Below are 144,179 nucleotides of genomic sequence, written 5' to 3' on the forward strand. Positions count from 1 at the left end.
ATCACTGGCATCAAGAAATATATGATTATGTGACCTGTGAAACTCTATATCATGACACCCAGAAGAATAAGAAGTTATATTCTATTTATGTATGATGTGTCAAAATGTATTCTACTGTCATGTATAAATAATTGGAACAAATTTTTAAAAATTTAAAAAGCATTTGCTGTCATAAGTTTATATATAAACAACAACTGATATTACTTTGTAAATATTATATTTTGATCATAAAATTTCTGGCTTATTCTTCTGCAATTCGATTTGTACAGCATCATTTTAATGTTTCCTCTGGCACTTTCTCTAATTTATAAAGGTCTGATAAACTGACAGTAACTTGGTTATTTGTGTGTAATTAAGAATGCTTGTCCATGCACCCTATCACTATATCTTCAATTACAATGAAATTAATATTAAAGTTATATTCTGTGTTTGAAACAAAAAAAGGAAGGAAGGAACAGAAATACAAGTTAATGGCACTGATACCTTTTCAGTGAAATAATAGCAGAAATTTTCCAAACCTTGAAAATGAGGTGGACATTTAGATACAGAAGGCATTTAGAACCCCAAATAGACAACATTAAAAAAAATACCTATCTACAACATCATCTAATTAACATGCCAAGTATACAGAATAAGGGTAATTCTACAAAGTCTCAAAAGCAAAATGTCAGATCATAACTAGAGATTTAAAAAAATCTTATTTCTCAACAAAAATCTTAAAAATCAAAAGGGATTTTAAACCCTGAAAGAAAATAACTACCAACTCAGATTGCTATATCTAGCAAAGCTATTGTTGTAGGGACAGATGAGGTAAGGCACCAAAGATAGCTGCAGCCAGGTTCAGAGGGCACAGCTTTTGCTGTAATCAATTAATCCCCTGAATCCCGAGTTCAGGTAGTTTCGGAGTTTTATACCCAGCATGTAAGGGGAGGGGCTCAGAAGTTCACAGTCTGCAGAAGTTCACATAAAAGCAGCTTTTACTTTTACTGTTCTGGGCAAGTTAACCCTTCAAGGACAACACCTGAGAAGGGGAGAGCTTCTTCTCCCCTTTCTTCCCCCCCCCCCCCCCACCAACTGTTACCATGGAACCCAACTGTAACTTATCTTAAAAATGTAGACATCTCTGTGAAGCCCAGCTCAAGGCCAGAGGCCTTGTTTACACATTTCTACAAACTACTAAACTGGATATGTTTGTGAAAAACTAGTAAGGGGGTTTTTTGTTCTGCTCTTGGTATACTTGGTATACCTGGAGTGCTGGTATCTTCCCAGCCAGTGGCCAAGTAAAACAGGGTGACACGAAAATAGGAAGTTTATCTACATTGAACTCTTTTGCAGAAACTCTTTTGCTGACAGTCCTAAAATCAGCCATCGTGAAGATTTCTGGAAAAGCTCAGTTAAGACTTTTCTGTGGAGAAAGGGGGTGCCACTTCACTATCTTTCAAAATTGAAAGAGAAATAAAAATCTTCCAAGACAAGCATAAAGTAAAAGATTTCATGACTATTAAGCGAACATTTCATAAAATACTTGAAGAAATCCTATGCACAGAAGAAGTTATAAACAAAAACAGCAGAGCTTTGGAAAGGGTAAATATCATTAGAAGTGTAGTTAAGCAAATAAGAATTATGACATAAATAATTCAACAGAAATAAATCAAAATATCAGGTAATAATAAGTATTTCTCTATAATCACACCAAAAATAAGTAGTCTCAATTCTCCCATTAAAAAAAAAAGTAGACTGGAAGATTGGATTATAAAACAAGACCCAACTATATGTTTTCTGCAAGAGACACACCACTTAGGCAAAAAACATTCTCAGGCTTAAAGTCAAAAGATGGAAAATAATATTCCATGCAAATAGAGACTAAAAGCAAGAAGGAATACCTACTTTCATATCTGACAAAGCAGATTTCAAGCAAAATTAATCAGAAGAGACAAAGAACACCACTTCGTACTGGTAAAGGGTGCCATCCAATAATAAAAATAGTGATAGTAAATATTTATGCCCCAAACATCAAAGCACCTAATTACATAAAACAAACTACTTGACATAAAGGCCCAGACAAGTTCCATACAATAATACTGGGTGATTTCAATAAACCTCTCTCACTGGTAGGTAATCCGGACATAAAATCTGAAATAAGACTTCAGAACTAAAAAAAATACTGTAAATCAAATGGACTTGACATCTACAGAATATTGCATCAACAACAGCTGAGTTTACTTTCTTCTCACCTGCCCATAGAACTTTCTACAAAATAGACACTATTTTGGGCCACAAAGCAAGTCTTAGTAAACACATACCACATATGCCCACATGCACTCAAAGTATATAATTCTTTGCATCTAATCAGATTATAATGGAATGAAATTAGAAATTAACCGCAAGAAAAACTATATAAACACATCCTCGCCAACACTTATTGTTGTTTGTGTTCATAATAGCTGCCATTCTGACTGGAGTGAGTAGTTTTGATTTGCATTTCTCTAATTGCTAACGATGATGATGAACATGTTTTCATATATTTGTTGATTGATTGTACATCATCTTCTGAGAAGTGTCTGTTCAGGTCCTTGGCCCATTTATTGATTGGGTTATTTGTGGGTTTTGGTGCTTAGCTTTTTGAGTTCTTTATATACCCTAGAGATTAAGCTCTATCTGATGTGTGAGGGGTAAAGTTTTGCTCCCAAGATATAGGCGCTCTATTCACCTCCCAGATTGTTTCTTTTCCACTGTCATATATAAATTAAAGAAATTAATTAAAAAGAAAAGAAACTATATAAATACATGGAGATGGAACAACATACTTTTGAACTATGAATAGAAGTCACAGAAGAAATTGTCAGGTGAGGGGGCGCATGCCAGTAATCCCAGTGGCTTGGGAGGCTGAGGCAGGAGGACTGTGAGTTCAAAACCAGACTCAGCAACAGCAAGGGTCTAAGCAACTCAGGGAGACACTATCTCTAAGTAAAATACAAAATAGGGCTGGGTATATGGCTCAGTGGTCATGTACCTCTGAGTTCAATACCCTGAACCCTCCCCCCCCCCAAAAAAAAGATCATAGAATAAATTAAAGGAGACATGTAAAATTCTTAAAATCAAATGAGAATAGAGACACAACATGCCAAAATCTCTAAGATATTATGAAAGCAGTGCTAAGAGGAAAGTTCGTAGATATGAGTGCCTACATAAAAATATCATAAATATTCCATACAAATAATCTAATGATGCATCTTAAGGTCCTAGGTAAAAAAGAACAAACTAATTCCAAAACTAATAGAAGGAAGGAAATAATTAAAGGAGGGGAAGAGTGGCGGTAAAGGGAAGATACTAGGCAATGAAATTGATCAAATTAGTTATGTGCATGTAAAAATACATTATAATGGATCCCATCATGTATAATAAAGTACCAATAATAATTAAAAAATATTTTATCAACTTAAGTTCATAATAAAAGGAAAATTTCTTTTTCATTTCTTTCTTTTTTTTTTAACCACTGGACCACCAGGGAAGGAAAAATTCTTTCAAAAGGGGAATTCCTGGAAGTGTTCATGAGAGTAGGATTTGAAAAATTAGGTGAATTATAATAGGAAAAAAATGGAGCAAGAGAACATTTCAAATGGTGGGAATAAGATGGACAAGCAAGGAGGCAGGAGATCTCAAGGCTGTTAGGATGATGATGTTGGGATGTTGGCCCAGTGTGACTTACTGGGGAACAGTGGAGAAGCACTGCAGTACAAATACCTTAGCCCCCTCATGCATGGGTCCATGCTCTGACTTTCACTGGCAGAATTTCCTCCAAATGCAACTGATCTTGCCAACGTGGGACACTTTTAGATTATTCTACTAAGACCTGAGCATAAGCTGACATATTTTTGGTGTGCTATAAAAATCCTACCTTGGTGTATCCCTTTGACTCTCCTGCCAGAAAGCTATTTGGAGCCTAGCAGGATAGAAAGTATAGTTTAGGTCTTCTGGGAAATGGCTCTGTGAATTACTGACTGACTATTTATCATTGTCTTAAGTATTTTTCTATAATAGTTCTAACTCACAAAGTCCATTCATCAGTTTAATGTGGATGGGGTGACCCACCTAGAAAACGGATGGGCCTGTCATCTGGCTCCAAGGGCTCTAGCACTCATTTCTCTCCCAGTATTCAGGAAGAAAATACTGTCAACTCTATTTTACTATCTGGTATTCTGCTCAGGCTCCGTGCATGAGCACATTGGCACATCTGCAGTATAATGACCATCAGTTTTGTGATATTACTGATGATCTTGAAATACTAGAAGATCTTATGAATTCTCAAAGTAAGTTTCCTTAATACCATTGCTTATATACCAGAGTCCTGCCCACATAAAATAAATAGTTTTCCATATGGCAATCCCCAATGGACACTATCCCCCAATCTCCCCTTATTTATCAAGATTGCCTTTTATTTTTTTAAAAAAGCAATTTCAGATATATTTGAAACTTGAGGAAAGATGATAGGTTTTGAAGTAGAAAGAAAAGACAGACCACTGGAAAATAAGAAAGCATGAAAAATAATCCCAAATATTTATAGGAACTCTATGCTCAAGGTGGCATTACAAATCAGTGCATAGATTATTTAATTGAAAATCAAAAATTGTCTAGTTAACCAGAAAACCCAAATAGCAATTTGGACAATAAATGAACTAAATCTATATATCACATCATATCATAAAGCAAATTCCAAATGGATTATTTGTTTCAATAGTACAAGTACTAGATAAAATGTTAAAGTTCTGACACAGATGCTGGAAACCATACAAAACTGACAACTGTTAATTATGCACACATTTTAAACTTCTGAATGAGAGAAGAAACAAAGTTAAAGGACAAATGGCAAAATTGGTATGGTGGGGGGGGGAGTGTTCAACCTATGTGACAAAAAGCACCCTTTTGTAAGTGGTTCTTAAATTAGCTTCAGAGGTAAAATTCAACTTTTTCATCCTTCTCTTTTGTCTATGTTGTCAAATTCAACTAAGTACTCTTAGCCCCAGGCTTTTAAAAGAAGGATTGGAATCCTATTCATTGGGTTCCCTGAACAAAGCAGGAAGTGGCCTAAAGCTCCTGCCCTTTATTCCTTCACAGGATGGGCTCTCTTGAAACTGATGGATGCATATAATTTACTGGAAAAGAGAACACCAAAGCATTAACAGTTGTTATCTACAGGTTTAGGGTAAATTATTTTTTCTTTGTCCTATCTGTATTTCTAAAACTTTCTAAATTGAAGATACTCAATTAATTCTAAGCAACAGAAACTGATTCTAGCTGTTCTAAGCAGGTAGGTGATAATGTATTTGGGATGACAGGTATAAGGACCACTGAATTGGGGTCTCACAGTAGGAAAGAGATACAAGGTTTCTCTGGTAACAGAGCATAGGCAAGTAGCAATTTATAGCCAAGGAGCAGATAGAGGTCAGTGGATGGAAAATTACTAAGAGGAAGCATCAGGAGTGAGGAGGATTCTTGTTAAAGACAAATCAGGGTGATCAGGTGATCAGACCTCATCTAAGAGGTCTGATAAAGATCCTGATCAGATATCATGGCAAGGTGAGGGATGAGGGTGATACCACTGATTACCATGATGAGTCCTTGCTTCCCTGAATGCTGAAGTATAACACCAAAGAAGCAGGCCCAGGCAAGTGTGGAGTAGAAATTAAAAGGCTGTATTAAAGGATAGCAGAAAAGACCCCCACCCCCACCACCCGCAGGAAGAAGGGGACCCAAAAGGCAGAATCCCTGGGAAGGGGAGGTCTTCTCCCTTTAATATCTAAGGTCTTCTTTTGTTCTTCTACATTTTTGTCCTTTATTTTGCTCATCTCCCTCTACCCTGCATGTGGTGGGGGATGCAGGTGGGAAGGCCAAATGTGGAAGACAGGTGGGCTGATGGGGCAGGGAGGAGTGATCTGGGCAGGAAAGGCCTAGGGTGATTTGATTAGCATCTCCCTGTCTTGCTGGGAGCTGCTTCATCAACAGTTCTTTGGGACAGCCTGGCCTTGGAAACATAACTTTTCAGTCTCCCAGGTGCTGTTCTGGTTTTCTGGGCTTAGATTGACTCTGTTTTCTTTATTAGACTCGATATTAGGCCTGATTTACCTAACTACACTACCTACCTATCTTTAAACCTGGCTTCAAAGGTGGTTGCCAAACCGACTTGACAGGGTACTTTGCTAAAACTGGATTTTACAAAGAAGTACACAGATGGGCCTAGAAGATTTCCTTAGCCAGTCAAGCCAAGTTTGGCCAACTGAAGAATCGGTAAGCACCTAGGAAACCTAAAAGGGCAGGACACAGGTAGAGGAAAAAGAGCAGGAAGGAAGATATCAGGGAAAGCTGTCTACTTTAGAAATTTATTTGAAACATTTGTGGACCAAGAATAAGCCAAGATTTGTAATCCCTGTAGTTCGGGAGGCTGAGGTAGGAAGATGGCAGGTTCAAAGCCAGCCTCTCAGCAAAAGCAAGACGCTAACCAACTCAGTGAGACTCTTTCTATAGATAAAAAATATTAAAAAGGGCTGAAGGTGTGGCTCAGAGGTTGAGTGCCCCTGAATTCAATCCCCGGTATCTAATAATAATAATAATAATAATACAAGAAAAAAATGAGTTTTTCCTCATGGACCTAAATGGATACAAAATATAGACTCCTCCTCCTCTGGTTCAATTATCTCATAGGATATAAATTACTCCAAATTAAAAAACAGCATTCTGACTATCAAGTCCAATGGAAATACTTTAGAAGATGTGCCAGGTGGGATGTGCCAAGCAGATGTGCCAAGGGAGGGCACTCTTCAGTTTGAGAAGCATCCCAAGTGATGGGCTGGACCCACAGGGGAACCACTTGCCAGTTTCAGAAAGCAGGAACCACTGTGCTCTTCCAGAGGGATACTGTTGCCTCAGGCATGTGTGATCATTATTACCAGCCAGTTCAGAGTCAAACTAAGGTCAGCTCCAGAAAAGGAAACATGTTTAAGAACCTGTTTTCTGGGATCCAAAGCTGCAGCTTGCTTTTCCTACCCTTTTAGTATTTACAATCCCCTTTTCTCCTTCATATTAAGAAAAGTAAATGAGCCACCATAAACTCCTTTTTGTGATGAGGTAGAGCAAAAATCATAAATATGCACATTGACATTTCCTTGGGAAACTAGAATGTAAATTAAAGGCACTAGCTCTTTACTCTGGTTAGACATCAAATCACAATTAAATCTTCCTCAAATTCTCTGTTGTCCTGGTAACTGCTCTCTACTTAGAAGGGTGAGATTGCCCAAAAGGGCCTGGAAGGAGAGCAAGAGCTTATTAAGGAATTCTTTCTGATGCTCATAACCACACAAGCCCTGCCAGAGTGGCAGCATGGAGTTGGACAAAAGCCCTCCTTCAGGTTATCCCAATTGCTGTGATATACTTGGGGCCCTGCTGCGGTTAAATGGCTACGTACATTATAATTACACGATTGGCTATGGTACACCACAAATATTGACAATAAATAGTATTTTGAATAATCAGATTATAAATCCTCTTAAACACATTTGACTCTAACAGATATATTTAGACTTGCATGAATGGAGCTGGGGGAATTTTTTTTTTTTTTTAAGTGTCAATTGGTGTGAATGAATAAAGATAGTTTTAAAGGAGCTACACTGCTTAGGGATTAAGGCCAACTGGAACAATTCACTTAAAAAAAAAAAAGCCTCCAAGCTTAAGAGAATGGCTCGAATTTATTTGATTGTGGCAGATATACTTTAATCATTAGGTCTTGTACTGGTAGTCCTGACATTGTTCATCTCTCCATTTGTCCAAAGAAGAATGACTTTTAATTGTGCATAAATAAGATCTTGCAACTCATTGTATTGAGACTATGTTTGCAGCAGCAACAAAGAGGGGGAAAATTTAAGTAGTAGTCATTTTTATTTTGGTTTAACAGATTTTTAGCAAGAAGACTCTGAATATGAATCGGCTTCATTTTTAAATCCTGAAGAAAATTTCTAAGCAGCCCATAAGGTGCCACTTCAGTCAGAAGCAATTAAAAAAAGCCTAGAATAGCAAGAAAGAAAATCACAAAATTTGTTTGGACATTGTAGGGAAAAGTTACAAATTACACTAACTCCGTTCCCACACCCTACTCAGTCTACTTGCCATTATTCTCTCACATTAAACTTTTCCTAGTTTTGGGGGTGGGAATGGGGCAGGACATGGTATAGGTAGTGAAAAAAAGTTTATATTAAGATATTGCTAGTCATGTTGTAGCTCCAACATGCAAAGTACTTCAAGCCCATCAAAGGATGGAGTGGACATTCTCCCCATAGGCCAGGGGTTCTTCTCAGGGTCAGACCCCTGAGGGTCCAGCCTGCCCTTGACCCCTGAGGCATCACTACAAAATGTGAACTCAGCTTCTCCTCTCTGGGTAGGAGAGAAGGAGAAGGCATTTCTCCAGAGAAGATGCTCTCACACTTAGATTTTTTTTGACAATATATAGCAACCTTGAGGATCCTGGAAACAACCTGAAATTTGGTTTCTCAAAGTGCAATACCAACAGAGGAGATAGAGCTACTTCAATTTCTTGCAGGTTCCTTTTTAAAAGTGGCCTTCATCCTATTCTCCAAGCCTCTAAGAAAGCTACTTAATGATGCATAAAACTAATTATTATAAAATAAGACTGAATCTGTATGGTAGCTGTTCACAATGTGGAAAATCACACTTTTTCATGGTCTATTTTCTTTTAAAATGTGTGGCCTTTTCCCATCCTTAATGTGTTCTGTATATGTAAAATAAATACTCTTCGCAGCAGGACCCTGGCTCAGAGGCCTTAAAACCTAATAAAAGAGTCCTGTAGCTTAATGGTCCTTAAATGCTCAACATCTTTTTCACTTAATGTAAAATCCATCTGATCTAATAGCTGTGACTGAATTATAGATATATAATTTTTTTCTATTAAATGTTAATCTTCTGAGTTGGCAGAGCAATAGAAGCTCTAAATTATTAAGAAGGCAATAACCTCTCTAAACTCTTTACAGAATTCAGAATATTCCCAGGACTGCTATCAAGGAAAAAAAAATTGCAAACCTGCTTAAAATATAAAATAAAAATCAGTCCTATTAAGTACAACAATTTGATGGCAGATAACAATTATAAGGGGCATTGTTTTTATTGATGTCTCCCATTATTTCACTGAGAACATACACACACACATATAAACATATATACATACACACATGTGACAGTAAACCTCACAAGTCCTGGCTCTTTTTCATTTACATATGACATTTTTGTTACCTTCCCCTTTTGGTTTAATTCATTCATCCCAATGTTTGTTCATGCAGGCATAAATAATGAAAACGCCCTCTAACAGAACAGTGATGCCACATGCCCAATTATGCTAAACACCAGCACTCCCACTGCCCAGGGAGTCTTGTTGGAATGTCATCTCTGCAGCTTGATTTAAAAAAAAAAAAAATCTGTACAATCATGACTCACTTGAGCCAAAGGTCAATACAGGTAGTAAAACCAAAAACCATGCTAAAAAGCAGGTTAATATGTACCTAGAGACACTGATCTGCAAGGTTGTCTCAAAACATGGAAACGAGTTGAATTTCCAACCACGAAGTATCAGATCCAGCTTAGCTGGGGACATCACTGAATGAAATGGGAGTTGAAATGACTATTCTACATTCCATTTTCTATTTAGTGAACAATTTATTTTTTGGTGCAAACTCTGTCTTATTCATCTGTTGTCCCCCCCCCCCCCCACCAAATTAACTTATGATATTTAGGGGGCTGAAGTAAGATCTAGATTCTTTTCTTCTCTGCCAACCATATGCTGCTGTATTTTACATGTTCATCACAGGCAATTCCTCTCCAAGCCAGATCTTGCTGTAAGAGTACTGCCATTCCATTACTTTGGTGAACATACATAAAGAAAAAAAATCACCACAAGGTTGCAGAATTCTGGATGAGGAAAGTAAGGAGGCAATAAGTAGTTTTTGTTTTTTTTTCCATCAGGTGAAGCAAAAGTCAAGAGAAGCTCACAACTGTTGAGTCAAATTTGGCATACATGTAAGCGGGTACTGATACAGCATCATGAACCCCAAAAGTTAATTTGAAACTCTTCCCTTTCCGACTTTGAAAAAAGCAAGCTAAAGAACAGGAGCCATTCAGGCAGGTAAGGTTCTTGTTAGAGAAAAGCTGGTAAACACTTGGGGAGAAATGATTTTGTTCAAAAGCCACAAGATTTTTAAAGCAGCAACGAGCCAATGCATTTAGAAAAACAAAAATAAATAAACTGTATAAAATTTGGTTAGGGTCAAGAGAAAAGGTTTTAAATAAAAAGCAAGCCATAAGAAAGACTGTTAGCTTTTTGTTGCTATGGGAAAATGTCTGACATAACCAACTTTAAAAATAGGAAATGTTTATTTGGGCTCATAGTTTCAGTCTATGGTTGCTTGGTCCTGTTGCTTTCCAGCCTGTGGTGAGGTAGTACACCATAGCAGAAGCAGGGCCACAGAGGAAACTGCTTACCTGATAGTAGTCAGAAAGCATAGAGGAGGGAGAAGGGAAAAGGGAGAGAGACCAGAATCCCAGTCTCTCTTTCCAGGGCATGCCCCAGTGATCTAACTTCCTTCCAGTAGTCACCCCCTCCCCCAAGAGTCCCATCATTTCCCAATAGCACCACAGGCTGGTAGCCAAGCCTTTAGCACATGGGCCTTTATGGAACATTTAAGATTCAAACCATAACAGACTAAACTAAATTTTAGAACAATGCAGGTATAGCTAGTGATCAAGTCACTATAATTTAAAGTGTTTATTGCATGAATATTTAATTTTAATCAAAACACTGACCCTCAGTCAAAGGGAATTAGCTTTTCTGATGAAGCAGGACTGATAAGAGCGATAAGAGAAACTAAGGATTAAAGGATAAAAGATTGCACTGCAGCAGGAATTCAGTCATTATCCTAGAGGGCACCTGCAACATTGTAGACAATAATTCTCTGAATGTGGCCCTAAATTCAGTTCTCACAGTCTTTCTGAACACTGAATGGCAGAGAGATTAGCACTATCCATTATCTATGTCCTACTTGTTTACTAAATAAAAGGCTTTAGTTATCAGTGTTATAAATGCAATCTCTGCCTTTCATATCAAAAGGTGAGACAACAGGATTAGCTTAAAAGGATTCTAGACAGTTAACTGAAAATGATTACCATTCTGAATTTTGACCTGATTTTCTACTCCAAATATTCAAAGATTGGAAATGAACTAGTTCCAAATTTTTATAAGGAGTGGGTTCAAAACAATACTCTACAGAAAATATTTTATTGATGGTTGAAGACAAAATAAAATACACATAAAGTTCCCTTCCCGCCTTATTAAGAAAAATACAACACTGAATTCAAGTATTCAGTCTAGAACTTTGCTCCACTGTTGAGCTTCAATGGTGACCTAAAAGTCACTAAACAGAACCCAGGATAAAAGACAACAATGTATATAATTAAAGAAATCAGATATTGCTTATGTAAACTATGTGTCTACCTAGAGAATTAAAAATAAATCCAATTCTGATTTTTCACCATTGTTTCTATACTGAAGAAATACAGTGGCTTATTCTTTGGTTTGAGAAGCTATTCTGATGGTCTTTTTTCCCCATTATGCAGAGATGGGACAAACATGTCTGGTTCAGGGTAGTGAAAGACTTTGCTAAGGCACATTTTGCAATTAAAGAAAAGTCAGCCAAAATGATCACTTTGTTCAGCTATTTGCTAAATTTTTGGTCTGAATGGTAAATAAAATATTAATAAAAATAACATATAAACTTTCCTTAATGAGATGTAATCAATAAAAACAGTTATATCATTTACTATAAACATGTCCTATTTCATTATTTTCTTGCTCTCTATAAAGTTTACTGTGTTACTGCACTTTTGTCTAACTTAAAATGTCTTTGAAAATCAATTCTCTAATACTAATTTTGTATTTCACATTATTAATGTCATTAATATAATTTTCCTATAAGTATGAAACATCTGGAGGATGCATGTATAATGAGTGCTTGATATAATACAGCAGCAAATGTCAAAGTAACTGCTCAAAAAAAGTCTATAAATTTTTTGACACTTTAAAATCTAGCATATCATTTTTCTCCAAATACTGTGGTAACAAAAGTCACCACAGGTTAAAAAAAAAATGAAGACATCATTGTAAAGATTATGTAGGAACTTTATTATAAATTCCTGAAATATTTTACCCCTATGTTTAATCTAAATGTAACTTAGCACTACAAAACATTTATGAAAAGAAATTTACTTTAAAAGGCATAAAAATTATTAGCATAAGAAAAATACTGTACCTCCAAAAGAAGTTAAAGTCTCTCATTAAGTTATCTCAATAAAGACAGAACTTGGCCAGCCAAGTTACTATGCATGCCTTAAAACTACATGAGGCTCAGGATCAACTAAAAGATCTTTTTGATACACTTAAAAGTAGTCACCAAACAAATTACTTTCTCTTAAATAAATCTTTAAACAAATATTCCTGCCTAACCCCTCTTCATACGGAACCACTCTGATGGCTCATATTTTAAGTAGCTCAAAGGTACGTAGTTAGTGCAAGGCAAAGTGTTATGTGGTTTGCAAACTGTAAAATAAACATATATAGAATATAAGATTGAACTTGATATTGAAAAACTCAGTAACATACTCATCTAAAAAAAAAAAACCCTATTAATGGAACAAAATATATTTTATTTTAATTCCAGTAGCAGAGTCAGGCCCAGAAGAGTAAGAGTTGCACACAGAATGCTCAGCACCAGGAGGAGAAGTCAGACTGGGGCTGCTCGGTACTAATGCTAGCACACAAGCCCCTGCCGCATCTGAATGATCTGTAGTAAGGCTGCCTGAACATCTTCATCCATGTGACCCTGAGAGAAAGAAACGTTTCATGTCATCATTGTTTACATAGATATCGAAAGTCAAAGCCTTTATCGAAGGGCCCAAGAGGTTGTGACTGACCACATGCTAAACCTCACCACCATGCTAAACCATGTTAACCCTCACCACTGTGATAGGCTACAGGAAGTAATGGAAAAGAAAGAACAGCTCTATTGTGAAAATTTAAAAAAAGTCAATAAGTAGTATGCACTAGTTGATTTTAACATCTATTACAGAAAACAAATGGACAAGCTTCTCACTCTTTTTTAATAATGGCTTTAAATGGTTGGTAGCTTAAGGTCCAAATGAACAAAGTCAACTACATATTTGTGTTATTGTTGTTGCTGCTGCTGCCACTGCTGAGGATTTTTTTTTTCCTAAATAATTTTCTAAATAATTGAGGGGAAATAATACTCACATTATGTTTTCATATGAAATGTGATCAGAAAATAAATATCACTTTACAACTTGCTTTTTTACTTAGTGTCATAGACATCTTTCACTAGAGCTACTTAATCAATATTTGTATAATTTCTCTTTGTATTAAATTTCTTTACCTATTTCCCTAAAGATGAAAATACTTTAAATGTATTTCCAACCTTTACAGACAAATATCTAGAGAAGAAATTGCTGGGTTGAAGAGCTGATTCATATTTTAATTTTGTGAAGTACTACAAAAGTTCCCTCTTACGGAGATTATAACAATTTATACTTCCATCCATACAGGATATAAATGCCTATTTCCCTCACACTATGGCCAACACTATGGGTTGTCATCTTTTAATATGTACCAATCCCACAGATAAAAAAAAAAAAAAAAAAAAAAACAATGCCCTTTGTTCATTTGTATCTCCCCTGTTACTGAGTAGGTTGACCATCATTGTACATGCACAGTGACCTTTTTGGGGGGGTGGGGTGAGAGCGCAGGTGGGAGGTACTGGGGATTGAACCTAGGAGTGCTTTACCACTGAGCTACATCCCCAATGCTTTTTGAGACAGGGTCTTTCTGGGTTATTCTGGAAGCTGGTCCAGAACTTGAGATCCTCCTGCTTTAGCCTCCCAAGTAGCTGGAATTACAGGTGTATGCCTGATGTGATTTGTATTTTAAAAGAAACACTTTATCCAGGTGTGCTAGTACATGCCTGTAATTGCAGCTATTAGAAGCTGAGGCAGAAGGATCAAATAACACACCCTGTCTCAAAAAATAAAATAAAGAGGGAGAAAAAAAAAGCTGAGATTGTAACAAAGTGATAGAGAACCCGGGGTTCAATCCTAGTACTAAAGAAAAGAAAAGGAGAAAGAAGAAAGAAAGAAAAGGAAGAGAAAGAATCAGGGAGAGAAGGAGGGAGGGGAGGAGAGATTTTAAAAAGTAGAAAGAGATTTCATTAAATGAGTCAATATGGTGGGCTTTCAACAATCCTCTACTTCTTTTTTTCTTTTTTCCTTGTTGAAATACTTGAATAGGTTTCAGCACAACACTTCTATTAATATAAAGTTTTGCTTCTGAAATCTGTTTTTATAACAGCAGGATGCTTAAATTTCAAACATTAGCCACAGTTGACTAAACTGAATTCTTAGTTAACTTTATGATGCCAGAAGGCAAGACTATTTCAAATGCCAATTGCTTTTGTTATGTTTCATTAGGACTCAGTAGAAAATAATCTCAAATTTCAGAAATGTAGATTATACTAAGTGGAAAGGCTTGTTAGTTTGTTGCATCTTTCAGTGAGAGCAAGCTCCTCCTCCTGTGGCCAATACCAGTGTGCTTCACATCCTCTCTAACACAGATTTTCTATGCTCTTCTACCATTCCCCTCCAAACTTCCCATTCAGGTGTCCACATACAGTTTTTTCTAATAACTACAATAAACTTTGAAATCTCAGGTTATCCTCCATCTACTCAAAAGATGGCAGTATGGATGCCTTTTTTTATTAGACCCTTCATTCTTTTTCAGCGACTCCCCTTCCACCTACAGAAACAGTAGGACTTTTGATTTTAGGAATTTGATATTATAAAGGACTTCTCTTTTTATTATTTTATCTAGTTCTCTTTTTAAAAGTGGTCTTCATTTGAAATTTCTTCTCAACACTCATTCCCCCCCCTTTTTAAAAAAAATTTAACAGTGTGCCCTAACACCCTTCAAATCCAAATAATTCCTAGTATCTCACTTGTCACTCTAACATTTGTCTCTTGTAGTACACACATCTTCCTGAGAAATCTATTCTGAGAATTTTAGAGATGCTGCTCGTGCAGTTTTGGAGATGTTGCTCATACAGAGCATTAAGAATATATTTTAATATGCTAAGTATTTCCTTGATATGATCTAAAAAGAAACAGTGTTCTCAATATACCCCTAAAGAAGAAAATTTGTAAGCTTATGCTTCAATAAATTTAAGGCTCAATAAATATGATAATCTCTTAATAGACCAAGTTTTCTTTACTTATCACTATTCTACACATGCCCTCTTTGTCCTCTTCATACTTCTCTAGTATTCTCTACATTTCAAAGAAATACTCCTAAGCTACCAAGAAACATATGAAGCCCTTTCCACTCTCCTCTTTCAGCTGACAGCCACGTGTAGATGTCAAGGCTTTATCTCCAGCTAGCAACACTATTAATGTGCTCTGCGATCATATGTTGCCAAACTGTCTAAAAAATGAGTGACAAGCAGATGGAGACAACACTAAATTTAAGTTGTTGTGTTGCCATATAGCTTTGTAAATTTTTCTGGGAGATATGCAAGCCATGATTAAAAGAAACACAATTATTTTTAAATAAGCATATGGGACACAGCTACTTTAAACATCAATTACTTTTACATGAATTTACTTGAAAATAAAAGCTAATTTTCTCTCAAACAATACCCTTTCTAACAGAGCAATAGTTTTTCACCTGTGCAGCACTAAGGAGGTGTGTCCGATAAATTGCAATTACTTCTTGGTGCTGTCTGTCGGCATCCTAGAAATATGGAAAGATGGGACATATCAGAATATCAGCATTTACATTTCCAAACATGTGGAGGCTTGTGACAATGCTCTCCTCGGGCCTGATGCTACAAAATAGCAACCTATCAAAGGACTTCTGCTACTCTTCTTAGAACAAACCACCTGGGACCTACCAGACACTGAATTCCATAACGTGAAAGAAGATAAACTTCTCTAATGAATGTGCGAGAATACTCATCATGAAAGCAATACCACTTATCCTAGGTAACATGAATTTACTGTCTTGGTTTACATATACTGCATGAACCTGCTAGACACTTATCAACTTGTGCTTTGCATTATTGGCAAAGTTTTCATTTTATCTCCCTGTCACCAACCTGGGTTCCCTACCATGCTTCCAAGACTGAGGTAGCTCTTACCTCACCTCCTTTTAGTTTAAACACTCTGAGTGGCACTTCTTTATTTATAAGTGACTCATCAGCTTGGTTCTTAAAGTCCTCCACAATTTGGCTTCATATATTAGTCTCAAGATTCAGGCAAGGCGTTTTTTTGTTTGTCTGTTTTTTCAATTGCGCTGGGCCATGCCACCTTACACTCCTTCTCCATGGCTCTTCACCCTATTTCCTTTTCCTAGAAGACCCTCTATTTTCCTTATGCCTACCAAACACCATCTATTTTCTAAGTTCAGGCCAAATACTCTCTTCTTGAAACAGGCTCCCACTCCACCAGTAATTATTCCTTCCTGGGAAACAAGGATGCTTTGAATGTGTCCCCCAAAATTTCTGTTAGAAACTTAATTCTTAATGCAACAGTGTGAAGAGTGGGGAATTCTCAGAGGTGATTAGATCATGAGGACTCTACCCTCATTCATGGACTAATGTCACTATCACAGAGTTGGATTACTAGAGTGGGGTCCTGATGAAGAATGCGTTTCACCCACACATGATGCCTTCTGCCCCGCTTTTACACAACAAGAAGGCCCTCATCTGCAGCAGCCTCTTGACCTCGGACTTCCCAACTTCCAAAACCACAGACCATATAAATTACTGTTCATTAGACATTATCCAGTCTGTTATTTACAGTTATAGCAACACAAATAGAGGAAGACAGAACCCTGTCCTTCAGAATCTGGTATTACATTCCTAATTCTGTATCTGACATTTCTCATTTAGAGGTTGAAGACCCCACTGCTTCAGGCCCTATTGTGAGGCATACACATTATAGTAGGGCATGCACGGGGGAACAAACTCTTCACCTCATAGCAGGACAGAGAGGAAGGGACAGGCTGGGGGTCCCAGTATCCCCTTCAAAGACACACTCCTGATAACTGGAAGACCTCCCACTAGGCCTCACCTATTAAACTCTTCACCATTTCCCAAAAGCATGGAGCTGGGGACTGTCTTTAACACATGTGCCTCTGGGGGACATTTCAGATCTAAATTATGAGCAATAACTTCTTTCTATTCAAAACCAATTCATAACCAAATCCTACAGAATAGGAAAACATTGGCAACAATTTGCATTTGACTAGGTCATGTTTACTTTGCATTCAATGTGTACTAGCTCAATTAAAAATGTGAACAAGCTGGATGCAATGAGGCAGGAGAATCACAAGTTCAAAGCCAGCCTCAGCAACTGAGCAAAGCCCCAGACAACTTAGTGAGACCCTGTCTCAAAAAAAAAAAAATTTTAAAAAGGGGCTTCTCATCCTATTTTATGGATGTGGAAGCCAAAGATTAAAGGGAATGTTCCATGCCACTCACTTTTGAGTTGCAGGACTAACACCAGAGCTCCCATCTTTAAGGACTTCTAAATCCAGATACCTTCTTTAAAGTTATAAAGCATAAAAGCATAGGAATTCCTATTTTTGTTCGGAAGGATAGAAGATAATGAAAATTTCCCTTAGGTTAGTAGACCAATATTTTAGAGCACACACTGCATGAGAAAGATGCTAGATTGATAACTGGTCATCCCAAGTTTAAATTCCAGCTCTATGATCCCAAACATGAAGTATTTTAATCTTTGTTTTCTTAAGAATCAAACAGTGGGAATAAAATCTGTTTGAAGAATACTGATAAAGACAAACTTTATACTTAAAATAAGTAAAGTATTTAAGGTAGTGCCTGGCATATATTAGGCACTAAATAAATGATATTATTATGCCCCCAACAGAGGTAATTTGGGGCAAAAATGATTACATTCTTAGATGTGAACACAGCTACAAATCCATTTGCTCTCCAGAAAAGCCTTACACACAAACTAAGACAGACAGCTGCCAGCCAAGGCCTGTATGTCTGGTACTCACAGCCAGCTGCTGCTGCAGGGCCTTCACTTGGTGCTGAAGAGTGTCAATCAGCTGGCTCTGCCTCTTGGTGGGGCTGCCACTTGTGTATGTGAGTTGGGAAAGGCCATTGAGCGCCTGTTTTAGTCTTTCTACATCATTAAGCAATTCAGTTATCTTTTGAAAAAGAGAAAAAAGTCATGGTAGAAACACATATCATTTACTTATTCTTTATAACAAACACCTTTGTACAGAAATCAATCCTTACTTGAGACATTTATTCTTTTTTTGCCAGAAAAATGAGGTAGAAATATTGCAAAGATCATTATCAACAATATATACAACATATTATTTGCATTTCTTTGACTTAATTCCTCTCAGTAAATTTCTTAGAAAAGTATCGAATTAAAGAATATAACACATCCTAAGATTAAGAATGAACTTAGTCTTGATTTCAAATAATAAAAAAGGATCTATGAAGGTACAGAAACTATCTTCGAGGCAATGTTTGAAACAGAGAGGCATCTCCATCTGACAAAGTGTAAAAAGTAAAAGAACACAGCTCATGTATTTCTAAAATTAACTTGTGTACCCTGTTCTTTACGGAAGTTGTATTATTAAGACTACTTTGTGTAAAGAAAGAAAAAAAAATAGGGAGGCTCTTTAGAGAAGTGGAAAGAGCACAGACTTTGAAGTCAGTCAGACTCGATGTGGAAAGTTTAGCTAATTTCCTTTATTTTTCTGAGCCTTGAAAGGTGAAAAACCTTTCATAGTCAAGAAAATCAATGAGGTCATAAATATATACCTAGTACATGCTCAATAAATGACAACATGTACTATTAAACTATATGCTATCATATTCATAACCACCCTCCAAACAAAGTTAGAGAATTTACATTCTGAATTATATGGAAAGATGTGCCAGAATTTGTACTTATACCTCTCTAGTGAGGAGTGCTGGGTCTGAATCTGCTTTTACTCATTGCTAGTTCCTAGCAGCTGCCATATAGAAGGCACTTAATAATGACTTGTTGATTAGATAAAACTGTAGTCAATCTTCATCTCATGTCCACAGCAGAAATTATGTGACTACCAGTTTCAAAATATTGTTGAATACCTATTCTGTAAATTGTACCATGAGATTGAAAGAGAAGAAAGAAAATTAAGTGATAAACCCTGCTCTTCAAAGCTGGTTGGAAAGATCAGTCACACAAGTCTAATGCAGTAATACAAATGTTTTAAATGCATGGAAAAGCCAAAACAAAATATGAGTTCTAGAAGATGAACCCTTTACTGGAGCCTAGAGTGGACAGGATAGGCTTTAGGAAGGAGAATAAGGGGCTAAAGAATGTACAGTATTCAACTCAATAAGAAAGGAGGGGCACTATATACTGGCCCCACTGAATTCTGACTATTCCTCTAGGAAGCCAGTGAATCACAGTATTTTTTTCAACTCTTGGCTGTACTATCCAAGGAACATTAGGAAAAATGCTTTTGATTTTTGTGTTTTTTTTTTTTCAATTCAGGATCTTCTGCACATCAATAGTCATAACAAAAAGGGGCACTTATTTAATAACTTTGTCAGCTTGTCTGTGGAATTCTATGGTTAAAAAATCCCATTCTATTCTGGCCGTCCTGCTCTGGGGTTTTCAGTGCATAGCCACACAGACTATACTGTGCCTACCTTATTATCTTTTGCTTCAATTTGTTTAGCAGATTCTTGAATTCTTCTCTGTAACTCTGTGATTGTTGTTAAGGACTTATCACATCGTTCCTTCTGATCCTTGATTTCTTGCTCAATGCTGAAATGTACTAAATCCTTTTCATCTTTCTTCTTTTTGGCATGCAAAACCTCTTCACATACTTCATCATACTTTCTATTGAGATTGGCCAGTTTTTCATTTAAATTGGAAATCTGAGTCTCCAAATCACTTTTTGTTGCTTTATATTTAGACAAATCAACTACCTCTCTTGTCTCTAATTTCTTTAATGCTTGTTTAGTGTTCTGAACCTCGGTCTGGAGTTTAGAGACTTCTTCAGTTTTGTTTTGGCTTTCTTCTTCCTTTTTTCTCAAGCTAATTTTCATGATTCCAACCTCTTTCTCAAATGCTTCCTTAATCTGCAAATGCTCCACCAGGGGTACTGAAGAGTTCTTTTGATTCTCCAACAGCTGATGCAGTTTGGTCACCGTCTGTTGTTCTTTCTCAAAACACCTTTGCTTATTCTTCAGTTCTTCCTTTAAATTCTCAATTGTGCCATTAAGAGACTTTTTCAGAGCCTCAACCTGTTCCAATGGAACATGCTGTTTTTGCAAAAGATTTTGTGCTGCAAGGATCTCCGAACCCTGTCTGGCATTTTCTTCCATGAGCTTCTCTTTCTCCTTCTTTACTTCAGTGTATTTCTGTGACAGGTCTTTTAACTCTTTGTTTAGCTCTTCTGTTTTTCTGTTTAATGCTCTTTCGGTTTCACGGGAATTCACCATGAGAGCACTCTTATCCTTTAACTCTTTCTGAAGGGCGAAAATCTCCTTCTTTAACTTGTCATTCTCTAGCTTGCTTTTCTTGGCCTCTTCTTCTCTGACAGTACACTTCTGTGTCTGCTCTAATAGCTGTTCTTTTAGTTCTTTCTCTGTCGCTTTGAATTTTCGCTCACACTCTTCAAAGCTGATAATTGGGGCATATTTTAGCTTGATGCATTCTTGTATTGTATCAAGTTCCTTCTTCTGGGCTTTAATTTCAGCATGCAGTGTCACAATCTCTTCCTGGCCTTGGTTGTACTTGGTCAGGATCGCAGCATTAGCGTCCTGCTCCTTCTTTAGGCTCTGGTTCATAACACGCATCTTTCCCTCATGTTCTTCCAGGCTGATGTACTCAGCTTTTATTTGATTCTGAGTGTTTTCCAGGTTTCTTTTTAAAATTTCATTCTCATCCTTTATTTTTATGAATTCTTGATTTATACCTTCAAAGCTTTTCTTCACATCAAATAATTCTCTGTTAGTTTTATCTAAAGAGTTATTCAAGGCAGTCTTAATCTCTTCGTGGGTTTTGGCTGGTACATACTGGCTACTCAGAGTCTTTTTCAAACTTGTGTTTTCAGACGTGAGTGTATGAATTTTCTCTTGGTCTTCACCACATTTTTTATTAAGTTCAGATTGCTGTTTTTTAAGTTCAACAATATTGGATTTCAGAGCCATTATCTCTTTTTCGTGTTTCTCAGGAGGTATAAACACAGTTTCCAGGTGGCTAACATTCTTACTTAATCTGTCATTTTCCATCAGCAATTTCTCTGTCTCCAACTTCTTCTCTGTATATTTTTGTGTTACATCTGAAAGCTTTTTATTCAAATCATCAATATTTATATCATGTGACTTTTTCATTTCTTCACTTACCTTTAAAGGAACATAATGATTTTTCATTTCAATTGTTAGATTATGTACTTGCTGGTTGAGGAGCTTCTTATCCAGAGAAACTTTTTCAACTTCCTTTTGTAGTGCCTGGTTTTTCAGTGTTAGCTCAGTGATCTTCTTTCCAAGCTCTCCTGACTTTTGTTCTAACCTGCTCTTGAGCTGCTCATGTTCCTCTGGTCTCACGTGTTGGGCGAACTTGGCCCTAATGTTCTCAAGTTCTCTCTTCAGCTGTCTAATTTCGCTAAGTGATTTTTCATATTCTCTTTCCATCTCTGCCAGTTTTTTTGCTTTCTCACTCACTTCATTTGATAATAAGCTCTTCATGTTTTCAAATGTTTCTGTTGGAATGGAAAGGGCCACCTTTGCTAACAATTCTTTTAACTGGCATTCCATCTCCATGACCTTTCTTCCTTTCTTCTCTCGTTCCATTTCACACATACTAAATTCCTTCTGCAATCGCTTATTTTCTTCTATCAACCTACCTTCATCCCTCTTAAACTGTTCTACTAACATCTCATTTTGTTTGATTTGGTTTCTTAACTTTCCCACTTCTGCAGATGCGCCTTCATATTTTGCTTTCATGTCTTTCAGCTGATCCTTCAGTTCTTCCATTACTCTGTGATTCCCTGTGGCTGCTTCACTGGTTAGGTGCTCTTTAAGGGCAAGAAAATGGGTCTGCATTTGTTTCACTTTACCTTCTGACTCGTACATTCTCTTCTGCACATCTTTTAATGCATCTTCTAATTGCTTTATCTGTTCATCTGAGTCCTCCTTGACCCTTTCACATTCTAATGCTAAGGCTTTGCACTCTGCCACCTTGTGAGCCAGTTCATTTTGGAGCTTGAGTCGATCTTGCTTTGCTGAATCACAGAAGGTTCGCATTGCTTCTAACTCTTTCTTTAAAATTTCATTTTCAGAGTATGAGGTTTGACTGGGTAAAGATAGCTCCAGTGGTCTTAACATAGATCTGCTTTGCATATGAGCTGGCATACCTGGGGAAGTACACTGAAAAGGAAAACAAGGCATCAATCACAAAAGTCTAAAGAAGACAAAGATTTCTTATTTGCCAAACTGTAGAAAAGGCTGCACATCATCAGGAGTCAAAGGATTTTTCAGAGTAAGTAGGTATGTTGAGGACTAAAAATCACATCACTGATTTCTACGGCAAGAAAAGCAATTTTGAATATGATTTTTTTTAACATACTCAAAATATTTTGGGAGTTCTGTATGCTTGAATCTATTTCTGGCAGAATAAGGAAGAAAAATAGCTGTGGTCTCTGGGCTCTATTTTCTCTTTCTTTCCCCATTCATAATTCCTACCTATAAAACAAAAATATCAATTTTATCAAAAAATATTTACCTCTATGTTTTATGATATATGATGTACTAAGAATTACAAATTATTTAGCAGATGCTGTTTTTTTTTTTGGGGGGGGGATACTTGAGGGTTGAACCCAGAGGTACTTAACCACTGAACTACATCTCCAGCCCTTTTTATGTATTTATTTTTGAGACATGGTCTTGTTAAGTTGCTTAGGGCCTCATTAAGTTGATAAGGATGGCCTTAAACTCATCATCCTCCTATCTCAGTTTTCTGAGTTGATAGAATTAGAGGTATAAGCCACAGTGCTTGGCTTACATATTATTTATCTTCTAATAAGACATATGACTTCTGAGTACCCTTACTGTTAACTCTGAAATAATGTTATTTAAATTTTTAAAATACCACCAAAATAAACCCAGCTAGTATAAGAGCTGTCAAAAGAATGTCAACTCACAAAAAGGAAACAAGTTTTCTTAGGAAGATAAATTAGAATATAGTACATAATAGTCATATAAAATTTGAAGGGTACCTTGTTCCCTCTCTTAAGTGCTGACAAAAAGAGGAAGTATAATTAAACTTCTGAGTGAAATAGTCCAAATACCAGAACATGCAATCATGAAGGACTAAATTTAGCTATTTTTATTTTCTCAATATAGCCTATTACAATAAAGGCTCTTTACAAGTACTAATTCATTGATAAAAGCCATGTGTCATGAGCACATCCGATTATTTTAATGGGCAGTTAAATGAAAACTGTCTTCTTCTGAAACAAGAGAAAGAAAATTGACAACATGGAATAATTTCCTAGCCTGGATCTGCTGCCAAATTATCCTTTAATTTATCAATTATCTTTAGACTTATGGCTATTTTAATTGCCCCCAAAATTATACACACAGCTTCATAACTTATATGCCTATTCTATTAAAATCACATACTTACCTAATCTTAAATACTGGTAAGTTGATAACCATTCCTTCCACTTAGACGCTTAGAATTTCCCACCTTAAAGAGGCCTTACACTTTACCTAGGTCTACTCACTCTGACTGCACAAAAGAAGGTATATAAAAGCCTTTACAGCCCAAATATACATCAGTTCTACAGGCTATAGAAGGTTCTAGAAATACAAACCTTAAACGTACTGGAAAATAAGGACCTAAAGCAGATAGATAAATAAGTAGTAAGAAAAAAAGCCAATACTCTAACTCTTGGAAGCTTGCTTTACTTAGAGGTGAATTTCCAAAACATAGAATGTATATTTAATTGAAAGGATACATTTCAAAGCCAAAACAATTTATTTCAAAATTAGTCATATCTGTTTTCCCCCTTCCATGGGAAAATGTGAAGAGTTAACTGCTATAATAACAGAGGCTCATTAACAAAGACAATGAAACTGTAATTCAAATCTTGTTTAAGCCAATACTACCACAAACACTCTAGAGGGCACCACAAACAGCAATCTGCTTTGATTAAACTCAAGAAAGCAAGATCAACTTTGATAATGAAATCTGTACTTAATGCATGCAGATTTAATAAATATATACATAGGACTGTTTTCTCTTTTTTAAAAGATACAAATATTTCCTTAAAATGTTTTTTAAATAAAAGAAACAATATTACCTGTGAGTCTGTCATATACATTTGACCTTGTTTAAGAAGCACATCTTCTTTTCCTAAATAAATCCAAATAAATGGCACCTTAAATATCTACACCAAAGTAGGATAAATATTCATTTAGTATCACTCCCTCACTTATTATCCCATCAAAAAAAACAGGAAGTACAACAAAATTATTCTTGTTCTAAAATATCTATTTTTCTTATTATTTCTACTAAATATAAAGGAATTATGTAAGGTCTATAGTAAGCTGTTTTTTAGAAATATGAAAGATGGTTAAACAGGCTATGTAATTAGTATAAAATATACAGTCAAAATAAAAATATGTTCTCTGAGATTCATAGGATAAGTATTATCATTATACTGAATGAAGAGTTTAATACTCATTAGGAAGAAAAAAATAGATTTTCTAGAGAAAGTGTAAAACTGAAGAGTAAACGAAGTGAAGACTATGTACAGTCCTAAAATAATTAATAAATAAGTAATTATTTATGAAACTTGTAATTACAAAATGCTTATCTGAATTGAGATTGATTTCTCCAAATCAGAAAACTGTGTTTGTTTTTTATTTCCATGGAAAAGCCAACTATCACAAGAAAAATGTCTACTGATCAAAAAGGCAAATGTATTACACATAACTCACAGTAATGCTATTGGCATACAATTCATACAATGTACAATTTAAAACTACAGGTGGCAAAGGAAAACAGGGCCTCAGTGACTCTCAGAGTTTATGGTAGAGGTCATGGCATTCATCTGAACCTCTTCCTATTCTACTTGCTGAAGTGTAACACACAGGTGGGTGTATAAAGTTTAACAGCAGGAGTATTATGTACAATCAGACAAATAAATAGGTATAAATATTCTTTTTCGCTTGAACTGGGAGAACCATAATAACAAAGCCAATATTTTTATACTCACGGTTACTGAAATGACTTCCTGATCCTAAATGATCACTCTGAAATCAGAAGCATAAATTAAAACACTTGTGTGAATGCTGCTTCATTTTCTTGAAAGTCTAGTTTAGCTCTAAATGATCCAGTCATTAAAACCACATTTTTTACATTCCTTTTTTCTCCTGAGTATTATTCTATTTGATCCCACAAAATGACACAGCACTAACAACAATTAGACAGATCAGCTGGGAATAAACAACTTCACTAAGCATTTAAAAGCAGTTAAGTGTTTCAAGGAAAAACTTTATTGCTCTATAGAAAAAAAAAAAGTGAGCCCCAAACAAACTGAAACAACTTTCAATATCTAGTGTTTGCCCCTGCTTTACCTCAAAAGGAAAGAAGTACCCCGTTTGCATCCAGGACTCATTTTACTTTACGACTGTTGGGAGCAGAAACCCTAACTCAGTGACTATGAAATATTAGTGTAATCCTTTCCTTTGGAATTTATAGAATATTGATTACTTTTGAAAGCAAAAGGAGACAGAGAGCAGGAAATGAAACTGTGGCAAAGACCTACACACAAAGGTAGTAATAAACCTGTCAATGTATCAGTTAGGAAAAGGAATACAATAAACACTTAAGATACTTTGAAATACCCTTGGTTTGCTCCTTTTCCCAAGTAAGGAAAATACAAAGAATCTAATATATAAACTAAAGTATTACACTTCAAGAATAAGTGTATGCAGATGAAGTTCTGGGAGTATTAGTAGCAAAAGCTACACATCAAATTCTTACATTAAGTTACTATGATAAAAAGTCTAGAGTTTCATAGCTAAATTAATGCCACCTCCATTAAATCTTAATGCTCTAAATGTGTGAAAAATATCTCTAAGCTTACTTAAGTTCTTCATTCCATGCAATATTTAATATCAGAGTTTGTAAAAACCTAAATAGGCTTGTATGTGGATGTAAGGGATCGAGGTTATGCACACAAGGAGTTAAAAAAACCTTAATTTGGTTTTGTTATCTTTATTTCTCAAATGAAAACAAATGCATCGATTATAAAATTATACTTATTCTAAAATATTCATATTTCCATGTATTTTTTCTATAAATGTAAGGGAAATACCTTCATATTAAGTATTACACATAACTCACAGTAATGCTATTGGCAGTTTAAGAAGTTTTTAAACATGTGAGATGATACAGTAATGGATATTTAAGTTGTTCCTTGGTGTCCATGAGGATTTGTTCCAGGACCCCACAGATGCCAAAATCTATAGATGCTCAAGTCTCTTATAGAAAATGGTACAGTATGTGCATTTAACTTCTATCCATACCTTCCATATAATTTAAATCATCTCTATATTACTTACAATACCTAACACAAGAAAAATGCTATGGAAATAGTTGTTATTTAGGAATATTAACAAGAAAATAGTATGTGTTCAGTAAAGATGCAATTTTAAAAATATTTTCAATCTGCAGTTTACTTAATCCATGGATGCAAAAATCATGAACATGAAAGCCTGATTTTATTGAAAGTTTTTATTTTATTTATTTTATTCTTAGATTTTAATGGCTGCTTTCATAAATACTGGGTCACATATAAATAGGTCCTGTAATTTTCTTCTTGAAAGTAAAAAATCATTCCTAGCATGAAAATTTATCAAAATTAATTTGTAACAACTAAGGAAACTAGCCCCATTATATTGAAAGAAGGGTTACAAAATGGAATGTACAATATGACTCAAGCTGTTAAATGAGTATGTGAAAAACAAATAATGCACAAAGTACTACAAAGATATTGGTCAGGTACTAAAAGCACAAAGATGACAGGTGTCTCTATTTTCTGCTTTTAGTTTGACTATATTTTCTAATTTAAAAATGCATATTGGTTTTGTGATAAGAAAAATAAGGTAACTTTTCTACAGATTATTATGACCTTATTGAAAGTTACAAACCTGAAAAACTAGAGTTTCTCTACAGAAAACAACTTATTCCTGAGACATGCAGAGTAGAAGAAAAGTAAGGTAAAAACAGTACCCAAATTACAGGTGCCAGACTTTGATGATTACTTCAAAGGCCCTGTTTATACACCTGTATTTTCTCATTCAAGCTATTCTAAGTGCAAAACTAGCATGTGAGTTAAGATACCTGGATTCAAGTTTCGGCTCTGCTACTTCCTATTTGTGAAGTCCCTCACTGGGTAAAACCGCTCTGCTCTTCAGCTTCTTCACTTATCAAGTTCAGATAATAATAAAACATATCACACAGGGTTGATGTGTTCATTAATGCACATACACTGCACAAAGCAGAATATGATTTGTTCTATGAAAATGTTGACTATGACTAGATTTCACAACCTTAAAAAGAAGTCTTCAAATACGACTAGATTTCATAACCTTTCAAATGTGAAAAAGAAATCCCTACAGTTAGATTATTCTTATGTTTTAGCTTATAGAACTGTTTCTGAACACTCTTTAGAATGCAGCCATAAATAAAACACTTTTGTTCTATTTTTAAAAATGTATGAAGGCCTAACTCAGCTGCCTGAGTACACCAGCATTAAGTGCCCACTACAATAATTTCTGCCCACATATACTCAGTGTAATCACAACCCATGTCAAGATACAGAGTATGTACAGCAGCCCAGGAGCTTCTTCATGCACCACTCTGGCCTATAACCCCTTCACCAAAGGGTGGCCTCTATTAAATATCCAACAACACTGATCTGTTTATCTGCTTTTAGATTTCATAGAAATAGAACTGTGCAGTATGTACTCTTTGTTCAGATTGCTTTCATGCAACATTATATCTGTGAAAGTCATCCATGCTTTACATTCTTTTTTCATAGCTGCACACATACTTTTTTTATTTACAAAGAAAACAATTTACTCTGCATGTCCCTTAAAATATGCTGAAACTTAACTTAGGTGGTACCAGAGGTGGAGCCTTTTGGAAAGTGATTAAGTCACAAGGGCTTTGCCTTCATGAATGAATTAGTGCCTTATAGAAGAGCTACCAGGAACTAGCTTAGCCCCCTTTTTGCCCTTTCACCTTCTGCCAAAGGAGAACACAGTTTCGTATACTTCCACCACATGAGGATGCAGCCAGGAGGCCCTCACCAGACAGCAAATGAGGGCACCTTGATCTGGGATTTCCCAGTCTTCATAAATGTGAGAAATAAACTTTTGTTCTTTATAAAGTACCCAGTCTTGGGCACTTTGTTACAGCAGCACAAGTGAATTAAGACACACTTTTAAAGTACTGTGGAATTATATTTCCCAGTAAGAATTAGATTCATTCTCAATCAGCCACTTTTTTCAGCAATCCCTAATGATGAATGACATTATACAATATATAAATATGGCATTACAGTTAAAAGTTGGAGAGAGGTTCCCCTTAATGTAGCAAGAGCAAGGAGTGACAAGAAGCAAGTGTGAGAGAGGCTTTAAGTGTTGGTAACATTCTGTTTCTTGATCTGGATGTGTTTAAATTGAAAATTTATTAACTTGCACACTTTAAGTGTGCACTTTTAAAATGTCTATTATATTTCAATAAAAGTTAAAAATATGATCTTGAAGAAACTAAAAACTAACTGATTCAACCAAATGAGTATATGATGTCAGCTTTATTAATATACCATTCTCACCAAGATGTTCTAATTAGACCACATGCACACAGTTCTTCCTGAGACAACCCTGGTCATACTGCTTTTCATTTATATGATTATTAATCTTGCCACTATAATCACTGAAAATTTACAGGTAAAAACATGAAGTTTTGAAAAGGTACAAATAAACAACTAAGAAGGTTGGGGAAAAGAATCTGAACTGCAGCTAAGTGTCAACAGCATGCTAGTCAACTGTAATGACTCCACCTAACCGTTACAACTCTCTGAAGAAAGGCAAGATAGTCCTAATTTCTCCAGAGAGGCAAAAAACTCAGAGATTTTAAACAAAATCCTGAGGTCACACTATAACAAAGAGTTATAATCCAAATTCAAGTCTGATGCCAAGCCCCTTACTACTACTACCTACTATGAATTATAGGAAATAAATAAGTTTTCTATACCTCAAGATATTTAAATCTATTTTTCAGAGTCTCAATAGTTCTTAAGCTTTCTTCATGTTGCTTTTCTTTAGCTGCCAAGAGGGACTTCAGCTTTTCTCTCTGAAAACCAAGGAATAAATACAGAGTAAAATCACCCTGTGCATGAAATAGGAATTCCTTTGAGAACTGGAGTTAATGAATTCTCTAACCTGGTGGAATTTATTAGTAGAATTAATAACATAAATATGCTAATAAATCATGCAATATATACAAATATTATAAAAAATTCAAATCTCTGTTATTTAAATCTTAGTATGTTCATCCTTTATAATGTTTAGAATTTTTCATCATGTCATGATAAGTTCCACAGAAAACAATATTCAAAACAATTTTAAGTCATACATAGGTTTTTCTTTCCCTTTAAGCAATAACTAGAAATAGAATCTTGTTTTTCATCTCAATTTAGGACTTAAACCTTTACTACAATATTATCTTCAAATTTACAAAACACTTTATATGTTTAAAATAAAATTTAGCATCCTACCTCACTTTCCAGATCATCAGCAACCATTACTTCCTAAATTTAAGAAAAAGAAATGTATTTTAATTCTTGAAAGTTTATCTCAAAAGATAAGAGAGTGGCAAATATATTTTTAAAAGACTGGTAAATGTCTTTAAGATTGGAGACAAGGATGTGAGAAGAAAATGGTAAGTGCTACCATGTCTGCTGTAGTTCATTCTTCTTACCGACTTCAGAAGCACTTTTTTTTTTTTTTACATTATTCAAAGTTTTGTGTAATTCAATTCAATTACTCTTCTATGTAGAGACCTACATAACACATATTTCTTTAAGAAAAATACATATATGAACACATGTACTTTTTTGATTCAAGTCAAAAGAAACTTCCCAAGTCCTATCTGCTCTTCCTCCTCATATCTTCTGCCTACGGCTGCTTCTTCAATCCCCTGGCCTCTACTATAGTTCAATCCTTTGCTATTATCATACACCTAAATTATTGATAATGGCCTTCTTTTTTTGGTATGAGCTTTCTTATTGTAAAACGTCACATACACACAAAATAAGTCCATTTTCAATACTTTAAGTATTATTTAGAGGACAATAAAGTGAACATCTGTGCCACTATCTTTCTATATTTATAGTAAAGGAATGTATATCTTCTATAATTCCAAAGTTCAGGATTAATTTTATATGCTAGATCAAAATTGCTAATTTATTTTTCTGTTAAAAGCTACTATGTCATGAGTTGTCCTATGGGAAGTTCTCATGGCAAGGAATGAGGACCCTTTAACAAGCATCACGTCAGTTAGCTTCAGAGCAGATCCTTTAGCCCTTCAGATACTGCAGCTTGGTTGACTGCCTGACTTCAACATGAGGGACCTGGAGCCAGAACCAACCCTGCTCTTAAAGCTTCTAAGTTTGAGGGTAACACATTACACATTAATAAACACCTAATACACCTTGTGTATATGAAATTATCTTTATTTTATCCTCTTGTTTGATTGAGTATTTGGCGATAGAATTTTAGCATGAAATTTATTTTCTTCAAAATTCTGAAGGTATCCTCTACTGTCTTCCATTTTCAATGTTACAGTTGAGATTCAGAGTCATTTTGATTTCTGATCCTTGAACATGCTACCTGACTCTTTTAGGGAGTGGGGGAAGACAGTTGTTGGTAGGATCTTCTTTGTCCTCAATTCTCTGAAGCTTCACAACAATTGCTAGTTTCATCAACGGTGGGTCTTCTCTATGTGGAAAAGCATGTCTTTCATTTCTGGGAAATTTTCTTTAGTTACCTTTTTGATGATTTTCTCCCCTCTGCTATCTCTTTCTGGAACACCTATTACTTAGATGCTGGACTATGCTCTTCCGTTTTCCAATCTTTCTACTTTTTTCTAGTTGATAAGTCTTTATCTTTTTTCTATACTTGCAGGGCGTTTTCCCAGATTCACTTTTTTTTTTTTTTTTTAAATATCAGAATGTTCCCCTTTTAGATGAGATATTTTCTTGTGTCACTGAAAATATTAAGAGTAGTCAGTTTTAGGGTTTTGTTTTTTAAAACTTGCTTTCCTGCACAAACCATTTCTTACATTCTCCTGTGTGTTAAATCTCTACCTTCCACAGCTCATAAATATGCAGCACCTTGGTTTTTGCTTGTGTTCAAAAGTGAAGACTTAAAGAGGTGACTGAAATGTCTACACCTGTATATGACTAAGGGTTGTACTGCAAGACAGTATGATGGGGCCAGCTAGGTAAGGAACCCTTCATTTCAGCATTTTAAAGTGTTTCCTCCTTGGGCTGGAAAGATTCCTTTGAGAAGACTTCCAATCTCCTGCCAGCTGTAAAGGACTCACTTGCAGAGCAACAGGATCTTAGCACTATTACTTAACCTAGTGTGTTTCTTACGGTGCACCCACCTTTGGCTACACTTGGTGTCCTCAGTTCAGATATTCTTCTATTGAGAAGAATAAAGAGGAGCAGTTAGAACTGAATGAAAAGAGTCAGGTATTTAGGAACCTGTTTTTTTTTTAAACAGAATTTTAACTACTCATTCAGCTTTCATTCCTAAATCCAGAGATAGCTGACACTACCAACTTCTAAGCTTTTTAGAGGTTATGAATTATAAATCATTCCACTTTCCCCACTGCTGGCCTTAGATTCAAATTTCTCAAGTCTAATAATTTATTGTTCATTAATCTGCTTTCCAGATTCAATATTTTGTTACTATGATATCTGTTCCTACCATACCTGTCCTGAGAGATGCTTTTGAAATGTCCCTTAACTCTCCTTTCAGTGGAGATGTGAATGGAAGAATGTGCATGTATTCTAATTGTTGCCTTAACTAAGAAGTTATCCCGACCAAAGTTAGTATTTAATTTTTATAATGAAAAATTAATCTTACCAACATAATTTATCAATTTCTGGACTCATCTGTGTTTCCTATATCCCACAACTTTCCTCTTAGTTTATCTTTCTTGATGCAGAAGTACATTCTTTAATGATTATTTTATTAAAGGCCTACGTGTGGCATATTCTCTTAGTCTTCAGAAATCTGAAAATGTCTTCACTCTGCCCTCATTCTTGAATGAGTGCTTGGAAACAAAAGTCTAGGCTGAAGCTCATTTTTGCTAGCATTTTGATGGTATTAATGGTTTTTCTTTTTGTCCATATAAATTACATTGTCTTTCCTTCTTAACCACTTTTAAGATCTTCTCTTTAAATCTAATGGTATATAGTTCTACAATGTAATATTTAGTTGTATCTATATTTCTGTTCCATCTTGATACTCAAAGTACACAATCACCTAGTTTCAATTCTTGAAAATTATCAATAATTATCTCCATTTTATTTTAATTGGACTTATCAATTTTTATGCATTTTTTATCTGTGTGCCACATCTTGATGCGTACTTTACACTATCTATAAATCAAAATTCAGTCTTTAAGTGTAACCAATCTTGAGTTTAGCCTGTCACAATTTTTATCTCAGTGACTATCCTCAGGGCAACTAAATCAATGTAGTGGGGAGAGGCAGTAGGAAAGGGGACTCAGAGATGATTCTAAGGTTAGTGCAGATACCAAAACCAGTCAGTAGGGCTCTTAGAACAAAAAAAAAAAAAAAAGGGAATGACTAATTTCCAGTTAAGATGGTGAATTTGCTTTTGGATACATTCCATTTTAGGAAAATCTAAAAGAGAAATATATTAAAATAATGAGGAAAATTAGAACCAAAAGGACAGCTATCCCAATCATGGGCTTATTTCCCACTCTTAAAATAAAAATATCACACAAGATGGCACCTGTGACAAGTCATACACATGATAAAATATGCATTTAAAGAGTGAAATGATTATCCTGGATTTCATATTTTCTTTAAAAAATAATAGCTTATAGATATTTCTTGCATTTTCAACTTTTACACAATAGATAATATAGATCACTGTTTCTGTGACTTTGTTCATAATAGCACTCTCTGGAATATCCCTTTGTTCCTTCTTGCTTGCTACAAAATTCAGTCAAAATACCATCTTCTTGCAGGAAGTACCACCTTAGAAGCAACAGCTCACAGCTCTCTCCTTTCTCCTCTGAATGTCCCTCACATGTCCTTACTTATCATCTGGGTTGCATTACTTTATATATTTACATTAGAAGCTTCAAGGAAAGGGTTTGGCCTCTAGTAAGATACAACTGTCCTCAGGACAATGACTTGATTTTACCTCCTTTAGCATTGTGACCTGAAATGACAGGCAACTGGTAACAATATCTTATTGATAATTATAGGTACTAAAACAGTTTTCAGATTTTTAAAAATACTGTGCAGATTATTTACCTCATTCAACTGTAATTGTAAACCATTGACTTTATCCAATAGTATCCTTTGTTCTTGCTGAATTTTTCTCAACCGCTCTTTCAAATCTTCATTTTCAATCTCCAGATCCTTAAGAGAGAAAACAGATAAAAATTTTTATAAAATAAATTTAAAAAGCAGTTTGCTATCACAGATATACATATATATAAAACAGCTTTAAGTACAAATGATATAATTTCAATGACAATGTTACTCAAAATCTAAAAATGAGTAATAAAATTGCTGTCCAATGATAATAAATACAAGTATATTAAAGAGAGTAACTAATCAATTTGATTTCAACAAATAAAAAATAAAAGCAACACTTGGAAACAGAATATGGCAGAATATGCCACTTTAACTTTTGCTTAAGAATTCCCAAGTTGCTGGGTACAGTGGTGCACACCTGTAATCCTAGGAGTGCAGGAGGATTGCGAGTTCAAAGACAGCATCAGGAACTTAGCAAGGCCCTAAGAAACTCAGTGAGACTCTGTCTCTAAATAAGACTTTTTTAAAAAAACTGGGAGTGGGGGGTGATATGACTCAGTGGTTAAACTCCTCTGGGTTCAAGCCCTGGTACAAAAAAAAAAAAAAAAAAAACTCCAAAGTTTATGAGACATTCTAATGCTTCTGTTAAACTAATCATTTCACGACTCTGATAAAATATGAAAGGTTCCTACTTAAGTCCACAGTCTACTTTCTCAACACTACCTAGAAACCCAAATAAAATGCTTTTATTATATTGAAAGCAGCTATTTAACTTATAATTTAATGATGTTCCAGTAATAAACTAAGTATGAGTTCTTTACTCAACATAATCCACTTAATAATTACTCTGGAAAACTTTGACCAACATAAAAAGGCACTGTGTAGTTAGTTTAACAAAATTATTTTTCTTCATAAAAATAAAAAATTTTTAAAGTTTAGATTTTATTTTTTTATATTACCATTACTTTTATTACCATAATTAATTTTACAACATGAACATAAATGTATGGTTTATAAAAGACATGAAAATCAAAAAGAGTTAATAAAATTGCTAAGTTATTTGATTTTCTAGTGTAATCGAAACAATGTATTCTATACTATACTTCTGTTATATACTTGAGTTACTTACTACAGACTCAAACACTCATAACAAAAGTCAATTTTTGAAGAAGAGTAAGAAAATATCCCAACCATAACAAACTTCCTTTCCTTTCCCCATTCATTTCACCTGTGTCTCTGTTCTCACTTCCCCCATCCCACTATATACAACACTGAAATTCTTTTAAAAGTAAGATATTAATTTTTTTTCTTTGTACCTGAATGTTTTGATGCTCCCTCTGATTTGACTTCATGTTTATTTCATCTTGCATGTGTGTCAAATTTCGCTTGGGTAAAACATTAAGAAAAGACAAATTAACAAGTATAAGAATATGGAACAGTAATATTTTCCTCAATAGTCAATACACCCAACCAGTGACTTTCAGTTCATTCAATATTAAATTTTACTGTGTATAACACAAGATGGCAGTATTTCCACTTAAAAACCCCTAAATGGAAAGCATCTTTAAGGATAGAGGCTTTAAAAAAATCAAAGTATAATTTAAAACACTACCAATTTTTTAAACTTATTAAGGATTTATTTTAACTAAACTCACAAAATTTAAAAAGTAAATTTTTTACTAGACACAATATGAATGTTGTGCTATAAAACATCACACACCACTTCATAGGAAGAATTTAGTTTTTAAAAAATGGAGGGGAAGGGCTGGGGCTGGGGCTCAGCAGTACAGTACTCGCCTAGCAAGTGCAAGGCGCTGGGTTCAATCCTCAGCACCACATAAAAATAAATAAAATAAAGGTATTGTGTCCAACTACAACTAAAATTTTTTTTTTTAATGGAGAGGAAGAGGAAACCACATTAAGTTTGAAAGACAATATGGAGATTATTTCCTTTTCTGAGGACTGCTAAAACAAAGTATCAAGATGCGGTATTAAGAAGAGACACTGACTTGGATATATAAAAGATCTCTAAATAACTCTGTTGGGTATATGTTCCATTTTTTAACACTTACAGCTTTGGAACTTTATTCCAGTTTAGAGATTTGCTTTAACAAAAACAGAGCACAATGATTAAGCAAGAGAACAAATAACCTCCTTTTTAAAAAATCCAATTGGTCTTCAAATCTGCATAATAACCAATTTAGAAACATCACTCTTAAAGTTAAAAAAAAAGATTGCTTTAATTCCTCTAGATAATTTTTCATGTTTTATATTACTTGTTTGTTTAATCAATTTATTCAACTACCATTATAATGAGTTCAGATCTAGAATTCGGTGACAGGTCCCTTTAAAAAGATATTCTGTAGCCATAATTTCCAAAATATGTTTCTAGTTTCATTCATTCTACTAGAGGACTGTTCCTCAAGAGGCATTTGACATTTATTAACAGCTCACTTCATCATATCACTCTTATTTTTTTTATTGTTTTTGAGACACGGTTCACTGTGTTGCCCAGGCCAATCTCAGATTCTCAAAATCACTGTGTTGCCCAGACTCAGTCAATCCTCCTGCCTGGGACTACAGGTGCCCACTATGACTCCTGGCTCATCATAGAGCCCTCATTCCCAGCCTTCCTCTCAGAATCCTCACCCATTTCCTCCACTCCTTAACCCACCCCTGCTCAGACAAACTAAGTCAACTCCACCCATGAAGACCCAGCTTCCTGACAAGGCCTTCTTAGCAACAAGAAGAGAATGTTCCTTGCCCTTCCAGCTCCAAGAGGCAGTGACCCAGGCACAACTAATGGCTGATATAAGCCTTCCGCAAGCTGTTGGTCTTCAGAAGACATATATTTGAAGTCTTTACCACTCCAAATTCTTCTTAACACAGCACCTGGTTATTTTACCACTCTCTCCTTCTGCCCGCTCCATTGTGTACACAGCACTTCTGCCAACCTGAGCTTCTACTGTCCCACAGGTGGGCGAAACACACTCCCTCATCAAGGGTTGTAACTTGCCTCCCCCTCAGCCTGTGAACTTCTCTGGAGCCCCCACTCTCTCCATCTTCATCCTTTAATACTGTTTCCTTCGTAGCATCTGCTCTGATGCAATTGGTCATTTGTTTATTGTTTTTCTCTCTCAATAACCTGGGAGCTGCATGAGGGCAACAACTTTGCACCTGGCAATATCCTGACACTTAGAACAGTAACTGGCACACTGTAGGTGTTTGTTGAACAAACAACTAAGTCTTCCTTTTACAACTATATTGCAGGTTTCTTGATAATAGGGACTGCATGGCTTGTACAAAAACAGATCCTATTTATAGTAGATAGTCTATAAGTATATTCAATAAATATGGAAACAGGAATTAGGAGTCATTACTCTTACTGCTCCTAGTAGAAAATTAACTCCTTGTATTCACTCAGAAATCCTTACAGTACTGAGCAGAGTACTATTCCCATGTAAATATTCAATAATTCTTTATTTTAAATATCTGTACATTTCAGAACTCATTTTTCTCTTCTGTGGGATGGCTGGTATAAACACAAGAGTATACTTTTTATCTCACTCGACTCCTACTTAAATTATCTGAGAAACAGGGAGAAGGTTGATGAAAAAGAAAGTATCAACAGACATGACCCATGTATGAACATGTTACTTCATTCTGATGGATTGAAAAGGAGAACAAGCTTTAATACAGCTTTCAGATTGAGGTGAGAGGTAGAGATAATGGTGCAGAATGATGAATAGAATTGCTCAGAAGGTACCTGATTACTTTTTCTTCAGGGTTTGGAAGTGCCCAGGTTCCTCTCACTAGAGAAAAGCTGAAAGCCTGGAAGGGAACAGCCAGCAGAAGAGGAAAGCTGCCTACACTAGCTCTGCAGCCAGAGTGCTGTCAACCACCCCACTTCAACTCAAAAAGATGAGAGGAAAACACAAGACATTTACTCAAACCAGGACATAAAACCAGGGTTAAACTGTGATTTGTTAAGTGGTTAGTATAAAGTATGAATTGTTCCATGTGCTATTTTAAAGTCCTCAATTGAGTATACATAGAAAAAAGACTTTTAGAAATAGAAAATACTCTATATTAACAGTGGTATTGAAATCACAACAGATAATCAGTTCTTAACTGTTTTCTTCAGTTCTTATTGCACTAAAAGAATTTTCCCAAATCAGTACAGATTGGCTCTGTTGTTGAGAGAGGATAGGGGGAAACTGCCTATGATCTGCCAGGCTAAAATTCATCATTTAATAATTTCAGTGAGGAGTGATATCACCACATACATGGAACTAAATGCCCAAACCAGGAGGCTATTTATTCCCCACTGGATACATTCATTGTGATTGTGATCCATTACCAGGCTAAGTGATATTATCTTAATATAATAGGATCTTATGACCTTAATACTACATTCTACATGGGCATGATAAACTGGGGAGATAGAAAGCATGCACTTAAACTCACAATGAGTTGTGTATAATCATTAACCAGCTTTACTAAGTATTTTACTTAAATTGCACAATACCTACAATTTTTAAAAATTAAAATTAAGATCTACCTGTTGCAGAGATGGTCCTTTCTTCCAAAGTTCTCTCCCTAAAGATTTAAAGAGAGAAAAACAGTAAAACAGCAGAGTATTATGGGTAGATATGCATTCCTTAACTATACCACTCAGTCAATATTAACTAAATAAATCTTAAAGTTTCCTCTAAAGCTTACTACTTTTTAGTTTTAATTCTTAAATTCATGCTTAAAACAACAATAAAATAACATTTTTGCTAACCAAATTAACAAAGGTTTTTTTTTATATGACAATATTTAGATAACTGAAACATCAACTTGTTAAACTATCTCAAAAGCCATAATGTACATATCCTAAAGCCTAGTGATTCAATTTCTAGGAACTGATCTCAGGGGAATAATAAATAAACATATGCCCAAAACACATAAGGAAAAACCAGTGAAAAAACAGATATAACTTAGATACCACCAACAGAAAATTGTCTTAATTAATTGCCTTAATTTAAGTAAATGGAATCCTATGCATTAATAAAAATTATACTAAAAATATGAGGAAAAAATAGAAAAATGAAAAAGTCTTCAAAATATGTTACATAAAAAAGTAAGCTACAACTCAGTGTTATAGGTGACCTTCAATTTTGTAGATAAGGAAAAGACTGGACAGCTATGCTTCAAAATATCCACAAAGGCTTCTCAGTGGCAGGATGAGTGTCTAACTTTATTCATTGTGCTCTTCTGCATTTTCCAATTTTTCTTTCATAAATAGAAAAACACTTGGTATAGGCATTTGATATATAACATTTGAATACTTTATATACGTATGTTAAAATGTTTTTTTTTCTTTAAAATTTCCTGAGTATAAAGTTAGGAGCTTCACTCCTTATCAAAAATATTAATATATACAGTTTTTATTTGTCAATTAAAAAATATTAGTAAAACCCTTGAGTTGACTCTTCCTCTCAGTTCTTAAATTAGTCCACAGTACATCAGGATTTATTTGATAAACTACACAATAAATGTGACAGACACTGTCCCAAAACAAAGGGGTATGATGTAAGTAAGCAAATCTATGGTACAAAGGGAGGGAAACCAACACTTTATTAAAACTTTATTATTTATTATCTAAATCTTTAAAAAGCTGCTCTTTCTTAACCTGGACTTTTCTAGTCATAGAGAACTGCTAATACCTTTGCTGGTATTTTCTGATGCAGTCTTCAGTAAGGTTAGAATGTCCAGATTGTCACCAATTCTTGCGTAGTAAGAACTATCATGGCCAAGGGCATCCAGTAAGCTTACATCAGCACCATTTTTAATTAAGATTTCTACTGCATCTCTGCAACCATACTCACAACCCAGCATGAGAGCCGTTCTAAAAGGAAAGGGGAAGAATAAAAGACCTTGAGGAAAATCCAAGGAAATGTTTCAAAAATATTCAGCTAGAGGCCTCCTTAAAACATCAGTACTACTTTAAGAGATTATATCATTATAGATACAGATTTTACTTTATCTGTTTATCTTACATTTTAATTTCATCACATTTATGAAAAAAACATTTACTTTATGTTTGCAGAGCTTAAACCTTATGCTGTCTTATATACTTTAATTACTTGTCAAATTAAACTTGTTTATTCCAGTTCATTAATGTGGTATAAATAATTACCATAAAAAAATCTTCTACAACTAATATTGTCACCCCCTCTGCTCAAACCTTAACTCAGTCTTTTCATAAACTGAACCACATCACACAAACTTCCCCGAGAAATCATTTATCCTCCAAGGGAGGGCTTTCATGTCTTTAAGCTTCATTTAAAACTTGTCTCATTAAATGAACTTTCCTCAACTACTCACACATTAACATAGACCATTCCTTTATTCTGCATGAGAAAGCCATCAGCACTCAAACATTTCACATATGTCAGCAAACAATCATCATGAAATAATACAATTAACTTGTCATGGAAATTTAGAAGGACCCTAAAAATTATTTTGTCAAATTTTTTTTACAACTGAGGGAACCAACACCTAACAAAATAAAGTGACTTATCCTATATCAAACTTCAATTGAGACTACTGAATTTCATAAGAAAATTATTCTTGCCTTTACTATCCTATGTAAGCTCTTTCTTATACAACCAATACCCCCATAGTTGCTGGTATAAAATTCTATACAAAATAGGCATTAACAAAGTTGTATTATTAGCTTTAAAAAAATGCCAAAAACTCAATAACAACCACAAAAAACTTGAATACAGTGTCAAAAACTATAATTTTAAAATCATTTGCTATCTAGCAAGTTTATAAAACATCATGGTGTGTGTGTGTTTGTATGTGTGTGTAAAACAAAAGAACTATAAAAATGTAAGGCATTATACATAAATCACCAGATCAACCCTCTGTAATTAAAATTAAAATTTTAATTTTAGAATCAAATTTTATTAGTTATGCTTAGACAAACAGATTATAGTATCTGCACAAAATAATACAAGAATTCCATCTTTTTAATCACATTAGTGATTTAATTGCTTAAGAATTTCCTTCATTGAGATGTCTGCACAATAAAAACAATTAGAATTATAAATATGACATCTAAAAACTATTTTATTTGTCTTCTTTCAATGAACTATAAATAGTATACATGTTTAGAAGAATAAAATTAAATAAAAAGAACAAATTTATTAGTAATTATTTGTAAAATCCCAGAAACTTAGCTATAAATTATTACAACAGCCCAACTAATTAGGGGAATATATTTCAGATATTTGCTACCAGAAAGTTTGTGACTATATATACATCAAAATTATAATATAGAAAACACCATGACACACCAGACTCAGAGAAGGAGAAAAGGCAGACTGTGGATGGAAATTATCAGAGCAGATTACCTGAAAAACATTCATATACAGGGGGAAAGTAAACTAAGGGAAGCTTAGGATAAAGAAACAGACTCATTTTCAGAGGAGACAGCACTGTGCTATGATAGGCTAAGGAGAAAACACCTCAAGAAAATCTAAATTGACCATGTCAAGCTTTACAATGTCCAAGAACCACCTGAATCTAAAAAAAATTCACAAGTGAAGAAACAGTCTATAGATGTAATTTTTTAAATTCTTCTGTATTTTGTATTTATGCCCATTTCATTAAAGATTTTTTTTAAAGCTTAAAATCACAGGGATGTACTTCCTTTTTCCTTCAGTTCCCTGACCCAAATATAGGCCCTAATCACTGCTTTTATTCACCATTTAGCCTGTCATTTCCCCCTATTTTCCTTTCCTTTATCCTTCAGCAACTGAAGAAAAGTGAGGGGTGGATGATAATTCCAAAGAAGAGCAAGCAAAGGAGGGAAGAGAAGGAGAGGGAAAGGCCAAATCACAGCAGCAAAGTTTCAGAATCACTGTGCTTCCAGCTGCTACCTTGGAGCCAAGAAAAAAGAATTACCTGTTTTGTTTGTCTCTGGAATTAATATCTGCCCCTCTATCTATCAGCAGTTGACATATTGTTGGCCTACACATCTGAGTAGCAAGAACAAGTGGTGTCCGCCCATCCTAAGCAACAAGAAAAATAAACCAGCATTAAGAAAAGAAAGTTAGAATACATGAGACAAAATGAGAATAAAAACATAAACTGACTTACTATATCCTTGGCATTCACAGAGGCCCCATGGTCACAAAGCAGCTGTATGCTAGAAGGACAGTCTGCCATTGCTTTGAGAAAGAAAGAAAAGTGATAAATGGTGAACATCTGTTAGGACACATGGTGCTTTTCTAGGTCCATATAAAGCAATATAGTTCTTCAATTTCTACACCACCAATCTTTATATTCATCATCCTCAGTGTAGCATTATAAGCATCAATTTTCTATTTAAAAATGGGTTATATGAGATCATTTTGTAACTTTTTGAATAATTTATTAGGATCAAGGAACTATTGTCATCCTTGTAGAAGATAAGGATATATTACTAATCAAGGGCAAAAGAGATAATAAAAACCAAACTTAAATTTTCTATTTATAGCATGTTTTTAAACATAGCTACAACTACCTTGTTTCTTGAAGTTAGTGGGGTTTTTTTATATTCATTTTATAGTACAGTCACAGTGAGTAAAGAATGAAACATACAATTCACATTTTATTTTAAAAGTAGAGAATGCAATATCTGCCCTTTAATGATGGAAATCGGGCCATTTTGCTTAAAATTATAAAATCACATAACACTTCTTCTTGACTAACACTAGACTTCATATTTACATTGGGAAAAATTTTTTATTAAATTCAGACTGTTTACACGCCTCATGATTTTTTTTCAAAGCCTTATGAGCACATTATTTTTTTCCCCTTGGTGGAATTTAATAGAATTAAACAAAATATACATAAGAAAATCAAGTAAATTTTAATTTTTGTCTCTGAGCCAGCAAATCCCTCATTAAAATGCTAATCAAACTTAATAAAGAAATAAACCAAACTGAATACATTAATTCAGAAACTAAAATCTATAACTAGCCAGGTTCAACTATAAATGAGAATTAAAAATGAAAAGCTTAATAAATTCCAGGGTTATAATATACTGAACATGTAAAAGTTAGTATTAAAGGTCCATGGTGAAGACTGTTAGCTAGTCACCCAACTTGGATTACCCTCTCTTCCATGATAATAAAGTTGTATTGAGCACATAGTGACTCATCTAATGACTCCATTTTCCAATCCCTCCCCCCAATAGCCAAGTGTGGCCATGTGACTTTGATTCTGTCTATGAAATGTGATAAGAGTGATGTGTGTCACTTCCCAGTCTAGACCTTAAAAGACTAGTGATGCCTTCCTCTGCAATCTTTTCCCTTCCTATGAGCTGGAACACAGAAGTGCCTGCTACCAGCTCAGCCTTAAAATTGAGAACAACTCTAAAAGATGGTAAATCTGCTAAATGGAAGAAATCTGGGTTTCTAAATGACCCTGTGGAGCGAAGCATTAGCCAATGTGAACATCAGGTCTGTGATATGAAAGAAAGAAATTCTGTCCTTCCTTTAAAGCCAATGTTAATGTTATTTTATGGTTTGTTATATAGTAACTTAGCCTAAGACAAAAATTACTATTAAGTGGGGTGCTAATATAACAAATACATAAAATAAACAGTACAGGTTTAATGGTTGGATGCCATGTGATGAGTTAACAAATCTCAGGCTAGAAATCTGGTGAACCTCTTATGCTGTGACAAAATATTTTACACAGCTATCATCTATGATAATTTAGAAGGTATACCGTGTGATTATGAAGGCTTTCTTGGTTAGGCAATAGAAAAGAGCCATACTAATAGGATATATTTAATAATATATGTATTTGAGACCTCACAAGTGTGGTGAAGCAAATTGTTTCTCTATACCAAACAATACAATATAAAATCATTGTTGCTTACAACTTTTCTCAAAGGCCTTATAGCAAGGGAAAAAAAGATCAAATCCTAGAATAAAGATAAGATTGAGGATGTTATATTAACATTCAAGACTACTGTTTCAGATGGCTTTAAGATAAGTAGCCATTAAAATAAGATAAAAAAAAAAATCCTGAGTCTAGAAATAAAGACAAGAGATAATGGAGGGTTAAGAACCATATGTCCAGCACATAACTTCTGATATGGTTCTTGGTATATAAGTGGTTGGAAGCAAATAGGTTTTGAGGGAATTGTCCTACTGCAAAAGCCCAGTCAGCTGAAACTCAGTTGTTCCGAACTTAATCTGCTTCCACAAAGGGCAACTTTCTCCAATAACCAATTTACCTGTCTTAGAGGAATATAGACAAGTAGGACTCTCCCTAAAGGCAGGGCCAGGAGCCACAGAGAGCAATGGATAAGGGATGTCTCCCATAAAACAGAAGGGGAAGGTGGCAGCACCAGTAGAACAAATCAAGAAATTGAACCCTAGGATCTCAGCAGGAAGTCCTGTTCCAAGTTCTGCTCAGCAGGATTTGATACCTGTTACTAACTAGTGAGTGCTGTGTGTCCCTGTTCCTTCCTTCCAAAAAGGAATCTTTATTTTACTTACCCTGTTCTTGTGCCTTCATTCTATATTATAAGGAGATATCTTCCCTTTGAATTTATAGACTGCTAGACTATGAAGTGTTACCTCAGAGCTAAAATAATAAAACTGTTGCAACATCCAGAAATCCTGGACTTTGAGCTAGAGGCTGAAGAACTGATTTATGTATTCTCACCCTTGAGAAGAAGATGAAGGATTCCATGTGTGGGGAGTAGAGGCTACAGAAATATCTGCAAGGACAGAGTTGGACTAGAGCAGAAATTGCAAAATCTGTTCTCCCCCTTTTCAACTGTGTAATAACCTGACTAGTCATCTAGAAACTATACTTCTGAGCCCCCTTTACAGATAAAAAATGCCACCTGGCTTTGCTTTTTTTCAGGAGAATATGAATGGAGGGTTATTTACCACTTCTAAGTTTGGGCCTTAGACTTTGAGCATGTGGTCCACCCATATTCCCTTTCCGCTCACTTCTAGTCCCCTCATAGACAAGACTATAACTGCTTCGACCACACAGTTGAGGAAGAAACCCAGAAGATAGAGTAGCAACAAGATGAAAAGAATTTCATACAGAAATGACCATGAGTCACCTGCCAATCTATACTACATTCAAAAGTTTTTTGTAAGAAGCTGATATTAGAGTTCTTTTGGTAGAGCACTAAAAAGATATCCATCCTACCAATAAATGTATTGAACAAATATTAAGATTTCAATTGATCAGGTGGTACCAGTTCTAAATAAAGGGGATAAAATTCATAATAACTCTTGGAATTTTATTGTAAGGCTGAAATGATAATGTACATGAAAATGCTTTGCATATAATACCATTCTATATAAAAATAAAAGAGAAGAAAATGCATTGAGAAATAAAAACAGAAAAGCACCTAAAATGCAAAAGAGAAAAAAGTGAAAGAAAATTAAGACATAAAAAGTTAAAGGAAATTAAAGTGTATCTTTAATATGGACCACTTTAAGTCATGCAAATAGTCCCTTTACATGAAAAGAGAGGGTAGATTTATTTTTTTCATTCTAGTAAACTATAGAAATTTCACACTGAGAAGAACCACACAAGAAGTCAGGCTATCTTACATTCCAAAAATACCTGAACATCTAACTTTTTCAATGTATTTTCTTTATGACACCTAAAGAATAATTCAGACACTTTGACACATAAGTGTGAACAATAAACTCTGTGAAATTACTAGTAAATTTTTTTATATATAGCACATTACAGTGATATGAAATTCAGTATTGACACCTCTAAGTCAAAACAATCACCATAATTAATTAATTACTTAATTAATTCAGGCACTATTTATGATTTAATTGTAATAGTATTATTAACTTCATTCTGCAAGTGAGAAAAAAATAAGGTTTAGATATGCTAATTAGGTGCATTCAATTTTAGAAACAAAAGTCTTTCCCACTTCCCATATATCTTAACAATTCACACACACACACACACACACACACACACACACACACACACACACAGTGCTTGGAGCTCCTTGAGAGCAGGGTATGCTGTATTTATCTTTGTGCCTTTAGTATCTAACAAACTGGCCTGTAAAAATTCACTGATTCAATCTTTTTAAACTTTATAATCTAATAAATTATACACAGAAGTGTAGAGCATTCTTTATTTCACCATGAATCATACCAATACATGTTAAAACTTCGACATTAATTTAAATGATTAGATGTTTTAACAAACATTTGTGTTCATGTGAAACCTTTGCTTACCTGCATCATGAAGTGCAGTTCTCCCCTGAAGGTCTACATGTTCAGTAGGACAATTGTACTGTTAAGACACAGAAACTTGGGTGATCTGAGAGAGTTTTGTTTTAAAATTCAATATCCAGACTGAAATGAACAGCTGTTATTTCTTAAAATATTACAAATATCAAAGAAACTTAAGACTTTTTAGACAATGTAGCAAATATTTTGACATGAAACAAATATAATAACATGATATAACTGTAAATTTCACGGTATTTCACCAAACAGGAAACATACGGTACATTACAATAGCACGGAATATTGAAAATATGTTTGTTTGTTTGTTTTTTCAGTGAAATTTAAAACAAACTTCTGAATAAGAACAAATAAATCCTACTGTGAAATTTAGTGGAAGACCCTTTGATTAAATTCAGCCAACCAGTTCACAGAATTTTGTGGTTGCTGGATTAAAAGTTTAACTAATAATGTTAATATTATGTAGTCAAAATTATTTACATTTATATAGAAATATATAAATCATATCTTCTATCACTTTATCTTAGGCCATATTCTAGACAACAGAAAATTCCAATCTCCAGCTAATGTCAACAGGAAGGTCAAGTCTTTGTTATTTATTTTTAATACACTGAGTTATGCAATTCACTTCCCTTGGAGTTTTTGTTCTTTATTGTTCACATTCCTTCACAAACGATGGAAAAAATATCATGTAAGCTAACAGTCAAAGTTAGCCTACCATTTTCTTTGAACTCAAATTCCAAAATACATTAAAAACACATTTTTCAGTCAAATAATAAAACTAAAATTTTAACCACTTCCACTACCTGTAGAAGTTTTTGCAGGCACAATGCATGTCCATACTTAGCAGCCAGATGAAGAGCATTTCTCCCTAAAAAAAAAAAAAAATTATGTAAAGGATTGTTTTCTTCATACATTAATTTTTATAAAAATATGATTCTTTATTCCAAAATTAGTTGACAGGATACTTAATTTGTAAGCAGGCTCTTAGTTTCTATGATTTTTCACTTAGTCTGATATTTTAATAAGAGATAAATATACACACAAAACAATAAAGATGGGATGAAAAATTAGCATACAAATTCAAAGAAGTAGGAACTTTGTCTTATTCACCACCACTGAATCTCCAGAACCTACAGTAGTATCTAAGACAAAGTAGGTAGTTAAGTACTGGCATAAAGAAGGAGGGAGTAGAGAAAAAAAGAATGGGAAGAGGAGAAAAGGAAAGAAATACCAGATTTTATGTAACATTTCCAATTAGGCAGTGTGAGCAGTAATAATGGAGAAAGTTAAATATAAGTCATAGAAAAGGTATTCTCTAATTTTCATACTTCACCTAGAATTCATAGTCCATTATGAGACTATATTTCTGAACATCAGACCATTTGTTCAAATATAATATGTACCAAAATGTGCAATTTTATACACATTTTAAAAGAAATGCCAAAGGGATTGGGGAGGAAAGGTTACCAAATAATTTAAAAAGCTGACTTTGAATTCTGGATAAAGTAAACTCTCAGAGGACATCTTAACTCCAAACATTCTCTTCTAATTATGTTTTTTTACACTTTCATCTCTCTTTGTTCTCTTTTTTACTGGTTTACTTTAGTTATACATGACAGTAGAATCCACTATGTATAATTATACAAGCATGAAATACATTCACCTCTCTTGAATAGTAAAAAATATAAGGGTTTCACTAAGATATTCTATCTTCCACTTTTTAATACTCTTAATTTTCTTCTAATCTCACAAATTTCTGAAAATATAATTTGACTTTGCAAGTACACCTTTCTACTAGAAAAATAATTTATATTCTGACCATTTTGGATGGATAAATAAATTGGCTTTCAATTCCCAGTCAAGAGTTTAGGTAAGTGGATAGGTTTTCCTGGCCTGATCACTTCTCTGCAGCTGGTTAATAAGATTCTAGAACAAAACACAGTGAGACCAGGCACAGATGTAATATATCAGCCACGTCCAATCATCTTCTAATTTCAAATCAGTCAGATGTGATCATTTCAAATTTCAACTTAGTACCATTAATGGACAAGTTTCCTAGAAACATTTTACATTGTGAAAAATAACTGACAGATAGCATGGAAATGGAGGTGGTGGAATGAGGCATAGTGGTGAGTCTCTAGTGTTCAACAAAATGTTACAGAAAGCTGGTTACATAAATAGGCCTAAGGAAATACTCAATCCAGACACTTGAGATGTAGCAGCAAAAAAAAATCAGGACATACCAGATCTAAAATGTGCAATGTTAAGGAAAACACCAAAGGGGTTGGGAAGGGGAGGAAATCTTTCATTATAAATCACTTTCATATAAAACAAAAATTAGGTTAGTTTACATAAAAATTTTAAATCAAATATCTACATCTGGATTGTAACAGATTCTGTAACAAATGAGAAATGTCCTTGTCTTCAAGAAAGGACATCTCTAGAGACAGACAAAGAATCAAATAAAAATATAGCTAAATAGCAGCATAAACAAAAGAAAGGAAGACTTTAGGATATGTTAGAATGCAGTATATGAAGCAATGTCTGCTGATCTTGGGAAAGCTTTATTTGAGTTTTATCTGCACTGAAGGAGGCCGGAAAAAAGTCACTAGATTATCCACAAGGCAAAAATGTCCAGAACAGAAAAAACACAGATTAAAAAAGAAAGAAAGAAAATACATGTTTGAATTGGAATCAGCACAGTAAATAGTCTTAAAAGTTCTGAAGACATATAGGTCTAAAATTTCTAAGAATATATACACCTTCAGTGATATACAGGAACATTCCTACAATAAACATATTTCTTTCTTCAAACATAGGTAATAAACTAAGTTTGGACTTTAATTTAAAATTTCATGTATGTTAGGTAAAGATTTTCCTCACTAACTCAATTGTATCTCTGTTTCCCTTTTTCTGTTTCATTTCTAAAAACAACACTGGTTAACAGTAATATATTTATTTGCCCATACACAGAGTCATAGGATAAAATATTAAAGGTGTTAAGCAAATTCTCTGCTCTGAGTCAATTCCTATATTTAACTGGCTAACAAAGTAGAATTACAGAGAACTAAGCTGTTAAAGAATGCCAGAGAAATGAGAATGGTGATCCTGATGGACTGAAAAGTAACACTCACTGAAAACATAAAAACATATTTTTTAACATAAAAACATATATTTTATGTTAACACTCACAGCTATATTCAAATACTTACGGGTCTACCTTTGATATGCAAACTTATGCTACATGATTTTAAAGGACAGACATAGGCATGACTAAGTGTAAGCAGAAGATAAAGTAAAAAAGATTTCCATTGTTTTTAAAAATATAGCTAAGCAAACAGACTGGGTTCCCTTTGAGGCATAATGGCTAAGAACACAGACTGACTGCAACTTATCTACTGCAGGGCCTTGGGCAAGGTACTTAACAGCTCAGTGCCTCATACCTCACTGAGTTAACATGGAGATAAAATGAGTTAACATATGTGAAGCATATAAGGTACTTATTTATCAGCTTAGCAGAGAAGGTATACAAATATTATATAAATGTCAGCTATCCTTGGTACTATCATTATTGTTGAGGTTGTTGCTATTTCAAGGTGGTTAGTTCTCCATCACAAAAAATGTTTAACTGAATGTCAAATGACCCCATGACAGAGAGGACTCTTAGAATAATATATGAATATCAATTCAATAGCCCCTAAAGATATTAAAAATCTGAGATTTTAGGATCCCATAACACTACTAACACCAGCACTAGACTATAGGTCTTACACTGCTTATCAGTCCAGTAATCCTTTCTCCTCAATTCCCTATACATGACTGCTCTCCACAATGATAACTCAGAAGTAAACCTTTTCTCAACTATTTGAACATAGAAAAGTAAGGACTTTTCTTTAGTCTAACTACTTAAGTGGCCAGGGGTATAGCTCAAAAGTAGAGCACTTGCCTTGCATGTGCAAGGCCCTGGATTCAAACTGAAACAACACACACATATACATATGCACGCACTAACAGTGGACAGTGTTTGCAACCTCTTGATGCTTTGACATTGACTATGGAGGTAAACATACCTGCAGTGTCACTGGTTGTAATGTCAATTCCATGTATAAGGATGGCATTCAAACACTCAAGATTCCCCTTTGAGGCCACAACATGGAAGCTAAGCAAAAAGAAAATATTTGTTATGCCACAGAACCTACCAAAGCTAATTTTTATGTTACATGAATGTCACTATTTATTCAAAACGTGCATGTGTGCGCGCGCACACACACACACATTTAAAGGCTACATATTTAAAGGAACATATTGAGCATCCCTAAACCAAAAATCTGAAATTTTAAATACTCCAAAGTTGGATTTCTGTAACATGCCAATACATTCCAGAACATTCATTAGAACCAATAAAATATTCTAATATTCAAGTCTTAAGAGAAAATTTATACCATTAATACCATTAACTCCATAATTTACCATTTCAATAGCAAAAGTATTGGTGCTTGGATAATAAATGTACACTGAAAGATTTCTATTTAGATCATTTTGTTTAATTTCAAATATACCAAAAATACCAAAAACAAAAAAAGTTATAACAAAATCCTGAGGTAAAGATACATCAAAACATTTATCTCTTGGGGCTGGGGTTTTAGCTTAGTGGTAGAGAGCTTGCCTGGCATGTGTAAGGCACTGGATTCAACCCTCAGCACCACTTAAAAATAAAACAAAGGTGTTGTGTACATCTACAACTAAAAAAAAAAAACAAACAAAAATTTAAAGTCCATTGACAACTAAAAAATATTTTTTAAAAAATTTACCCCTTCTCTTTACAATTATCAAACTAAGCCTTCCAAACAAGCAAAATGACCTTTAAAAGCCACAAAAGAACCTGTGACCAGTGACCAAAGACTATCAGCTAATTCTTCTTCTTGCTTACAGACCTTCATGATTGGTTAAGTTTCACACAAACCGATATAACTGAATGATTTTCCTTATAAGGCAAGTCAAACCTGCTTAAGAAACTGTGAAGCATCAAGGATTTAAGACACCAGATAACAAAACATTCCATTTCTTTGATCATCTAGTTTATAATCAACATTTACAGAAACTTTCTCTGTGCACTAAGACCTGACATTGACTATCAAATTCAAAGCGGTAAATAACATAAGAGTTGTTGGCAAAGGACACTGAACTCAGGTTGAAGTAGAAATGAGGTTCTAAACAAGTACAATAACCACTCTGAAGATGCCAGGAGACAAAGGATATGAATGTGTTCAGCAAGGTGCCTGGAAACAGAAGCACTCTGCATCGCTTTCTCAACCCAGGGTGCATCCCTGGCCAGACCATTGAAAAGTTTTATGATCCTCCTGGTCCCTGAAAGCTTAGTACTTCTAGTTCCCCGATCCCTGCCTTATTATTTTATGAAGAACTTAACATTTTCATAATACATAAATTCAATGCTTATTTTCTTTATAGTTTTTGAATCTCTTCTTAATCAATTGCAAACTCAATAAAGAGATTTTATCTGTTTTCCTTTCTATTGTAGCCCCAGAATCAAGTGCAAGACAGATAGTGGACCTTGAAATATTTGAATAACTAAATACTTAGAGACAAACTTTGAAGACAGCTTGCAAATTAATTTCCAAGTATTATGATATTCAGTGTGTGACTCTACCTACTATTATGACAGATAAAATGCAAACTAGAGACCAAGCATTCCTTTAAACAAAAAAAAAAAAAAGCAGGTTTGAATACAAACTGAATTAAAGAAAAATAGATGTTTCTGATAAAAGGTATATAGTGTTCTTAAGAGTCAGACTAGTTCTCCTTCTAACAGAATAATTAAGGCTGAGGATATTGTTCAATCTTTGCAATAACACTGAAATCAAGAAATAATTGTTACATTTTTGCTTTAAATTTCAAAATTTAAAAAATCAGAATAAAGTTTTTTATAATTACAGATAATACAAAAGATACATTTGTAATGACCTATACTTGACTACTTACTAAATGCTTTAATTAAGGAGAAATATAGTTTATATTTATTAAGTATATATTAAGGCTGAGGATATCGTTCAATCTCTCTGCAATACTGAATGAATTATACTATGCAATGCACTATGAGAGCCTTTTGGGCGCTGCTAATTCCTTCACACAGATACTTAGCCCCCCAGTGATCTTGGAGATAACACTTTTTGTTTGCTTGCTTGTTTTCATCTCTTGGCTCACAAAATTTAGAAGACCCCCTTCTTCAAAATCAATCAATATTATAAGAATGACATGCTAAAAGTCAGAAATCAGAACAAATCTATAATGAATTATTAATATCGGTATGCTATAAATAGTAAATGTGCTTCAGAAAGACGATACATCAATTATTAAAATGTGAGCAAAGAACTGTAAAGGAATATGAAAAACTGCTTCACAAAAATACTCTTTTGCAATTAAAATATCAGTTCTTAGGTTTTCCATTTAAGAATCAAGAGACGAATTTCTGCTTCCATAATGGAAGATATAGATAATTTGGACAATCAGTACCTCTGAGGACAAATAGAAAAGCTGCACAAAATATAAACATATCCTCGAGGAAAGATAGTAAAGAAATGACTAGGCCAGGATGCAAGGGAAGACAGACGCCCAGAGGGGAGAGCTTAGTATCTGAGCGGAGGCCACTTCTTCCTTGTGAACATTTGCTGATTCCGGAGAAAGCAGTTGGGAGGTTGAACACCACTTTGAAAGCCACTGGGGGAAGGGAAGTGAAAATCTAGAGCCCGTAGTTCTGTCATTGGTGGTGGGGATCCTTGGTGAACCTGCCTATTTGGGACTGGAAGTTCCAAAGGCTGTGCCCTAGGAGAGAGGTACACAGGAAAGAAACAGATCCTTGCAGTGACAATGGCTAGGCTTCAAATATTTCATTTGTTAAATAACACTGAGATCAAGAAGAACTTATTACATTTTTTTGCTTTAAATTTCAAAATTAAAAAAATTCAGAATAAAATTGTTTTTATAATTACAGATAATACAAAAGATGCATTTGTAATGTCCTATACTTAACTAAACACTAAATGCTTTAACTAAGGAGGAATATAGTTTACATGTGTGAATAAAAATTGAAAATATTTTATCCCATGAATCCCAGGAAGAATTCTACTTCTTACACTGAAAACCTCAAAGATTAATTCTATTCATTTATTTCACAAACTAGAATTCAAAGTTCATCGAATGATACTAAATTTTATACTTTATAAGTAATTTCACCCAAAACTGAACCTTAGATCAAAAATTCAAACAAAAACTCAAAGATCGTTCATTCAAAACACTGAAAACAGGGATGGGCTGAAACGAGGTTTCACCAAAGAGTTTCACACCACAGAAGACTTCCTTTATCTTTTAACATCTCAGAGTTTCTGGAAAAACAAAATCACTTACAGATACTAAATTTTAATTATTTCTACTGTGAGTCCATTTTCATAAATAACTTAAAATTTAGAAAAAAAAATAGGGAAAAGCAAAAACAACCAATGTGTCTATAACTATCAAATTATAACTTGATGAAACTGAAACATTATAAATGTTTAACTTTTCAAATTTTATTGTTTATTTCAAACTTTGTATTATCTTTAAAACTACTTAATTTATAGTCATGCTTTACTATTTTTACTATATTTAAAAGTCTAAGCATTCCAAGGTAATGACCTCCATCAAACATTAACTATTCACTTCCTAATATTCATTTCTATATTTAGTCTTTGGTTTCCACCTATAATATTCTGAATAAACGCTTACAAGTATAAGACTGAGGAATTTTAGGAAATGGGACTTTTCACCTTTAACTTTGGAAGGATGCCCAGATAGGGTTTTAACTGCTATAATTATAAAGGGTCTTAACAGAATCTATATCTACCCTTTAAACCAACTGATCCCCACCCTCAACAGGAAGGGAAGCAATGAAGATTTGGGATGGGTGGGGGAAGAGACACATGGTTCATAAGCACATAAACTAGCCAGCTGTCCTTCTCAGTAACAAAAACAAGAGCAGGATCACTACCTATGTCTCTCTAGGACACACTAGTTATTCTGCTTCCATTCTGTTCTGAACATTCTCATTTAAGTATCTAAGTTTTAAAAAAAATAGATCAGGGACTTGGGGGGAAAGACAGTAAAATTTACAGAACTCTTCAAAGAAAAAAGCTTGGGCTCACATCCTAGTTCTGTGACTTTCCATGAGATTAAAGCAAGCGTTCTAACTTCCGTAAACTTTTTTTCTACTTCTTTTATAGGGCTGCTCTGAAGATCAAATATGGAAATATGAAAAAATCTTATCAATAAAAATGCATCAAATAACTATAGGCCATGGTTTACTCTTGGGCCTAAACAGCTAGACCATCAGAGTAATCTGGTGTTCTCTCTCTCACTTGGGAATCTTTTAAATTAGAACAATCATTAAAAAAATAGTAAAGAATCTCTTAAATTAGCTTGTTTGAAAGGTTTTTGTTTTGTTTTTTGTTTTGATACCAGGGATTTAAGGGGCATTTAACCACTGAGCCACATACCCAGTGGATTTTTCTTTTTTAAAAATTATTATTTAGAGACAGGGTCTTGCTGAGTTGCTTAGAACCTCATTAAGTTGCTGAGGCTGGCTTTGAACTCAGAATCCTACATCAGCCTCCCTAGCTGCTGGGATTACAGGTATGTACCACCACACCCAGCTGTTTGAAAGTTTTAACAGTGAGTTTTGGTAGAGACTTCTTAATTAAAAATTAATATCCATAGTTCACAAAATTTCATTTGTATCCCAACATTCTACCCAAATTTTCTTCAGACATGCTTTCATCACGGGCAATACTTACGCAGATCTGCCCTCCACATCTAGTTTGCCTGGACTGACTCCCTTTTTAGCAAGGATTGAGGATACTTTTTCTACATCCCCTCTCTCTGCAGCTTTCATCAACCGGTCATCATATTTATTCCAATCTGCTGCATGCTACAAAAAGGAAAAAAAAAGGAAACATGGCATAGTATATTAGTAAGATTTTGTGGAGGAGGAAGGAAAAAAGAAGGGAAAGTGGTACTGCGTAAGACATTCCTCCTTTTCCAACAGCATCCCAAACTTCCTTCTCTGTGCTGTGCTAACTTCAGTAGAACAGCAGTTACAAAACCTTCCCAGGACACAGGACATTCAAGTGTAGTTTACATTGTACTTTTGAGAAAAAGTATGCTTCTCATTTTCTCTGTCCTGTTCCCTTTGTCCTCAGGGAGAAAATAAGGAAATTAATAATTACTAAAGCCACCCTGTGCCAGACATAAATGACCCATAAAAACCCTAGTAAACTAAAATTATCTTCTCTACTTAACAGATGTGGAGAGTCAATGCTCTGGGGACATTAAATGGCTGAAGTCGCCAAGCCCAATCTTGACTTCTCCCAAATCAGTTGCTTTTCCTATTCCCCAAATCCCTTTCAGATTTGGCCCCCAGGACTGTTAGCCATAGAATTCTGTATACATTTTAAGAAACCATATTCCTCTCCCACTTATTTAAAGGTACTGTTAGAAATATATTTATTTCTATAAGGCAAATAATACACACACACACACACTCAATACAGAAAGAAACTCATTATGCTTATATATTAGGATAAAAAAAGAACTTCTACACCAAAAAAAAAAAAAAACTAGAAAGACTCTAAAGTATTAATTTCTTAGAATCTAAAATAATAAAATTAGAAATGACTTTCATTTTCTTCTTTACATTTACTACATTTTAATTTTATAAAAAAGATTTTTAATTTTAACAAAAATTCAATACATGTTTTAAAAATGAAGATCAAAAGTAGTTTTTTAGGGCTGGGGTTGTAGCTCAGTAGTTGAGTGAGGCACTGGGCCCAATCTGCAGCACCACGTAAATAAATAAATAAATAAGGATTTTGTGCTCATCTACAACTCAAAAAACTTTTTTTAAAAAGGTAGTTTTTTAAAATAATATTTACTTGTATATATATTTAATTGTACTAAGATTATATTTAGCTTTGATTTGAAGAAAGTTCATTTTAAGATATTATTCTCAGTAAGCAGAAATTAAAGAACACAGAAATTAAATACATGTTGTTTACACATTCAAGATTTTAACCTTTTAAAATATATATCAACTTCCTGCTTAATTCTGTGCTAAATCCAGTACTATTTCTAGAACAAAAAATATCTACACATTTTTCACATAACTTATAAAGCAAATCCTATGCTTACAAATATCATAACAAACCTCTGCGGGGGAAGTTATTTACTGACAGATTCCCTAAATGTTTGTTTAATCAGCAAGATTATTTTATATCTAATATCCTCTCTGAACCACAAAAAGAAAAAAACACCAATTTTCTAGCTAAATATCAAAGTACTCATTAAAAATATTAAAATTGTGTATAAAAAGATAAATACATTAAAATTTTAACTCACTCTTGAAACTCAGTATTTTTATGGAACCTGGTTCAAGTACCTACAGACTTAATAATTGTCTTGAAATCTATAACAATATGAAGATTAACCCACTTCTTTCTAAATTCAGAAGTTAAAATTGACAATTATGAGTAGAGAATAACACTATTTATTGGCTCAAAATCTAAGTTACATTTTAGGCACTACCTTTCTCTAGTGCAGACCAAAACAGTGTAGTGACTCTGATTTGAGGAATGGTAGTGGATGCAGACCTAAAAGACGCCACACTTTCAAATGCCTCAGGGATTAAGTCATATTTAACACACTTTCTCTGTATTGATTAGTTTATCCTTACAAATAAAACAATCATTATTTCCAACTAGCTGGTGGAGTAAAAAGCTACATAATTCCAAAGGAAGGCTTTAAAAAAAAAAAAAACAATTAAACAGGATCAAAGTCTCACATGAGGATGTGATTTTCAGTCTACTTCATCAAGCTCCATTTTCAATTCTGGTCCAGTGTCAGTTAACAGTAATGCTGCTTAATGATTAAGATTCTACCATGTGCTTTTTTAATCCAAGAAAACAAACAAGAACTTTTATTTTCTATCACTAATCCTAATGGCAAATCAGGAAGAAGAGTAATCCAAAGAAAGCAAAATTAATAAAACAGCACATTTTAAAAGAACACAGTTCAGAAAGCCGAATGAGAACCTTTTGTTACACTGAACTACTAGGATACCTACTCTGTTCTTAGGAGCACAAGAAAACCAACAGCTCATCATAGACAGGATTTAGTTTCTTGTTGCTAACGGCAAACCACTCTGCATTAAATTACAAATCTCTGCAGCTCACAAAGCAAGCCTTCACACAAACGCCTAATGAGTGGGGTGACTCAGTCCCTCACATGCTGTGCTACACTTAGCTTGGATCTCTAAGGATATTTTCTTCGTCTTCAGGATCCTTCTCCGCCTTCATAACGCTTGAAAATTATTTTCCTCACAGCGCAGCACTTGATTAACAGGAGCCTCAAGTCAGGTACTGTAACTCCTCCTATTTCTTGTTCTTTAGAGACTGTCTTTCAAAGTCCTCCCTTTCAAGGACCCCACTAGAAAACCTGAACAGTACTCTGCATCCTGCTGCTTTGAAACTGCAACAGAGACTCTGCAGTGCATGATAAAACTGTCCACATCCGAAAGGTCCAGTAAACAATGCAGAGACTGTCTCCCGTTGATGGAGTTCTATTTTAGATTCCATAGGACCTGACAGCTGAGTAATAGAAAGGAGCAGCTAAGAATATATTGTAAAGGCATGCTTTTCTTCTGAGTAATAAATTTCAGGTCTCCTGGGAAAATGACTCAAACATGTTGTAAAACATGCTTATTATATAAAAACAACTTGTGTGACATAATGACAACACTGTTAAGAGACAAATTTGGTTATCCTACAAAACAATATTTAAAACCAGTTTCAGTCTTAGGATCATCTATCATGGAGTTATAATAGCCTTGACAAACAGAATATAAAATTCTATTTAAAGCCAGTGTGTCACACTTTAATTTAAGGAAACGCACACACTCACAGTAACACTTTCAAATTTCCTCCATTTTAGTACCCATACCAATCTCATTCCGCATACAACCAAGTTTCAGCTTACAACTGCTGCCAGTCTGTCTCCTTGCATGTTAAATGAGAAGAGACAGAGGAACTGCCAAGACATTAAATAGACTACATCATGATGAATACTTTTCAACAAATTTTAAATTTAACTCAGTACTCTTTAATTTCCAAGTTTAGCACCCTGCCTGTTATAACAAGTAAATATTTTATCAGTGGAAAGTCAAATTATCTGGATTTGGCAGATTAAAAAACAAATAAACTGATTAAACACTAAAGGAGGCATTAAATATTGAACTAGACCATAAATGAAATTCTGTTTGGGGACAAAGCAGAGGACTCCTCCATATTCTCTACAATATCTATACTTGTACCAACATTCCACACATTATCAAGTTGATACACCCACAAGTTCAGGATTCTTTTTTAAACCATGTTTTATTTACCACAATAGTATAAGAATAATTTTATACTTCCTCCAAAAAGGCACATTCAGGAAAAATGTTTCCTGGGAATGCAAAGCATTCCAACACAAGCATTTATAGGAAGGAGGTAACTGCTAGCCTATGGATCATGTGCCCAGTACAAAATTCTGTTATGAACTTCAGCAAGAAATCTATTTCCTACTATTTAATTTTAAAACATCAGGTCCATTTTTTAATTTTAAAGTATATATGTATTACTTTCAGAACAATGATTTCCCCCCCCCCCCAATCCATGAGCTATCACAATGGATTTATCTGACTGAGTCAAGAAACTCCACCCAGCCTATTCAATCTTCTTCAGAGGAAATCTGGAATAGAACTCAGGTCTTATCCTTTGGTTAACAAAGCAAGTACATTCTTCTTGACATAGGACAGCATCAGCAAAAGAAATAAAAAGAAGGGGGAAACTTGTAAGGAGTAATTAAAGCCATAGAAGAAGCTGCCCACGCTCAAGAAGATAGGATATGAGTGTCCTAGTGTACAGAGAAAGTCCCAAGCCTCCCCACTCTGTGGCTCAGTCTCCAGCTCCTACTCTCACACACTCCTTCACTGCTGTTGCCAAGGAATCCTAAGCAAATCCCTGCTATTGCTGTCCCCTGTTGTCTTGAAGGTTCTTCCCTCACCTTCATTCAGGTTCTTCTCAAATGTCATTCTCTCAATAAATGCTTTTCAGATCTCTGTATCTAAGCAGCCCCCATCTGCTTGACCCCACCACTCTTTATCCTGTGCCACTGTACTTTCCTTCAAAATACTTAATAGCATCTGCCATTATATTATAATTTACCTGTTTGGTATATAACTTACTGCCTATCTCCCCAGTACCTCTATAATTTGACTAGATGTCTAAAATCTTTTCTATGTCTATTTGAAATTATAAAGCTATTTTTTTTTAAGAAAGTAATTTGGAGGGCTAGGGCTGGGACTCAGCAGCAGTGTACTTGCCTGGCATGTGTGAGGCACTGGGTTCAATTCTCAGCACCACATATAACTAAATAAATCTAAAACTGTTTGAGGACCCCTCTTTCTCTTGGGAGACATTGCTAACAAGGTCAGATCTGGAACATATTTTTACTAGCAACATTGTTTCCCAGTAAACTGTCCACCTTCAGACAACAAGTAGGAAGCCCAAGAGTGGCTCAGCTGATTGCAACTGAATAGACCCTACAGCTTGTTATCAATTAAAAATCCTTGGGGGTGGGGGGTGCTGGGGTCATAGCTCAGCAGTAGAGCGCTTGCCTAGCATAGATGAGGTACCGGGTTCAATCCTCAGCACCACATATATGTAAATAAAATAAAGGTATTTTAAAAAATCCTTCTAGACCCTTACCTCCTGTAAAATCTATGTCTCAAGTCTCTCTTCACCACTCTTCAAATCCCACTGGGTCCTTCAGAAAGTACCATAAACAATAGTTGAAGAATATGTATTGGAGTCAGGCAAACCTGGGTTCAGATTCCAGTTCTGCTATCTTCCCGCTGTGTACAAGTAGAATTTATTTATACTTTATAAGCCTCAGTTGCCTCAAGTACAAAGAGAACCTATCTATATAAAGTCAAATAGGTAATACATAGGAAAGGTCAGCACTGTGCCTGGCAGATATTAATGTCCAAAAATTGGAAGGCATTGGTGATGGTCACAGAGCTCCTGCTCAGAGATGCTGAACAGAAGAAAATTCTTTTAAAAACTACCAAAGTAAAAAAGAAAAAGAAAAAAACTTCAAGCACTTTTTCTGCATTTCCTATGTTCCTATGTCAACTATGCCTGGGGGTAACTAAAATAGTTGATGAGGGTAAGTTTATATTTATAAAGGTATAATAGCCAATAAAAAAAAGAATTAGAATTTCACCATTTTGTAATCCTTATATAATCAATGGATCTAAGCAATGATCCTCAAAGACTATTAACATCACTAAAAGATAAGTAGATCTTAGGTTCCTTTTATAATAGCATCAAACCCAGAATTTTAAAAGTAAACATTTATCTAAACCTCTAACTACAAGAAATTCAGAGGACAAAGGAACATAATAAACTACAATACAAGGATGAATCAGAAAGTTCTATCATAGAGAAAATTGTGGTTTCTAAAAATACAACAAGAAAAAAAGAGAAGTAGACCTATAGGTCAGGTACAGTGGCACATATCTATAATCCCAGTGACTGGGGAGGCTGAGGCAGGAGAACTTCAAGTTCAAGGCCAGCCTCAGCAACTTAGATTCTCAGCCATGATGTGACAGGCTGTCTCGAAATAAAAAATAAAAAGAGCTGGGGATGTATCTTAGCAGTAGAATAATGATACCACCAAAAAAGAAAAAAGAAAAAAAAAGTGAACCTTTTTTTTTTTTTTACTCCCTTGTTTATTAAATTTATTCCTAAGTATTTTAGGTTTTTTTGATGCTATTATAAAGGGAATTATTTTCTTAATTTTTTTCATATCATTCATTGTCAATGTATACAAACGCAACTAATTTGTGTAATTCCTATATAATTAAATGACTTCAGAAATATACCAATCAATCACTAGGCATGGAACTTAAGTATCTTAATTAACTATTTTAGAAAACATAGCTACTGACTGGATATTTGATGATATTAAAGAATTATAATAAATCAAGGGTTTGGTAATAATGTCACTATGATTTTTTAATCCCCTTTTTCAGGAAACATTTTTAGATAAACGATAAGACATCTGGTATTTGCTTCAAAAATAATAAAAATAATCAGGGGGCAAACCAAATTCAACAGAACTTTTGAAGGATTATATACCCAAACTAAGCAGAATTTACTCCTGGAAGGCAAGGTGACTCAAGATGGGAAAACCAATCAGTGTAATACACCAAATTAACAGGATGAAGGACATCATCTCAATTGAAGCAGAAAAAGTAATTTGACAAGATATGACTTCAAAGGTAAAAATATTCAACAAACAGGAAGAGAAGGAAACTACCTCAATGTAATAAAGACCATATATGAAAAGTGCACTGACAATGTCATGCACAGCTCTAGATGACTGAAGGCTTTCCCTGTAAGATCAGACATGAAACAAGGTTGCCCACTCTAGTCTTCTATTCAATACAGTAGTCAGAGCAATTAGAAAGGAAGGAAGGAAAAGGGAAAGAAAGGGGCAGCTGAGGGAGGAGAGGGCTAAGGAGAGTAGGTGCAAAGAAAAGACATCCAAATTGGAAAGAGAGAAGTGAAATCGTCTCTGTTCACTGATGACATGTAGAAACCAAAAAAGTTCCACCCCCTCACAAAAACAAGCCTGTTAGAATAAATTCTGTAAAGTTGAGGAATACAAAAGCAACACACAAATTAGTTGCATTTGTATACATTAACAATGAATAATATGAAAAAATTAAGAAAATAATTCCCTTTATAATAGCATCAAAAAAACTAAAATACTTAGGAATAAATTTAATAAACAAGGGAGTAAAAAAATCTGTACACTGAAAACTACAAAACATTGCTGAAAAAAAATTAAAGAAGTCACAAATAAATGGGAAAATATCCTGTGTTCATGAACTTGGAAGACTTCATGTTGTTAAGATTTCAATACTTCCCAAGGTGATCTACAGATCAATACAATCTTCCAAATTCCAATGGCATTTTTTTTTTGCAGAAATTGAAAAATCCATTCTAAAATTCATGTGGAATTTCAAGGGACCACAAATAAGTAAATAATCTTGAAAAAGAAAAAAAAAAAAAGACCAAAGTTAGTCATCTCATACTTCTTGATTTCAAATATACTACAAAGCCACAGTAATCAAAACAGTTTGGTATTGGCATAAAGACAGGTTATATATAGTCTGGAATAGAATAAATAGATAAACTTCATGTATACTTTCAAAAGACCTTTGACAGCAGTGCTAAGATCATTCATTGGGTAAAGAATAGTCTCTTCAACGAATTCTACCAGGGAAACAGGATATCCACCTGCAAAAGAATGAAGCTGGACCCTTATTTTACAGAAGATACAAGAATTTACCCAAAATGGATAAAAGACCTAATTGTTAAGACCCATAATGATAAAACTCCTAGAAGAAAACCTGCATGACATTGGATTTGGCAATGAGTCCTTAGCTATGACACCAAAAGCACAGGCCACAAAGGCAACACTAGATGAATAAGACTACATCAAACCTAAAAACTTCTATGTAGGGGTTCGAGATGTGGCTCAAGTGGTAGTGTGCTCACCTGGCATGCGTGAGGCACTGGGTTCGATCCTCAGCACCACATAAAAATAAAATAAAGACATTGTGTCCATCTAAAACTAAAAAATAAATATTAAAAAAAAAACTTCTATGTAGCAAAGGAAACAATCAATCCTTCCAATCAGAGTAAAATGTCAACCTCTGGAATTTGAGAAAATATGTGCAATATATATATATATATATATATATATATATATATATATATATATATATATATATCTGATAAGATATATCTGATAAGGGGTTAGTATGTAGAAAATACATTTTTAAAAATCTTATGACTGGGGCTGCAGTTGTGGCTTAGTGGTAGAGTGCTCATCTCATATGTGTCAGGCCCTGGGTTCAATCCTCAGCACCACATAAAGATAAATAAAATAAAGGTATTGTGTCCATCTACAACTAAATACATATATTTAAAAAAAATGACTTAACAGGAAAACAAATATCTAACTCTTTTAGTGAGCAAAGGATTTGAATGTGCATTTCTCCAAAGCTAACACACCAATGGCCAACAAGCATATTAAAAAAGATTCTAGATGTCAGTAATCTTTAAAGAAATACAAATCAAAACCATAATGAGCTATGCCTTGGCACACCTGGATAATGACTATCAAAAAAATTAAAAAGAAAGGAAAAAAAGAAAAGACAAAGGTATTGGAAAGTACGTAGAGAACCATTTCTTGTACAATGTTGGGCATATAAAATAGAGCAATCATATGATCCAGTCACTTCCACTTGCTCTTTCCTTTTTTTGCCAAGTTATGATGACCTCACTACAAGTGGAGCAAACGTCTGTACCATGCATGCTCTTAAGACTTCACAGTCCCTAGAATTCTGAGCCAAAATTAATTTCTTTCCTTTATAAACGATCAAGTCCCAGGCATTTGATTATAGTAACAGAAAACAGATTAAGACAAATCACCACTTGCCTCATGTTGTGGCCTATGCTCTGACTAACTGGTGAATTTTATGTTATGCTGAATTTTATGTTATGCCATGATCCCCCCTTCTGGTTTGATTAATTTGCCAGAGCAGCCCACAGGATTAAAGGAAGCAATTAGCTTATATTTACTCATTTATTAGAAAAGATAATTACCTAGGATACAATAAACAGTCAGATGAAAGAGATGTATAGAGCAAAGTATGTGGGAAGCAGCACAGTTTTCTTACCATCTCCTGGAGTGTCACCCTCCAAGTTCCTCCTGTATTCAGCAAGCAAGAAACTCTCTGAACCTTATCCTTTTGGGGTTGTTATAAAGACTTCACTATGCAGTTATGCTTGATTACATCATTGGCCACTGATGATCAACTCATCCTTCAGTCCCTCTCCCCTCCCCCAAGGTTAGAGGATTTTGTCTGCCATAACTGTAGGAAGCTGTAGAATGACTGTAGAATCCTGTTGTTTTGACACCTACCTGGTATTCTTTCTATTAATTAAACTATTCTCATGTCTCTAATTATCTGGAAAAAAAATCAATGTAAAAATGCAAATATTTCTTTAAAAATTTAAACCTAAGAAACTCAGATGTCCTGTACAGCAAAAACATATGAAAATGTCTACATTTATATATGCAAACTTTTATGAAGCACCTTCTACATGTCTGGCACAGCACCAGGGATACAACAATAAAATAGCCAAAGTCTCTTCTCCTTAATGGAACCTGATGACCTAATAAGGAAAGACAGAAAGCGAACAACTAAGGAAAACAAGTTATCAGGTAAACATAGGGAAGATATGAAGGCAATGCTGGAGTAGAATGTGAGGCTGGCTAATCATGAAAGGCTGTTCTGAGAAGGTAATCATGATGTTGAGTTCACAATGACAAGGAACAACCAGCCCATGAGGATTTACATTCCAAGGAGAGAGAACAACAGTAAAAGTACGATTTATCTAAAAGAAGGCCAGTGTAGCAGACACATAATCAGTAAGGGGGATCCAGGATGAGATAAGGGTAGAAGAGAAGGCAGGCCCAAACAGATGTAAAATGTGGGATTTCTCAGTTTTATCATAAACATTTTTCAAAAGGGACTTCAAGGATTAAAGTAACTGCCTTTTCATTAAGTTCTTTGGGCCACTTTATAATAAAGTCTTAAAAAAAAATCCTATTTTTTTTCACTTCCAAGAATTTATATTAAGCAATAACTGGCTGAATCTTAACTTCCCTTGAAATGTTTACAAGACTAATCAACTACTTTAACATACCAGATACCATAATCTATCTCACCCATTTCATACCTAGAAACCCAAATAAACTTTGAAACTATACTAAAAAATAACCTTAAAAAAATAGTACCTTAAAAACAATCTCAATCATAACCTCAAGATAAGTGTCTTTTAAAAAAAGAATGTAGAGGCAACTATTAAAATCTTCTCCAATGGAAAAGATACATATGCCCTAAATAAAAACTAAATAATACAAATGTATCATTTAGGTAAATTCCCCCCAGTAGCTAATTGAAACAAAATACTACAGGATTCTTTAGTATCCGTAGTTATCAACATTCCCAATTATTAAACTTAAGACAATCACCACCATAATTTAAAACTTAGCAGAGAGCAAAGCTCATGAAGCATTAACATTCCTTAAAGATTAGGCTGCACAATTAAGAACTGTTCTACAGTTCACTGGACTGGTGATGGTTAGAAATATTTCTCTCATTCCATTTAGTCCAAAGATTATTTATTCCTCCCTCTTGTGTAACAACAGCAAATTAGAGCTTACATAATAGGAAAGGAAAAGAAGAAGGCTAAAATAAACCAGGAAAACAAAAGCTGTACTACTAGCTTCCTTCTCCCAGACCCCTAGCTCTCTTCTCTTTATGATTTTCCCTTATCTTTATTTAATTATGCCCTATCCACCTCTCTCACCCTTCTAGGGGCAAAAGTATGCAGTAAGGAACAAAGAGAAAAAGAAAACTATATTCTATCAATTACTTTTCTGAACACAGCAATAACAGGCTTAATCCTGCTTCACTGGATTTCTCTGCATAAAAATGACAAGAACTAAGATGATGATGATGATAATGATGAGCATTTAAATAATAAATCTAATCCCTTCAGGATCTCAGGTGGCTATTTGATCTGGAAAAAAAAAATCTTTTTTTTTTTTTTTAAGAACTAGAATCAGAAAGACTAGGAATGCACTGCCTTGCCAAGATTTCCTAACCACCCAGTTTGATTCTATTCTAGTCTGTTGTTTAAATACCAGACTGTCTACCCCGCCCTAATGCAGGTATTTGTTCCCTTATTAGAGCTGTCTAGGCCCTCAAAAGAGGTTACTAAAAATATAGACCCAGAAATTGCAAGTTTAATAAATATCACTTGTTTCTAATATCACCTATTTCACCCTTCTTCAAAAGAAGACAAATTAAATTCCAAATATAATGTGTAAATATATGCATAGATCTTAAGTAGAATAAATTATAATGCATGTTATATAAGAATAGAGTTCTGAGGTTGGTTAAATAAGATTTTATTCAAAATCACTCTTTAAAAGTTAAAGAATTGGGAATTTGGAAAAAATAAACTTTGTTCCTTAATATTTTTAGAAAAATATATTCAAATTTTAAGAGTTTTTAAAATGCCTGAATGTCATGAATAAAAATTTTTAAACATTAAAGTAAAAACCAAGGAAGGTCTATTATCACCTCCCACGCTTACATACACCAATGAACAGAGTGATACCTTTGATGAGTTTTAACAAATATTTTTGCCAATGTTCTAATATATATCTCAAAACAGGACTGTTTTAGAAAGCACAAAGTGAAAAGCAAAACAGATACATTTGTTAAAATAGAGCCTCTGATGAAGGTTTTCCACAGTAAAAAAAAAACAACAAGATATTTTTATTTCTTTGGCTTTTTTTTTTCCCTAGGATTTGTAAAGAAACATTAATTAAATAAAAATATGAAGTTTGGGGGTTTGCTAGAACCCAAAAGTCCCTTCAAGAATTAAAGTGAAAACAAACCTTACAATACCAGCCAATATTTTTAAAAATCTAAAATGGAAAATATGTACATAAAAATAAAACTTATGGGGAAGTATATTTTTGGTAAACACATTTGAACGTAATTGTTTTTGCTCTTATATATTAAATGAATATGTTTTTTACATAACACAAAGATCTTCCCACACAGTTATTTTACAAAGGAGTTCCTTTGAGTGAATCTTAATATGTTTTCCATATTAAAAATGCATGGCCATCCTAATTAGAATAAGTTATAATCCATGTATGTATAATGTTAAAATATACTCTGCTGTCATATATATCTAAGAAGAACAAATAAAAAAAATACTTGGCTGAATTAATAATAAGAAAGAATACTTATTTGCATATTTAGGTTTATAGTGAAAACAGCTTCTAAAATAAGGATGCTCCTTCAAAGTTGTTTAAGAAATACTTCTGAGTGCATATATAATTGTTAAACTTTAAGAATCCTGCAGTTTAAGTCATATTGCTATTGAAAACTCAGTCCTTAGCCCCAATTGTCAATCCAGTAATGAAAACACGGTTTTGAGAAAAGGAAAAAAGAGTTTTATTGCTTTGCTAGCAAAGAAAAAACACAGGGGACTCCTGTCCCAAAGACTGTGACTCTGCCCATCAAGAACAGGGGGATTTTTAAAGAGGCAATTCAAAGGCTACATTCCTGTGTGCTCTGTTGTAAGTTGTAACTCACTTGTTAATTTAGGAGATAGTCATTTCCACATCTTCTGGTGCCATTCCCAAAGTTTGAATTACTTTGTTCCTTTGGTGGGTGTGTGCTGCAGACAGATAACTCTGCCTAGGATGAGGAAGAAAGGTAAGTACAGTTTCCCCCAAGATTAGGGAGGCAAAGAGATTAGGAGGGGAAGGGGGAGAGAGAGAGAGGAAGAGAAAGAAACAGGTCCCTTTTAAAAATAAGCTGCAGCAGCAGAGCAACAAGGGCTACACTCAAAGCATAAAGTGGACCACTGTTACAATATTGTCGTTTCTACTTTCCAAATACGGCGTGAATTAAAGTTAACTAATTTATGGTGGTGGATTGTGCAGCGATCTTAATGTCTTTCACTCCTGGGAGCCCACCCTTTTGCAATGTGACTTGGTTATTCCTCCTATTAAGACATGGCATTTATTGCCTTGTCCCTTGAATCTTCACTGGACTTGTAACTTATTTTGAATGCAGTAGAAGTAACCTGGTGAACGTCTGCATGTAGGCCTCAAGAGACCTTGCAGCTACCACTTTAGCTTTCTTGGAATGCTGCCAGCACATTGTGAGCACAGCAACCCCCTTGAGGATGAAAGTGCACCAGAGAAAAAGAGCCCAGCTACCCAGACACACTAGCCAGAATCATGTGACAGAAAGAGTGGTGTGACCATCCTAGCCACCCAGTCCTGGTGCAACCACCACGTGGCAGGGCCTAGCCCAAACTGGTGACCTACAGAGTCAGCAAGAAATAAAATAGCTCTTGTTTTAAGCCACTAAATTTAAACCTAGAATTGTCTGAATTCAGAGTCTAGACTCTCTCCACTAAATAAAGTTGTACTTTATTCTTTGCTATGGAAACACATACACCTTGTAGTCTAATTTAACTTTGTAGATATTAAGAGCAAGCAAATTAGGAAATAATAACAATTTGGTTAAACATTATCTGAAAACAGGGGATGAGGTGGGTACAGAAATACATCTTTTTACCCTCTTAAAAGAAGGAAAATAGATATTCATATTGAAATTTGTAATGGCAAATTTATAGAAAAAATACTTATAGAAAAATACTTCCCCTTCTTTCCCATAGATACACAAGTATTCATTTGGAAACTAACAGGAGAATCACAGCCTCTGGGACAGGAGTCCCCTGTGTTTCTCCTTTGCTAACCAAACATTAAAACTTCTTTTTCCTTTCTTCTCAAAATGATGTCCTCATTTGGATTGTGCTATGGTTTAGCTATGAGGTGTGTCCCCCAAAAGCTCACGGGGAGACAATGCAAGGTTCATAGGAGAAATGATTGGGTTGTGAGAGTCTTAACCCAATCAGTGATTTAATCCCCTGATAGGGATTAACTGAGTGGTAACTGAAGTGGTGGGGTGTGGCTGGAGGAGGTAGGAATTGAGGCTTGGCTTTGGGTTATTTGTATCTGGCAAGTGGAGACTTTTCCCTCTGCTTTCTGATCGCCATTTGAGTTGCTTCCCTCTGCCACACTCTTCCTCCATGATGTTCTGCCTCACCTCAAGCCCTGAGGAATGGAGCAAGCCTTCTATGGACTAAGACCTCTGAAGCCTAAACCTTTCCTCCTCTGCAATTATTCTGGTAATAATTTAATCACAGAAGCAAAAAAGTTGACTAGAACAGATTGGTAATGAGGACAAGATCCAAGCTTTCAATAAATTGGCAACCACGAAGGAACCCAAGAGCAGCCCATGATCCAGTTCTTTGGGGGTGGGTCTGGCACTGTGAACAACCCCCCTTCCACACTAAGGATGTAAGGTGGCTGGTAAGCTTTTTTGAGAGCACACTGATAGAGAATTAGAAGATGGGGTGAGTTTGCCTTGGGTCCAACCAGAGGAGCTATTCCTGTGAGTAAAGGAAAGGACTAAGGGACTGTCCAAGCAGCTCCAGAAGCTCCTTTTGTTCCAGGGAACTCGGGCCTCTCTCTCAACTGTATGGGTTGCTCCATCTTTTGGTCTACATTGAGAAAAAGGAAACTGAATACAACTCGTTGGCCATCTGGATTACCTTTCTTTCCCATCCTAGGTAAAGTGATCTGTCCTTGAGCATATATCCTCCACAGGAATTTCGATGTAGGGATGTCACCAGAAGATCTAAGAATGACTATTTGCCAAATTAACAAGTGAATTATGATCCCCACCAGTAATGTAGCCTTTGAATCACCTCTTTAAAAACTATCTGTTCCCCTTGATGAGCAAAATTACAGCCTCCCCTGTGAAAGCAATAAAACTTTTCTTTTTCTCCAACATAAAATAAAGCCTAACAGAACTCATTTGTTTTATCCATGAAAACTGAACTCAGTACGTGATCTAAAAATAAATCTGAATGTGCAATAAAAATTTAGAAATGACTGATTTTTATTCATCTAATAAAAGTTGTGGCTTCAGAAAATGCACTGAAGTCTAAAGTGAAGGGATACACTAAACTAGGAGAGGGGCATAACAGAACAAGAACCACAGCATCTTCTTTATAAGTAGGAAAACTTTCTCTGTAAAAGGGTAGCTATTAAATGTTTCAGACTTTGTAGGCCACATGATCTGATGTAACTTCTTAACTCTGCCACTAAAGAATGAAAGCAGCCACAGACAACATGTAATGAATAAGCATGGCTATGCTCCACTAACACTTCATATATAAATATATAGGCAGCAGGCCATAATTTGCAAACCCCTATTTAAGGTACTATTATATTATATTCAGCCAAATATGCTTTGTTTATTAGCTCTGGTCAAACTAATCTGTGTGCTGACTCATCATGAGGATTATTAGAAAGTACTCACTCTATTTACATTCTTCTATCTGCAAATTAGTAATGTATGTGATGGCTAAATTTTGTGTCAACATGGCTCAGTTATGGTGCTCAGTTGTTTAGTTTTAAACATAAGCCTATGTTGCTGGAAAGGTATTTTGCAGATGTGCTTAACATCTAAAACAAGGTGACCTAAAGTAAAGGGACTTACTCTTTATCATGTAGGTAGGCATCATTCAATCATATGAAGACCTTCAGAGAAAAAACTGAGGATCTCCACTAAAGAATTGTGCCCCAAGACTATAACATAAAAATTCTACCTGATTGGTTAGGAATCTTGTTCATATCATATCTTTTTGTTGTTTAATACTAATGGACACAGGTAACTTATTTATAGTCCTCTGTCCCCAAACTAATATTTACAATATGAGCAACTTTTTTTCCTCTGTATATGGTAGATAAGTATCTCATAGAACGTCTAATTCTGTAAGATGTATCCCTTCATACAATGCAGTGTAAAATATTAAAGGAGCTCAAAAGACTTGGCAGCAAAGAGCTCCATTTAACTCCTTTGCCCATTATGTCCTGAGTTTAATCAAACAGGGTTTTGTTTTGTTCTGTTTTCTGGCAGCATTCCTTTTAATGGAATGAAAAATTGCTTTAGAGCAGTATAACCAGGGCTTCCTGATCACCAACAAATTGGCCTGGAGACCTATAATAAACATAGTTATCTTTTGAAAACCTGAAAAAAAAAAAAAACAACTTAGGTTTTATATTGCCTGAGTCCCCAGCTTGCTCTATAAATTTCAGCTTCATCATTCCCCACAATCACATAAGCCAATTCCTTAAAATAAATCTCTTTTTATAGGTATATACCTATATCCTATTAGTTTTATTTCTCTGGAGAACACTGATGAATATGTAGAATATTAAGGCAAGATGTCCTTAAATTTTTTAAAAATATATACTCTGATGTTTTTATCACATGTCTAAAATTTAGAAGAAACAGATGTCCCTACCTATTGATTTTTGGATCACTCATGTGACATATTTGACTCATTAGTCAAATGGGGAAGAATGAAATGTCTGTCACATCTAAACAAAAACTTTAAGTAGCAGTCTGAGCTTGGTCCAGCCTTTTTGCTTCAGTAGTCAAGAGATGGGCATCTCTGATGTAAGGGATATTTCTTCGGCCATGGTTCCAAATGAGAAAAGGTCTGGAGCACAGCTGCAGGCTGGGACAGAACTGAAGCTGACTCAAAATCTGTATGTAAAAGTAGTACAAAATCTAAGGTTTTTTAATTTTGAAAAGTCACTGAAATTCAGAGGTCATTACTACAACAGAGCTGAACACTGCAGAAACTAGCACCAGAAATGGTCTGTTACCTTAACAATAACCACCAACAAAAATAATTTTAAAAATCTGAAGTAGGGTTTGAAGTTAGGTGACAGATGGCAAGGAAACTCTTAGTGGAGATTGGAAAAATGGCAAATTACATCATTCAATGGTAAATAATAAAGCCATCATGTATAAAATATTGGATAAATTGATGAAAAAAACTAAAAAATAAAAGTTGTGCTTTAATTATCATTAACTGAATTTGATAAAGTACTATTAGAAAAAGGGCCAGCAAGGATAAAAAGAGAACCCTAAAAATCTTGGACTTGCAAGGTAGAAACTTTAAGTTATTTCCCATCTTAACAGGCACAGAAGTGCTTTCAAAGGTCCAAGTAAGACAGAAACTCAGGGCTAACACCAAATCAGAGGTGTGGCCATCACAATATTTAAGATCTCTGAGCTGATGGATTTGAAGACAGACCCACACACCCAGGGGAAGAGACTAACAATGTGGTCCCTCAGAAGCCCAATAAACTCAGGATACCTGTACTAAAGTCTTTGTAGCTATCAACACACAAATGATCTGACTGATCAAACAAACAAAAAGACAATAGATAACCAATAAGTAACACCCAGCCTGAGTTAAGAAACTGGAGCTGACTTCTTCTAGATCACCTTTGGGTCTCCAATTCTCTGAGCATGCTGAGTAGGCTGATCAACCCTGACTGCACTTCCCAGTTAAGAAGGGTGTATCTCCCAATATGCTGTTCAAATGTGGACAAGAATGACATATTAAAAAAAAGTCACAGAGTACACAGCTGAGAGCCATGAAAACAACATACTGGGGTGCCAATCAAGGAACACCCCAGCTAATCATGGAATATGCCATCATATCCAGAAATGAATCCTCACTACATTTACCCAATAGGATTTTCAGCAACGCTAGGGATCCATGATTGCCATGTGTTTACATTCTTCCTTTTTTTTTTTTTTTTTTTGTATTGGGGATTGAACCCAGAGGTGCAGGGGTGTTTAATCACTGAGCCACATCCCCAGCCCGTTTTTAAAATTTGGGGGTGGGTGGGCACTGGAGTTGTAGTTCAGTGGTAGAGTGGTTCCTTCGCATGTGTGAGGCACTGGGTTCAATCCTCAGCCTCCCCAGGCCCCACACACGGGACTCTTCCCCTTTCTCAAAAAGAATGTTTACTGTGGATATCCTATTACTGAGCCATCACCATATGTGGCAAGAAACAGTCTCAGTCACTGATCAAGGAAATCTATATACACAAAAGGTACAAAAATTTTAATGAGGTTTAGACTGAAGGAAATTCTTGAGGTGTTTTCTTTCCTTGAGGAAAGAATGAATCTATTTTGAATACTGAAAGGAATGAAGTTAACATTTGTGATCTGACTGACCAGGTGTGGTGGCACATGCCTATAATCCCATCTACTTGTGGGGCTGAGATAAGAGGATAGTAAATTTGAGGCCAACCTGGGCAATTTAGCAAGACCCTGACTCTCCCCCCCCCAAAAAAATAGAGGACTGATTGTATTGGATTATATTATTATTCACAATTTACCATCCCCCATCCTTCAAAGAGGTTTATACATCCCTGTCCATTAATTTATAACTTGCCTCTATTTCCTGTGGGAAGAATATTTGCCCCTGCATCTGACTTTGAACTTGACCATGTCCCAAGTTCTGGCACTCAGGAACCACTCCACACCTGACAGAAGTTTTAACAGGTTTTGCATGGTTTAGCCAACCCTGAGTTCTGTGCACTACCATACAATTGGCAGGTGGAGACAAGGGATGCTTCTTCAGTCTGGGTCTTGGAATGAACACGTGTAGAGCAGAGCCACTCTGAGCCCACAGTCAAAAGCCTACATGTAGTGTAATGCTGTTATAAGCCACCCCTGTGGCAAAATTGGTTAATACAGAAATCAAATGAAACAAAAAGTAAAAGGGGAAAGAATTATGTGATGCATCATAGGTATTACTCTAGCAGGTGAATACAGAATGACATGCTATGGTCGTAGATAAGTGCAGTTAGTGAAGGATCTGTTTATAAAAAAGACTATGGGTAAGGGTAAATAAGGATTATTTAAGGATAAATCAGTTCAATTTGATTGCTGGAAACAAGGTTATGGTAATAAATAAAACTAAGGTTGCTTAGTTTTATTTATTCTTGAGCTTATGCTTCACACAGAGTATAATCAAGACAGATTTTTATGATGACCATTTTCATTTTACATAAAAGAGAAACTTAGAGAAGTTCAATTACTTGTCAACATTACACAGCTACCAAGTAACAGTTAAAAAATTCAAACCCAAGGCTAATTCTAAAATTCAATTTTTTTTCTATACCTAGTATCAAAAAAAGGGCACACCCAGTTGTTCAGGAGGCTGAGGCAGAGGATCACAAGTTCAAAGCCAGCCTCAGCAACAACGAGGTGCTAAGCAACTCAGTGAGACCCTGTCTCTAAATAAAATACAAAATAGGGCTGGGGATGTGGCTCAGTGGTTGAGTGCCCCTGAGTTCACTCTCCAGTATGCCTCCAAAAAAGGGCACAGATTACTTAAGAATCATGCCATAAATAGCGGCTACTTGATTTTATACCATCTACTAATTCTTTTTTTTTTTAGTGTTTGATTCTTTTATTTTTTAAATTTTTTTGCATTTGTTTATTTTTTATCTTTTATTGATTTTATTTTTTTAAATACACGATAGCAGTAGAATGCATTACAATTCTTATTACACATATAGAGCACAATTTTTCATATCTCTGTATATAAAGTATGTTCACACCAATTTATGCCTTTATACATGTACCTTTTTTTGCATTACAACTCTTAATACACATATACCACAATTTTTCATATCTCTGTTTGTATATAAAGTATGTTGACACCCAATTCAAGTCTTCAGACATGTACTTTGTATAATGTCCATCGCATTCCACCATCCTTGCTAATCCCTGCCTCCTCCTACCATCTACCAATTCTAATAAGAAAAGTTGATACCATAAATTCAAAGTCTGAATCCTTTTAAATACATTATTCATATTGAATATTTCTTTTATAATCTGAAATGTACCTATTATGTGACAACCAAGAATCTAAGACAATACATCTTTTATCTCTATTCAATAAAAAAGTTTATATTTAGACTATAGTAATTCAGAATCCCAAAGATTCAGATAAATGATGGCCTAAATCTAACTTTTCAAAATAAAAAAGATTTCCCAGACAAATTAACAATAAATAAAATGACAGGTGATGTGTTTCAGAGTTTTTAAATACTTTTTAATCTAGCAAATAGCTATTAAACTCTCCTTAGTAGCTACAATTAAGTGTTGTTTTATTATGTAACAATATATTCAGAGTAAAAGAGAAAATAATAATACATATTCAAAATGAGAAGCCAAGCAAGAGGGAGGGAGAGAGAAAAAGACAGGTAAAATCATCATTAAAATGATGGTGAGTGATATTAGCCAGATTATATTGTTATATTGTGTGCATGTATGAATATGTAACAACACATCCCATCATTATGTACAACTATAATGCGCCAATTAAAAACTATAGAAAAAAAGAACACTAATTTTATATTTTGTTACCTATCTGTCCAGATTTCCTTTCAACACCTAGATATACATTAAATTTTAAGTCAAAATAAGAACATACTATACATGTTTTACTTAAAGAATTATTCTTAATATGAATTTATCAGAATTGCTTATAGATGAATATTTCTAACTTGGAGAATTTCAAAGCTTATTAAAATATCAAGCTTTCTGGCTCCCTCTGGTGGTAACTAACATAAGCTTTTTTTTCCCTTCAATTAAAAAAAAAAAAAAAAAAAATCAAAATGACCCAACTCAAGAGAAGGGCTCGTTTAACACTAAAAATATCTTTAAGAACAAAGGCACATGCACAATTGGGCCATAATGTGTAAAATGGACAATTTTTGAGTGAATATCTATTATACAACAACATCTGGCATCACAAACACCTGAACTGAGTTCCAAGGTTGACTTAATTGCACCAGTTTTGTCATCTGTAAAATGAAGCTAATAACTACTTCATTAGTTATAATAATTGGAGTTAATATCTTTGCACTTTTTCTATGCTCCAAAGTACTAACACAGAAAAAAAATGCAAAATAAATGGTATTTAACTATCACTACTACCACCACCACCACCTTGATGCTGGCTTATAATTAGATAGCATGAAGAATTTCTACTCAGTGATCAAATTCAAACAGATATAAATGTCTTGAATGCAAATCTACTGTATACACAGTCTTCAAGGACTTCTAAGTATTTTATTTAATCATTTATATAGTTTTTTCCTTTATTAGCACCTTATAGTTATACATAATAGTTAGGTTCATTTTGACAAAATCATACATGCATGGGAATCAATTTACTCCATTTAAATCCCCAGTCCTCCCCCACTTTTCCTTCCCCTCTTCCCTCCCCTATTCTCTTTCCTCTACTCCACTGATCTTTCACTCATTTATTTTAATTAGTTCTTTATAGACATATATAAAGGTGGAATTCACTGTGGTATATTTATACATGTACATATCACAATTTTTTCAAATTCATTCCTCATATTTTCACCTTCCCCATCCCTCCTCCCTCTCTCCTCATCTTTTTCTACTCCATCGATCTTTCCCTATATCTGTATGATAACCGACCTCCCCTTTTTTCCCTTATTTTGCTCTAGATTCCGCATAAGAGAGAAACATTCAACACTTCATTTTCTGAGTTTGGCTTATTTCACTTAGCATGATGTTCTCCATTTCTATCCCTTTATCATCAAATGTGATAATTTCATTCTTCTTTATACCTGAATAAAGCTCATTAAGTATATACACCACATTTTCTTAATTATTCACCTACTGATGGGCATATGGGCTGGTTCTATAACCTAGCTAATGTGAACTGTGCTGCTATAAACACTGATGTGGCTATCACTTTATTTAGTAGGATGGGATAAATACCAAGGAATAGGATAGCTGATAGCTAGGTCATATGATGGTTCCACTCTTAATTTTTTGAAGAAACTCCATACTGCTTTGCAGAGGTTTGTACTGATTTGCAGTACCACTAACAATGCATGAATGCAGTACATACAATCTTTTAACAACTTTTTATTGCTCAAGACCAAAATCCTTACCATGACCTCTAAGATTCTTTACGGTCTTGTCCTGCTGGCCTCTGAAGTGTAACCTTGAGTTGGATACTCTCCCTCTAGCCCTTCAATCTCTTTTTATGGTGAAGTTTTTCAAAAGCACCAAGTTCCCTCATTGGGTACCTGGGAATAGTGTTCCCTTTCTGCATCTCTAACTCTTCCCTCCCATTACATATTCTGGTATATCTCTCCTTTGAACAGCTAATTACATAGAGTTGTGGCTTTATATTTGAATGTGTTAGCACTGGAATCCTGTCTTCTCCTCTTTTCTAAGAAGTACATGTTCTGCTTACTACTCTGTCCTTAGAACCTCGGTGGCTGTCTGCATATACCAGGAACTTAAATATCTATTGACTTAACAGAAATAAATATTGAAATTGAAAAATTCTTTACAGACCTGCTTCAGATAAACAGTGGTCATATAAATATTATGTTTTGTATTTCCTCTCAGGCTAACTAGTATTCATAAAGGCTGACATAAAACAATACTCAAATAGAACTATGTTTAACACATCACTCAAAGTAGTTCCCTTCCAAGAAGAATCTTTAAGAGAACAGAAACCTAAATATATAATGATAGTCCTTCAACATCCCAAATTTAAATTTTGAAAACTTTAGTGTGTGTGTGTGTGTGTGTGTGTGTGTGTATCTTAAGGGAAACTATATTTTAAAATATAGCTCATTTATAATAGAAACAAGCTGCCATTGAAGATCATCTTGTCCCGCAACAATAAATATCTAGTAATATGTGTGGCCTCTCCTGTGGCAAATATGGATAAATCAATCTTAGCACTCTTTCCTTGATCAAGACCACCTAGATTCTTGACAATAAGGCAATAATCAATAATGTAAGAGAAGCATGGTCATTTTCATTAGCACAGAGAACATCTCCTGCTACAAAAGGAGGCAGCTAACAACTCAGGGAAACCTCCCTCCCTCCCTGTCTTAAAAGAAAATCTAATTTAAACCTTCACAACATCCTTCCAACCTTAAAGAGGACCTCTCATGACAGATTTCTTTATATTCCAGTTTCCACGGAGAAGGGCAGATTATGAATTGACATAATGTATTTCACACATTATCATTTAGCCAAGAAATAGGAACCAAGAGTGGAGACACTGAAGTACTTATGACTGCAGAGGTACATTAAGAAGGATGGTTTTCAGGAAATCAGACCCTGGCCATGAAAAAAACAATGCAAAATAGATGAAGGAGACACCAAGACATCAAAATATAAGTACTTTATACATTTGAATATACTCCTTTGTTCCTATTGTTCTGACCCTTTCTTCAGAAATCAAGCTTTTGATAAACTTTTTTCCCTTTTGGGTAACATGAGGTAGAAGTACTCAGCTCACTAGTCAGCTATTAAGCTCTCATTATATACTAATAAGATGATATGTAATACATCAATGAACTTTCAGTCTAACTCTGTACCCCTAAACCCAATCAAGACTGAATTTTTGTTGAAATAAAAGATTAATTTATCAAGGTGACCAAAGGCCTTCCCTGGCAACAGGAAATTGAGTCTCCCTTACCAAAACCTTTAATTCAAACTTTTACAAATGCATATCTGAGAAGCACAGAGGAAACTATAAAAACTATAAACAGCACTGATTTTTCTCATCAGCTTAGAAGTATATTTTTTGCTGTTCTTTTTATAAGAAAACTAAATCTCCCCAGAATTCAGGTTTTAAAAATATTTCACTAAATTTTCCAATTAATTTCATTTTACTTGGCTTTACTTTGATTTTCTTCTGTACTACAAATAAAGGTACAATAACTTGGCACATTTAAAAAATCACAATTTTAAGATATAAACATTCCAAAAGACAATGGAAGGAAATAACTAAAAATTTATAGCTATGAGATATAGAATTAGAAAATACTTTTTTCTTTCTTATTTTTATATTTTCTACATGTTCTATAATGAATATTTTTCTGTTTAGGTTTCTTTATTTGAAAAGAACAAATAATCTTTCAGATGCCTTAAGGATTTATCATAAAGATATCATCAGAGTTACAAGGAAATCTAACAGAAAGCAAACAATGGGAGCCATCAGCAGGCTGAGCCCTGAGTCTGAGTTAGAGGGTGGCCTGGGAGCCATTCTGCTCTGGGAGCCTCAAGAATATACTCAGGGAGGCTGCTGCCAGTGTTCTGCCATGCACCCTGCTAAGCTCTCATCCATGTGTGCTTCTCCATTCCCACCATCAGCTGTGAACACTCTGCCTTTGCCACCATATCGAACTCCAAACTTCTTCCATTTTAAGTATAAGGCTGTGGTTGAGGTACTAAGGAAAATAAGCAGCTTTTTATTTCATTTTTAAAATTTGTTCCAATTAATTATACATGACAGCACAGTGCATTTCGATTCATTGTACATAAATAGAGCACAACTTTTCATTTCTCTGGTTGTACACGATGTAGAGTCACAACACACGTGCAGTAATACATGTACCTAGAGTAATGATGTCCATCTCATTCTACCATCTTTCCTGCCCCCCAAACCCTTCCCCTCCCTCCTCTTTGCCCAATCAAAGTTCCTCCATTCTTCTCACGCCACACACACACACACCCACACATACCCCAATTATGGATCTGCATCTACTTATCAGAGAGAACATTGGGCTTTTGGTTTTGGGGGATTAGCTTACTTCGCTTAGCATGATATTCTCCAACTCCATCCATTTACCTGCAAATACCATAATTTTACTCTCTTTTAATGCTGAGTAATATTCCATTGTGAATATATACCACAGTTTCTTTATACATTCATTTATTGAAGGGCATCTAGGTTGCTTCCACAGTTTGGCTATTGTGAATTAAGCTGCTATAAACATTGATGTGGCTGTGTCACTATAATATGCTGATGTTGAAGGCTGAAATCAAGTCAAGATGGCGCCTGGCACTTTGCCAGGAGGAGTGGTCTGTAAAGCAACACCAGCGAGCCATTAAGATGATGAGGATTCCTTATTGGTTGACTGCTGTATCTAGTTTATGTTAATTGAGTTACCTGTGTGTAATTAGTTAAATATATAGACCTCTGCTGTCCGGCAGAGAAGCGGCTCCTGCTATCTTGGGTGCCCGCTACTTTGAGTTCTCGCTCAGTTCCTGCTGAGTTCACTTGCAATAAAGTAGTTCCAGATTCAACCTTCAAGTTGCTTGTCACCTCTCGGTTATTTAACCCAGCCGGACTACGGCATGCTGATTTTAAGTTCTTTGGGTATAAACTGAGGAGTGGGATAGCTGAGTCAAATGGTGGTTCCATTCCCCATTTTTCTAAGTAATCTCCATACTGCTTTTCAGAGTGGTAGCACCAATTTGCAGTCCCACCAGCAATGTATGAGTGTGCCTTTTCCCCCACATCCTTGCCAACATTTATTATTGCTTGCATTCTTAATAACTGCCATTCTGACTAGAGTGAGATGAAATCTTAAGAGTAGTTTTTATTTGCACTTCTCCAATTACTAGAGAAGTTGAACATTTTTTCATATATTTGTTGATCGATTGTACATCTTCTTCTGAGAAGTTTCTATTCAGTTCCTTAGCCCATTTATTGACTGGTTTTGTTTTTGTTTTGTTTTGTTTTTGGTGTTTTTTGAGTTCTTTATACATCCTAGAAATTACTGCTGTATTTGATGTGTATGCAGTAAAGATGTTCTCCCACTCTGTGGGTTCACTCTTCACATTACTGATTGTTTCTTTTGCTAAGAAGCTTTTTAGTTTGAATACATCCCATTTACTAATTCCTGATTTTATTTCTTGTGCTTTAGGAGTCTGATTAAGGTAGCCAGGACCTAATCTGACCTGACGAATATTTGGGCCTACTTTTTCTTCTAATAGGTACACTGGTCTAATATCTATTATCACTTCTATTAGGTCTCTGGTCTAATATCTAGATCCCTGATCCATTTTGAGTCGAGTTTTGTGCATGATAAGAGATAGTAGTTTAATTTCATTTTGCTGCATATGGATTTCCAGTTTTCCCAGAAGCATTTGTTGAAGAGGCTATCTTTTCACCAATGCATGTTTTAAGCACCTTTGTCTAGTATGAGATAACTGTATTTATGTGGGTTTGTCTCTGTAGCTTCTATTCTGTACCATTGATCTACATGTCTATTTTGGTGTCAATACCTTGCAGTTTTTGTTACTGAGGTATGGTATTGTGATGCCTCCTGCTTCACTCTTCTTGCTAAGGATTGCTTTGGCTGTTCTGGGTCTCTTATTTCTTATGAATTAAAAATTGCCGGGGCGGGGGGAGTACTGGGAATTGTACCCCAGGGATGCTCTACCACTGAGCTACATCCATAGCACTTTTTATTTTTTTGAGACAGGGTCTTGCTAAGTTGCCCAGTTTGACCTTGAACTTGCAATCTTCCTGTTTGAGTCTCCCAAATCAGTGGGATTATAGGCATGTGCCACCACGTCCTGCTAAATTTAACTTCTGATTATAAATGTAATATGGAAACATACATACACAGATGGTTTTAAAAACATACAGCAGTACAGAGAAGGGTATATAAAAGGAAAAGTCTTCTTGGCATTTTTTTCAGGAAAAATGAAAAATGACAGGAAAATTTACATTTAATTCATTTCCAAAAATCATAAAAATGATTTTCTTATTACATAAACAATCGTATAACAACAACAAAACTCAGATCATCAAAAGCAAAAACACATCACTTTAAAATTACTGGACATCATATCACACACAAATAATATGCATTACTTTAAAACTGATTGGTTCTATTTTTTAATTTTTTTTATTTATAGGTGCACACAATATCTTTATTTTATTTTTATGTGGTGCTGAGGATCAAACCCGGTGCTTCACACCCATCAGGCAAGCACTCTACCACTGAACCACAGCCACAACCCTGATTGGTTCTATTTTAAATAGATATTTTTCTGACCTTCACTGTCCACAGAGCAGATAAATATATATTAACAATCTATTTATATATAAAGTATATAAAATACATCATCATTGTAGAAACATTGTAATTCTTCTTATACTTTTAATCTATCCTACTCAGGAGTAAGTGGCTAAACTAAAAGCACTGTGAAAGTATTCTCAAAAAGCAAAATCACCAAATAAACATGTAAGTGATGCTTAAGATATTAACTGTTGATAATACCCTTAATCTGTCCTAAAACTTCTACCTGATAGGGTCAGTCATCTCAGTGGTTTTCAAATCTAATTTTAAAAATTTTCTTCAAAGAAGACCTGACACAAACTGCACTGTTTAAAGGCAGGATCCCTTCAGTGTATGTTTCCTTCATTTGTCCTAAGATTCTTCATGGAGCAGCTCTGACAGGGTAGTGGGCAAACAACTGCATCAAAATACCTGGTACAGGTATTTATTTAAAATGCAGTCAAGACACCACTCTAAATCTTCCAAACCCCTAGGCATGGTAGCACATTCCTATAGTCCCAGCTCCTCAGAAGGCTGAAGTAGGAACATCACTTGAGCCCTGGAGTTTGAGACAACCTGGGCAACATAGTAAGACATCCCCTTCAAAGGATGTGGGGACAGGAAAAGAAAGCAGAGGAGGGAATAAAAGGATGAGGGAGGAAAGAAGGGAAAGGAGATAGGGAGAAAGACAGAGAAAGAAAAAGAGAAAGAAAGAGTCCAAACCCACCTCTGGATGGATGATCTCAGAATATGTATGTGAACTTCATATTCCTGAACCCCTTAAACATATGAAACTATTTTTAAGAGTTTGGTGAAGAATTTGGTGTATATTTTCCTGTTTAAAAAATCTCCATTAACCAAATCGGAATCATACTAATAGACTGTTCTCCAACTTGCTTTTCTCGCAAAATTATATCTTAGACATCTTGACATACCTTGCATCCCAAATGATAATTTCCAAAGTCTTACAATATTCTATAGAGAAAAAAAAATTTAAAGGAAATAATAAATGTTTTCATTTTACTGTGTTATTATAAGTACTCTGAGTTGATTTTGAAATTTAATGTTGGGGATTTGGGTATTACTATTATACTGGTAGATACTACTATTATACCAGTTAATGTCCAAACCTCTGGTGTGGGATTTGAAATTAACATTAGATTCCTGAATTAGTTAGCCAGTTTAATTTTCATGTTTAGAAATATTTAATCATTCTTAAATGGCAATTTTGAATGTATCATATCACATTTACAAAGCCAAGTAACTCCACAGTATCCCACCTTCTTCATGGGAACACATTCCAAGGCTCCCAGTAGATGCCTGAAAGCACAGATTGTACCAAACTCTAAATGTACTGCTCTTTCCTCTGTATACATACCTGTGATAGAGTTTAATTTATAAATGAGGAAACAGTAAAAGATTAACCTAAATGACTTTAATCAAATAGAATAATCATAACTATTATAATAAAGTTTTGTGAATGAGCTCTCTCAAAATATCTTACTGTATGTACTGACTGTTCATGACACGGATTTTTTTTCCTTCTTGACAAGTTTACAGATACAAGATACACTTTGACCTTAGATCTAAGCAATCTCAGCATACAATTTTTTTCTCTCCTTATTAACTTGATAACTTTAACCTCTCCATGTAAAGGAAGCACTTTACAGTTTCTCTTTTGCATATCTGAATTGCCAGCATTATCAATCTTGTACACTCGCAATAAGAATTTACTAGCTAAAATAAGGGTTTACTTTAATACAAGCACCACAATACCACATCAGTTAATTCTGATAACATAGATGGCTACTAAGAACTAATAGGCGGTTAGCAAACACAGTGTGGATACAGCAGACAAAGGAATGACTCACTTCTCAGATGGAATGGAGCAGGAGGGCACAAGATTTCATCCTGCTACTCAGAATGACATGCAATCTAAACCTTCTGAATTGTCTGTTCCAATTTACCATTTAATATTTTTAGATGTGGTTGATTGCAGATAATTGAAACCATGGAAAATAAGACCACAGAAAAGAGGGGAATACTGTGTATGAAGAATAAATTGAATCTGGCATAATCGGTAGTTTTCATATTACTTATATGCTTTAAATATTTTATTTTTATCTCAGATTCTTAATTATATCAAACTACTGTAAAAATCATTATACTATACAATTAAAATAAAATATTTTGTACAGAACAGGATAGAATGCTGAAGAATTCAACCTGCTTTCAAATACTATTTTCTACATTTGAGAAATTATGGAATTTGAAGTTTAACATCTTTATTTGATTTTTATAGGATTATAGCTACTTATATTGATGTGATTATCCTAATTTCAGTAAATAAATGCTTATACTGATGATGACAGGGCTCATGATCTCTGCTTCTGCAGGGCTAGATACTGGAACAGGCACTAACTTTCTCTGGTTATCAAGCATTGACTTGTGATACCCACATGGTGTAATAGGTCTAAGAGTATATCATATCCATCATTTTTTTTTGGGGGGGGGGATTCAAGAATATGAAAAACATTTAATAATAAGCATAATGTCTCAAAAGATTTCGGTCCTTTTTGAGTGCAGCAATGCTGTATTTGGAAACCATTTCTATATTATAAACAGATTTAAAAGAGTGGGATATTTCATCCAGACTTATAAATGTATATATTAGAGAAAAAAAAATGTTTTTTTAGGTCAAAATTTAAATTTTATGTTACACTCTTTCTAATAACTTTTACTTAACACTAAATTGCATAGTACTTTCTCCGTATTTAAAACTTGTTAGTCTATTACTTTACACATATTTATATAATTAGTGTCATAAATTAAGATACTTGTATTTCTACCTATACTTTAAACTTCCAATCATATCCTTTAACTTAAAATGAAAGAAACACTTTTAGAAATGAAGACCACACAGCAAGTGGAGTGCCAGCCACAGCACTCAAACAAAAGCCAAGCCACACTTAGAGATCCAATCCACAAACAATTCACTTAGACTTTTCCAATAACATAGAGATAACACTGCCTCAAACATTTGGTAATTTGTTATTCCCTTCCCACATCTCTCCTAGATTCTCATTAATGTTTTGAGGGAAAGATGAGTTTTTAAATAGGTTCATGAGTATATTATATTGAATTTTGATTATTTCTCAAATCAATGTATACAAATACAAATGAAAGGTTTTTTTAAATAACCTAGATAAATTTAATTTATACTAGTCAATCGCAATAAGAATTGTTATAGTTCATATTGTTTTCCTAGTTTAGACACTGTGGACTACTTATCTATTAACTGGTCTCATTGCTTCTATTCTACCCTTGCACCACCCTACAGTTTATTCTCTCTTCAGTAAGAATATATTTTTTTAAAAAAAACCTAAGTTAAATCATGTCACTCCTTTGTTTAAAACTCTATGGTAGTTAGTGTTCTTGCCATAAATGTTTAACCTAAACCTAATAATAAGAAAGCAAATAAAAAGCTGGGTGCGGTGGCGCACACCTGTAATTCCAGTGGCTTGGGTGGCTGAGACAGAAGGATCACAGGCTCAAAGCCAGCTTCAGCAATTGGGGGTGTTTAACAACTCAATGAGACCCTGTCTCTAAATAAAACACAAAATAGAACTGGGAATGTGTGGCTCAGTGGTTGATTGGCCTCGAGTTCAATCCCAAGAAAGAAAGAAAAGAAAGAAAGCAAATAAACACAAATTATAGAAATGTTTGTAGAAATGTTTAAAAAAAAAAAAAAAAAAAGCACCTGTATCCTATATTCTTAGACTGGCATCCAAACACAACGCAAAGTCCTTACCCATACTTAACTCAGATCCCTAGAGATCATTGATACAATCTTCTGTTTTCTCCCCCTGCTCATTTCAATCTTAATGGCCCCCTGTCTCTAAAACATGAAGACAACAAATAAGACCTCATCTCAAGATCTTTTAACATGCTATTTGCTCTGCCTGAAATTATTACTAGTCAAAGAAAAAATTAGAAATATTCATTTAAAAAACCAAAGGCATTACCATGTGATAATGAATCAGTTACCTATTACCAAAAAACTAATTCATAGTGATTAAAACAGCTAACATTTATTATTTTTCATGAGTTTACTGGCAGGTAGTTCTACTAGGCTGGGCCAGGCTCAGAAATCTCTACTTGGCTTATACATTCACACATGCATCTACAGTCAACTAACAAGCTGGCTCATCTAGAATGGTCTTTTCCAGTTTTTCTGATGATTGACTAGATTTCAGTTGGGGTAACAGGGACAACCAGTAACAGTAACCAGCATGCTAGAAAGCATGTGCTTAGATTTATTAATCTAAACTATCTTCACAGTATTTATATTCCTGTAACATTGTATATAAATTAAATCACTTTAAGTACATAAGATATACTTTGTATCTTTATAAACTAAACATGCTCTAACACTCGGGTACAAATCTATGATAGCATTGGCCAAGGGAAATCATAAGAACCAATTTAAAGACCTCCATTCTGGTATTTCAGGGGGCCGGGGGGAATAATAAGTTGCTCCTTTACAGAAAAGAAAATGCAGTAACTTGCTAACCCAGTGATGCACCAAATAGAGCTGAGAGGACAGTGAGCACAATAAAGAACCTAGGGGAGAAATGTAAGGGAGACTCACTCTCAGGACAAACAATGAGTCAAAAGGTGAGGCAAAAAGCCTGCTGTTTACAACTCATCTCCAATCCAGCAGGCAAGGGAAACAGCACTTTGATTTCTGCATGACAAAAATCTGTCCTCTACTAAGCCTCAGCACTTATACCTTACCCATCAACATCTCTGTGTCCCTTCAAAGAACCACAGGGCCTACCATCTGTGCTAAAGTGATATCAAATGGGGAAACTACTGATAGAAAGGGTCGCTTACAAGAATACAACTAGGATGGTTGGCAAAATTTTTAAATTGTAAATTAGGTAGAAATGAGAGGCATTTCGGGAAGTTTCCAAAATTCTGTCCTTTATAAAGTTCACTTTGTGTTTTAAAATGATTTATAATTTGTAAACATGTATTTCAAACATTTTTTTCCAACAATATCTATTTAACTAAACCAATGTTATACCCAGAAACACTGGGAAGCAATAGTAAATAGTATGTGGTTAGGAATGTTAAGTTTTAGTAATCAGTTTCATGCAAAAAATGACTATAAACCAGGGTTTCGTCTTCAGAGTGCAAATGTATTCCTTCCCTAATTGTGGTCTTCTACAAGGCATATCTTTCATTCTAAGCAGTCAGGAGCAGCCACAGGAAGTTTATCTTTTAGGTTAGAACCAACAACAACTATGTGACAGCCTCATCGCATCAAATGAGACATTGAATTTTCTTAGGTACACACAAACACACCACCACACCCAAAAGTATTTATAATGGGTCCTAAGTGTAGTTCCTTCCTCTTTCCTGACTCACCCTTTCCCATGCTATCAAAACAGTTCGATAGCAGGAATGCAATTAGATCTAAGCAATTAAGTACTTGCTATTCTATTTCCTCAATGGGTATACAGAAAAGATTCTGATTAATAAAGCTTAACTTACAGGGCCTTACAATACAGTTCTTTCATTAAGGTTAAATTAAATTACTTAATGTGGCTATAAGCAATAACAGGCACAAGTTCTTTCAGTTCTTTCACACATCTTTTTTTAAAGGCCATACACCAGCAACTTGAAACTACCTTTCCAACTACTTCATACCTCTACACAGAATTTCTAGTCAAAAAATGTTCAGGTCTGTGCATCCCCCAACCAACATGGGGCAGCAAAAGTTATTTCTGTAAACTAGTTAACTGGACAATGTTAAGGAATGCAGGATTTGGGGGCTCTTGATACCAATTATATTAGTGATATATTAATTAAGCAAAAGGAAAACATATAAATGTTTATCACACCCAATGCTTGCTAACAAGTCTTTTATACCTATGAATCTATATGTTTTAAGTCATAAATTTCTAAGTAATATTAAGCTGTTAGTTTTATAGGAAAGTTTATTAAATTAATACAACTCCATTTTAATTACAAAAAGTAATATAACAAAGAAATGGGAAATTTAAAATTTTTTCATAAATCTTCCACATCTTCATAACTGTGATCATTTTTTATATCTTCTTCCAGTCTTCTCCTTTGTGAATGTTTTTCATTTATCAGATTATGCCTATATATTTTATTCTATTTTTTTTACTTATAAGATTTTCATTTCCTTATAGAATTTCTTCATATTCTTACAAAGTGGCCTTTTATATTAATTTTCTCTCAGGTACAAATCTATGACACTCGGGTACAAATCACTACAAATGTAGAAGCTTAAAAACAACTATCAGTAAGTTCACAGTTCTGTAGATCAGAAGTCCAGGTGGGACTGACTACATTGTCTGCGTAGGGTCTGGTTTCTCAAGGACAAAAATCAGGGTCCAGCCAGCCTGGACTGTTGGCTGAAGAAAATTTTGCTTTCAGGATCCTTCAGGTTGTAGACAGAAAGCAGTTCCCTGCAGTGGGGGGGACTGAGGTCCATAGTTCCTACTGGCTGTGTGACAGGAGACTCTCTCAGCTGTTTAAGGCCACTCACATTCCTTCTCACGTGGTCCCATCCACCTTCAACCCGAACAACAGGACAAGACCTTCTTAAATTTAAATCTCTTAAATTTGCGCAGGTCTGCTTCAAGCCAGAGAAAAATCTGTGGTCTTTAAAAGGGTGTGTCATTAGAATCGACCCACCTAGAATAATGTCCCTTTTTACTACCTTAAAGTCAAGTGATTGGAAAACTTTATTATCTGTGCAAAATTTTGTTTGTCATTGATTATGACATAATCATGGGCATATTTTCTCATTATAAAGTCCTGGAAATTAGGGTTAAAAAAATCACAAAAGGTCATTTCTAGAATTCTGCCTATTACATCTGTGGATCACTAAAGAAAATTATTTCTCACTGTGGGTTGTAGTAAAAAGAGCTTAAAGGTCATCCAGCCACTGCTCTAGAAAACTTTAAGGTAAGGGCTGGGGCTATAACTCAGTGGTAGAGCACCTGCCTCGCATGTGCAAGGCACTGGGTTCAATCCTCAGCACCACATAAAAATAAACAAATAGAGAAAACTTTAAGGTCACTTCCAATCCAAAGTTCTAAAAATCTAATATTAAAATATCTTAAAAAATAAAATGTAAGGTTGTTTTTAAAATTGGAAAGGAAATAAAATTATATAAATTGAAAAGATAGTTTAAAAGTAAGCTGAAGCTTTTCCTTGTTTAAAAAAAAAGAAAATATTTCTATAATCACTTTTTTTTAGTCTGTTTTCTAGTCATATCAAGAGATTGAACCTTTAAGGAAGAATGATACATGAGAGTAGAAATAAAGGTTAGTGCCACTTTAGTGCCAAATCATAATGCCTGGGAAATTCAGAAGGAAAAAAACAAAAAAGAACTCTAAGCCAGTGACAATTTCACAGTACAAACTCATTTGATTCTATATACAAAGATTAGAGGAGGTAAAGGGGCCAAATGAAAACTAGGTAATATACAGGCTATTCCACTCAAGGATCACTAAGAAAAACTACAACTAAGGGTATAACCCTGTTACCAGAATGGCAGGCCTCTTAAAGAAGAGGGATCAGCTGACTGGCTTTAGTATAAAAGAGTCCACACCCCACATTCCTACGGAAGGAAGGAAGGAGGGAGGGAAGGAGGGAGAAAGGGAGATGAAGGGTGGGAAGGAGGAGGAAAGAAGGCAGGGAGGAGAAAAAGAAAAGAAAAGGTACTTGGCATATAGTAGGTGCTAAATGCATATTTGTTGAATGAAGATAAAATATAATGGATCATAAATACATTTGTTAGCCTCCAGTAACCTTTACCAACTCAGAGAAGTATTTCTTTCTTTTTCATTTATTTATTTTTTAAAATTTGTTCTAATTAGTTATACATGACAGTATTTTGACACATTGTACACAAATACAGCACAACTTCTCATTTCTATGACTGTACATGATGCAGAATCACACCAGTCGTGTAGTCGTACATATATAGAGAGGGAAATAATGTCCATCTCATTCCACTGTCTTTCCCACCTCCACATCCCCACCCTCCCCTCACTCCCCTCTGCCCAAAGTTCCTCCATTCTTCCCTACCTGCCCCCTCACTATGGATAAGCATCTGCTTATCAGAGAAAGCATTCGGCCTTTGATTTTTTGGGGTTTGGCTTATTTCACTTAGCATAATATTCTCCAGGTGCTAAGAGCCACAGCCAAGTAATAGGATGCATGGCATTTTTGGTTTAAAGGTGATGCCAGCAAGCCATTGAGATGATATGATTATGTTAAGATTTGCATTCACATGGATATTGGACTCCTGCTGTTCACCTCGACCTGCTAGGGGACTCCTGGAGAGTTCCCATTGGTTGGGGAAGTGTGGTAGGAGGGAATTCCGGAAGAGGAACTTCCTCTTGGGATCCGGGAGAATGCCGCGTGCATCCATCGATCGGCAATCTTCCCGGGAGCTTACGGGGCATTGGCGGCAGTTTCAAAAAATAAAGTTTGTTCCTGCTTGAGTGGCTCGTGATTTTGTGCCCAGCCAGACTGCGGCAATTGGTGGCCCGTGCGGGGGACGCCTGAAGCTTGGAGGTGAGTAAAATTGCTCGCCCCTGAGGGAAGGCGAGAGAATGGGTGACCATTTCAAAAAAAAATGTGTACTTGTTTTGATTTATTTTGTTTTTGTTTCAAGCTGCCTATCCCTAGAATTTTCTCAGGCAAACTGGGAAAAATGGTTGGCTCAAGGTTTGCAGTTGTTCGGCCCTGAGAAAGAGAAAATTGATACAGCGATTTTTTTGTTCCGTTTTTGTTTCATTCTGTTTCGGTTTTGTGTTATGCTCTTATTGGGTTGCGTTACCTTTATAGTAGATTGAAACTAGTAAAAAACAAACCGAAAGACTGTTAAGTAAATTGTTAGAGGTCCAGACTATGGTAGAAAACAATGTTAGGTCAAGCAAAAGAGAAGGTCTCTCGAGCTAGTCAGACAGAGGAAAATTTAAAAGAAGAAAGCTTAGAGGAAAAACAACCATCAGGGGGGGAGTTACAACAGGAGGCTGCTACTAATTCCGTTCTATCACCAGAGGGCATAATTCAACCAACAGCTCCATCTACAGCTGAGCGGCCCTCAACTCCCATAGTTGATGGACGGAATCCCGAGGCAGGACCTCAAAGATTAGCATGCCCTGTACTTGAACAGGCAGGAGGGCAACGAATTCACCGTGCTTTAGATTTTAAAACAGTGAAGCAATTAAAGGAGGCTGTAACAACCTATGGTCCGCAAGCACCCTTTACCATAAGTATGGTCGAATCTGTTACCAACTTGGACATGACACCAGCAGATTGGGCTAACATGTGTCGATCTGTGCTAAATGGAGGACAATATTTGTTATGGGAGGTTGCCAATGAGGAATTTTGCACGGAGACAGCTAGGCGAAATGCAGCAGCCGGTGACCCTCAAAGAAATCTAGAAATGTTGTTAGGAAAAGGACCTTATGAGGGTCAACGGCAACAAATTGAATATGATCCTGTTGTATACGCACAAATTGCTGTAGATGCGGTTAGGGCATGGAAAACTTTACAGGGGCATGGAGATTTACAAGGACAATTATCTAAGGTAATACAAGGAACTAATGAACCTTACGCTGAACTTGTAGATAGGCTTATTCAAACAGCTTCTAGAATATTTGGGGATACAGAACAGGCAATGCCATTTATAAAACAACTGGCTTATGACCAAGCAAATCGTTGCTGCAGAGAGGTCATTAGACCATGGAGACATGAAGATTTAAACACATATATTAAATTATGTAGAGACATTAATGAACAAGGGCAAGTCTTGGCAGCAGTACAACAGGCTTTAGATGCCAGGCCAAAAACATGCTATAATTGTGATCAAACAGGATATTTTAAAAGGAGTTGCCCCATAGGAGGAGGGTTTAACAAAGCTAGGTATCAAAGGAATAGAATACCGGGTATTTGCCCACGATGCTGTAGAGGGAGACAGTGGGCTAATGAATGCCGTTCTCAAACCACCATAGAGGGTATTCCGTTATCAAAAAACGGACAAGGACCAAGTGTTTACCCACGATATCGTGGAGAAAGGCATCAGGCTCCATTGCCAAAAAACGGACTGGAGGGCCCAATGCTCCGGGGCCCAAAACCACAAATATACAGGGCAGTGGAGGAACCCAGCAACACCATCAGGGTAGTGCCCAGGACACATTATCCATTAAATCCCTCATCAGACAAACTAGAGGGAGCGCAGGGCTGGACATCTGCGCCTCTGCCAGAGCAGTACTAACTCCAGAGATGGGAGTTCAAATCATTCCCACAGGAGTAAAAGGACCTCTTCCCCAAGGAACAGTAGGCTTATTATTGGGACGTAGTTCTTCTACACTAAAAGGACTTATGATAAGTCCTGGGGTAATTGATCCCGATTATGAAGGTGAAATAAAAATTATAGCTAGTTCTCCAAGAGGTATATCAGTAATTTCACCAGGAGATAGAATTGCACAGTTATTAATAATACCCAGCCTACATGATAAATTTTCCAGCCGTACTGTAGAAAGAGGTTCCAGGGGATTAGGCTCCACAGGTGTAGATTGGGCTATGCTGTCTTTAAATTTAGATTCTCGCCCAATGCTAAAACTAAATATTCAAGGACATGAATTTAATGGGCTACTGGACACAGGTGCTGACCTTAGCATCATATCTCGTCAAGAATGGCCAAAACATTAGCCATTACAACAAGCCACTCAAACGCTTCGAGGCCTAGGAGGGGCGACTAATCCCCATAGAAGTGCAATGGTATTAGATTGGAAGGATCCTGAAGGATGTGAAGGAACTATACAACCCTATGTATTGGATCATCTTCCTATAAATTTATGGGGACGAGATGTCCTAGATCAATTAGGTTTGACATTAACAAATAACATCAGTCCTAACGCGCCCACTACTAGGGCTAGACAAGGCTTTAGGAAAGAAAAAAGATTAAGAGAACAAGAACAAGGTATAACAGCACCAATTCAAATATATCAAGAAATAAATAGACATGGATTGGGTTTTCAGAAAGGGCCACTGAGACAATCAAAATTACTTGGAAATCAGAAAGACCAGTGTGGATTCCTCAGTGGCCCCTGACTAAAGAAAAGATACAAGTAGCCCATGACCTGGTCAAACAACAATTAGCGGGGGGACATATACAACCTTCTGTATCTCACCATAACACTCCCATTTTTGTCATTAAAAAGAAATCTGGTAAATGGAGATTATTGCAAGATTTAAGAGCCATTAATAATGAGATGGTTATTATGGGACCTGCTCAATCAGGGATTCCCCAATTGTCTGCTTTACCAAAAACCTGGTATGTTTGAGCTATAGATATTAAAGATTGGTTTTTTTCAATTCCAATTCATCCTGAGGATAGTCCACGTTTTGCATTTACTATCCCTGCACTAAATCATGAAGGTCCTGATCAGAGATCTGAATGGAAAGTACTCCCTCAAGGGATGGCTAATAGTCCAACTATGTGTCAAATTTATGTTAACAAAGCAATCCAGCCACTTAGAAATCAAAATCCTGAACTACAAATATTTCACTATATGGATGATGTGTTATTGGCATATAAAGATAAAAACACATTGCTAGAATGTTATGCCACACTTACAAATTTATTAAAAAATTATAATCTAGAGATAGCAATAGATAAAGTACAATTAAATCTTCCAATTAATTATTTAGGAGTTCTATTATCCTCAACCATGGTCCGTCCACCAAAAATTCAAATACGAGTAGATCAACTCAAATCACTTAACGACTTTCAAAAGTTATTGGGAGACATAAATTGGATAAGGCCTTATCTAGGCATACCAACAGGAGAGCTAGGACCTTTATTTGATACCCTAAAAGGTCCATCAGATCCAAATTCACCCCGCATGTTAACGCCTGAAGCAAGAAAGGCATTAAAAATCATTGAAACATACATGGAAAATATGCATTTGGATAGAATTCATATAAGTTTGCCTTTATTATTTATTGTACTACCAACAAAAAATATTCCTACAGGAGTATTTTGGCAAGAAGGTCCATTATTGTGGATACATTTATCTTATTCTCCTAACACTATTCTTACTAGATATCCTGAGCCTGTAGGACAATTAATACTCAAAGGAATAAAAGCAGCAAAGGGAGTGTTTGGGATTTCTCCCAATAAAATTATTACTCCATATACTATGGATCAAATTGATGAGTTAGCTAATGAGTTAAATACTTGGGCAATAATCATGTATAAATCTAATGTTTCATTTGATAATCACTTACCATCTAATCCTTTGTTGTCTTTTTGGTCTAAGCATCCTGTAGTTTTTCCAAAAATGACAAGAAAAACCCCTATCATGAATGCTCCAAATATATTCACTGATGGGTCAAATAATGGTACAGCAGCAGTAGTTACCCCTGATCAAACTTTTACATTTTTAGTACCCAAACAATCAGCTCAAAAGGTAGAGCTTAATGCAGTATTACAAGCTTTTATGATGTTTAAAGATTCTGTATTTAATTTATTTTCTGATAGTCAGTATGTAGTTAATGCTATAGTATCCCTTGAAGATGCTGGTAGGATTTTCCCTTCTTCTACTGTTTTCTCTCTGTTTTCCACTATACAAAGCCTAATTAATCTGGGACAGAAAAGATCCATTCTTTATAGGACATATCAGGGCACATACAGGATTGCCTGGAGCCCTTAGTTTGGGCAATGAATTAGCATATAAATCTACACATGACATACATATTTTCTCCACAATAGAAGAAGCTATAAATTTTCATAAAAGGTTCCATGTCAATGCTAATACTTTACAAAAGCATTTTAAAATAACTACAGAACAAGCCAGACATATAATAAAACAATGTCAAAATTGTGTGACATTTTTACCACAAGTTAATCTTGGAGTCAATCATAGAGGACTGATACCTAACCATATTTGGCAGATGGATGTCACACACTTGCCAGAATTTGGAAAATTAAAATATTTGCAGGTTACAGTTGATACTTCTTCCGGATTTTTGATGGGCTCCCTTCATGCCAGAGAAAAAACTAAAGATATTATAGCTCATTGCTTACAAAATTTTGCCACTGTGGGCGTTCCAAAACAGTTAAAAACAGATAAGGGTCCTGGTTATGCTTCTACCTCTTTTAAACAATTTTGCTCATCATTTGGCATTACTCACATAACAGGAATTCCATACAATCCACAGGGATAAGGCATAGTTGAAAGAGCTCATCAAACTATTAAAATGTACTTATTAAAACAAAAGAAGGCAATTGGAAAGGGATATATATCCCCCAAAGATAAACTTAAAATAACCCTTTTTACTCTAAACTTTTAAAATTTGGATTCATCAGGGCTTACTGCTGCGGAACTTAGTGCTGCGGAAAGACATTTGTATCCAAAAAATGTACATAAGCCTAAGGTACTTTGGAAGGATATTCTAACAGGACAATGGAAAGGTCCTGACCCAGTGATTGTCTGGTGTCGGGGCTCTGTTTGTGTGTTTCCACAGGGAGAACAGCAGCCGATTTGGATTTCAGAGAGATTAACCAAAACAATTTCTACAGACCAAAAAGAAGATGATTTGACTCAAATCCATAACAGCTGATATCCAGAACTCTAGCTTGGCTATTCTTACATCTGCGACAGTGATTAACCAGGATGCTTTTTTCAATATCTATTTTATTATTGTTTTTTCCCACATCATAAAGTTCTATTTTATTTTTGAGCTCATACAGACCTAGGTTAATGTTTTTCTGATCAGTTTTATTTTTTGACTGTGGAGCTTTTAAACATTGCAATGGAGATTTCACCTAGGTAAAGCTACAAGGCCTTTACTATTGTCTTATGTGTTGTATGTTACGTGTGCACACTTCTGTTTTGTGTTGTATGTCTGTATGTGCATATGTCCATATATCATATATGAGGAACGCTCATGAATAAATGGATCCAAATTTTTTTTATTATTCATGTGATTTTAATGGTTTAATTTAAATTGGGTAAACAGCTGTTGAGGATTGTTTTAATATGTGTACAAATAAGCAGGTTAACAGATCTGTTTGTTTACTTTCACCTTTCCTTTTCATTATATTTAATAATTCTGTTCAGGATAATGTAAATTGTTCTGAAAATTGTTTTCTTAGTACCTGCTGAAATGTTACATATTTTTTTTAACATCATTGTCAGAATTCCTATTTTCATCCCAGTGCCGGTGAAGACAAAGATGAAACCAAACTACAACTTCTTCGATAATTATCACAACAAACTGTATAAACTGATACATCAATGAATAATAACTCAACAAGTAATGCTCAATCAATGAGTCGATTTATTTTGGGAGGAAACGGACATATTGATAGATTCCTCCACTTTGAACTGCTTACAGAACTTGCCTGGAATATGTATCACTTGTATGCATTGTGATCTATCTGTTGATGCAGCAAATTATGGTAGTGCTGGTGTATCTTTGCTGATGTGTCACCAGTGATGCAATTTTTCCTAGGAGCCATCAATTGGCTTGGTGTCGTGGCATTTCTGTATCCTCCTCCCTTCTACTAGTGATGGTCTAATCTGGGGGGCCAACAGAGGTGAGGCAAAGAACCTCACCCCCTCACTGGTGCATAGGCCTATCCACAAGTATGACTATATGCTGGACCGGTAGTCAGTGACGGGTATGATCCAATTGCAGTGGTATCAACCTAAGACAGGAGGCTGACGCCTAAAGGTCAGTTCATCCAATGACGGGTAAGAACCATATGTTGAATTGGACAAATCTAACAGGCACGGTCCCTAGCCACATTGCTTGTTGCTTAATTAAACAGAAGGGGGAAGATGCTAAGAGCCACAGCCAAGTAATATGATGCATGGCATTTTTGGTTGAAAGGTGATGCCAGCAAGCCATTGAGATGATATGATTATGTTAAGATTTGCATTTACATGGATATTGGACTCCTGCTGTTCACCTCGACCTGCTAGGGGACTCCTGGAGAGTTCCCATTGGTTGGGGAAGTGCGGTAGGAGGGAATTCCGGAGGAGGAACTTCCTCTTGGGATCCGGGAGAACGCCGCGTGCGTCCATCGGCAATCTTCCCGGGAGCTTACGGGGCACTGGCGGCAGTTTCAAAAAATAAAGTTTGTTCCTGCTTGAGTGGCTCGTGATTTTGTGCCCAGCCAGACTGCAGCATCCAGCTCCAACCATTTACCTGCAAATGCCATAATTTCATTCATGTTTAAGGCTGAGTAATATTCCATTATGTATATATACCACAGTTTCTTTATCCATTTATCTGTTGAAAGGTATCTAGCTTGGTTCCATAGTTTAGCTATTGTGAATTGAGCTGCTATAAACATTGATGTGGCCAGGCACAGAGGATGAGACAGGAGGATGATGAGTTCAAAGCCAGCCTCAACAACAGCAAGGTGCTAAGCAACTCAGTGAAACCCTGTCTCTAAATAAAATACAAAATAAGGCTGGGGATATGGTTCAGTGGCCAAGTGCCCAAGTTCAATCCCTAATACCCGCCCCCCCCCAAAAAAATTGATGTGATTCATCACTATAGTATGCTGATTTTAAGTCCCCTGGGTATATGCCGGGAGTGGGATAACTGGGTCAAATGGGGGTTCCAGTCCAAGTTTTCTAAGGCATCTCCATACTGCTTTCCAGAGTGGTTGCACCAATTTGCAGTCCCACCAGCAATGTATGAGTGTACCTTTTTCCCCACATCCTCACCAAAACTTATTATTGCTTGTTTTCTTAATAATTGCCATTCTGAATAGAGTGAGATGAAACCTTAAAGTAGTTTTGATTTGCATTTCTCTAATTGCTAGAGATGTTGATATTGAACATTTTTTCATATATTTGTTGATCGATGTATTTCTTCTTCTGAGAAATGTCTGTTCAGTTCCTTAGCCCTTATACTGATTGGGTTATTTGGTTTTTGTTTGTTTGTTTGTTTGTTGTTGTTGTTTGGGGGGTTGGCGTTAAGTTTTTTTTTTAGTTCTTTATATACCCTGGAGATTAGCACTCTATCTGAGGTGCATGTGGTAAAGATTTTCTCCCGCTCTGTAGGCTCTCTCTTCACATTATCGATTTGTTTTTTTTGCAGAGTTTTTAGTTTGATTTTTGATTTAGTTTTGATTATTGATTATTGATTTTACTTCTTACACTTTTGGAGTCTATTAAGGAAGTCAGGCCCACATGATGAATATTTGGGCCTACTTTTTCTTGTATTAGGCGCAGGGTCTCTGTTCTAGTGCCTAAGTCTTTGATCCAGTTTGAGTTGAGCTTTGCGTAGGGTTAGAGAGAGAGATTTAATCTCATTTTGCTACACATGGATTTCTAGTTTTCCCACCACCCTTTTGTTGAAGAGGTTGTCTTTTCTCCAATGTATGTTTTTAGCATCTTTGTCTGGTATGAGATAACCATATTTATGTGGGTTTGCTTCAGAGAAGTATTTCTAAATCTTAGGCACTAGTGGACAAAAACCTATCAATATAAACCAGGCTCACCCTAGATCTAAGGAGAGCAGTACATAAGGGGCTGGATTCCCAGAATGACAGAAGAAAATAGGGATATGCAACAAAAGTGTGAAATCCAAAAATAAATAAATAAAAATAAAGCCTTAAATATTAGTGGAACTCAACTTTGCTGAAATTTTTTAATCTCATAGTAATAAATTATACAATAGCAAATACACATGTAGATACAGTGTTCTCAACAGAATTCCAAAGAAATGTCCCCAGCAAAATAAGCCAGGATTCTATCAGTATCAACTAGTAGAAAGAGCTTATTAACAGCTGTGAATGATGCCATGGAATGAAAAGCTTATAACAAACACAGAATACTTCAACTTCTCATCAAACATGCAAGTGTAATGTTTTCCATGGCTTACAAAATGCTCTAAGTCTAGGGTTCTCATTCACTTCTGTACTCTGAAGATTTCTTGGGGGAAAAAATGTGTATTTTGTCACATTTCAAGGATTGTTCCATCTCAACTGTGCTTTATTCAGTTAACCAACTCAAAACTGCATTGTGCAAAAACAAAAGCGGTATTCATATTTACCACTCATGGAATCAATATGAGCAGTTTGAATTAGAATTCAAATCTTTTAATTCCACTATAAGCAATAAATCTTACTATTCACCTCATAAAAATGTAGCAACACATTTCATTTTCAGAACTGGACCAGAGCAGTTCTGTATATAGCCAACAAAAATTAATGTAATGGTTTTAATTGACAGATAATGACCATTGCTTAAATTTCTATACCTTCTGTTCAACAGTTTCCAAAATATTTCCATTCTTTTTAGAACCTAAAATTTCTGGTAAGTTAGAAAGGTAAGTAGTGTCCCCAAGAGAAATAACTCAAAACTTTCTGAGATAAAGTGCTTTGCTCAAGTCACAGACATTTTTAGTAGCACTACCTGCACCTGAATCAAGATTTTTTTGATACTTTGTCTATCATCCCTGATCTTTTTGCTACAGAATGTCTCTATTTTAGTGGTATTAATACTTAAAAATGAAAGAAGATGTTTTTAGCATTGCATCAAATTTCTTTATATTCAGAGGGAAAAGCAAAATAACTGAATAAACATGTTAAAGAAAACATTTATTTTTTTAAGCTCCTAATAAAACTAATTTGAGAAAATAAATAGCTATTATCCTAATATTCTAAACTAGAAGAATTATTTAGCAGTCAAAACAATGGACACACTAATAATCCACTCTAGACAACCATGAGCTATTTTGAATAATTCAATAAGCTATACCCTATTCAGAAATTACATTATATTCTTAAACATAAATTTAGGTGATTTATTTTAAATTTAAAAAATTCAAAGAACAATAAATTTCAAATACTCATGGACATACAATGAATTTTTTGTTTTGTTCCTCAGGCAACACAGTGTCTCGCATAAAGAACATGTGTTTTTAAAAATGTGTTCAAATATAATTTAAATACTAAATAATAATTATTTCAAAAATTTTTCGATAAATTATAATTCTTAGCTATAAAGAAATTTTTTTAAAAAAATCAGTCAGTCTACAAATAGGAAAATATTCACTTAGTAGCAGAATGTAGAACTGAGCATCTAAGTGTGGTCTATACAATACTATGCAGGCAACTCTCTGGCACAAAGGCAAATGTGGTAACAGTCTTCTAGAATTTCCTCCTAAGATGCCACATCACTCAGTATAAGCCTGCTGCAAGGATAACTGCAGAGGCATGAAGTCAGTAATAAAAGCAAAAAGCCTGTTCCAGAGCTATGGTCCCTGCTTCAACCTAGTGACAAGACCAGTACAGCGCAAGTACTCATATGCAGCTGCATCAACACTCTCTTCCCACCTGCCACTACCCTTACTAATGCTCCTTCCCCAGATGCTAATCAGAGAGATTCTCTGCAGTGCAGAGGACTGCCAGTAACCCCTTTACTCAGCATCTGGCACAGTTTCCTCTCTAAATAAATATATTGGTATTATATGTTTTTTTTAAATAAATCAACTTAAAAGCACATTAGCAATTATTATAAATGTTTCATGGATGTGACAAAAATCATAAAAATAAGGAACTAATATTATTACTAAAGTTTGAAAGTTGGTGTTACCATGTACAATGCAAGGTAAAGGGGCCTGAGAAATTGGAAAACACAACTTTTTCATATTGTTGAGTTTCCTCACCTTTAAATAAAAGGTCCAATTTCAAATATCAGCATTATATTAAAGATATTTAAGAAGATTATTATTCTTAAGTGATGCATACTACGGTATTTAACGGTGAAATAAAATACTATGATTTGCCTTCAAATCATTCAGTGAAAAATGAGTGTACTATGTACATAAAATTTGATATACACATATACAAATAGAGCAAATGCAGCAATATATTAACGTTTGGGTCTAAGTAGTAGGCAGGAAGATCCTAGATCATGGTACTACTATTCTTTTTCTATTAAAAAGTCAAAGAAAACAAATTACCTTCTAAAAATTATCTTCATAATGTTAAACTAAGGTATTTTCCAAACATCATCAGAACATTGAGCCATTCTTCCAAACTAATTATAAGTAAGTGTGCTTTTTAAAAAACATTGTTAATATATAGGAAGCTGTAGGCAGTGTCCTCTCACCCCATCAGAACATAATTACATCCAATCAGATACCCAGGGGACTCAGTGGGAATCACACAGGACAAGTAGGCAGGGGCTTGAGAATCTGTTTGCTGTGTGACTAGTGAGTTAGAACTTTGGATCTCTGGTACCCTTCTCTCCATTTACTTCCAGCACTAAAGGATTCAGGCCCTCACTAATTCTTGCCTATGCCACTGAGGCAGTTTCATAACTGATCTACTACTCCAAGTTCCATCTCCTCCAATCTCTTCTGAACAGAACTACTACTAATAATTCATTAGAAACACACTTGATCATGTGATTGTCACCTCTGGGTCCACAGGACAAAGTACAAACACTTACAGATGGTATATTTAAAACCATTCCAACTTCCCCTCTGCCTATTTTCCACCCAAGCCCACTGATATCATTCTAGGATCCAGGAAAGCTGAGCTGACAATCTAACAGCTCCCTTCCCCCAACATCATATTTCTCTTCTATGTCTGTTCTTCCCTCTGATAGGAATTCTATCCTTTCCTGGATTACTTCTGTCACATCCTAGAAGCCTCCGACTAAGAGGCTCACTCTACAAACTGTTGATTGCCATGGGATAGGGAAAGGTAGGTGGAAAGCAACTACTTAATGGGTCCACAGTTTCCTTCTGAGGTGATGGAAATGTTTGGTACTACATAATACAGTATTTACACAATACTGTAGATACACAAGATGCCACTGAATTTTCACTTACATGATTAATTTTATGTTATGAATCTCACCTCAATTGCAAAAAGAAAAACAACAGCAGTTTACCTTGAAAAATCAACCTGGCTCACTTCTCAGCTCCACACTGGATGGATCAAGTACCTTGTACATTATCACAGCACTTAAGGCTTTACATTATGCTGCCAGAAAACTGTGAATAAGCCTTTTGTTTTGTCTTCTCATCTCCCAGTGTTCAGCCTAGGACAGCCCTTGAGAAATATTTATTTTCCATAATTGAAAAATAGAGATGCCAATTATCTCCCTCAGGGCAAGAAGCTGAAGCGGATGACCTTTGGAAGATCTAGGTTACATGAACACCTTACAGAAGTCTGTCTTTGTTGGAGAAGATCAGGAAATCCATACTTCACCCATAAGCAGTCAACAATGGAGTGACCTCCAGTGAGATGTTTCAGTTAGTAATTAAGAAGTAATCTTTACTGAGACAACTTCAGGCACTATGCTAACAAGTAAGCCCCGATTATGTCTCACAGCTACTCTACAAAATACAATTATTAACCGCATCTTCCAAATGAGGCAAACAAACATATTTGAGTTCTTGCCTAAGGTCACAAAACTGATTACCAGGAGTGGCAACACTCAAACCCAGGCTACCTGGGCTACACAGTTTAACCAAGTAGCATCAACATGCTACCCTACCCTTTTATATTTGTCCCACTACAGTTTCAAGAGCCATTTAGGGTCATTCTTTGGCCCACCATTACCTTTTATAAGGCTGACAAGGCATTTCATTTACTTACTTATCCATTGTCATGATTGCTATTTATATTCCATACAGTGATTTTTAAAGATATATATGTTAATTTTAAAAATCTATCCATCAAAAAAGAGAAATGATCCTTAAAAAGATCTCTCAATTAAAAGACTTCTCACATGTAAATCAGCAAGCATTTGACTGTTCCTCTTGCCCATGCCAAAAAAGGTCATGTGCCTGCTTCACTAGACCCACACCCACAAGGCTTCCTCACTGAAGTGCCCCAACCTCTGCACAGGGTAAACCCCCTACAGATTTAAAAAACAAAAACAAAAAAAACCATGAAATTTAAAAACCATGCTGAAAGAAGAATGGCCCATTCTTACTTTTTTAGTTTAGAGAATGTTGGGAGCTGCCCCATAGGAACCGAGCACCCCTTAGCCCTGAGCCATGGAAATGTGGAGCTGTGGCAAGCCAGCCATGGGCTGTGTGTGAACTAGGGGCATTGAGTGCACACAGTGGACTGACCTGTCTTGCCCCTCTGTTTGGGTGGGACTCGCTCTGGTCTTTACACTTGCTCTGCCTTTGACCCCCACACATCTCAAGAGTTAGGCATGGCCTTTCTAGATGTCAGTCCATCTACGACAACAGACATCAGGAAGCTAGACCCAACCCCCTGACACCTGACCCCTTGCCTCATTTGATGTCTTATCCCCAATAAAAGGGTTCAGCACATGCCCCATGCTCTCTCTCTTTCCATGGACCCCTAAGATCAGAGAAGCTGGCACAGGACCCAAAGAAAAAAGTATTTCTCTGTCTGTGTGATTATTTCATGCAGTCCAGTTCACCTGGAGTGACATGAAGCAGGGGTAAGGGTATAGCTCAGCAGTAGAGCACTTGTCCAGGAAGAACAAGACCCTGGGTTTGACCCCTAGAGCCCACAGGAAAACAAAAACAAAACCAAAAGCAATGACGTCTAAGTGTGCACATGTGCATGCTCTCTCACACATTCTCTGCCACTCTCTCTCTCTAAGAAAATGCCACAATCTAGAAAGAAGAAAATTTTTACCAAGATTCAGTAAAAATAAAAATAATTATTTGTACATCTTTAAGGGAAAACCTTACTACAGAGTTAATGTCAAACCTTGACAACTTAGCAATAAAGCCGATATTAAAAATGTCATCTCTTTAAAAAACACACACCCTTTTAGACATACATACACACAACCCTCCAGATTAAGCCAGTTTTCAGTTCTACTGGATCCTCAGGACTTCCTTTACCTATATATACATCCTTCTAAAAATCTGATGCTAAAATCAAGCATGAGAGGATAATGTACAAAAGATCCAAAAAAAAAAAAAAAAAAAAGAAGGGGGTATGTAACAGTATTAATATAGAACAATGTAGAATTCAAGTAAAAAGTCATAATGTGACAAACTAGACCCTTTTACAGTGAATATAAAATAGCCAAGAACCTTAATGTAGCAATTATCACAAAATTAAATACTTTAAAAAAAACTTTGAAATACAGGGGAAAATGACAGAAACTCACTATACTGAGATACAGGCTACTCTCAAAGCTATGACTGACCAAGCAACAAAGATACAGATATAAAGATCTTCCAGATCAATATGAATAAGACATCAGTTTAAAAAATGGTAAAAGAACATGAACAAACAATTTCTAAAACAAGAAATGAAAGCAGTCACTAACATGAAAATATGTTCAAACTCCCTAGAACACAAAAACACAAATTAAAGCAACAATTCTTTTTTTCCTATCAAGTTGACAAATATTTGCTTACATTCATTCTATCCATTACTGAAAGGATACAGGGAATCTAACAATTTCATACACCACTGGAGGAAGTATAAATTGATGTTGAAACTTCCCATTGAAGACCTGCTTTCCTGTTAAACACCCCACCCATTTTTTATATGGCTTAAGATACAAATTCCATAATTTTAAATTTGAAATTATACCAGTTCAGAATGGTAAGGACTTGGATTCCAGAACCAGGCTACCTAGCTTCCCACTTACCAGCCATGGCAGGTAAATTATTTAACTTCTATCTGAAATGATGGCAAAGTGCCCACTTCTTATTATTGCTGTGAGGACTAAGTTAATGTAAATCACTTAGAAGAAAGCTCGGACACACATGCTCAAAACATGTTGGCTAGGGCACTTTTATTTCTCATGAACAATTTAAGTAATTCACTAGCATTTCCTGAGAACAAAACAAATCCAACAGATAAAACTTTTTTGTGTGATTACAAACAATTCCATTTGTTTTTGTGCTGTACTTTTTTAAGCCCCCCCCCAAAATATATACATTTTCTAAATATATTAAAGCTATATAATCATTTGTATCTGCTCAAATAATTTCATATTGCTTATAACTTTCAAATACAAATTTGTTAGCATAAAATATTATTTAAAATTGTTCATATATCACTACTGTAGTGTTAAGATAATTAAATACTAACTAAATAACAAAGAGGCAGGATGGAATTTTAAAACAAGCACAACCAGTGGTTATGGCACAGTAAATAGCACTATGGGTAACTTGTTTGGTCTCAACTCTATTTTCTACAGTGATTTATATGAGGTGGGTATTTTGTTTTTCGTTTTGTTTTTAAGAACAGAGGATGGAACCCAGGGCATCATACATGCTAGGCAAGTGCTCTACCACTGAGATACACAACTGGCCTCCAAAGGCTTTAAAACAATAGCAGCCTTTTATCCTAACTGGTTGTCATATACCTACTCTTTATTAAAAAGACTTGCCAGGTCTGATTCAATTAAACAATTACAATTTATCCCATTCCCACCCTTTGCTAGATCCTTTAGTCACTCAACCACATCATTTCCTCTTCTGCCCATCATTTTAGAGAGGTTACCATTTGAAAATAATATTAACATTTAGGATTTCTGAGAACAAAACAAGTCCAACAGGCAAAACTTTTTTGTGTGATTACAAACAATTCCATTTGTTTTGTGGGTTGTACTTTTAAGCCCTATATATATATTTTTTTTTCTAAGTATATTAAAGCTATATAAAATGTTTAATAATTTTATTTTTTGGTGATATAAATATACTATCCCACTTTTCTAATTTTAGAAAGTGCATTTCAGTCCTCTGTTTTTAGGGAAATTCCTTACATAAATAACTTTGTTTTCTCTTGAATAAATAAGCTCATACAGGTGAAAATTTTGACCATCTGATATATCCTTTAGGTGGCAGAATAAATATTTGCCTAACTGTAATAATAGGATAGTGAATGGTTCCATATTATAGAGATGAATACAAACAGAATACATGAGTTATAAGGTTCAAATATAGTACTTTGGACCTAGATTTTTCTACCAAGGACCCAACTAAACATAGCTGATGACAACAAAATTTTGTCGGCTATTAGCTAAATCTAGGGATGATGGCAGAAGAGAAAGGGTAAACTTGTTAAATCACTATTATGAAAACTTCTGAAGGTGAAACTTTAATGACTCCACTACAGTCTCTCTAAACATGGCATAAACATCAAGTATTTTAAAATTTTAATTCAAGTTAATAATAAAAGGGGGGGGGGGACCTTCCCTAACTACAACCCCCAATCTGTTGCCTTCTAACCCCTTTCACTGAAATTCTTACAAGGTGATTAGTTTAGTTTCCTAACCTGATGCACCCTCAGCAGGCTAAATAATTTCACAGTTCCACACCACAATACTTGCTCTTCTTTTGCCTACAAAGTCATTCAAGTTGTCTTTCTGGCCCTGGCGGAAGCTTCACTTGCCAGCCTTTCCCCTGTCCCTACTCTATACATCTGCACTCCCATAGTAATATATACAGACCTCTATTATGGCTCTGATACTGTATTACTGTTATTGTTTAATTGTCTCTTAAAATCCTTGAAGGCTGAGACTAGATCTTTCTTATTATAAAAATTTTAGGAAATATGCTGAATTCAACAGTAATACAAAAGTAGGTACAATAGCATCACAAACCACCCAGCTACAACTGACCAATTTTAGTTCAACTATAACCCTACTTACTCACCCCATCTACCCTCCACCAGAGTATTTTGAAGCAAATCCTAGACTTCATATTATTTCATCTGTAAAAGCACTTCTAAACATATCTTTGAAAGATACTCTTTATAAAGATAATGACATTACTACCATAGTCACATTTAAATTTGTTAAATAATTCTATATCATGAAGTATCCAGTTAGTGTTTACATTTCCTCAATTGTCTTATAAGTTTTCACTTTCTACAACTACTTAATCAGGGTCTAAATAAAGTCCATCATTGCAATTGTCAATATGTCTTTTAATCTCTTAAAATCTTGTAATCTCTAGATTTCTTCTCCATCTTTTTTCTTTTCTTATAATTTATTTTTGAAGACACCAGGTCACCTGTTCTTTAGTTTCCCACACTCAGAATTTTCCTGACTACATCTCACATTTCTCTTTCCTTTGTATTTTCTATAAAATGGTGGTTATATGTAAAGGGCTATCATATTCAGGTATGATTTTCTGGGCAAGATACTAATAAATGATCTACCAGGGGATAATGTTCACTGTCTAAACTCTACACCCATTAATTCACTAGGACATGTAAAATCATAATACGCTAGCATTCTTGCTTACTAGCTTGAAGAATATGTGATATGTTAATTCTATCACCCCTTCTTCATTTATTAGCTGGGATAAAATTCCTTTCATAAAGAGAAACTTTCCCTTATTGACAGTTCAGTTACCCTGAGATACAGTTTACAACAGAAAATCATGACAAATATTTTGTTATATCTCTTTATTTTCCAGAGCTTAAAAGAATGCATCAGTTCCCCAGCATACTCTAAAAGTGACAAATTGTTTTTATTTTTTAATCATCACTACGAACTCATGGATTGAAAGATTTTAGTCCACTGTAGTTGTTTCCTAATCAATGATCAAAAAGTCCCATCTGTGGCCAAGTGGGGGCCTCTTCAAGTTAGCATCAGAATTCTAATCTTTGATTCCCCCCCGCCCCTGCATTCTAGCATGACAAGGAATTCCAGGCTCATCTTGTACTACTTCTGCTTCCAGTTTGGAATCATCCATTTCTTCAAAGAGGATGTAACAATTAATCCATTCTTGAGACTAACTTAATATTCCATAAATATTTTCCAAGCTAAGTAACTGCTGAGCAAAGTCCAATTCCTAAACTAAGTTTAAATTTGAACAGTATGTATGATGCACAATAAAGACATACAAATTACTTCATCCTTATTAATATAAGTAATTAAAATCCTAAACTACTCATCACTTAAGTTTTTAGACTCATGTACCAGAAGACCTACAAAAGCAACTGTTTTGGTATTCAGATACAAATTTCATAATTCAAATACACATGATAATCTGGGTAAACCTGCTGCTTATGTTGGGGTTGAAATGGAAAAGTGTGAAAAACAAAACAAACAAAAAAATCTTCTTAACTATAATCTTCACCCTTCAAGAATCACAGGAAATACAATGCAAGAATAAGAATAGGAAGTTGTCTAAATAAAGCTTTAATTAAGATACACATTTTTAATTAAAGGTTGTAATCTTTAATGATAATGAGTGAATAGTGCTCAATTAAGTATCATGAGTTTAGAATGAACATAACGATTTGTGATCTTAATTATTCACATTACCCAGAAGTCATTGTGGTAATATTAACATGTTTTCAAACACACCCAAATCCCTGAGTGGAAAACATAAAACCAAAACTAAAATCCAAACTAAAACAAAATCATGTTTAACTCTTTATGCTTTCTAAACATCTCAAACTAATATCCTTAGTAGGAACCAAAAGAAGTTTTTTGAAAAAATTTTAGTTGCTATTTTGTAACCAAATTCCTTTAGAAATCAAAATGTTTCTTCAGGGTGCTGAGGCATTAGCAAGATGCTTTCAGAACAAAATTAGAATCTGGCACTGTGGGACATGCCTTTAATTCCAGCAACTTGGGAGGCTGAGAAAGGAGGGTTGCAAGCTTGAGACCAGCCTCAGGAACTTAGTGAGACCCTGTTTCAAAATTTAAAAAAAAAAAAAAAAAAAAGAAAGAAAGAAAGAACTGGAAAGTGCATAACCACTCACTGATAAAGCACCCCTGAATTCAATCCCAATATCCAAAAATGAAAAGGAAGCAAAAGTAATCACTGCAGGACCTCCCAGGTCAGAAAACTTTTACAATCAAGACTTTGCTACAAATGTTGAATATAGCTACAATTTAAAGTGGAACTGCCCCTTCCAAAGTATCTGCTTACAATATTTGTCTCTAGCATGCAGCCTCTACTGGTTCTTAATTTTATTACTAAAGGTCAGATTTCATAATTAAAAATAAGTGTAGCAACAGAAATATTCTAGTTTATGATTAATAAATGCAGCTATCTCCAGATTTGACTTGTAAAGTACTAATCATCAAATGTATTTTACTCTGAATTGATAATTGTGAACTGTTTATCTATGGATATATAAACCTGTCCCCATTTAGCTGGGCTTTAAACTCACTAGCATATTTATAACAATGGTACTAGTCTGATCATTTAAAATTACTTTTTTTCTACACATCATCTGTGTATAATTATAATTTAGTATGTTAAGCTAAGATGTTATATTTTACATACATACTATGTCATAAAATGTTTACATACCTAACATACTTCAGTCTATTGCTCATGTCTCCTCTTCAGATATAAGCTTAAATAAATACACAAAGAAAACCATGATATAAACAATTTTAAAATTTCTCTCAAATCAAAGTAGCTCAAATTGTAATTATTTCCATGATAATAAAAAAAAACGTTAAATTCAAATTAAGGGATTCAAATAGGGGAAAGGAGGGAGAAAAAAGAAAGCAAGATGTATACCTTCTTACAACAGAATAAATTCTGTGTGTATCCAAAAAATGCAACAAAGCAAACAGAAGAAACTTGGGGAATTTCTGCTGTTGTTTAATATTGCAGAGTGAAAAGGCCAAAATGTAACATAAATCTAAATCTAAAAGTCACAAAATAAAAGGTTAAGAATTCCGATAGTATAAAAACAAGCACTTTCTGCCCAGCAAATGCCACCATAAAAATATCATGACAAATTACCAATAAATTAATATTAGCTATTCATATTAAAAGGGCTAATTTTCATGCCATAAAGTACATATAAATTAATAAAAAATCAACAATGCAATAGAAAAATGGGAAGGATAAACTGTTCACAGAAAAGAAGATGCAAAGCAACTGAAGAGATACTTCACAGAAGAAGAAATACAACTGGTCAACAAATATATAAAAAAATGTTGAACATCTCTAGCAATTAGAGAAATGCAAATAAAAACTACACTGAGATTCCATCTTACTCCAGTCAGAACGGTAAATGAAGAATCCAAGTAACAATAAGTGTTGACAAGGATGAGGGGGGAAAAGTACACTCATACACTTCTAGTGGAACTGCAAATTGGTGCAACCACTCTGGAAAGCAATATGGAGATTCCTCAGAAAACTTGGAATGGAACCACCATTTGACCCAGTTATCCCACCCCTTAGCATATACCAGAGGACTTAAAAACAGCATTGGATAGCAGCCACATCAATGTTTACAGCAGCTCAATTCACAATAGCTAAGCTATGGAACCAACCTAGGTACCCTTCAACAGATGAATGGATAAACAATGGAAATTACTCAGCCATAAAGAAGAATGAAATTATGGCATTTGCCAGTAAATGGATGGAACTGGAGATGGAAATGGAGACTATCATGTGAAGTGAAATAAGCCAATCCCAAAATAACCAAAGGTGGAATGTTCTGATATCCGGATGCTAACACACAATAAGTGGGGGAGGGAGAATAGAAGTTCATTGGATTAGACAAAGGGGAATGAAGGGAAGGGAGATGGAAAGACAATAGAATATGACATAACTTTCCTATATTCATATATGAATGCATGACCAGTGAAACTCCACATCATGTACAACCACAAGAATGGGAAGTTATACTCTATGTTTATATGATATGTCAAAATACATTCTAGTGTCATGTATAACTAAAAAGAATTAAAAAAAAATTAATATGAGAAAAAGAAGATGCAAACGGCTTGTAAAAATTTGAAAAGATGTTCCACTTCAATCATAAGGGAAATAATGCAAATCTAAAGTACCCCTGTCATATTTTATCTGTCAGACTAGCAAAGATCAAAAAATTTGAAGACTTTTAATAAAAGTTCAAAAACATTTTTTCCCCACACATTGGTTTCATGATACATAAAAGGAAATTTGACAACATCTTTTAAGGTACAAAGAATGTACCTATCCTCTAACCTAGCAATTCCACTTCCAGGAATGGGAAGCTCTGGACCAAATTCACCATTAACAAAACAACACAGGATATGGAACAGCAAGAAAGGTGAGTTACTATTTCTATGAAGGATGAATATTTATATTCATATTTGTTTATATATACCAAGCTCTCTCTGAAGGAACATGCAGGCAACTAATAACAACAGTAGCCTCTGAGGTGGGTGGGGCCAGGTGGATAAAGGACAGGGATGAAAGGCGGACATTCTGTTGCAAATATTTGTTGTTGTTGTTGTTCCTTGCAAGTCAAACCAGTTCCTATATTATCTATTCAAAAATGTCTAAAGTCAAGGTGGGGCTGGGAAGGAGGGAGGGAGAGGCCTGCCCAATCATAACAATAAATACATATGTGACCAAATCAGGAGTTATGATGTAATATATAGACTGAAAAGCAGAAGGAATCGATTTCTCCTCTATATTTTATTCTAGCTTGGTTTGGCTTTATTAGTTACCACACTCACTTTCATTTAAAAATCTTACAAAACTTACTCTAATATGTATCAAACTGAGAAGACGTTTGCTTTTTTTTTTTTTTTTTTTTTTTTGTACTGGGGATTGAACTCAGGGGCATTCAGCCATTGAGCCACATTCCCAGTCCTATTTGTATTTTATTTAAAGACAGGGTCTCACTGAGTTACTTAGAGCCTTTCTTTTTCCTGAGGCTGACACTGAACCCGCGATTCTCCTGTCTCAGCCTCCCAAGCCGCTGGGATTACAGGCATGCACCATCATGCCCGGCTCCATGTATTTCGTCTTCATTCCATTATTTTATGAAAAGTAACAGAATGCTGAATTTAATGAGCACTAAAGACATAAGCTTCCAAATGTATAAAATGAAAATTGAGATATGGAATATACCAATAACAATCAAATACTCTCTCTACTTTTCTAGAGGAGAAAACAGGATAAAATTAAGGTATATAAGTTTTCAAGTGCTATGTAAATCCTTAGTGTAAAAACAAACAAAACTGTGGGAGATGTAGCTAAATAGATATAGAACAGCATATCTTCCATAAAGCTGAAAACACAACCTGTATCACAAAGAAGTTCAATCTTTAACTTGGCTATAATGATCTCCAATATTACTACATATTTTTGCCAATTATTATTTTAAGTGAAATCAAAGGAGTCTTTTTTCCTGAGCTTATGAAACATTTTCAAGCTTTACTAACACCACCAAATATCATATTATCTGAATCTATTCTTTTTATTTTTTAAACTTTTAATTAAAAATTCTAGTCCCTCCACACTTTCCTTATGACCTAGTAAAATAATCCTGGAAATGGGTGGAAACAAAGGCACAAATCTGTATAAAGTCTAATTCGTATTTTCATAAAAAGCATATAATCCTTTGGTAAAATCTACATAAAACTATAAAGATCCTTTTCAATTACTCCCACTATGTAACTGGGCTGTTTCAGCATAAATTTCCTCAGTATTTGATTCTTCAACGCTTTTTAAATAGCATTTATTTTAATAACACAGAATTGTGATGATATTGCCATTCTTCTAACCTGCCAAATTATCTAAATCCCAACATCTGCGGTCAGGCTGTTTCCCAAGATCCCTGTTCTCTTGCCAACTAAACAGAGGCCCTGACTATTCTCCTTCTTAGCCTGCACACAGAGGCGGGCTGCAAATCAGAGCCCAGTGGGTGTCCTTTACAGATCTGCTCCACAGCTGACATGGCCAACAGGGCAACCCCCTTCCTGACTTCCCGACCTACAGGGTCAACACCTAAGTGAGGATTTGTCTTCACAACGATGCCCATTCTCTCGGCCTCTCTCGAAATCAGATTTTCCCAGTGACAGCGACAGCGGAAGACCCACGACGTCCACGCAGCCCGGCAGGACTCAGGCTCGCAGTCACAGCCCAGAGACCGGTTCGGAGTCCGCGCGAGGCGGCGCCGGGGGCGCGGCCTGCCCACCTGGGCAGGGGAACCCCGGGCAGGGGACGCCTTGCGACCGCCTCGCCCCGGCGGAGGACTGCGGGCGGGGAGCCAGCGCCGAGAAAGGGGAGGGGCTGCGCGCGGAGACACTCCGCAAACGCCAGCTTTAGTAGGGGACTACAAACCCGCAGCCCCCGGGCTTCTCCAGAAGCTCCGAGACGCAGCGACGAGGAGCGGGTCAGGGACCCCCGAGGAGCTGCTGCCGCGGCGGGGAGGGTCCGCGGGGTCTCCGAGCCTGAAGGAGGGTCGCCGGGCCCTAGAGCCGGACTGACTGAGGGCCCGCGGGGAAGGGCGGCGCAGGGCTTGCGGGAGTCGAGCGCAGGGAAGCCCAGAACGCGCGCGGACCGCGGGACTCACCGCGCTGGCGGCAGCAGTGGCGCCTGACGACGCGGGGCCGGGCGCGTCCTGCCTCCTCAGGCGGGACTTGAGGCTCTTCATGGCCAACTCTTGGCAGACCGGCTCCCGGCGGGCGCGGCGCGCCTGGCCCGCGCGCGAACCTTCAAGCTTGAGAGTTGCGAGAGCGAGACGGGGAGGAGGAAACTTCGGGGGCGGTGCGGGCTGTCCCCGCCCCACCTGCCACCTGGGGCGGCCGCCTGCTCCCGGCCTGAGGAGCTCCCCTCCCTCAGCCAATCGGCTGACCGCATGGCGGGGGTGGGGTCGGCCCCAACCAATCGGAATCCGGGAAGAGGGAGGGACTTCCCTTTTAAACTTAATAACACCCTTCCTCTCGATTGCTGGAGGAAAAGTTAGGGAACTTCGAGTGGCGTAGGTGTGCGGCTAGTGTCGTAGAAAGGCTCCAGGCTCCATACTTCTGGCGTCCGCCCACTCGGGCGGTGGAGCCTAAGGTCCAGAGCATGCTTAGGGTCCCGCTAGGCCAGCTCTAGTCTTCCCGGACTCCCTCTTCTTTCCAACCACGTGCTCTTTCCAGAGTAAAGTTCTCTTCCGTTGTGTCCCAGAAATTACTCTGGGTTACCTGTACAAAGACCAGATTTCGAGAGCAATTTCTCTTCCGCCTGATGTTTTACGTACCAAAAACTCCAGAACGGTAACCTCTAAGAAATAGGTTGTTGATAGTACAGAAGGACATACAGTTAACAGACTTTAACATACGTTATTGTAAATCAAAGTACATGTTAGGTGTTATTTGTTGAGTGAAGAACCCACTGCTTTGGAGGGAAAGAGATGGAATGAAGGGGAGAGGTGCTCTCAATAAACAAAATTTGCCCACATGGCCAAAGTGATGTTGTCAAAAAAAAAAAAAAACTAAGTCATAATGTGTTTCCTATAGAAACACATTACAGATTAAAGTGTAGAAATGACTCTCGGAGGCTGAGACAGGAGAAATGCAAGCTTGAGCCCAGCCTCAGCAATTTAATGAGATCTTGTCTCCAGATACACAATAAAAAATAAAGAAAAGGTCAGGGGATGTAGCTAGGTGGTAAAGCACCCCCTGGTTCAGTCTCCAGTAATACATACACACACACACACACACACACACACACACACGTATAAAAATGAAAGAACAGAAATATGGATTAACGAAAATTATTTAAGGAAAGGGTGAAGAAATCGTCTGGTGAGCAATACCCAATAATTTGCTGTCAATGCGATAGTTTCAAAAATCTTTGGTGTCAGTTTTTTCCCAGTAAAATGTTTATTCTAGCAAGCAACCATTTCAAAAGACAAACAGGTTGTCCATGGTTCTAACAAAGGACTCTTTTTGTCTTCTAACAGGGCAGTTGCTTTTTTTTAGTTTCCTTATAGCAACTCAAGGTTTTATTCAAATATTTCAAGAAAGTTTCCAGAACTCTCTTAGAGAGACAGCATTCAAAGACTCCTTTTAAAAAGTAAATAACAAGTACTGGAAAAAAATACTAATTGTGTCTTAATTGTATCTATGGAAGAAAATTTTCTTTGATTCCCCCTTTTTCTCAAGGGCCACAATCAGTTTTTGTAGGCTCTTTATAGTGTTTGCAGATGGCCGGTTACTCTCTGTCCTCACTGCCACTACAGAGCCAAAATTATCTGATGCCTGTATCATTATAGAAGCTTCCCAACCAGTATTCCAAACTCCAGTCCTCTCCCATTACCAATAAGTTACTAACCATCACTGAAAAGTCTTACAAACTTCTCTTTTTTCAAAACCCTTCAACAGCAAGTGGGTAAATCTACCTTCTTTATGTAGCATTTAAGTCTCTACAACATGGACCCAACCCTGTTCTCCAACTGGCACTCTGAGCCAATTACTCATAAACTCATTTCTCAAACATCAGTCATGGTTTCCAATGTCTCTCAGTGTGTATGTCTTTACACATGGACATTGTACAATAATAATAATTCATATGGATTCAGTATATGAATCCACCTCTAATAATTTTTTCTCTGTCTACAGTTCATCTAACAAATCCTGCTTCCCCAAGTGTGGTTAGAAGGGGGCAAAAACGGCACTGGAGGTCTTTTTGAAACACCGTGCTATTCTATCTAGATACTGCTTACACAACTAGTATGTTCAGTTTATGAGAATTCACTGAGTATGTACTCTTCATGCAGTGTACACTCTTATGTGTGTGCTATACTTTAATATATACTTTATACTTTAATAAAAATGGTAGTTTTTAGATAAAGTATACATTCCTCCCAAGTGTCTTTCCCTATAATAGATCATGTAATCATTACCTAATCATGCAACTGAAAAATTAGAGCAGCTGTTATCTCTCAAAGGTACTAATACAAATAATCTGAACTCATTACTGAACTCCAAACCTCTTAAAATCAGGAAAAAGCTGACATATATTTGCATTTCCTAAAATGTTAGCACATTATAATATTCAATAAGTATTTCTGAATGGACCAATGCATTCTTTTTAGTCGCTAGAGTGAAATGTGGTTGGTTGTTCTGGTTACTCATGTGACACAAATTTGGGACCCCTCCCTTATGAACACAAGTGAGATGATCTTGGGCTATGTTACTGCTGAAATACTTGTACCACCAATCAACTGCTTTATTCTGGACTTAAGATAAACACCCCTTTCAATCAAGTCCCCTGGCTGAATCTTAAATGTTAATTGTCTTTAGTAGCACTGTCTCCCCTACATAATTGGCTGTTGAGCTAACTACAGCCTTATTCTGTACTGGTGTTTCCTGTAGCATCCAAGTTATCATAGCCCTGGTGGCGTTATTGAATAAAGCAAAGGAAACAGACAGAGCCACAAGTATAGCTTGCATCAGATTCCAAAAATGTTGGGCAAGTTATTTTTATGAACTGTCTGAATGATGTCCCCATGGTGTTTGTGTCCAGTGGCTATTATGGATTTTTCCAGGCTAGAAACTTGATAGCTGATTCTATGTATTACCATTTGAGAGCAATTAAATGAACAGCACTAGTTTGAATACACAGTGAAAGTTTTGATCTGGAAGCCCCCTAAATAAAGTCAAGTTGCTATTATTAACATTTAGCCAGACAGGTTTGGTTTGTTTTTGTTAATTATTATCACTATTTTTCATTTTTATCTTCCTTTCAGAGCAAAGGGCACTTATCAAACCTAAATGGACTTTCATTTGTTACCATACTGAATCTATATAAAATACTTTTTTTGTTTTGCTTCTTACTTTTTACAACATATGTAAACAGGAAGCGTAATGCACTTTCTAAAAGTATTTTAATAGGTTATACATACACATGTTAAAGAAATGCCAGATAATGTAAAGAGTATACAGATAAGATTCTTATATCACCTCTCTCCCTTTGACATCTGATGCTAAACAACTTGTGTCCTAGATAAGGGGACAAAGCTAGCATATAAAATTCAAATGGAATCTACTTTCTAAACTGTTCATAGGATTGCAGGTATGAGTGGTACTGAAGGAAGGGGGAAAAACAGAAGATAAATTTACTTGAATGGAAGATCCCAAGGTTGGGTATTCATTCATTCCTTGGATGCACTCAGCTGAGAGTTAACACCAGGTAGGCAGAAATTACCCGGGGAATCTAGGGAAAAAAAAGCATAACTGGGATCTTACTAATAACTAATGACAAGGATGATTTCTCAGAGGAGAAGAATAAAGAATGAACATACAAAATCTAAAATTTACACAGAGAACAATTCCTTTGCAAACAGGATCTCCTTTCAGGCAAGCTTCAGTTATGAATTCCATTTCCAGTGACTTCCTGGGAAATCCGGCCAATGAAGCCAGTCAATAAATTCCGCAGAAGGGCCCAAGACATCATTCATTCTCTCCCTAGTTCAGATGCCAAGGCAGATAGCTGGCAGAGACATGTGTGGCCATAGGGTCACGAGGAAGGGTCCCCCACCCACCCAGAGCTCCAGGAACGAGAGACCTGAGGCAGTTCTCACACCCTCTTTTCTCTCCACATTTGGAACTAAAACACATTGCATAAGAGGGCTTAAAAAAATAAATAGGTCATCTCTGGCACTAACTTTAAAACCATCTGCATTTCTAATAAGCTGTCCAGTGACTCCATCCTGAAAACTAGAGTGGGAAGAAGAAAGTGGGAAGAGGAGGTAGCTTCTGCTCTATACAAACATAGACCCTTATGTTTCCTAGTTATTCATAACTAAAATTTCCAAGGATGTCATTTTCCACTTACAGAAACAACTTTTTAATATCTCCTGCTGAGGGTTGTTTTGTATTTATCTACAGCAATCTTGAGTTGACCATCTATCTCTTGACCTGGGCTGCTTTCTACCTATCTCTGTCTTCATTGGCATTTATGGACTGTCATTCATCTATGATACATGAACTGTGCCCTTAGTTTCAATGTGGAAAGGGAGAGCAGAAAGCAGGGAGGGTCCTGGTCAGAAACAAAACTAGACTTGCCCAGGATATTGACCTTATAACCTTAGACCCCAGGGACCTGTCAGAACAGGGAGGAGAACACAGATGATGCTAATAACTTGTTTAATATAAAGAAAACCCAATGGGTTTCACTTGGTAAAAATTAACCTTCATTATTAAGTCTTGGTTACAAAGCTCCAGATATACCATTGCTTTCCCTTGAATGAGAAGACTATATGCCCATGATTCAAGGCAGAGTGCCTTTCTTTTTTTTTTTTAATTAGTATACTTTCAGAAGCTCTTTCTTGCCTCTTTTAAAGCAGGCTGCTTAGCCTAGAACCTAGATAAACACCAGGAATTTGGTTCAGGGATCAGAAACCATCTGATTCCGTAGGAAACTTTCCCAGACCTTGGAGTTTTCTTATCTTAGCCAGGGGACCAGGATATGAGCAAACAATGAGCCAAAAGACTTTCAAAACTTCAGCACTATCAAATAAATTGAATAAAAAGGCTTCTTGCCTTTGAATTGAAAATGTGGCAAATAAAGGCTATCTCTGTAGAATTTTAAATGATAACTTTGCTTGTCCTTGCTTGTGCTTGTACTTTTTCCCTTTTGGATCTCCAAAGGACCTTTTAAAGTTCTGGCAAGGTACTCAGTAAATACTCTAGACTAAATTATTAAATCACTAGTACATTTTTGTGGTTGGTTCAATACCATTAATTACTCAATGCCAGTATTTGCTAACTGTCCTAACAAAATAACATTGCAGACAAAATAAATCAAGCTAAATTTCACTTTCAAGTACACTTGGAAAATGACCTAAGCCTTATGCTAGGTGTTCAACATGAATTTAGTTATTTAAATTGAAATTACTATATTGATTTATGCTGAAAGAAAGGTCATAGTCAAAACACTGGAGAGACATATTCCAATAAACTTATATATAAGTAAATTTATTATATATTATATTACATATTGTGTTATATATTTTATATATTTTAATGTACCATTTTGAATTTTTCATCAATTATCCTTAGAAATTAATACATCTTTATGTAAGTCCTAATTTTATGTAAAAATTAAGCCCACATAAATGCAGATAAAATGTGTATTTTAAAAAGTTATTCTTAAAAATTAGTTGCTTGCATGATGTAACAATACAATTTATTGATTGATTGTTTTTGTTTTTTTAATTTGGTTACCAAAAGACTCAAACTTTGGCTTCCTGGAAGAGAAATTGATGAAAAAGTTATGAAAAGTTTTTTCTGAATTCCTCTTCTTCAAAACTACTTGCACAATGTTTAAATTTGTATTAAAATTAAAATATAATTTTGCTATATGATAATTAATTGCAATGCTTATCTGGGAAATTTTCTTAAATTAAGCTATAATTCTTGTATACAATGGCATTCCACATTGCACTTAGGTTATCAGGGCTATTTTCAAGGTATATTCTATTCCAAGAGATTTGTCCACTGCTGTACCCTTATGGATTAATCGTGTATATATTCTTTATATCATCTATGTCTATCTGATACAAGTATGAACACATATTCAATAATAATGGATCAGTATATGATTTTCCAATTGCTGTTTTAGGAATGCTATTGCCACAAGCAAAACATATAAAATAACCAATAAATTAAAATACCAACACACTCTGGTCTTTAAAAGAGTTACATTTTAATTCCATCGTGCTGGGGAGAAGCATGTACGCATTATGCTCCATAAACTTCAAAACCACTCCAGGCCTAAACAACAATTAAGAAAAGTTCCTTTGAACCTCAGAAGGGTGCAGTTCATTCATTTACTTAAGATCAAGGCATAGCATTTGAAGCCTACTCTAAAAGGTATATTTCTTCCACTTCTGAGACAGGGAGCACTGAGAGAATAATACACTGTTAAAATCCATTGACTTTTTAGCTCATGACTATGAAGTGACACTCATCAAGTCAACAAATGCAAATAAACCTAAAACCCCTCACACCCAGAGGGTTGGGCTCTTAGTGGGTAATTCAAGCACTAAGTACAGCAACCTTGTGGAATCACAGATATGAATCACAGCAAATCACCGAACAACAATGAGGACTGCCCAGACTGCCACATAAACTCTTCCATCCAGAAAACTCCCATCCAACAGCACATTGTTCCTTGCCAAGATCCCTGACAGGCAGCTGTCCAGTCTCTGCCTCAGTGTTAACTCTTGCAATGATTTTGTTCAAATCACACTTTTTTTTAAAATTTAACTGTACATAAAATTGTACAGTTATAGAGTACCATGTGATGTTTTTATACACAAAAACACTGCATAAGATTCAAATCAAGGTAAACTTATCTATCTCCTCAAACATTTATCATTTCATTATGGTAAAAGCACTCAAAATCCTTTCTTCTAGACTTAAATATATATATATATATATATATATATATATATATATATATATATGAAATATATACACAAAATACATTATTATTTAGAGTCACCATACTGTACAATAGAACACCAGAACTTCTTTCTCATAACATCATATTCATTAATAAATCTTTCCCAATAACTTCTTCCCCTTTAAATCACACCTCTCTCCAAAAAGGAAGTGTGGTGACTTGTAATAAATTTCATTACCAGAAATTTGTTCTGATAACAAAAGTAGGAAATAAATCTGAAGAAGGGAGAACCCACGTTCACAGCTGGAGAGACTATGCCTGCTGTCCTTAAGCTTGAAATTTGATTTTCCCTTTCCTAATAAACAAAAATGTAAACAATCTGCAACAGCTTTAATATTGGAAGCAAGAGACTCAGCAGGTTCTCAATGTAGTCAAGTTCTACTGATACATCATTCTGAAATGAACTTCTCATGTGGGTGTGACTTTACATATAGGAGAAAGAGCATGGTCATAGACAATCTCCTCACCTGCAAGAAATGTCTTTGTTGAGGATCCAGAATGTTCAGTCATTGCTACAGCAATTATTGGTTAGTCACAAGGGATATGTAAACTAGTGCTGGGGAAACAGCAGGTACCAGGATGGACAAAGGGCTTGCTCTTGTGAAGCAAAAGTGCCAGTAAAGAGGACATAAAGTAAGCCACCAAGTTTCCTTGGGTGATCAAGGCATATCTTTCTGGAGAAATGACTTGAACTAAGACCTGAATAATAGGAAGCATAGATGTGGTGGCAGAACACTACAAATACAAAGGCCTAAGGGGACATCCAGCTTCACATGCTGCAGGAATATACTGAAGGCCTGTGGACCTGGAGCATATAGGAGAAGAACATGAGCAAGATGAGGTTGGAGAGGCAGGATTGGGCCAGCACAGAGAGGGCCTGGTGAGTCAAAGTAAGAGTTTTTAATTGTAGTCTCAAGAAACTAATTAAATGGGGATGATCTGGTGTTATTTATATATCAAAAAGACCCTTCTGGTGCTAGAGAGAAAACTGATCATAAATAACCAAGACAGAAATCAGGAGGGCCTGGACAGGATTGAGATATCATGTAGGAATAGAGCCAACTGGCTGATTAGATTGGGCGGAGAGGGAAACATTAAGCAAGTAGGTAGTGGTGTCATTTACTGAGTGGGCATGATTACAGGAAATATATTTTGAAGAAAACGTCAAGAGTTCTATTTGGTCTTTTTGTTTGAGCTGCTATTTGAATATTCAAGTAAGGATATAAGTAGGACTGAAACTCATTAGAGAGTGGGGCTGGAGACACAGATTGGGGAATCATAGGCAATCATGGAGACAGATAAGATACATTATGGAAGAAGACCACCAAAGGCCAAGATGTAGGTACTACAACATTTACAAATTGAGCAGACAGAAGGCACAAAAAAGGAGTCTGAGAGGGATTGGCTAGCGGGTAGACAGAAAGCCAGAGAATGTGGTGATAGCAGCCAACAGAGGATGGTTTTTCAAAGGTCAGGGATCCTGATGCCACTGAAGGATGGAGAAGCCCAAAGACAGATAGATGAGTGACCACTACATTTCCCATCATGGATGTTGCCAGTAGCCTTGACAAAATGGTTTCCACCAGCTTGGGGGAGAGAAAGCTGACTAAAGTAGATTTGAGGGGGGGAAAAAAAAAACCCAGAATGTGGAAGGGTGAAGACTTTGACCAAGTGCTAAAAAGGGAACAGGGAAAGGAGATGGCAGTTGAGAATAGTGAGACAGCAGAGGAAAGCTTTTTATCCTAAGATGGGAGCTAGAACTGTTTTGTAGGCTAGAAGAGGATGATCCAGTAGAGAAGGAAGGGCTGGTGATACAGAGAAGGGAGTCAATTCAGAGCCGAATCCTTGAGAAGGTGAGAAGGTGCAGCTTGGACACATTATTTATAGTAACAGGATTCAGACTACATTTATGTGTGTGTGTGTGTGTGTGTATACATATACACATACACACAAACAGACACACTTTGGTTGGTGCATTTAGTGGAAGGAAAAGAAGAAGTTCCCGCCTAGATTGCTTGTATTTTCTCATAAACCACAATCTTCCATTAAAAGGATAATGGAAAGTGAGGAAAGGGTGCCTTAGGAAGTTTGAAGACAGATGAGAAGATATAAAAGAGCCCATATTTTGTAGTCCTACAATCCCCAAATATCAAATTGATATGCCTGATAAAAGAAATAGTCAATGTTATTGTGAGAATATGATAATAGTTTCTCAAATGACATCTTTCCTATCAGCAAACCATATCAGCTTGGACAGGGACCTCGCTAATTATCTAAGCCGCCAAATAGCAAATAGCTCATTTATATTCCAAAGTAATAGAGGGACTGGTCAAAATATTTGCTTACCAAAGCACACATTTTATCTCTTTGTGAATGTGTACCCTGTGTGCTACTATTACTACATTATAACTAAAATGTATTGAAATACTCCATGTGCCAAGCACTGATAGGTTCTTTATATATGTTGTTCTTCAGTACTTTCAGCAACTAAATGAGCAGTTTACATCATTATTATCCCAGCTTTATAAATGATGAAGTTGAAGTTTACACAGCTAAATTATATCAATATTAGAGATTGTGAAGTTGACCATGAGATGAGAAAGACAGAGAGTCAGCAATTACTAATCAGGCCATGTAGTTATGAATGGAATTGCATAAATAGGTGTAAAACCATATCCTAGTGAGGTATTCATGCTTGTAAACAGTTTTTTCATATAGGGAAAAAACTATAAAACCAAAACATAAATATAATGGTTGATACACATAAATGATCTGCTATAGAAAGTTACAGTACTCAGACAGAAAGTCTAGTTGAGGCCAGGCACAGTGGCGCACACCTGTAATCGTAGCCATTTGGGAGGCTAAGGCAAGAGAGTCACAAGTTCACGGGCAGCTTCAGCAACTTAATGAGGCCCTAAGCAATTTAGCAAGACCCTATCTCAAAATAAAAAATTAAAAAGGCTGGAAATGTAGCTCAGTGGTAAATCACCCCTGGTTCAAACATCAGTACAAAAAAAAAAAGAGAGAGAGAGAAAGAAGAATAGAAGTAAAGAAAGTCTAGTTGAAAAACGGACTTTTAGAAAGCCCTCTTCACAAAACCAGTGGTGTGCTGGTAAAATGTTTATCAGCTGTTTTTTTTTTTTTTTTGCAGCTGGTGGCAGAGTTGGTGAGCGGGGGAGTAATTTGCCAGTAACTTTCAGTGCAAATATTTCCACCATAGAGTTCAAGCTATCAACGTGACATCAAACAGGTCACCAAAATTCTTGAAAATTTACAACTTGGCTCTTGTGAGACAGTTCCAGCACACCTGTGGAAGCAGCTCAGGTGAATCCTGACACTACCAGCTCTCATGTGTCCTACAGTATATCTAGCAAGGATGACTTTGGGGTTGTGGAACTTTGATTGGTCTGAAATTATAGACCCTCCTCCCTTCCCATGGACCAAGTAAACGAAATAAAATAAAAGGGAACCCCAGGCAAGAACTATACTGAATCTCATGTATGGTTAGAGTGAGGAATAGGCAGGATAGGCAATCTTATTTCAGTCCTTGTATTTTGTTTGGACTTTCTCTTTTTTTCCAAAGCATTGAAAAGATTGCATGAATAAGACATAATCAGATACCACAACAAACAAAAATTCCATACAGAGATGTCACGTTGGTAGCTTGAACTCTCTGGTGGAGTCTCAGAGTGGTCGCTTCCTGTGTTTCAATGTGTTTGTGTGATTCCAGGCCTATGGTCTTAAACAGTAGTTACATGGCTAACATACCCCCAAGCAAGTACGTGAGAAGCTAATATAGATTTATTGGATCATATAAGTGATTGAACTTCCTATATGGAAAAAAATTCATGTATAGAGATTTAGCTCTCTGACATTTTAAACAAAGGATTCATTGACCTTCTAGTTTCAAGTTTAGGAATGGTAATACCAAAGTAGTGCTTTCATAGAGTCATGGGTGATTGTTATGTGAACTCTCAGAATTATATCTTTCCAGTTTCATTTGTGATTCATGTCAGAACAGGTATGGTTTGGATTCCAAGGTTGAAACAAGCCTCCAGGGCAGAATCAAGTTTTCTTTCAGACCTGTTTTCTGGATTTTTATTTTTTAAAGTCAGTGTTCCTGGTGTTATAGGAACACTGCAGTATTTTTGTTGCTCAAAGTAAAAATCAAGTCAATGGTATCCAAAATTGAGATTCTAGATAAATATCTCAAAGAAACAAGTGAAGTAGCAAAAAAAGAAAAAATCCTTCAAAACAGGAGAAGTAAACAACATGAGAGTTTGTGACTGAGAAAATTTATTCAGTCATTAGATATTTACTGAGTACCTATGAAATGCCACACATACTTCAGAATCTTTGAGTTTCATCATTATCTCCAAAGGAGTCAGAACACTGCTCACCCCTCTCCTCCATATTCCATATGACTAATTTCCTCATCTTCAAATGTCACCTTTCTGTTGAGTCCTACCTTGGCCTATTCTGCTTTCCTCCACCCCTGCCACTTGAGTTCCCCAAGTTTTTCCATATTACTGACAAACATATCTTCTTTTGACATACTACATAAACAGATTACATATAATACATCAGGAAGCAACAGGTGTCATTGTAGCTGGAACAAAATGAGAAAGAACAGGAAATGAGGAGGATGACCTGAGAGACATAAGGGAGGTCTGGGATATCCATCGTGAATCACATAGTAGGCTATTGTATGAATTCAGGACTTTTCTCTGAGGGACAAGAGAAACCATATTTTATGGTAATCAGGGTAAGATTGATGACTGTCCTGGAGTTGCAGCAGTGGAAAAGTGATTGGATTCTGGATATGCTTTGAAGATTGAACAAGCAGGAATTCCTGGTGGATTGATATGAAATGTGTGTGTGTGTGTGTGTGTGTGTGTGTGCGGTAGAGTCAGTTGTGAATCTGAGCATTGGATAGAATTGCCATCAACTGAGATGGGGAAGACTGTGGGTCGAGTAGGTTGTAGGGAAGGAATTTGGACAATTGGGAGCTTCAGTACTGGACATGTTTAGTATGAGACATCTACTACATATCCAAGTAGCAGTTTAGATAAATCAATCTGGAAACCAAAAATAGGGTCTGACATGGTGAAATACATTTGGATGTCATTAGCATATATAGTTGATCTGAGATGGCATGAGGTCATCCAAGGAGGAAATATACAGAAAAGAGCCTGAGGACTGAGCTCTGAGCCACTCCAATATAAACAAGTTGGGAGAAGATAAAGAACCTACCAAGGAGATGGAGATGATGCATCCAAGGAAGAAAGAGGAAAACCAAGAGCATGGGGTCCTGGGAACCAGGTGAAGGAAGGACACAAGAAAGAGGACACGGTCGGCTGCATCAATGCTGCCATCAGTGCAATGAGGACTCAAAATTACCATTGCCTTTGGTATCATGGAGGTCATTGGCCACCATGACCACAGGCAAATAGCATTGATAGGGTAGTGGGTGTGGAAGTCCAACTAAGTTTGGCTTTCAGAAGAAATAGGGGAGACGAATTGAAGACTACAGTAATAGGCAATTCCTTCAAGAAGTTTGTTCTGCAAAAGGGAATGAGGAAATGGGTGAAAGCTTTTCTAAGATGGGAGATAACAACAGAATGTCTTCAAATAAATTTTACATACTTAGCTCCATGCACACACACATCCCAATCTTAGCACTTTGATTATATTGTTTACAGGTCTCTACGTCAATAAATTCTGATAATAGATAAACTCTCCAGGACAGGGACTTTGTTTTATTCAACCTTATATACTAGCCCAAAGTATACATTTCCTGTCAGCTATAACAAATTACCACCAATTTCATAGCTTAAACAACACAGGTCTGAAAGTGAGCTATCTAACAGGTCTCACTGGAATAAAGGTGTGGCAAAGTGCTCTTTTCCAGTTTCTAGAGGTTGCCCACATTCCTTGGTTCTATGTTCCTTCATCCGTCTTCAAAACCAGCATTGTTGCATCTCTGACCATTTTTTTTTTTTTCACAGTACATCCTCCTCCGACTCTGAACTCAGCTGGGAAGGATTCTCAGATTGTTAAGGAGGCATATAATTAGACCAGGCCCACCCAGATTATGCAGGATCATCTCTCCATCTCAAGGTTTTTAATCCAATTGCATCTATAAAGGCCCTTTTGTCATATAAGGTAATATATTTGCAGGTCCTTGGGATTAATGTGTGAACATCCGTGGGGGTCATTAATTCTTCTTATCACATTCAGTGACTGACATTTAGCTAGACAAATGTTTGGAATACCAACCCTCCACGTGTTTCCTTATGGCATCAATCTGACTGCATTCCCAGGGCTGAATTCCTTAAAATCTGTATCTATGGCAGCAGAAACTGTCTCACTTTTGTTCCTCCCTGTATTCCCAGCACTCAGCAGAGGGCATGAAGTGGCTACACAATAAAGATTTATTGAATAGCTGAATGAAAAAATAAGCGAGTAAACCTATTCTTTCATGTGAGCTGCTATAGGAGAAATCTCTTTTGGGGCCTCAGCTGATAATATCCAACCCCTTCAAGGGAAAGGGGCTCCCTCTTCATGGGCAGGGTCACTTTATCTTCCTTATCTTTTCTTCAATATTTGATTCTACCTTGAGCATATCCCTTCCCTTCAGTCCCTACTGAGCTTATGCCATCTGCTATATTAAGCCGTTAATGGCATTTCCACTAAAAGAAGGACAGATGTTTACTTTTAAAATTTATTTTAATATATACGGTAAAAAAAAAAAGTTTTAAGTACAAAAGCAAATTTATTGACAAGCAAGCTGGCCTTCCTGTTCCAGCCACCGTGTTTCCTTCCAGAGGCAACATCTTCCACCAATTGATTTGTTTGTTTTTGTTTGGGGGGAGGGGCCTAATCTAACAGGAATATGCTGAATGTACACATTTGTTATATAAAACGAAAGCATCCTGAATAAAAAAAATCTGACTTTACATTTTATTTAACAATCTCAATCTTTCCAACAGCTCTTAGTGTGCCATGAAGTAGAGACGCAGCAATTTATTAAACCCCCTGGTCCTCCTATGACCTCTCTGACTTTCTCAGTCCTTCTCTGAATCCTTCCTGTACTGGTTTGCTAGGGCTGCTGGCCACACATTGTGGCTCACAACAAGGGGAATGTATCGTCCTGAGGTTCTGGAGGCCAGCAATCTCAAATAGGGTCCTTAAGTGGGAGAGTTTCAGGCCCCTGAGGCAGAGACAATCTGACTGTCCTGGGTGCAAGAAAGCAGATGGAAGGGGCTGTAATGTAGGTGTGTTATCTGGAAGACCAGATGTGTCACCAAACTAGAAGGCAGTGGAAGAAATTCAAATGCCAGAGAAGGGAAGCCCAAGGCAACAGAAGGAAAACACATCCACGACTCTCCATAGCTGCCTCCACCCAACCTGTCCAGAAGCAGCTTGCCCCATTTCCCTAAGCACTTCCGCCACTCCTGCTGCAGGGTTTCCTCCCGGCTCCTACCCCTCAGGGTGACTGCACATTCCAGTGCCCTTGTTCACATCCTCCTGCTTCCAGAGAAGCTTTTAAAACCATTGCCTACACCTTCTGCCCTGAGAACTTACCTGAGTTTGAGGTCCACTTACTGGTCCTCCTGCTACCTCTCTGGACAAGATTTCTTGGTCTTCTCTGAATTCCTTCTCTATTGGGTTGCTAGGGCTGCACGCCACACACTATGTAGCTTACGACAGTGGAAATGTACTGTTGCACAATTCTTGAGGCCAAAAATCTAAAATCAAGGTGTTGGTAGAGCCACACTCTCCTGGCTGCTGTAGAATCCTTTCTTGCCTCTTGTCAGAGACTCTTGGTGATCTTGCCTTGCAGATGCGTGGCTCCAGTCTCTGCCTCCATCCTCACATGGTCACCTTCTCCCTGTGTGACTCTACATGATTTTTTCCAAGCACATCTTCTCCTTTTCTTATTAGGATACCAGTCTCATTGGGTTAAAGGCCCAACCTACTCCATCGTGACTTCAGTTTAACTAATTACATCTGCAGTTACCGTATTTCCAAACAGGGCACATTCACAGGTTCCAGGGGTAGAATGTGAACGTACCTTGCAGGGGGCACAATTTAAACTATGACACCATCCTATAAAACTGTTGTCTACAAAGTGGGGTGAGACACCTCTGAGAACAAGATAATCTTTTGAGAAAGAAGAAGAAAATATTAAAAGTTCTATATCTACTTATTTTTTCCTTAAAGGATACGAAATTAAGCTTTCCTAACACTTCATATGTGCATTAATATGGTGACCTCTCTTGTATTCTGTTGTCAGAGCCCCACATCACGCCCTGAGAGAGTGGAAACTGAGAGACAGTGGACTCTCTCTTCAGGGCAGAGGGCTCATGGTGGTGCCCGGCTTCATTGCCTCATACTGTAATTTATGTGCTTCAGGATATCAATAAAGTGGCTACTTTATGAACTCAAGACTTTTAAATAGTAGACTCTTTATAAGACTTTGTACTGAGAAGAAGCATATCCATGAAAATACCTTAAAATCCTACTGAACTATGAAGTTACACTTTATTTTACAAAATTTTCTCATTTTTCTGCCCTTTTTTCTATGATGACAAATTCCTTTGAGAAACACAAAATATTTGAATATATCCTTTCAAGATAAATGTTATATTTTAAGAATGAATGAGAAATACATTTTTTTCCAGAAGGTATTCATGCTGAGGAGAGCACACTGAAAAAGGACATTTGGAAATATTTCCGTTGTTGAGATGAAATAACCATGACTCTACCCAAAACTCTCATAGTCTTCCATTTCTGGCAATAAGGAAAATGAAATGACCTGAAAACCATCCTTCTACAAACAGATAGAGATGTTGAAAAGAATGTTCATTTTTAATGTATAATGCAGTTTCTAAGGAAATAAGAGCAATTCCCAGGGATCATAAATGAAGAAAGGAATATAGCCCAGAGCTGATGGTGCCGTAGCTGCAGTAGGAGGCTGAGGACAGGACTCACCACTTTGGGCCACAGGAGGCAGGGAGCTGAGTCTTTAGTGACAGGATGCCTTGGAAAATATCACTCACCAGCAAAGACACCCTTGGGAAAGTGTCTCAGGTCTTCAGGTGGGGAAAAAGTCCATCTCCACTGAGTGTTTTTAACCTATGCCTAGTCTCACATCATTTGGGGATTTGAAAAGATGTTAAGACGTGGACTATGCACGACAAAGCCAAGATATTGTGTTAAAAACTGTTCTGAAGTCATTGACACCCTTGGCAGAAGCAAACTAAAACCAATCCAGAGAGCAACTCTCCCTCAAACTAGGTTTAGTATAATTCCTCCTCCTCCTCCTCCTCCTCCTCCTCCTCCACCTCCTCCTCCTCCTCTTTTCCTTCTCCTTCTCCTTCTTCTTCTTCATTTATTTTGTTTTTAGCAGTTTTAGGTTCACTGCAAAACTAAGAGGAAGGTGCAGAGCTTTCCTGTGTATTCTCTTATCCCACACATGTCTCGCCTCTCCCACCCTCAACAACCCACCAGAGTGGTTCACTTATTATAATTGATAAAACCACACTGACACATCATAATTACCTAAGGGCATAATTGGCACTAGGGCCCACTCTTGGCAGTGTACGTTCTGTGGGATACACACACACACACACACACACACACACACACACACACACACATATAATGGCACATAGTCCTCACTGTAATATCAGGCAGAGTAGCTTCCTCTGTGCTTTGCCTATTTATCTCTCCCCACCCTCTATCCCTCTGCCCCTGGCAACTGCTGATCTTTTTGCAGTTTCCATAGTTCTCTTTTCCAGATTGCCATGTAGCTGAAATCATATAGTACATAGCCTTTTCTGATTGACTTCATTTACTTAGTAATATGTATTTAACTTTCTTTCGTGTCTTTCAATGGAGGATTCTTCTTGAGATAGTTTTTAAATAGGTAAATTATTTTCATGGCTAAAAACCAGTTTAAAGGCCATAGTCCTCCAGGTTTAGAGGCTGTGACGCATGGACTAGAGTGGAGATGGAAACCGGAGATTTTGAAGGTATAATCAATGGGCTTTGATGGCTGATTTAAATGTGGTGGAAGTAGATAAGGAAGACTTCATACTTTTCAATTTGATTGCCTGAGTGAATACTCTTGTTTTTTTAATTTATTTTTCTTTTTAATGTATTGTATTTTATTTATTTTGTTGTGATACTAGGGATAGAAGCCAGGCCTTGCACATGCCAGGCAAGTACTCTGCCACTGAGCTGTTCCCCCCAACCGCACACCTCCCCCATGCTCCCAGCAACTGTGTTGCTTTTTTTCACAAAGAGGGTATACAAGCAGGAAAACCAGTTTATGGGGTAAGAAAGGTTTGATTCCCTGTATGTTCAACTAGAGCTATTTGCAATGCTTCCACATCCAGCAGCCAGGAGGACAGGCAGGTCTGGAGCTGAAGATAAAAAGCTGATTGTTGTCAGTGTGTATAATGGTAATTTGAGAGCCATAGGAATGGCTAGGAAAGCTCAGGATGTGGGCAGAGTGATATGAATCCTAGGACCGGAGAATGGGTGGAGAAACACAGGCCAGCAAAGAGTAAGAGGAAAATCAACAAACTCCAGGGACACAGAGGTCAAATGTCAGTAAATATTAAGTGCAAGTGCTATTGACAGAAGTCGACAGCTACTTTCCTTTTAACTGTCACCCTTATTCAGCAAGGCTTCACCACACATTGAGAGTACTCCTGAGCCACACCTCTGACCAATCTTCATTTGTGAGAAAGCAAATAAAACCAACGTGCCCTGTGCAGCAAGTCTGTGTTTGCAGACTTGAGTGTAATTATTTGGGATATCTAATTGCTCTTCTTTCTGGGTATTTTAATATTTCAATTAAACAATGTGCAGAGTAGAAGTTGAATATTACATCAGCAAATTTTCTATCCTAGCAAATGCTCAATCCACTGATAGGAGAACCACAGGCTCATCCAAACGATGCAAAAGGTCTGTATAATTATGTTTTCTCCAAGGAGGCTTAAGGGATATGGTGGTTTCATAGGTCATGCTTGCTAATCTCTCTGACATCTATCCTCTGTGCATTATACAGCCATTGTCAACTGACCAGCTCAGTTTAAATTTAAGGCTACCAAATTTGGGGCCAAGGAACCACTAGGTCTGTGTTCCTCGTTCTGTAGCCACATCTTGGCCTGTTCGCTTCTCAATTTATATACAACTTCAGTCCAGTGCTCAACATTCTTTTCAAGCTTTATGACCATCACATGTCTTGGCCATTTCAGCCTCTGGATCTTTGTCCTTCATATAAACACTTATCACATTTTCTCTGTCTCTCACCTGGTTTTTGATGATATGAAACTTAGTTTAAGATTAACTTCTCACTTGATCATATTTCTCCTCTGCTCTGCTTTCTATGTGGTTTGTTCCCCAAAGATTCACATACTAGAAGCTCGGTGCCTGATGTGGTGGTGTTGAGGTGGTATACTCTTTAAGAGATGGGACCTCCTGGGAGGCAATTGGATCTTTTAGAGGGATTAATACTTGTTTGTAAAGAGTGTTCCAACTTCTTTTCTCATTGCATTTACTGTCTGTCTGTTCAAGTCATGGTAGAATAAATTTCATAATCTCTCTTCTGCTGTAGAGTTTAACCATGAAATTTCATTAAACATGATAAATTTACTTTATTTCTTAAAGGCATTTGCCATATCTCTATAACCAGACCATAGGAACTGTACTTTACACTTTATATCTCCATGGAGTCTAGTTCAGTGGCCTGCCCGTGGATAGTGCTCAATTAATAGCTCTTAATTGATTGGTCCATTGGCATTACACATGTACAAAGGCATGTTAGTGATGGTCCCTATACTTAGGAAAGATTTGGTGCAACTGGGGGAAACAGTGCAACCTAGAGAGTTATGTGACAACACATGAAATGTCCGCAGACCTCTGATTCATGGTAAACAAATGCAACAAGACAGTGGTTCCCAACTTTTGGACCTTGGGCCTCTTGTAATCTTTGGGATTTACTAGGCTTCCCAAAGTCTGTATATTTTAAGATAACTCAGACATATCTCAGAAGGGCCATAAACTTATTTTTAAATGTTTCTATTGTGATCAGCAAAATGGCCTCTTAAAAGTCAGGATTTCCTGCTATCCCTTGTTTAATGTGAACTTTGACAATAGATGCTAAATGAACAATTATTGTACAGGTTCTGTGAACATATCTGGAAGTTAAAATTATCATATTCAAAAAGCATTACTCAATCCAGTGGCAGAGATATCCAGAATTTAGAAAAGAAAGTCAACACTTTGGCCTAAATGGATCAAACGGTTTTTCATTTGCTTATTCTTTTTTTTCCCTGAAAGATGGGGTTTGAACTTAGCTTTGAATAATGATTAAGTTTTTAACACAAAGGTTTGACCCATTTTTAGTGTCCCAATGTATAAAAAAAGGAGAAAGACTATAGTCTTCATGTCTATGTGCTACAATTCTCTCCCTGATAGGTCATAATACATAAGATCAGAAGGCACATGGATGAATTGGAGTGTAGGTGAATGCAATATCAGGTTAATTAACTTCCTTTAAGAGCATCCAGAAAATTAACAAAGACATGAGAAATTATTCATCCCAATAATGCATGCCAGTCAGCCAGGAACCTCTGAAACCTATTACATCAGGTTTTTAAAAAACATCTTCAAAGCATTGTAGACAACTGTGCAACACCAGCCACGCCCTCAACACTTAACAAGGCAACATGAAAACAAGAATACTTGAATCTAAGGAATCACATATAAGAGGATGTGCCTTCAAATCAAGTCCAATCATTTTTGTTTATCATCAAACACGAAAGGAGATAAACTAGCAGTGACTTGCTTCTTAAGCAAGTTATTTCATGGGGGCGGCTTTGATTTGATAAAGTGAAGAGCTGGAAAAAAGAATCATTAGGGGCTCTAGAGCCACCTGTCCCCCAGGGAGCTGACAGGTGTCACTGTTCTAGCCTTGTGTCCTAGGAGAAGTGGACAGAGGGAGTTGCCCAGGAAGGTGGGCAGAGGAAGAGACAACCTCCCTATTAGATCTGGAGAAAATCCCAAAAGGCTGTCGTTCCTATAATCCTTTCCTAAAAGCTCTTTTCTCTGCAAGAATTGAAACATCACACTCTGCCTTTCTGACCTTTCCCTTTAGGCTAAAATCTGGCAGTGAACACATTTCTTTCTTTCTGTCTTTGAACTTGGGTTCACTCACATCAAAACTGCTGCCTGTTTGCTCACTGCACTGCTGGAAGGGGAGCTCCTGTAAAATGATCCAACTCTTTTGGAAAATATTTTGCTGTGAAGGATCACAATGTTTAAAAATAGTCATCACCTTGTAGCATGTAATCCTACATTGATTCCAGAAATCAATTTTAGAGAGGTATTTCTAAATGTAGTTAAATATTTAGGTAAAAATATGTTCATGGTTGAGTTGCACAATTGCAAAAACAATGGAAACAACCTAAATGTCCAGGACAGAAGAATGTTTAAAAAGTCATAATATACTGAAACGATGAAATATGGTGTTAAAAGTATTGTGTTAAAGAATTTGAGATTAAAAACTTGGAGGCTCCATGTATGCCTAATATATCAAAATACAGGGGCTGGGGTTGTGGCTCAGAGGTAGACGGCTCACCTAGCATGCCTGAGGCACTGGGTTCCATCCCCAATACCACATAAATAAATAAATAAATAATATTGTGTCAACCTAGAACTAAAAAATAAATATTAAAAAAATACAGTCTAGGCTGGGGATGTGGCTCAAGTGGTAGCGCGCTTGCCTGGCATGTGCAGGGCACTGGGTTCGATCCTCAACACCACATAAAAATAAAATAAAGATGTTGTATCCGCTGAGAACTAAAAAATAAATATTGAAAAATTCTCTCTCTCTCTCTCTCTCTCTCTCTCTTTAAAAAAAAATACAGTCTAGGGGCTGGGGTTGTGGCTCAGTGGTAGAGCAGTCGTCTAGCACGTTTGAGGCCCTGGGTTCGGTTCTCAGCACCACATAAAAATAAATAAACAAAAAAAGGTATTGGGAAAAAAATACAGTCTATTGTCATATATATCAGAAAAGAACAAATAAGAGAGAGTTGCACTGCAAAAAAAAAAAAAGAAAACTTTGAGACACTGCTTATATTGCAAAATCATGAGATTGGTTTTCTGATAGGTTTTTGAGCTCTGTAGACAAAAACATGGATAGAAAAAATATTGAAAAGAAACCTACCGAAGTGATAGCAATGGTATTTCTGGGTGTTTGCCCATATCCACTTTTTTTATTAATAGGCTTTTATTGTTATCAGAATAAAAATATAATTCAAATACAATGAATGAAAATATTAGCAATAAAATCTCTTAATGAAGCAAATACAAATGTTATTGATTTCCTTCTTTTTTATTTTTCTGCATTTCTTCAGTTACATATTATTTGTATAATCAAAGAAAAAAATTAAGAAAACCCACAGGAAGATTACCATGGGGCTCCCACTCCAGCTCCACACCCCGGAGTGGTCTTGATGAGATGGAGCATGTGTATTTGTTAGCAGCTCAATGACTGACAAAGGGGCCCAGATGGAAAGTAAATACTATGTTTGTGACTAAATTTAGACTACAGGTGGCAGGAAGGACACAAGAGGAAGGATTAAAGATCTAAGGGGGTGGCTGCTGAGGAAGTCTCAGGAACCTAAATCTGTGTTGTGCTGTTGAGTGGAAACAGCTCTTCCAAACATCTTGGCCAGCTGTTGCTACGTTATTTGTTCTGGGTACTGGAGAAGACTCACTTGTCCCCACAGGTGCCCAGCCACTGCACCATCAGCAGCAGTCAGTTGAAACTAGGAGCCAGCTGGGCAGGTGACCTCTCTAGAGAGGTTGGGATATTTTCTGCTTGCTCCAAAGGCTGACTGGCCTAGCTACTAGGAAGACTGATACCATGGGCTGGTATTGCAGGCAAGCTGGACAAAGCCCAGGAAGCACCTAGGAGATCATCTTGTCATCTCAAACATCTGGCATCCAGTGCAAAGTGAGAGCTCTGGAGACAGCATCACATTTATCTTCTAGTCCTTCCAGTAATTAGTAGGGCCTTGGACGAGCTGCTTGACCTATGCCTCAGTTTTCCCATTTAGCCTCCCACATTGGACCGGGCATATAGTTGATGAGTGATAAATGTGGCTACATGAATGACAAAGAATGGGGTAAGGTGGGCCTCATCAATTAGGCCCCTGGGAAAGGCTCACAGGGGGTTCTGCCCTTTGGGAAGAGACAGTTTGGCGTTCCCTGGTCTCCCACACCATGCCCCACTGATATAAAAGGGAATCCCCTTTTGCCCATTCAGAAATTCTCCTGAATTTCCTTTTGGTGGGAAGGCTCCAATCAACAATCCTGCCCACAGTTAGACATTATTCAGTCTTAGGAGCAGGTACCTAGTGGTGGGGGGATGGGAAGCAGCAGAGCCCCCACCACGGGTTGTGAGGTAGTGGGAGCTGCTTTTCTGCATCTGTCTCACAATCTTACTTCCTCTGACATATTTCTATCTTAGCCTCAACCATGTTATTATAGTATCTTTAAAAATGTGGGAAAGCCCCCTCCCCTGCAATTCCCAGCATCCAACCCTGCTACCCTGTCTCTGGTCACATGTAGTAGAGTCCAGACTAGAGCCAACTATAACCAACTAGAGGGTCAAAGGGGCCCCAGGGGACCTCAACATAAAAGAAAAAACAACAGCTCATCAAGGCATTTCCCAGGGCCTAGCCAACTGATGCTGAAGCCCACACAGCTTCTCTTAAGAGTTGAGAGGGGTGGGAGAGCTTCCCTTGGGGGTCTTGAGGGGAAAGATAAACAGGAAAATCAGCATTCAGAGGAGAGGAGAGGACGTGAGAATGGAGGCCATCCTGATATACCCAGAGTGGGCAGTTGTCTGAGATACACAGTTCATCTACAGCTCTCAGTCATCCTGAATCTCTGCAGCCTCTGAATGTACAAAGTAATCTGGTACTTTAGCCTCTTGAGTAGAGTCAGGGGCACATCCCATGCCAACCCCAGCAACCAGTCCACAATAGCAATTCAAGCAGAGACAGGAACATGTAATCAATTGCTGCTCCAGTTTATGGGGGTTGGGGTGTGGAAGATGGAGCTGATCAAGCTGGGAGATTTGGGGGCTTCCTCTGAGGTCAGTGTAACTAATTTAAGTCATCTGCCTGCTAGAACTTTTTTAAAATGAAGTTTTAGTAGGATTCTTCATGTGGGCGCTGTGGTTAAACAGAAATTCCTTTTAAATGATGTCTGAAGAGTGAGTCAAAATAAGGCCAGAAATCTAGTGGTGAGTAACTCCAGGACAGAGCACGAGCTGGGTGGAGAGGGTATTTATGCACAGTGCACTGGCCAAAGTGGAAGGGAGATGGTTCCTTCTCCAGCTCTCACTGCAGGATATGGCCTTCTGCCCTCCTCCCATCCCACTGCCCTTCTGCAGGAGATTTCTCCTTGCAGAATTCCTAAACAAGGCTCAGCTTCTATGATAATCAAGTCCCCCTCTGTTTCAAAATAAAGTTTCTTTTATTGCTTTTTCTCTATGATAAGAGTTGTAATGAACAGCCATGCAGCTAATTGCATAAGTTCTTAACCCTTTTTGTTGGATAATTTCCCAGAAGTCAAATTGCTGAAGCTCCTTCATCTTTTTGTGTTAGGAAAATTCAACCCCCAGATGTTGGCCTAAGGCGCTACACAAACATTAAAAGATGATGGGGTGGGGGCAATTGATAGCCAGGCCAGTGCCCTCCGAGCACACTGCTGTTTGCACTGTGCAAGATAACGAAGCTACTCTTCATCCTTATGTGAAAGTTTGGAAATACCCGCAGTGAGAATGAAGGCCACCATTATAATAAGACTTCTTGTAAAATTGAGGGCTTCTAATTAAAAACCCTTTGGAGGAGATACTCATCTTTTGGGACCTTGGGTCTGGGACATCCTGGAAATGTGACTGTCTATCAGATCTGTCAGCCTCTTCCTGGATCCAACCACTGTTAGCATGTGAGGACACTGCATCTCTAGACCTTCTTTCTCTTCTGCTGGCCACAGGGGGATTGGGATAAAAATATTTTTGAAGTTCTATAGGAATTTCTAGACCCATTATTACACAGTCTCTCCTTGCACTCTGCATAAGCTCTGTATTGAGGGGGCTTATGAGGAAAAGCCTCAGAAGAACAACCTGTATTTATTTCTAAACAACTTGTATTTCTTTCTGAGCAGGTTGAGATTCCTCTCCTCCTGCACCTCAGTAGCACAATTTCAATTCAGTCACCTAGTGCCTAAATCTGTCAGCTAATAACCCCACCCCTACCCCAAAGAGAGAGGTAATGAGATGGGGAAGTTGTTGGGGCAGGAAGTAGATTTGTAGAGGGATAAGTACAAATGGAGAAGGAAGAGGAATGTGTGCACAGAAATTGAAAGTGTGTTGTTCTGGGAGTGAGGAGACGGTTGCAGTTGTGCCAGCGATGTGCTGTGGAGCTTTGAGGAAGCTGCTTTCCTATCGGGTCCTGTTTTTCCATCACTCAGACAGTGGCTTCCTAGTCTCACTGCTCTGCCGTGAGATAAGATTTGATAAGATTTGATAAGATTTCTCATCAAGTGGTTCAGAGCATCCTTTGGTAACTTTTTTCAGTCCTTTGTGTTTTCTGAATCTTACAGACAGGTTCCCAGTGATTGATCACATGTTTATGCCAGGGAGAAATAGCAAGGTAAGCTTTGATCTTTGCTCTAAAAGCCCTCTGGTTTTCAAAATTCTCTTCTATAGCAACAAACTCTTGTTTATAGGGGCCCAAGCCACCTTATCTTTAAAATTTATAACATGGGGGTCTCCAGGGGCTGGGAATGTCCACTTCATGCATATCTGGAGAATTCTCCCTTTTCTGCTCACCAGTCCCTGAGCTACCAGGAACTACACAGTTGGCAGATTGATTTCATCCTGCATGCCAGTCTAATCATCTGGTTGTGGCTGCCTCAAAGGTCATAGTGGAAAAGGACTCCGAGGCTACTTCTTGTCTTAACCAGAAAGACTGCATGTCTGCCATGAGCAAGGAATCATGGGAAGGAGGCAGAATTGCACCATTTCTCACTTGCCTGACCTAATGTATGAGAATTGGTCAATCTGCTCCAGTCCCAGCTTTCCAGTGGGTTCCCATGCTGCAAGGTAGGGATACAGAAGGTCAGCCCTTGTGGGGAAGATAAGCCTGGGCATAAAGAGATGTTTAGGACTGTACAAGCAAGCTCTCATCTCTTCCAAAGCCTTCCACCAGCATGAAGGCAAGATGGCACCTCTCAACTTGAATACTGGGTTTTCTCAAACTGTATTCTTCTCTCCAATCCTTCTCTTGAGGAAGTTTTAACTTCCCTCCTGTATCACATTTTCTTTTGAGCAACTTTGAGACTCTCTTTTCCAGTTAGAAGAACCTGGCTGGATCATTTAAGGACTGGAAGTTGACACTTCAAAGAGAATCTGCTATCTTTTGGAAAGACAAGATTTAGAAACAGTACCTGGGAAAATGTTTGATGTGATCTCCTTATTCTTTCCATGTGAACACAAAACACAGCAAGCTTAAAGTGGTTGTTAGTGTAACTGTAAGGTAAGGAGCAGAAAGTCCCACAAGGGTTTTTAAAGCAGGCTTGCTAGACTTGAAGATACAATGCATCTCCATTCAAGGCAGTGAGGTCTGCAGGGCAAGCCAGCACCTGGACTCAGGAAGGCAGAATTCTTCTTTCTGTTTCGTCACCCTGGGGAGGGCAATTCACATTCAGGGCCTCAGTTTCCCCATCTTTTAATGCCCTGCCCATCTCATAGGGATTGGGAGACAATCTGATAGGAGAAAGGATGTGAACGTGCTTTGGAAAGAAGGCTTAAGAGCTATAGAAATGGGAGGCATAATCGTTTGTTTTCCTAAGTGGAGCTGTCCTTTTGCCATCCCTGCTGGAGAGGCTGTTTGGATCATAAGTATTTGGCCTCTGAACCTTTACTCTGGAGTGGAGCAGCTGTGGGTGGCAGGAATGTGGAGAGGGAGGAAATATCAGAGTTAGCAAGCATGGGCCTCAGATCCAGAGTTGGCCAGGTTTCTAGAAGGAAAAAAAAAAATCTCAAGTAGCTCTTTGTGGTCATGAAGAATATACTTATGTGATTGTTTTCAATGTCTTAGAGTCTGAAGAATATCTTGAAAAGACACTTATCACCATGGAAAACAATGGAGTTACTCATTTAACCTAGGCTGGGCACATAGTTATGTGAAATGGAGACTAGATCAAATTGTCTATAAATGAATGATTCAGCACCCCTCTTTTTTCTAGCATCCACACAGTTGGACATACAGACCAGGATTATTTCATCCATAGTCACTGAGATAGTGGTTTCAAATGCATTTGGTATATCCTTCTGTCTTTCCACCCAGTCAGAAAGTTCTTCAAAGGTCTTTTCAATGACTTCATATTTTTATACTCAGTGCCAAGCACTGTGTCTGGCTTATAGTGGGCACTTGGGTAGTTTCCTATAAGTAAAATGCCACTCCATCTGGGGGTATGTTGTTATCATCAAGGCTTCCAATGATTCATGTCTCTGAATCCATGAGCTTATATAGTCCCTTCCATTGGCCAATAGGACCTTAGAAAATGTGAAAAGAGCAGAAGCTTGCAAACTATTGGGATATGTATACCAATCAACAGTCAGCTCTAATGGCCAGTCGTTTGAGTGAGGCCATTTTCGACCCTCCAGTCTACTTCAAGCCGCCAGATGGCAGAAGAACTGACCTGCTAAGCTCAGCTCAAATTGCCAACCCTTAGAATCATGAGCAAACTCTAGTTTTAAGGCACTGAGATTGGCATGTTCTGCAAGAATAGATCATCAAGATGCTACTTCTTTAAAAACATTGATAGAAATCTTTAGGTCAAAAATGGCCAATATGTTATCCCATCTATCAACTTTTAATTGATTGGTAGTGCTTTCTTGGAGGAGTTTCATGAGAACTTGAAGGCCAAATTGGTGTGAGGAGGGGAAGCCATGATTAATCAGCAATACACACAAATACACAGGCTGGAATAGTGGCAAGGTACATGCCATGTATTTACCATCCTTTTTTCCATGTTATCAATCAGACGGAGGCCAATGAATAAGGAAAGCAAAATTACTCAAGTGTAATGTAGGGCAGGCAAAATAGTTAGGGATTTTCCCAATGAGTTAGATCATATTTTCCAGGAACAATGGTGGTGAGGGCAGAACTCCTCAAGTGGACCCAACCGGCAATATGTCACTGGAGAACACAACCATGTACTGAACTGAAGAGAGTCACAGTTTGGGAGTCTGGCTGGCTCTCCAGTATTCCTGGGACAGTGTGCAAATAAGTTTACCATGGTTGCAGATCTGGTCATTACCCTTGAAGTTCCAGAAAGTCTATGTTCTTGGTGCATCTGGAACTGACTGGACTCTTGGGAACAGACTTAGAAGAACTACACTCCTGAGACTAACAGCAAAATAAAATGAGGGATTCAGGGAGACAGTTCTTATCTTCTTCCTGACTAAATTAGCCCTTTAAAATGCTAGTTTCCACAAAGGGGATGAAATGAGAAGAAGTGGGAAGATTCAGAGGGAATATTTCATGTGAGTCATGATAGTCCAGTGGAACATCTTTGCCCCTCACCGTGCCCTCAGGCCCAATGCCCCTCTCCTTGGAGCACAACTAGAGATGCACTAACTCGCTTGCAGATAGAAATTGTTCTTTGACATCTCTGCAGACCCCACTCCTTCTGAGACACACTTCCTCAGACATTAATTTAACTGACTAGGCCATTCCTACTTTCCTGTTCAGGAAACCCCTTCTGGAGATTCTACCATAATTAGAGTTTTGTTTTCTCAAGTCACTGACTGTCAATTTCCACCTTGATTTATAAGGCATCTTACTGCATGGAAGATTTCTACATAATGCATTGGTTTATTCATCTATCCATCTTTTTTTTTTGTACCAGAGATTAAACCCAGGGGTGCTTAACCTCTGAGTCACATTCCCAGCCCTTTCTATTTTTAATTTTTTTTTTTTTGAGACAACTTCTCACAAAGTTGCTTAGGGCCTCACTAAGTTGCTTGGCTTTGAACTCGCGATCCTCCTACCTCAGCCTCCCGAGCTGCTGGGATTACAGGAGCGTGCCACTATCCCCAACCCATCCATCATTTTATCTATTTATTCATTAAGTACTTAATGTGCACCCAGTTGATACTGGGAGACACACAGAGAGCAGAACATGAGTACTGCTTCTAAGGTGCCTCAAAGGTGAGAAAGGAAACAGAAGTCCAGGTAGAGACAAGTCCTGGACTAGTCTAGAGAAGAAATGAAGATAAGTAGAGCAGAGGTGATAGGGAAGAAGGGGCAGATATCAGACCAGAGTGTCTTTATTTTTTTATTTTTTTTGGTACAGGAGATTGAACCCAGAGGTACTTTACCACTGAACTACATCATCCCTGGCCCTTATTTTTAATTTTAAGACAGAGTCTTGCTGAGTTGCTGAGGCTGGCCTCAAACTTGCAATCCGCCTGCCTCAGCCTCCTGAGTTGCTGGAATTGCAGGTGTACACCACTATGCCTGCCTCAGATATTAAGGAGAGATGTTAAAGACAGAAAGTAGACTTAATAATACCTTTATAGATAGGCAATGGGGGAGAGAAGAAAGAGACCAAGATTAGTACTGAGTTTTTATTATTGCCATCAATACAATTGTTAACAGCTGGCATTTATTAGTGCTTCTAGCCTGACAATACTATTCTAAAGGACTTTATAAGCATGCATTGATATAATTCCTCATAATCCAAAGGGATAGGCACTGACATGATGTGCATATTTCAGGTGAGGAAATGCAGTCACAGAGAGATGGGGGAACCTATCCAATGTGATGCAGCTAGAAGTGGTTAAGGGTAGGGTTACTCTCAGGTGTCTCGTTCAGTATCCCAATAGGTACCTCCCACAAAGATAGGAAATGTAGGAAGATACACAGAACAGTTTTATAAATGTGCAATTTGAGACACCAGGGACCATCCCAGTGCAGTTCCGGAAGGAGGGGTATGTCTAGGAGGGAGGCCAACTGTGCTGGAAACATCAGCTTTGCCATGCTCAGCATGACCACGTGGTGGTGGAAAGAGAGATGGGGTGGGGAATGTCAAAGACAGGGCCAAGGTCAGGACCTGGGAGAAGACTCAAGAGTGAAGGGACAATTGGAGGAAGAGGAACCAGAGAGGGACTGTGGTAATGAGTAATTCAAGAGCTGAGATACAAACCAGGACCAAGAGATGTCTTAGAAGGTGACAGAGGGAAGCAGGCGATGCCCACACACATCAGATACCACCAAGAGAACACACACAAGAGACCTGAAAGGCAGACCCTGAATTATACCTTTAAGAAGGTTAATGACTTGTGGCCTGGACAATCGCTGTTGTTTTAGTGGCATGACCTTGGGCTTCCAAAGCGCCTAGATCAGTGGTGTTCAACCAGTGGGGCAGCAGGATCCCTTGGTAGACTGCAAAAATGCAGACTTGACCTTGACATGGAGAGTACCTGTGGCTTTGGAGCAGGGACTCTGTCTTGTGTTTTAGAGAACTAAGAAGATCAGTGGCGGGAAGCTGGGAGATCTCTTTCAATCAGTTTCCGGCAGCATCCAGCAGAAATGGGATCTCTAGCAGAGAGAATCCTGGAATTCCTAGAATTCCCATGGTACTGGCAGACACAGCTTTTGAGTTTGCTTCCCCTAAGCCAGGGAACCTGAAAGCTATACTTTGGAAACTAAACCATAGGGAAGGAGGAGGGAGAGGAGGAGGAGGAGGAAGAAATGATGAAAAAAAGAGGTATAATGCCTTCTTATATTTATTTATATTCTAAATATGTATTTAAAATAATCACAGAAAATAAAGTTTTCAGAAAATAAAGATTTTGCAGAGTCGGTTAAGGGGGAAGAACCATAAATGCCCAAGAACAACAAAGTAGAAAAAATAAGCAGAGGAGGAAAGAATATAAAAACAGGAAGTCTGCAGGCAGCAGTTCCCCATGAGGTCATCTGCAAAGGCCCCAGGGGTCTGTTCTCTGCAGGCCATGGGTGTGGAAGGAAAAGCTCGGGAGTAGGCCTTTTCTTGTAGCCTTGGGTACTAAAACAGGGCAGAGCACGGGGTCAATGCCAGACACAGATGGAAAATTTCAAAAGCTATTTGTATATGGGATGGGGAAAGGGTGGTCTCAAGTGGGCCCCAGGGGTAAAGGAGGAAGGAGGCAGATCTGATGCTCAATTCAAGTCAGAAGATGAGCCCCTTCTGGATCTGCCATTCAGAGGCTGTGTGACTTTGGGCAAGGGCCTCTACCTCTCTGGACCTGTTTCTCTATCTGGGATTTATCATGGTTGGCAAGGCCTGCACACATGGGTGGCCAGGGGACCTACTGATATCCAGCTATGCACTGTGGTATGAGCTGAGACCGAGAAGAAAGGGTGGTTTATTTGTTTGTTTGTTTATTAATGTTCTGCCAGCCAAACTCAGAGCCCCAGAGCTGTGACCACTCAGAGAGGTGCCTTTTACTTCCTCATACAGAGAGCTCCAATGGTGCCCTCAAGTGAGGGGATGTGGAGGTACAGTTGGAAAAACAGGCTAAGGCCACCCTAGGAGAGCCTTGGGTGCCATGATAAGGAGCTTGGACTTGGTCTTGAGTCTATGGAAAGCCAGATCTGCATGAGCCTGTGGCCTCACCCAATCCCTTCTTCTGGTCTGCATCAACCCATTGTTCCATGGAGAGTTCCTGCTGCCACCATCACCCCACCTCCTAACCCAGAAGGCCACTCACCCAGGGGTGAGTGCTGGGCTTGGGCATGAAGTTCAATCTGGCTGTAAAACAGCTCCAGCCCCCACGTTGTCCAAACTGACCTAGACCACTGAGGCTGGCCCCGCAGCTGCTCAGAGGGCCCAGGTTCACAGTCCAGATGCAGGAAGGAGCTAATGCCCCACGGGGTGAATTGGAGCAATGAGAGATGGAGACAGGGAGGAAGCAAGAGACAGCTTCCAGACTCTTCTCCCTAAGAAACTGCTCCAGGGTACAGTGGGTTCATGTGGCCTCCCCAGAGTCCAGCATGACCTGCCACCCTTCCTGTGGTGCTACAGCCTGTGCCATAACGTGCCACTTTGTATTT

The 144,179-nt window shown here is 36.5% G+C and overlaps 1 protein-coding gene across 4 annotated transcripts; it reads right to left on the reverse strand.

The window, feature by feature from the left end:
* Nucleotides 1-12,732: 12,732 nt before the first annotated feature.
* Nucleotides 12,733-113,237, reverse strand: Uaca (uveal autoantigen with coiled-coil domains and ankyrin repeats). 4 transcript variants are annotated; one of them, XM_071608433.1, is made up of 20 exons: nt 113,093-113,142; nt 109,093-109,138; nt 54,960-55,093; nt 50,187-50,275; nt 46,920-46,984; nt 46,102-46,159; nt 41,972-42,042; nt 41,777-41,883; nt 39,529-39,710; nt 38,379-38,416; nt 35,134-35,202; nt 33,812-33,919; nt 30,008-30,040; nt 29,485-29,583; nt 25,433-25,469; nt 24,515-24,567; nt 19,851-22,577; nt 18,191-18,343; nt 15,833-15,898; nt 12,733-12,929 (listed from the first exon to the last, which is right to left on the reverse strand). In XM_071608433.1, the coding sequence occupies exons 3-20, from the start codon at nt 55,055-55,057 to the stop codon at nt 12,858-12,860; spliced, it is 4,125 nt and encodes a 1,374-aa protein (XP_071464534.1). In that variant the 5' UTR covers nt 55,058-55,093; nt 109,093-109,138; nt 113,093-113,142; the 3' UTR covers nt 12,733-12,857. The 4 variants fall into 4 exon arrangements, with proteins under 4 accessions (XP_071464534.1, XP_027781807.2, XP_027781808.2 ...); XM_027926006.2 differs by lacking the exon at nt 109,093-109,138 and having other exon boundaries at nt 113,093-113,237; XM_027926007.3 differs by lacking the exons at nt 109,093-109,138; nt 113,093-113,142 and adding an exon at nt 57,284-57,739.
* Between the last annotated feature and the right edge of the window lie 30,942 nt (nt 113,238-144,179).

The sequence above is a fragment of the Marmota flaviventris genome, chromosome 2 (assembly GCF_047511675.1).
Source record: "Marmota flaviventris isolate mMarFla1 chromosome 2, mMarFla1.hap1, whole genome shotgun sequence".
Lineage (NCBI taxonomy): Eukaryota > Metazoa > Chordata > Mammalia > Rodentia > Sciuridae > Marmota > Marmota flaviventris.

Coding starts and splice junctions, on each gene's coding strand:
- Uaca (XM_027926006.2), bottom strand. CDS start 113,173: ATGAAGAGCCTCAAGTCCCGCCTGAGGAGGCAGGACGCGCCCGGCCCC. Junction 46,160..46,919: donor GCCTGCAAAAACTTCTACAG/GTAGTGGAAGTG, acceptor GTGTCTTAACAG/TACAATTGTCCTACTGAACA. Junction 29,584..30,007: donor CTGATGATCTGGAAAGTGAG/GTAGGATGCTAA, acceptor CTTGGTTTTCAG/AGAGAAAAGCTGAAGTCCCT.